Below are 144,179 nucleotides of genomic sequence, written 5' to 3' on the forward strand. Positions count from 1 at the left end.
CTATCAGTGATCAGTGATCTTTGATCTCACTATTGCAGAAAGACTAAGACTTGCTGAAGACTCAGATAATGGTAACACTTTCTAGCAATACAGTATTTTTCAATAAAGGTATACGCATTCCCTAGTGGTTCAGTGGGAAAGAATCTACCTGTGATGCAGGAGACCTGGGTTCAATCCCTGGGTTGAGAAGATCCCTTGGAGAAGGGTATGGCTACCTACTCCAATATTCTTGCTTGGAGATTTCCATGGACAGAAGAGCCCAGCAGGCTATAGTTCATGGGATGGCAAAGAGATGGACACAACTGAGCGACTAACACTTTCACTTTACTATTGTTTGTTAGACATAACACTGTTGCATATTTAATAGACTACAGTGTAGTGTAAGCATAACTTTTATATGTGCCAGGAAACCAAAAAATCTCGTGATTCACTTTATTGCCATATGTGCTTTATTTTGGGGTCTGGAACCAAGCTCTTGATATCCTTGAGGTGAGCCTGTACTGTGCATTTTTAACGATTGTTTGTAAATCGTGTGTAACCCATCCTTACATCAGTTACATTCATAAAAAACGTAACCATGTATATGTTGGCAAACATGGTTTTTCAGAGTCGGTGTGGACGGCTTGCTTGCTCAAGGCTGCCCGCCCCGGCCCAGGCTGGGCGCAGTGCCTCTCTGCTGCCCCCACAGGACTGTAACACTGCACCACTTTGTACGTCGTCACACATCTGAACTTCACGAGGACAGGGACGTCTCTGTAGCTCTACATTCAGCATAATGCCTGGCACACGTTAGGGGCCCCTCCAGAAAAGTGATGACTGACTCCATGGATTTAATGGCTGAGCGGCAAAGGACGCACCTCTGTGCGCTTCCTCCTCCTGGGGAGGGGCTGCATTCCCGGCCTCCATGGTGGCGTGCGGCCCACGATGAGTCCAGGCGGTGATGTGGCGGGGTAATGTCAGCCACTTTCAGACAAGATCGTCCAGGTACCTCTTTCTTCCCCACTCGTGGCCCATGGCGACCAGATGTCCCTGACTTTGTAGCCACGTGACAAGGAGGGATGCCTGCCCCACAAAGTGACTCTGAGTAAAGGAACTTTTATTTTGGTAAACCACTGAGATTTGCAGGGTGTGTTTGTTACCGCAGCACGGCCTGATCTATCCTGACTAATGCAATGAGGAGATAGAACCGTGGGAGTGGACTTGGCGGGTTGAACAGTTGCTTAGTGGTGGGGCCTGGCCAGGTTCGAACTTCATGTTCACTGTACACTGTGCCCACCTCCCACACCCAAGGGGTTTCTCCCCTCCCAAAAGCTTTTTCAGAAATACTGTGAATCTGAGGAGGTTTTGTTCAAAACCCTATTTCCAAGGAAGACCAGTTGGGACCCCCTCAGAGGGAGGCTCCCAGAGGCGGCCAGCTTGCAGGCACACCTGCCAGACCTGCTTGTTCGTTAGAGGATCAGCAGGTTCAGCTGGTGTCTGGGATCCAGTAGCTGTCATTAGCCTGGCTGACCTTTCACCCGAAGCCTCCCTCCTGGCCTGGGACTTACCCCTCCCCTCTGAGTTATCTGGATGGATCTGGCTCTTGGACAGAGAGAGAAGCAGCTTTACAGGTGACTTGCTCAGGGCATAGAACTTGGGCCCTGTACTGGGACAAGCCTCAGTTCTTTTTACCTGTGTCCCCCTGAATCTCACACTGTCACCACCCTCAGCACATCTGACTCCAGATGTGTGTGGGGTGTTCTCCCATCAAGTGATTCTCTGCAACCCCAGCTGGGTGTCCTACAAGTCAACTCAATCCTGACACTATCTACCTGGAGAGTGAATCAGAGCCCAAAGTGTGAGGGCTGAGTCCCATCCCCTCTGCAAACGCCAATCGCGAGTCATAGGTCCCCAGGTTACCCATGGTTTCTCTCTGATTTGGCTACAGATTGGAGCTTCCCGTGACCTCTTCCCCTTGGATTAGAGTATTTGCTAGAATAGCTCCCAGAACTCAGAACACTTACTTTACCAACTTCTTATATGATAAAGGATACGGATGAACAAGCAGTTTGATAGACACAGAGGGCAAGGTCTGGGAGGGTCCTGCGTGCAGGAGCTTCCATCCCTGTGAAGGTGGGGGGTGTTACGCTCACAGTACGTGGCTGTGCTCACCTGCTTGGCAGCTCACCAGCACCACAGTGGGGTTTTATGGAGGCTTCTCACATAGGTATGAACGATCATTAACTCCATTTCCAGCCCCTCTCCCCTCCCTGGAGAATGGGGGAGGTGGGTATAGGGAAGGTGGTGCTGAAAATGTCAAGCTTCTAGTCATGGCCTGATCTTTCTGGTGACTGGTCTTCATCCAGGAGCCCACCTAGAGTCTCCTCATTAGAACAAAAGACATCCAGGAAATTCCATGGGTTTTAGGAATCAATATGCATGCGTGGTAAGTCGCTGAGTTGTTCCTGACTCTTTGCAACCTCATGGACTGTAGCCTGTCAGGCTGCTCTGTATGTGGGATTCTGCAGGCAAGAATACGAGTGGGTTGCCATGCCCTTCTCCAGGGGATCTTCCTGACCCAAGGATCGAACCCATGTCTCTTACAGCTTCTGCATCGGCAGGCAGGTTCTTTACCACTAATGCCACCTGGGAAGCCCAGGAAGCAATATAGCAGAAATCAATATAGGTTTCTTCTTATCTCACAGTCCCCAAAGGCCAAGAAGAAGAAATAAAGTTCCCCATTGTCTGCTGGAGAGGCATTAGCTCCCATAAACATTTATTTAGTGTGGATTGTGTGCCAGGCATTAGGCTGTTTAGATAGTAGAGCATGCATGTTATAGTATGTGTAGGGTAATGGAGAATGTTTGGTATTGGCATGGTATTAGTGTAGTACTTGCTTCTTCTTGTTCCTCCTGTAAGAGCTTGGCGACTTCCTCTTTCTTTTAGTGCAAAGCAGGACTCTGGGACCACCTGGTTGAAGCCGGAGCCCTGAGTGGCAGGGGTGACATGAGGGCCGGGCGTGTTCCTGGCTGGTGATGTCAGCGCCTTCACCGTCCTCAGCCCCACTCCTCCGTCAGGCATCCTGCCCATCCTTGTGCTTACCTCTCTCGCAAGCACCATCCCTGGCTTTGTGTGATTTCCGTCTTCCCTCGAGCGAGGTCTATGCTGTCCATTGTTTCTGATCTGCTCTGTCCCCAGTGTCCGGAAAGGTGCTGGCATGTCTGCTGAATGACTGCTAGTCCACAGAGTTGTGTGGGCAGGGGCTCTGCAGTTCCACCTCACTCGAGGTTTCATCCCAGTGGCTGTGGACACTGACGGCCCCTCACCGTGCCCTCCCCTCCTAACCACTTTAGTCCTGATCTGCCTCTGCATCTTTGCACCAGCCGTGCCCTCAGCCTAGAACACCAGTCCTCTTGCAGTCCCACGAGCTCCTGTGTATGCTGCAAGTCTCAGCTTGGCTGCCTACCCCATCACTGCCCCCTCTTCTCTCCCCGGCCCTGGATTTCCTCCTTATATACTGCCTTCTCGTAGTTACCTTGCTTCCTTGTCTCTCTTCCCTGGGCTGCCCCCCTGGGAGGATGGCACTGGGCGTGCCTGGCTCACGGCTGTCTCCTCAGTCCCTGGGACAGTACATAGTAGGTGCTCAAATACTTGTCAGATGAATCAGTGCATGGTGATCATGGCCAACATGTGACCACTTGATCCACTCGTGGGAGACACCAAGGCTGTGTGGCGAAGATGTAGGAAGTGTGGCCTGGCCCCTCATCTAGGTGAGGGTTCCCACAGACTCTCTCCCCCAGGGCTGCTCTGGGTGGGGCCAAGATGGTGACCCGAGTCTACTAATCTGTCTCTGTCTCCCTCCCTCAAACAGGATTATCTATGCTTTTGAAAATTTAAAAGTAACATCCTCACTGGAAGACTTCAGAGCTCCCCTTGTCTTTTCAGTTCACACACCCATTCTATGTAAGAGCTGCTCACTGAACACCTTCGATGCACCAGATGCCACCTCAGGCACTGGGACGGTCCCCACCCTCCAGGATATCACAGTCCTGCATCTCTTCTGCATCTTTGCTCACTTCCCCATCTGCACACCTTAGAAGTTGGGGCCTGTTCTTTGTTTCTAGCCCAGGCCTCTGAATCACGGGGAGGGCTTGCTCAAACCAAACTCCTGGGGTCCAACCTCCAGAGTTCTTCATTCACTAGATCTGAGATGACTGCTAATTTGCCTGTCAAACACATTTCCTGGTGATGGTGATTCTGTCGGTTAGGGAACCACACTTTGAGAACCACTGCTTTTGACTATACTGCTAGTACTGTCTTGGGATGTTTTGCACACCCATTATCTCATTTGTTCATTCAGAATCTCTCACCTGAGTACCTTAAGTGCATGGAGCTGGTGAGAGCTGAAGTCTAATGTAAACCCAGGTCTTCCTATGGAAGACTGCCCTAGGTTAGAGGTATCAGGTGGCATCTGAAAATCTTCACCGTGTTGTGATGTCCCTGGTTAAAGCTCTGCCTTCTAATGCAAGGGGCATGGGTTCGACCCCTGGTCAGGGAACTAAGATCCCACATGCCACAGGGTGTGGCCAAAAATTAAAAGAAAAAAAAAAGGAAGAAAATTCCACCACCTTAGGGGTGCTGAGAAGGTAATGATGGGTCTGGAGGGGGAAGCGGGTTCAAGTTGTAGAGGAAGGGGCCAGGAGGACATTTCTTGGAGGGAGGGTCTACCACTCCATCCTGGAAGGAGACTGGCTGGGACAAGAGGGGCTGAAAAACAGCTGAAGAAGGACTAAGGGCCCCGTCCACCTAGAATGCGGAGGAGGGCGGGGGCGATGCTGCAGAGGAAGGGGCCGTCCAGGGATCTAACTGGGGCAGGCTTAACTGGGGCCCGGGTCATCCTTGCTGCTTCGTGGGGGCTGCTCTGGAAGCTCTGGTGGCGACACCCTCCTTGGGGAATGGCTGGGAGTGTGCCAGGCAGGACGGAAAGTCTGAGGGCCCAGCCCGGCCAGCCGGCATCTCAGAACAAGCACTTCCTCCCCGGCAGCCCCGTGGTGGCCAAGGGGCTGGGGCCGCACAATCCCCCAGTGTTCCCTGGAGCCTCGCGGCGCTGGGCTGGGCTGGGCACTTCCTCCTCTGGGAGGAGGCCCTGGGGGGAGTGGGGCTGCGGGGGAGCCCAGCCCCCAGAGGAGCTCTGCGGACAGAGGACAGAAGACGTGGAAAAGTGTGAGCCTGGATGGGGAGTCCTCCCATGTGTATCTAAGCAGGAAGCCAGACCTGCCCAGCCCTGGAGAAGGAAAATAAACTCTGGAGACCTATTTTTAGAAAGTGGCAAAGCCCTATTTCTCAGTAGGCAGTGGAATTTAAATCTAAAACTCGCTTTGCTGAAGTAACCACCGGACTGCGCGTGGGATGGGACCGTGGTGAATGGTAGAGTCTGAACCAGGCTGTGAGGCTGGCACCTGCTCACCCCTCCATACTGCTGGGCTTGAACAGAGCCATTCTGGAAGGCTCTATAGGAATTCCCCTTTGGCCTTTGTGGTGGTGCTCTTGGTGATGGTGATGATGGTGATGATGATGATGGAGATGCTGCTGCTGATGACAGTAATGATGGTGATGATGGTGTGTGCCAGGCATACACTTGATGTATGTGGTTCTTAACATATGTGATCTCATTCAGTCCTTACAACAACCCAATTAGGTGATTATGGTTCACCCCTATTTCCTCAGATGAAGAAAGTGAGGCACAGAGAGGGAGTTTAAGTCACAGAGCAATTGCAGGGCTGGGTCAGGTAAGGATAATGACAACTCTTGCGCTATATGAGCCTGTCATGAAATCTCAGAATTGCAAGGGGTGCCGCTGAGTGCAATTCCGGTCACCTTCCTCTGCAGAGCACTTGCCTGGTGTCTGCACACCTCCACAGAGATGGGCACTGACACTCCTGTGAACCGCTGTTTCCGTTTTCGGTCGGCTCTCAGTGCTATGAATTCCCAGTGTTCGTGGAAATCTCTCATGGTGTGATCTCTGGGGCCATACAGAACTGTACTGTGACAGCTCTTTGCCTCTGGGGTCACTCTCACAGGCTCTTTAGTTCTCTTCTATTTGCAAGAAGCCTAGATAGCATATTAAAAAGCAGAGACATTATTTTGTCAACAAAGGTCCATTTAGTCAAAGCTATGGTTTTTCCAGTAGTCATGTATGGATGTGAGAGTTGGACCATAAAGAAAGCTGAGCACCAAAGAATTGATGCTTTTGAACTGTGGTGTTGGAGAAGACTCTTGAGAGTACCTTGGACTGCAAGGAGTTCCAACCAGTCCATCCTAAAGAAAATCAGTCCTGAATATTCACTGAAAGGACTGATGCTGAAGCTGAAGCTCCAATACTTTGGCCACCTGATGTGAAGAGCTGACTTATTGAAAAAGACCCTAATGCTGGGAAACATTGAAGGCAGGAGGAGAAGGGGACTTCAGAGGATGGGATGGTTGGATGGCATTACCGACTCAATAGACATGAGTTTGAGTAGACTCCGGGAGTTGGTGATGGATAGGGCAGCCTGGTGTCCTGCAGTCCATGGGGTCACAAAGAGTCGGACACAACTGAGTGACTGAGCTCACTGAACTGATATTGCAAGACATGCTCAGTCCTGTCAGCTGTTTTTCCTCCTTATAAAGGGTGGCCTGAGTCAGTGTCGAATCTGAATGATACACTTAGAGCAAAATACACCTTTGAAGGTGGATCTGATTTTTAGAAACAGCAAATGGTCTTCTGGAATTAAGATTTTGTGAGGTGGATGATTGCAATGAGAAAAAAAATTTGGTTTCAAAGATCAAATCGAGTAATTATAAAATAGGGCCCAAACTGTCCCTGAAAGTATTTATTCCTAGAAGAAATTTACAAAAAATAATTTAAACAGTAGCAAAATTATTAGGTGATGTGTAGACCCTCCCAAGGCAAGGAGACAGTTCAATTCTCTGAGAGCGGGACTTTTCCTTAGAATGCAGATAGAAACTTCAACAATGCCGCTTTTAAATGTCAGCAGAAGTGTAAAAACTTGAGACATGATTGGAGAGGGACCACCTGCTCAATCTGCACTGCAGCTCTGTCCCCACTGCAGTGTGGCTGGGAGTTTACGATGCTGAAATAGCCCCACCTCAGCACTGCGGGGTCAGGGGGTCCTGGCGGGGGCCAGCCCCAGCGCAGGTGTGAGCGGCTACCCTGCCTCGCCCTGCCCAAGCGCTCCAGCTCCGTGGAGCCAGCTCCTGGATTTTCCACTGAAGCCTGGTTGCCTTTCCAGTAACAACCATGACTTCAAAGGGCTGCCAGCGAGCAGACTGGGCAGTTTCCCCAGTGAACTCACTGGGCTGCGTGCGTGGGTGTCCTGAGCACAAGGGTGTTGGAAACCACCCCCTGGCAATTCCAGGCTCCAGAACTGAGTCTGGAGGGAGGGTGGGGGAGGGATGCAGCCAAAGGATCTGCTCTGAACTGGATCCCCCAAGGCAGGGGTCACGACTGGTGATTCAAGTCACCCCTGTAGAGCTGGCAGGGAGGCAGGGAGGCCGGGGCCACCCTCTGCCTTACTTTTTCCTTTCAAGTCCCCTGCAGCTCACTGGCCCACTCTTTCCCCCCAGCCTAGCTTCCAAAGGCTTTACCTGTCTCTCTTTTCATCCCCAAAGACAAGCCCTGGCACTGTTGGCAGAAACATGAGGACAGTACAAATCAGAGATGAGAGCTGGGCACAGGAGGCAGGCTGGGGGTGAGGGGAGAAGCCCTGTAAGAGGGAAGGAGGACAGAAAGAAGAGTGGACGACACTGGCTGGCACAGCTTTCATGGCTTCACAGAAGGTTCAGGAAGCAGGGGGTGTGCAGCCAGTGGCCTCCACAAGGCCCTGTGAAAAGGAGAGGAGGAGCCCAAGGTTGGGAGGGCTAAGTGACGATACTTAGCATCCCCTGCTGTGCCTGTCACATTCAGGACCCCCTGGGGCAGCTCCTAAGCTTCACGAACAAAGCAAGTTCCAGACAACTCTTCACATTCTAAACATCTTCATTCGGTTCATTTGGCCTTTAAGGTAGAATGACTAAGCAAAGAGCTTTACAGAGTCTCAGGGAGCTTCCTGGTGGCGCTAGTGATAAAGATCCTGCCCTCAATACAGGAGACTCTGGTTCGATCCCTGGATTGGGAAGATCCCTTGAAGAAGGAAATGGCCACCCACTCCAGTATTCTTGCCTGTAGAGCCCCATGGATAGAGAAGCCTGGCGGGCTACAGTTAATGGGTTCACAAGGAGTTGGACACAACTGACTAACACACACACACACAGTTTCACCAAACAGAGGGACCGTGAGCTGAGAAGAGCTCAGTCATACACACCCCGAACTGTGGGTCTGGGAACCAAGGAAATCCAAGCACTTTTTCAGCTACAACGCGCCCTGCAGACAAGCCTCCTCTTACCTTCCTGCTCTTTGAAATTGTCTTCACAAGGCAGAGGTTATTTCCCCCAAATTTAAAGTGCTTAGACACTGAATAAACAGTCCCGGAAATGGGTGTACAATAGAACTAGTTAGAAGCTGAAGAGAAGCTTGTAGCAGAGCCATCTCTGTGACTTATCAGGGATGTGGCCCCATGAGGAATTATGTAATGTCTTTAAGGGCCCCTGAGACCTGAACGCATCTTTAGTAATAAGAGCAGTCCTCTTACGCACATCGCAATGCTCAAAGGGAGTCTAACCACACAAAAATGTCAGAGGATGCCAAGGGCGGAAGCCAGCCAACCACCGAGAAGCCCGCGGGCACACACGTGCTCAGAGCTCCTGGCTCCCTGGATTTGCGGAGTCCCTGTTGACTCAGCCCCACCCCTTAAAGGTATTTCTAGAACTTGGGTTACTACTGCCCTTGGCAGCTCTGCTTCACACACAAATACTCAGAGGTTGAAGTTTACGAAGTGTGACCTGTTTATCAATGACTAAGTTCCATTAACCTCAGCTTCCAAATGTGAATTCTTACCTCTGGCCAGAGTCAGACGGTCTCAACTGCTGCCTGTGCTGAGGACAGGCAGGGCAGTGTGGGGTGGGGGCAGTCATGGAACCCTGAGCCTATCCCACCAGGCTAGGGGCTCCCACACCCAGAAAGTAAACCTGGGGCTTCTTCAAAACTAGGGTGGGTTTTCAAAATGCTCCTTGAACCTCAGCAGTCCTGTTCAGCTGGGGAAGTAGCTGGCCTCAAGGGTCCCGAAGAAGCCGTGAGAATCAGGAAAGCCTCCCAGGAGGCAGGGTGAGTCTTCCTGACTCAGGCCTCAGTGCCCTCAAAGCACGTGGGCTCATGGGGGATTATGGCAGACACACCTAAGGGGCTGCCAAGGACTCTGGGGGCAGAGAGCATCCCAGGGTCACCCAATTCCCTAGACACCCTCTGCTCCTCAGAGAGACGTATGGTGTTCCCAACCAAGGTCAGAGAATACTGGGTTTGTTTGTCATTGAGGCTTTTCGGGTCATTTCTGGAAACCACCATGTCACCTTTCGTTTAGCTTGTTGAACAAAAGGTTTGTGCAGTCTTGATGATAAGAAGCAAGGCCAAAGAGCATCATTCAGAGCCAGGTTTTTAACTAGCGGGGCAGTCTCACCTGGGGTCGTCAGTGCCCCCACTAGAAGGACAACAAGCAGGAGGGAGAGTGAGCCTACTGGTGATGGCAGTGATCGGCATTTCTGGAGTCTTATGAATTTGAAATGTGTAGGAAAGAGTTCTGTTCTATTTTTTTGAGTCAAGAGACAGTTTGAAAGGACTGGGAGATTCTTATGCTGAAAAGTGCCCTTCAGCCATCATCCAGTTGCCCAAACTTTGCTCGTGGACAGGTAGGTTTGTTCACTGACACCGATTTTTCTCTTAGAGAAGAAGGTGCTTCTGGCAGAGGAGGGCCAGCAGGAGAGCTGTCCACGGTCGGAGGTCAGTGAGCAGGAGATGCAGGGGCCTCTCTTCTCTGCGGGGCCAAGCAGGGCTCCGGCTTTCCCAGGCCACGGCTGCTGACAGCCCTGCCTTCTCTTTTCTCAGATATCTGAAAGCCAGGCTTGTCCAGCGAGTAGATTAGGAAAGGATATGGGGACTTGTTCCCCATACTTTGAAGCAGGGAAAAAGAGCCTTCTTGTGAAGAGAAGAAACAAAACCTGTTTGGTGACTTGTCATTTCAATGAAAACATAGCCTCTCACAGGTGAGGGTTCCCTTGCGCCTCCCCTTCCTCCTGGTTCACAGGCAGGGAATAAAACCCCAAAGCTCGCTCGGCTCCTTCAGAGAACGTGGGGACTCGCGGACAAACGTTTCAGGAAAAGTTTCTTGATAAGAGTAAATCGTTTTTATATTTATCTTGTTTTTCTCCATTCCTCTGGAATAAACAGAAAGAACTGATTTCTTAGATCACCTGCATTAAAAAAACACCACTATCACATACTCTGAAAGGTTACATTCCTCATAGCCAGAGCTGTGGGAATTCAGCAAAGAGAATACAGTTTGTTTTCTTTTTTTCTTTTCCATTATGGTTTCTCACAGGATACTGAATATAGTCCCCTGTGTCGTACACTAGGATATTGGTGTTTATTCTTTCTGTATATACTAGTTTGCATCTGCTAATCCCAAACTCCCAGTCCATCTCTCCTCCACCGTACCTTCCCCTTGGCAACCACAAATCTGTTCTCTATGTCTGTGAGTCTGTTCCTGTTTCATAGACGAGTTCATTTGTGTTGTGTTTTAGATTCTACATGCAAGTGATATCATACAGTATTTGTCTTTGTCTGACTTACTTAGTATGATAATCTCTAGGTCCATCTATGTTGCTGCAAATGGCATTTTTCAGAGGACAGTTCTAATTTTGTTTTTAAAACAAATAAAACATTCAATCAGTCTTCAGGGTTCCTTCCATAAGACCTGACTTATCAATTCTATGAAACTCTTGGGGAACCTACATTGGAGGCCACCCAATAACTCTGAGTGAAGAAACCTGTTGATGTCAGTTTGAAGTCATCTTGTAGGGGAGAGGGACAGGGAGAGAAAGAACGAAGCAGCTCCAACTCAGCCCCCTGGTCTTGAGAGACCTGAGACATGGGAGGGATACCCCCACCTCTGCCTTTTCTCCTCCACAAGCCTTATAAGAGGGGAATGACCCTGGGCAGACAAAAGCAAAGATCAACATTTCCACCAAATTTGTGAAGATAAGCCATGCACACTAGCCAATAGAGCTGGAGGAGGTGGAGGACGCTGGACTCTTACCCTGGAAACTGCAGGGTATTACCCTTTGCAGATGACTCTGGTTTGCCAGTTTGAACGTATCTGCCTAAAAGCAGAGAATCCCCCCTTCCCCGACTCCCTGCTTTTGACTATTAACTTACAGAGTTTCATCTTTATCTTAATACTTAAAATCAGTTAAAAAAAAAAAAAAGTTTCATCTTTATCTTAATGGGGACTAAAATGGGGGTTGATTTACAAGGATCACTTGAAAAAAAACTGAGCACTTAGGATTCATATTTCCTTTTTGTTATGAGTTTGCTTTGACATATGGTCCTTAAAATTCCCTTGAAGATGACCTTTTAAGGATGTCCTATCACAGAGCTATGGGAAGGAAACAAATGACCCTCAGAAAAGGAATTGTTTTTGTTAAGGTGATACATACAAATACAGGTTAGTTCATTAGTGGCTAAAATTTGAGCCTTGTACAAAATATACGGCTTTAATTGCTAGGCTTTTGGGCACAAAGTGGCCAGAGTAAGCCAGGATAATTATGAATAAGTAGGTAGAAAACATTATGAATAAATAGAAGGAAAGAATATTTAAAAAACCATTTAAAAGAAAATACCTGAGAATAAGGGTAAAATTCAAAAACAAAGTTGCTTATACTTGAGACATCTCTAAATTTATTTTTCAAAAATACCATTATAAGAACAAATACACTAACATATAGACAAGTTCTAATCACAATGAAGTCACAGGACAAGAAAAAAAGAATCCTCAAATACAAGAGATTTTAAAAATGTAAGCCATTTAAAAATACTGTGTAACATGGCATCTTGCTTTATAAAAAGGAAATAACAGCCCCCAAGAATCCATTCAACAAATCCAACATAAACAGAAGTAAAATAAAAACTATTTTTAAAAACCTGTAAAATCAAAGCACCTATTTAAATTAAGACCATCGAGAATCTATGAGATTATTTTGGGAGGACAAGAGCTAGGCAAGTCACTAAATACTGTCATTCTAAAGAAAACATTACAATCATTTTATGTAATTTACAAGGCAAATTGATACTATGAAAAACACCCTTCACAGCACATTTAGAAGTTTGAGTTTAAATAATACTCAACAGGAAAGAAAGATTCTGTGACAGTGGCTGAGACATACAACAAAAGGGTGTGACTTTCAAGTGTGTGCCTTCCTGGTCTATTTTTAGAGGTTTTAGACTCCAGCCCGAAATAGTTTTGATAATAAAGCTGGTGGTTACAACTCAGCATGGGAGACATGGTATGGGAGAAAACCAGTTTCATGCTGTGTAACCTAGTTAGCTGCTTTTTCCCTTTTAAATTACTCCTGAGATCTTGCCCATGGAACATGGGGGCTGTTAAGACCCTTGTTTCCTTGTTTACCAGCCACCTTGGAACATGCAAAACTAAAATATGGTGATAAAATTAGGTTAAAATTAGGTGATACATGACATCTTTAAAAGTGTACTTCATACACACACAAAAAGTATATTTCACTAAAAAAAAAAAACTTTCACTAAAAAAATGAACTCTCATGCTTAGTAGGAAGCTTATTTGGATTATTACTTTAACTGGGAACAGAACACATTGTTGAAGAAAAAGCACTTTGGTTCACCGAAATGTTATGGAGATGTGTCCTTAAAAGACTTCTTGATTAGGAAGTAACAATTTCTGTGGCATCATCTCAACACTGAGATGATTTGTGTATCAAAAGAATAGGAAGTGATTGAATCCTGCAGTTATGCAACAGGGTTTTAAGAAGTTAATATATATGTAATAATGTGTGTGCATACCACCTATATCTGTATATATGTCCCTATAAACATACATTATGTACATGTATATACACAGTACATGATCACACACATATCTCCCAGTAACAAAGACTCTGTAGTTTGATAAGACTTTCTTAAAATTACCCCTTTTCCCAAACTGAACCCTTACATTCCATTCCCATAGCTCAACATTATAGCAAATCATACTCTAAAGGCTTTAATTTTCAATTAAAAAAAAAAACCATCCTGGGCAAACCAAATTTTATCAAGAAACAAAGGCATATCTCAGGCTAACATACTGTCTTTCACCTTTAAAAAACTAACAAAAGACCAAAACAGTACTTTAAGACACTATGAAAATTGAACAAGCACTTCTTTATTTTCTTGAAAAGGAGGGGAAGTTCCCTTTCTTAGGGAAATGAGTATGAGATCTACACTGGCTTTCCTCTCATGCATTCGGGGATTAAAGGTTAGATCAGAGGCTCAATAACAGAAAAAAAAAAAAAAAAAAATCAGACCCAAATCCCCTTCCTCCTAGATCCAAAAAACATATGGCATTTACAAATCATAGAAACCTGTAGGTTTTCAAGGTTATTCTCTGAGCTCTTGGAAAAGGGAAGACAAGATGTGATGCGGGCCCTCTTACACGGAAGGATGTCCCAGCTCGGATGCAGAATGGAGGGCGGTTCATCTACTGACTCCCAGGCCCTCATCTCTAGTCGTCAACCCGGTACCCAGTCGGGGCTTTGCAGCTGTGCGCATGTGCACATCCATTTTTGGCTCTGCGCAGCAGGCCACCCTGCCTTCCCCGCCGTCCGCTCACTCTCCATCATAAGTTCTCCTTCAGGAGGCCGAGCTTCCGCAGGGCCTCCCGGCGGGCCTCTTCCGTGGAGCCCCGGCCCGAGAACTGGACAGTGATACCCTGGGGTCTGAACCCCACAGCCCTGGGGAGCGAGCCCGACCGCTTCCTGGCCGCCTGGCCGCAGTCCGGCTGCTGGGGTGCAAGTCTGCTGGGGAGGGCCGGGTCCGGACGGAAGGTCACCGTCTTCCCGGTGGAGACGAAGGGCCCGGCCTGGCTCTTGAGGACGTCGTGGATGCTCTGGAAGCCGTTGGCCAGCGGCAGGGGCTGTTCTGTCTGCACGCCTCTGGACTGCTGGGCGCCGCGGGCCCCAGCCCGCGTGGGGACAGCCTCCTGGGCCGGGCCTGGCTGGCTCTGCTCGGGAGAGACGCTTCTCTGCTCGATGGGCTCGCCCCTCTGGGCCCGGTCCTCCGTCTCCCCCACAGAGAGGAAGGAGACGCCGTTGATGTTGGCCAGGACCTGGGCTTTGCGCTCCTGCACGTTGACTGCGGCCTTGGAGATGGTCTTATTGAAGTCCTTCCCCGCACTGTTGGTCACACTGATGTTGCTCGGGAAGCGGTGGATCTTGGGCGCCGGCTGTCGGTGCCACGGTGAGTGGTCTCCGTGTCGAGGGGCCAGAGAAGCCAGCGTCCTCCACTCTGCAGGCCTGCCCTCTTTGGACGGAGATGTGGGCGAAAGCCCTTCGTTCCCTGCCAGCTTCTCAGACATCTGGGCGATGACGAGCGGAGTGGGGACCGAGCGGGGCAGTTTGGGGTGCTCTGCGGGGGGAGCGGGGGGCTCTCTCCTGGGGTGGGCCGGAGCTGCTACAGGTGAGGCAGGTAGGGAAGATGGCAGGGCCTCAGGCCCTGGGGGGTCTGACGGAGGAGACTTCTCTGCATCCTCTTTCTTGTGATCAAGGTCAGGGGCGTCTTCCTTTCCAAAAGGGCCAGCCCCTGAAAAGTAGTGAGAATCCTCATAAGCTACGACCACATGCAGAAATAAATGCATCACCTTTCCTTTCCACTGACTTTACAAAGGTCTCAAGGGATGTAATACCAATTTTAACAGTACCTCCTGTACTAAACTCCTTCTACAGCCCCAGAACTAGAGAAAGAGTAGGCAGTATGATTCTCAGAATCACGAGATGAAAGAAGTACAAGCCAGAAGCAGTCAGTACCTGGGAAGCACAGGAGCCATCATCCTGAGACATGTGCCGGGAGGATACACCTTACCTTATACGGGATTTTTACAAAGGCAAAGGAGGCGGGCTAGTCTGTGGTACCCACCAACCCCTCCCTCAGATCCTCTAGGTAAAGGATAGTTGGATGTGTCCCTCTCCTCCAGAAATAGAAATGTTTCCTGACAGCCTCTGATAGAGGTTACTACACCAGCCCTGTGAACCTTTACTATTAATATAGTCTAACATACCTGATCATAGATCACCTAACACTTTTCTGCACTTACACTCATGTCAGCTGCAAAATTGGGAGCCATGTGTTTATCTTTGTATCCTCAGAATCTCACACAATGCCTGCCACCGAATGGGTACTTAAAATTAGGATGAAAACATCATATTAGAGAATTGATGGGCAAATGGCTAACTTTCAAAAAGTGTTTTCCTTAGCATAATTATACAGTCTGACATGTTTTAAAGATCAGCTGGTTCAAATTTATTTTACGAATTATTCTTCAGGGAAGTGTGATAAAAATGGGAAATTCATATTTAAGTCTCTTCTTTGAAAACTGAGCCCCATATTTGGAACATAAAACCAACAGTGTGTGAAATTCTGTGTGATACACAGCCTTGCTTGCAAAAAATAAAGGGGGGGGGGGATATATTTCTAGAGGCATGTGACAAGTGGCAATATTTGCAGACAGCAGGGTAAACATATTTCCCCTCCTATTTTTCCCTCATCTTTTTTCAATCCTTAACCCCCTGCCCACATTTCCAATATTATTTCCAATCAAGGAAAAAAAATAAAAACTAGAAGAAAGTTTTCTCCTTGCCCGTGCCCCTGTTTTTGTCACAGGACTCAAGGGACAAAAAAACATAGCTCTCCTCTAATGCCACCCCGAGTTAAGCAAAATTAACAAAATAGATGCTGAGCTGAATTTTTGTTCTGATAGATTTTGTTTTCCTGAACCAGCTGACTTTTCAGTTCAAATACTTCCACCTTGGGATAGGGGTATAATCTTACACAAGAGTGGAGATTAAACCTCAAGTGCTAAAGTACTAGTCTTTTGTATGTTTTCTTTGTAGAACAGAATTGTTACCTGAAGCCATTTCCAGTTCCCTTTCTTTCTTTTATCCACACATGCAATCTGCTTGTTTGACTCTGATTGGTCTCATTCTTTATTCTCACCCTGTTGGAATTTCCCTTCCTGTGTTGTCATCCTAATATGCCATGAAAACACCTATTTGCTTAGTCAATCAAACTACAGAGAGGATGCTTCCACCCTACAAAAAAATCTGATCAGCCCCACAAGCTCTGTACTGGCTAGAAACACAGAGACCATGAGAGGAAGGAGGGCCTCTTGTCTAGTACCACATGACGAGCCACGTCGGGGTGCTCCTGTGCTCACCTGTGGTCTCCTTCACCTCCTCAAGGCTCTCAGGCTCCCCGGCTCCAGGGCCCAGCTGCACCAAGGCCACGACATCCTCTGGCTCGGAGGGAGCGGACGTGCTGTCTTCCAGAGACCTCGGAGAGTGCCACTGGGCGTCACCGTCACACAGGACCTGCCCCTCAAAGTCATCTTCTAGGGAATCAATCGTCTCTTCAAAAAACAGGAGGACGTCCTTTTCCTCGTGTGTGAGGTACTTCAGGCTCTCATCATCCTGTACAAAAGGTTCAGGCGTGAGGAATGAGATAAAGCCCACAGTGGCTTCACAGAAGGGGAAAATCCCACAACAACACAGGGATCAATACAGAAATCAGGGTGGAAATCGTTTCCCACCTGGGAAGTGAACACTTCCCTACCTGGAGAGTGTACCACCCAGGGAGCCGCACTGGCACACCCCTGCCTGTGTGTCCCTCACCATTAGACCTGCATGAAAAAGGAGGCTGTCCAAAAGGTGTGGCAAATTATGGATCTTAGACAATTTTGTTCCTCGTGAGTCAATGACAAGAAAGCAATTCTTCAGTACCTCCAGAAGGGGCCTTTTCAACTCACCGCTAACAGATACGCTTGGTTTCCCCACAGTAACAGTGGGGGGAATCTCTGGTTAAAGATGGTGGAGTGAACTTACATATTTATCTCATCTCCCTCCAGAAACATTACTAAAACAAAAATGGGCTTTATTTTTTTTAAAGACAAGTCACAAAGACAACTATAATAGGAAAAGACGTGACAGCAATATTTGGGAAGGTAGACAGCAGAAAGAAAGGTGGGAACTGACGCAAAAGACCCAAGAAAGGGGAATTTTAGTCAGCAGCTGGGGGCAGGGGCAGAAACCAACCTCCTGTGGTCTGGGGCTCAGACTTCACAGGGGTCAGCACAGTGTGGGGGTGCTGGGAGGCTCTGGAAGTCTGGCTAAGATGACGTTGAAAAGAGCAGACTGGACGAGAGGCTCTTTCAGAAGCAACTAGGTCACCCAGGCAGAAAACTAGATGTTTATTCTTAAAGAAGGTAAAAGAGGGATCAGAAGGGGTGGGGGCATCAAGCTGAGTTTACGGTGAAGAACCATACTGATAAAGGGAAGTCAAGGAATCAAACTGACCCCCTCTGGACAGAGGATCAGAAGAACCTTCTCTGGGGAGCTGAAGGGTCCAAGTGCCAAGAGGCTCTGAAAGATCACTCTACCAGTGAAGTCACAATCAACCACCCCAGCACAGAATATTTATAATCAGTTTAATATCTCACTCTTAAGTGCGTGCATATAGCTAATGACCACCAAGCAGGTGAGAAAAACCTTTAACAAGAAAGACACATCAAAACAAGAAGGAAAAAAAGGCAACTTACAAGAAATAAACCATGTGGAATGCTGAAAATTCCAAGATCATGAACATTCTCAGAGAGATCAGAGGAGAGATTGAATCCATAAATAAGAATCTGATGCTACTTGAAAAAACTAGAAGAAAAGAGCTCTTAGATATTAAAATGACAGAAAAAAAAAAAGAAATAAAAGTCTAGAGATAAACTAGAGTAACTGGAAAAGCACAACAAAAAAGTAAAAAAAAAAAAATTTTTTTTTAGAGCAGAAAATTAGAGAATATGTGTGGGACGGCCAACAACTGAATAAGAATTCCAGAAAAAGGAATCAGGAAAAACAGAGGGGAGGAAATGATCAAAGTAAACAGGCAAGATAATTCAAGGAAATGCCCTTAAACAGAAGGATGCAAGTTTCCAGATCAAAGGGTTATGAGAATGACCTGATAAACAAGAACAAACCAGTCCTACACCAAGGCCCATCTCCTGAAGTTTCAGCCACGGAAGATCAGTTATAAAGTTATAATTAAAATGGTATTTTATCAGTGTACAAAGGGAGAAGTAGACAAATGAACAGAAGAGAGAACCTGGAAACAGCCTGACCCATGCCCTGTCACCTGACTTACAACCAAGGAACCTGCAGTGGGAAAACACTGATCGCTTCAAGCAGTTGTGCTGGAAACAGTGAATTGTGACCTCACACCATACACAAAAGTTCGTTCTGATGAATTGTAATGGGCCTTCAATCTGTTTTAACAGACCCTCCAGGTAATACTGACGCACTAACATTTGATGTGCATTGATCTGGTTAATTTTCTCTCAATATTATCTTGTAGTTTCCAGTACACAGATTTTACACAGTTTTTGTTATCTCTCTTCTTAGGTATTTGCTGTTTTGTGATGCTATTAAAAATGGCATCACTTTAAAATATTTTTATTTATTTATTTGGCTGCACTGGGTCTCAGTGGGATCTACTTCCCTGACCAGGGATCGAACCTGGGTGGGAGTGGGAATCTTAGCCACTGGACCACTGGATCACACTCAGATATGGCATCACTTTTTAATGTCTTCTAATTGTTGCTGGTCTGTAGAAATACAAGATATACTGACTGAAATAAGTAAATTTAACAAATTTGCTGCACAATACTAACAGTTTATCTGTAGGTTCTTTTCAGTATTCTGCATATACTGTATTCTGGTGTCTGTAAATGAAAGACTTTTATTTCCTTCTTTCCATTCCTCACGTCTTTCATTTTTTTCATTTTGCCTTATTGTACCACCAGGGTCCTCCAGTTAGCTGAACAGGAGTGGCATTTTTGTCTTTTGCCCAATATTAGGGAGAACGTTTTCCATATTTCACCATTAAGCATAGTATTTGTTGTAGGTTTTTCAAAAAAGTGATATTCATCAGATTAAGAAAGCTCTTCCATTCCTAGCTTGCTAAGTGTGTTTGTCTTTAAAATAATGAATGGGTTTTAAACTCTGTCAAAGGCTTTTTTTCCTTTGTTGCAGTGGTTCTAAGCTAGGAGTGATTTTACCCTGCATGGGGCACTGGCAATGTCCAGAGACAATTTTGGTGTCACAATTTTCTCCTTAATTCTGTTAATGCACTGAAGTACAATGATTGATTTTCAGCTATTAAACCAACCTTGCATTCTTGTAATAAGTCCAACTTGGTTGTGATTCTATCCTTTTTATACATCACTGAATGTGATTTGCTAGTATTTTGTTTAGAATTTTTGCATATATATTAACAAGACAGATTATAATTTTCATTGTCATCAGGTTTTGTATGTATTTCCTTTTTCAACTTTAAACTTAGAAAACAGTGTGCTCTAAGATTTTAGTTCACAGAATATGTTTTTGCTCCACTTCTTTTTAAAAAATATTTATTTATTTATTTATTTGGCTGCACCGGGTCTTAGTTGTGGCGCTCGGGATCTTCGATCTTCATTGCAGCATGCAGGATCTTTAGTTGCATCATGTGAGCTCTTAGTTGCGGCATGTGGGATCTAGTTTCCTGACTAGGGATCAAACCTAGGCAGCCTGCACTGGGAGTGTGGAGTCTTAGCCACTAGACCACGAAGGAAGTCCTTTTGCTCCAGTTCTTTTGAGGCTGAGTGGGGTTGGGGAAGGAACAGATTGATTTTAAGAGCAATTTTTTTCCAGTTGAAATTGTAACAGTTTCATATTAACTAGATCTCTCTAAGTTTGTCAGCTTAGATACCTAACAGTTGTGTAGCCCCTAAAAACTATTTTCCTTCTAATAAGAGGATCAGTCTGAAGCACATTAGAAGAGTAGCAGGATACTACAGGGGAAAATAGGCACAATGCATTCCTTATTTAATACTTTTTATTGAGCACTGAGAAGGCAATGGTAACCCACTCCAGTACTCTTGCCTGAAAAATCCCATGGATGGAGGAGCCTGGTAGGCTGCAGTCCATGGGGTCGCACAGAGTCGGACACGACTGAGCGACTTCACTTTCACTTTTCACTTTCATGCATTGGAGAAGGAAATGGCAACCCACTCCAGTGTTCTTGCCTGGAGAATCCCAGGGACGGGGGAGCCTGGTGGGCTGCCGCCTATGGGGTCACACAGAGTCAGACACGACTGAAGTGACTCAGCAGCAGCAGCATTGACCACTGAACCAAAGAAGAGAGGAGCAGATTTTAAAAGAACCAGTGTAATATCTTAGAAGTCTTCTGTGTCTACAGAATATATGACTAATGGGTTCACACTTTATTCTGAGAACTCCAGGATCTGGCCCTACCTAGCTTTTATTTATTTATTTTTTTTTTTCCTACCTAGCTTTTAAATGTCACTCCTGCTTCTTTCCCCTTTCTACTCTATAGCAGGACTGATAAACTTTTTTTCGGTAAAGTGCCAGATAATAAACATTTTGGGCTTTGCAGTCTTAATGGTGGCAACTATTCCATTCTGTCAATGTGGTGTGAAAGCTACACGAGATATGTAAATGAATGAGCTTAGCTTTGTTACAATAAAACTTTATTTACAAAAACAGGCTGGGGCCAGATTTAGTCCACAGGCTGGGGTTTGCTAATTCTTGCCCTATAATCAAATCAAATCACCTGCTATTTCCTACACCTGTTTCTCTGTCAGCAATGCCCATGTCTACACAGCCACATCTACCTGTCCTTCCTGATCCAATTTAAATGTCACCACACCTCCAGCCTACTCCCATAGCATCCGCTGAATCATGCATTCAAATATTTGAGCATCTAGTAAGCATTGGGCAATGTAAATACAAGGGTGTAAATGATGTTCTTGCTGTCTGGTTTAGTCCCTTTAATGAGGGCTTCAGACAAGAAAATAAACACTTACTTTAGCGGGTGGAAAAGACTATGACAAGGTGACTATGGGGTGTTGGAGAAACACAGAATGGGCATCAATCCACACTTTTGGCACAAGGAGTCTGATATGGAAAAATTCTGGAGAAGAAATGATTGTCACTAATGTTGAAGAATTGGGTGAAAAGTAAGCAAAAAGAATCCAGGGATATGTATTTTGGAGAGATCCTGTTGGCCACAGTGTGGAAAACAGGAAAGAGTTCGGACAACTGAACACGGAAACAATTCAGACAAAAGTTAAAAGTCATCTAAAGAAGAGCCGTGGTGATGGGAGAAGGAGAGAGGAGATGGAGCTGAGGGATGTTTAACAGGAAGAATCAACTCTTTGTATAAAATTCTGTTTTTTACTGTAGTCATTCATCACCCATGGATTTCCCCTTTGCTAGACTTTACAGGAAAGACCCACATCTGAGGTATCCATGAACTCTGCACAGAGCTGTCGCGTGTCCAGGAGGCAGGCACTGGAACCGTGTGTCAGCTGCCTCCTCACCATGTAGGTCTGTCCTGGTGCTTTGGCCACCAGACACACAGCTTTCATAACAAACCCAGCAATGCTACTCAATATGTGATTTTTTTTTAGATTTAGTGCATGTTGGTGGGATCATCTAGAGGGTCACAATGTATGGCACAGAGCTTCCTGTCCCCTCTTTCCTGTCTGCCTTAGTCTTGCTGGATTATCGTGCGTCCATCATTCAGCACACGCCACCCCCACCCTGCTCCTCCCAGAGTCACTATAAGACATTTCTCATTTTTCTTCTCTCCATGCAAAGCCAACACATTGCCAACATCTGTTGGATCATAGAAAAAGCAAGAGAATTCCAGATAAACTTCTGCTTCATTCACAGCCTTTGACTGTGTAGATCACAACAAACTGTGGAAAATTCTTAGAGATGGAAATACTAGACCACCTTACCTGCCTCCTGAGAAACCTGTATGCAGGTCAAGAAGCAACAGTTAGAACATGGAACAATGGACTAGTTCAAAATTGGGAAAGGAGTACGTCAAGGCTGTATATTATCACCCTGCTTACTTAAATTATATGCAGAGTACATCATGCGGAATATTGGGCTGGATGAAGCACAAACTGGAGTCAAGATTGCCAGGAGAAATATCAATAACTTCAGATATGCAGATGACATCACCCTTATAGCAGAAAGTGAAGAGGAATTAACAGCCTCTTGATGAAGGTGAAAGGTGAGAGTGAAAAAATCTGGCTTAAAACTCAACATTCAAAAAACAAAGATCATGGCATCTGGTACCATCACTTCATGGCAAATAGATGGGGAAACAATGGAAACAGTGACAGACTTTATTTTGGTGGGCTCCAAAATCACTGCAGATGGTGACTGCAGCCATGAAATTAAAAGACGCTTGCTCCTTGGAAGAAAAGTTATGACAAACCTGGACAGCATATTAAAAAGCAGAAACACTACTTTGCCGACAAAGGTCCATCTAGTCAAAGCTATGGTTTTTCCAGCAGTCATGTATGGATGTGAGAGTTGGACGGTAAAGACGGCTGAGCATTGAAGAATTGATGCTTTTGACCTGTGGTGTTGGAGAAGAGTCTTGAGAGTCCTGTGGGGTGCAAGGAGATCAAATCAGTCAATCCTAAAGGAAATCAGTCCTGAATATTCATTGGAAGGACTGATACTGCAGCTCCAATACTTTGGCCACCTGATGTGAAGAGCCGACTCATTGGAAAAGATCCTGATGCTGGGAAAGATTGAAGGCAGGAGGAGAAGGGATGACAGAGGGTAAGATGGTTGGGTGGCAGACTCCATGAACATGAGTTTGAGCAAGCTCCTGGAGATGGTGAAGAACAGGGAAGCCTGATGTGCTGCAGTCCATGGGGTTGCAAAGAGTTGCACATGACTGAGCGACTGAACATGCAAAGCAGCTCAGCTCAGTGATTCAACAACAACAGAAAATGCTGCAAGTCTGAAAGGATCAGGGTTTTCAGCATGATGAAGACGTCCCTGGTGGCTCTTTACCAGTTGGTAAAGAATCTGCCTGCAATGCAGGAGACCCAGGTTCAATCTCTGGGTTGGGGAAATCCCCTGGAGAAGGAAATGGCAACCCACTCCAGTATTCTTGCCTGGAGAATTCCATAGACAGAGGAGCCTGGTGGGCTATAGTCCATGGGGTTGCAAAGAATCAGACACAACTGAATCAGAGCGACTTTCACTTTTAGCATGACAAATATCCCTCTAGTTAATAATTACAACCACCACCGATGTTGTTAGGGTGACATGAAAATGGTAACAACCGCGAACAAAGATAAACGTTAAGCCCAACTTTTCACTGCATCAAATGTCTTGGGAAATAAAACTACTGCTCTCTACCCTCTTCCTCCTACTTTGACTTTCCCAACTCCGTGTTTCTATTCCCTGGACTTTGAGATAACCTACTTTGGGTGGTACCATGATTTCTGTTTGGTTGGACAGACAGTAGAATTAAATAGGCAGCTGGGCTGGAAGAAACCATCAGCTTAAGACACATGCCCATTTCACACATTAAGTGAGGAGCAGATGTGAGAATGGGGGACTTCCCTGGTGGTCCAGTGGTTAAGACTCTAGGCTGCCAATGCATGGGACCTGGGTTCAATCCCTAGTCAGGCAAACTAGATCCCATTTGCTGTGAAGCACAGCCAAAGATTTAAAAGAAAAAAGAACAAAAGTAAGAATGGGTTATATAATCCTGGCACGTCTAATCCAACCTCAGAGCAAGGAGTCCCAACATCAGATTTCATTTGGAGAGTAAACTTAGGGGGGGAAGCTCCCATTCAACCATTTGATGTTGTGTAACAAACTGCGGGACTCGGGGGCTGAGGGAAGCAACTCAGAGAGCATGCAACCCATCCAGCTCCCTCCCTGAGGTATGCAAACTGGCTGCAGAGGCAGCGCTGTGACTTCCTAAGTCGCTCAAGTATTTCCCAGAGTGAGTGGCCAAGGCCCGAACTAGTTTTCTGCTTGCTCTCTGTGATCTCTAGTCATTTCCCTTTCTAATCACAAATGAACCCACGACCTGTGCTTGGATGCCTGGTGTTCTTGTACGTCTGATCCCGGAGTTCCTCAAGCTGATTTTCTGCCTCAGTGTTATGTAAAACACGAGACATGGATCATTTTTAATGGGGCAGGTCGGCAGTCAGAGCCCCTGGTCCTGGCAGACTCTGGTTCTTGCATCCTCCTCTATCCAGCCTCTCTCGCTTGAGTTAGAGTGTGGAGGACGGGCTGGGTGACTTGTTCCTGATCAGCCTGGCCTTGAGCCTTGACCAAGGGCCAAACACGCCATGGACTCAGTCTGTTGACGAATTCCCCAAACAAGCCGCTGCCCTCCACATGACCCTGCAGTCTGTGTGTACCCAGGAGAGTCAAGGAAGCAGGAACAGAGGGAAGCCCCAGCGCTGAGGGCCGGGGGTTCAGGGCCAGGAAACGGGCAGATGGCAGGCGGCCGAGAGAGTTCACGTCTGCGTCTTTGTCCCCAGGAGATGGTGTTGCTGCCTCTCTCGGGCAGGGATGTTAAAGAGGAAGACCTCGGCCTGGGGGAAGCCTGACAGGCAAGGCGGCAAGCACAGGCGCGTCTATGGAGCCAGGAAGTGGATGGGAGGCTGGCCAGGGTGGGGGGCGGCTGCAGGGCCGGGCAGTGACGGCTAGTGGGTTTGGGCTTTGTTTGGGGTGATGGAGATGTTCTAAACTTGGCCGTGATGATGGCTGCACATCTCTGTGAACCTACTAAAAACCACTGGACGGCATACTGTAATGGGTGAGCCACAGGGTCTGTGAATTATATGTCAGTACAGCTGTCATAATATGTTTAAGAAAAAAATGCAAGGCAGTGGCCCAGGGGCCCCACGAGAGGAAGAGAGCTGGCGTCCTGGCGGGGTGGCCCCTGCTTGACCGCTGGTGCTACTGGACAGGAGACGTGCTAACTCAGTCCCTGGGAAACTAAGCGGAGAGGGAATGAGGATAAAACACACAGCAGCTTTCTTGGGAAGGGTGACTGGGAGAGAATGTACGTTTGCCCCTGTCATTTGGAAGGTGGTAGGCTGACAGCAGAATTTTTTTTTTTAAACTCCCCTTCTATCAATGGAGTTTTTATTTTTAAAATGTTTTCCCTCATAATATTCATTTCATTTTTTTAAAAACTGGAGTATAGTTGCTTACAATGTTGTGTTGGTTTTCATACAACAATGTGAATCAGCCATATGTATCCATATATCCCTTCCCTCTTGAGCCTCCCACCCACCGCCATCAATGAAGTTTTTAAAGTGCACATTTGGGTTGTGGAGTAAACGGAAGTTCTTTATGGCTACAAGTCTCCAGATGCTAAAAGAAACGCTAAAGAAACCATCTAGAAAACCATCCCTCACCTGTGCTACCCCCTCCCACCACACTGCCTGCGGGTGGGGTCTACAAGCCTCCCAGGGAAACACCACTTTGCTTCAAGAACTTGGGAGTACAGACATTTCTACCCTAATCTGTGTACTGTGACAGTGAAGAAATAATTTCTAATGTATTCAAACCAGAAAATTCAAAACGCCAAATCTACTACTGTAACTGGAACGCACAAGCTCAAGTCTCCGAGGAGGAGAAGGAGGACAGACTCCGGTCTCGGCGAGGTCTCCCCTCTCCAGCAGCGTGAGCGTCCCTCTGGTCCCGGTAGGGCTCCGAGAGGAACATGCTCCCGGCCGGATGACAAACCCTTCCAGTGAATCCGACCAGTAGTGATAACAGTCAGCAATCCTAGACATCCTTATGGGAATTTTGGGGTGGGACAGGAGATGTGTTTGTAGGGAAATGGCAGAGAGGATAAAACCTTTCTATCGTTGAACAAAAAAGTCAAGAAGGCTTAAAACACTCATACTATTAGTAGTGTTAGTTGCTCAGTTGTGTCCGACTCTTTGCAACCCCATGGACTGTAGCCCCCGCCAGGCTCCTCTGTCCATGGAATTCTCCAGGCAGGAATACTGGAGTGGGTTGCCATTTCCTCCTCCAGGAGATCTTCCGGACCCAGGGACTGAGCCTGGGTCTTTAGCATTTCAGGGAGATTCTTTATCATTTGAGCCACCAGAGAAGCCCAAAAACCCCCACTTTAAAAGGTCCTGAATTAATTCAGTTTTGAGGCTTCTTTTCTACCTTCGACTTCTTTTATTTTTTTTTATCTTTTGGCCACAATGCACAGCATATGGGATCTTAGCTCCGCAACCAGGGAGCCATCCTGCACCCTCTGTGTTAGAAGGGTGGAGTCTTAACCACTAGACCATCTGGGAAGTCCCGGGGCTTTTTTTCTTTTGTTTTGCTTTTCTGTTAAACAAAGAAATTGGGTTTAACGGCAGATTAAGACACAATGGTGATAACTCCCTGTGAGGGAGGGGCAAAAAATGAACCAGCAGAAATCATCTGTATCTTAAACCAAAAAGAAAGGAGGAGGGGTGGGGAAATAATGAAAGATTGTTGTTGTTCAGTTGCTAAATCCTGTCCAACTCTTTGCGACCCCATGGACCACACCATGCCAGGCTTCCCTGACCTTCACTATCTCCCAGGGTTTGCTCAAACTCATGTCCATTGAGTCAGTGATGCCATCCAACCATCTTATCTTCTGTTGCCCCCTTCTCCTCCTGCCCTCAATCTTTCCCAGCATCAAGGTCTTTTCCATTGAGTTGGCTCATCACATCAGGTGGCCAAAGTATTGGAGCTTCAGCATCAGTCCTTCCAATGAATATTCAGGGTTTATTTCCTTTAGGATTGACTGGTTTGATCTCCTTGCTGTCCAAGGGACTCTCAAGAGTCTTCACCAGCACCACAACTACGAAAGATTATGATGGCTAAAAAAATTTCTTGAGATGAACCCAGGTCTCTTAACCCCTACTCTCCTGGGTTAGGCCACCTTGGGTGTTTGTTTTGGCAGAATCTGAGTTGATGCTCACATTTTCTTTCTACAGACACCAAAATGATCTCCCTGACACCTGAGTAAGGCTTTACTAATTTAAAAACCCTAGTTGATGAGAGCTCCCCCCACCAACATACCAACTAGGAGCTGAAACTCAACACAGGGGCAGCAAGAAGAGAATAGGAATCAGTCTCTTCTGTGAATGCCATGCTTACTTTGGCAACCTCATAAGAAAGCCCATAAGTACATGTGGCCTTTCCCACGGTTTCATCATAGGGGTGTAATTATGGTGATTTTTAACTAGTCTCCATTGTAATTTTTCACTATGGTTAACGTAAACCTGTACTTCTGGCCGGAAAGAGACACAAACAAGTCAGTGGGGGATGAGATATGTGTGCAGTTTTGATTACAGATCGAAAGAGTCATGGCTTTGAGGGCTGCCTTGAACTTCCCTGAACTGGCAATGTTTTAAAGCGGTCCTGACCGATACGGGAACGCCTTAAGTCCATGGCATCACGTGTGAGACCCCACATAAGCTTGTCACACGTCCCAGAGCTCCACGCGGCTGTTGGGTCACCACACTGTGAGGTCCTGAAAAGATTAAAATCGAGTTTTATTCCATCGCCTATCTGATCTGGTGTGTATCAGGCATTTACTACATGTTTACTGAATGGACCACTCATCAAAGCTATTTAGCTTTGTCTTAAAATAGCCGTCCTGTCCAGGAAGTTTTGGATTCAGTGTGGGGAAGGAGCCAGAGCTGAAAGGACAGTGGGGTTGCTACTGACCAGTCTCATCTCCTTTCCACACCTCTGTACTGTGTCTTCTCCTTGAAACTGTCTGGCGACCAGCGTGTCAGATTCTTAGTGTCCTGTTTAGACCTCAGGGGAGCCAGTGTGGAGACAGCCTCACCTCCACTTGTTTTACCTTCTTCTTCCACAACTGATGGGTGAGGCCAAACGACCTCAGAGGTTTTGGAGAAGGAAGGGGTGGTCAGGAGCTGACAACCGCTATCTGATCACAGCTTCATTCTGTGACTTGAGGGCCACAGCATTTGTCCACTGAGGGACCAGGGAGGGTTTCAAGACAGCTTAAAGGAAAAGGAAAGTGAAGTCGCTCAGTCGTGTCCGATTCTTTGCGACCCCATGGACTGTAGCCTACCAAGCTCCTCTGTCCATGGGATTTTCCAGGCAAGGGTACTGGAGTGGGTTGTCATTTCCTTCTCCAGGGGATCTTCCCAACCCAGGTCTCCCGGATCGAACGCGGGTCTCCCACATCGCAGGCAGACACTTAACCGTCTGAACCACCAGGGAAGCAGCTTACTGAGTTTCAAAACTTCAAAAATGTAGCAATGAATTTGGGTCATAATTTTTGCCCAAGCTAGAGGTAAAAATGAATAGGAAGTATGCTTGGGGACTTGGGATGTTTCCAATCCACTCTCAAAGTGTCACACAAATTATGAAATTCCTTCATTCCTATAGTATTCAGAGGGTCCCGCTCTTTCCGGCTAGCCAAATCATATTCTTTCCTGGGCGAAGCTCCAGGGTGCCTGCAGGGCAGAACAGACTTCAGACTGTGTTCAGTGGAAGAACGTAGGGATCCTGGCATGGGGCAGCACTGGTCCCTGGCAGTGAACCCCAGAAGTTTGATCAGATGCATGAGTGTCTGAGATACTCTCCTTAAGAGGTTAAGAATATAGGTCACCCACACCCAAAGCTTCCTTTGTCACCCTGAAGAGCTGTCATTTATGAATGTCTCCAAATCCTTCCTGAACCTTTTGTTTTGAATCCCATCACCTCTCGAGGTCGTAAGTTCCAGAACCACCAGCACAACTCTGTACTGTACTGAAGCTGTCCTTACATTTCAGAGGAAAAAAAGATCCTCTTAGTCAAGTATACAAAGATTTGGTCAACTTGTTCTAGTTCTAGCTAGGCATTCTGCTAGAAAATGTTCAGAGGAAGAATTCTTTACAAAGAAAACAATATATGGACAAACCACAACTAGCCACTTGTAGGGCTGACTTTTTTTTGGCTGGGCTGGGTCTCCGTTGCCGCACACAGGCTTTCTCTAGCTGTGGTGAGTGGGGGCTGCCCTCCAGTTGTGATGCTTGGCCTTCTCCCTGCGGTGGCGTCTCTTGTTGCAGAGCACAAGCTCTAGAGCATTTGGGCTTCAGCAGCTGCGGCTCCTGGGCCCCAGAGCACAGACTCAGTAGTTGTGGCTCATGGGCTTAGTTGCCCTGTGGCATGTGAAATCTTCTGAGACCAGGGGATCAAACCCATGTCCCCTGCACTGGCAGGCAGACTCTTTACCACTGGACCACCAGGGAAGTTCAACACAACTAACCTCTTGGGTGATAAAGAGTTCATATACTTCACCTTCCTAGAATAGCCTAGGTCATAACGGCAGCCATGTGGATGGCCACAACAATCCTACCTAAGCAGCTCTTTCAATTTTTTACTTGTTCTGGCTCAGCAGAAAGGTTTCTAAAGAACAAAGACCTGTTCTCTTCCAGGCAACACTTCAACAAGAGTTTAAAAGCTTCACGATACTCTCCTTTAACATTAGGCATTAATGTTTATCCCCTTCTTAAAATAACCTTTGCTCAAAAGAAATACCCACTTCTATAAATTGGAACCAGACTGTCTTCTATAAAAATTATTTATTTATGGTGAAACAGATCACCAGCCCAGGTTGGATGCATGAGACAAGTGCTCCGGCCTGGTGCACTGGGAAGACCCAGAGGGATCGGGTAGAGAGGGAGGTGGGAGGGGGGATCGGGATGGGGAATACATGTAAATCCATGGCTGATTCATGTCAATGTATGACAAAACCCACTACAATATTGTAAAGTAATTAGCCTCCAACTAATAAAAATAAATGAAAAAAAATTATTTATTTAGCCTCCCTGGGTCTTAGTTGCAGCACATAGGTCTAGTTTCCCGACCAGGGATTGAACCTGGGCCCCCTGCATTGGGAGTGCAGAGTCTGAGCTTCAGGGAAGTACCAGAACTTGACTATCTTTTACTTAAAGAGTCTTACAAGGGGTGCATTTAATCCCATACAATCTGGAGGCCTAAAAACACTATTGCTGATGAATCTTTTATGAGGTCAGAGAATAAAGAACAGGGAGTGTAGAAACTACTATGGTTGATTCATAGATCCTCCCCAAATTTAGACTTTTAGAAAGCAGAGTATAAGGGTAACAGATTTTTTTAAAACTTAGAGATTCTGTAGTGGTGTAGATAACCCATTCGTTCAAGGGAACCTGGCTGCTAATATGGTGTTTTGTAAAAGTTGAATGTTCCACAGGCATTTAGAAAACTCTAGTTGCCATTTAAAATCAAATGCCAGATTTTCTCAGTGTATCAGTTCTATCTAAGCAAGATACACAACTGTGAAATAAAAAGAGATGACAACTAAAGTTGGCCCGATGATTTTTCCATGAAGCAAAATGCTTGAAGCTGAAAAAGAGTCCACGGGTCTAAGTAGAAAGTGCTGGAATGGGATGGGAACACATCCTCCATCAGACAGTGAGAAACAGGTAGGCGAGTGGGGTACGGGCTGAATCAAGCAAACATAATGTGTCATAAGAATATAATTGAATGACATGCTTCATAAAAGTATAGATTCCGTAATGCTGTTTCCACGACTATTCTCTCTTACATAGAAGGATGAACATACAGATGAATCAAATATGTCACAGTGTTACTGTAAGATTTTACTGCATAGAAAAGAACTGTAGAGGGCAGGCATTCTTTAATTTAAATTCAAGGTAATGCCCCACAGTAAGATTGGTGAAATTATAAAATGGGTAGATATTGGGTGGGAGGAGGGAGAGTTTTCCTTTTACCATCTTTTCTTTACTGGTCAAAGAAAGATGTTCAGAAGGCTACTGATGAGAGCCGGATAGAAGAGAAAGCACAGGCGCAAACAAGATGAAGAGGCAAGATGAAGTGGTGCTATTCTCCACCTGGGGCTAACAGGGCACTTGGAGAAGCTGGTACCAGCAGTTAGGAAGCACCGATTAGACACTGGGCATTTTCATCTCTATAGTAACCAGCTTACTGTTCCAGCTTACTTAACTTGAACCCAGGTATGTCTCCAATATCCTGTGTTTATTACTATTCTGAGCTACTTTTCAGGATACTGAGTAGCATCAGTAAAGAAGAAAGAGACTGGAAAAATGCATACAGATTTCTGGGAGGGCTTAAGAGGAATTATAAACACCTTGGGGAACGGCCTTCTGACCTATGCTCGGCTCCACTGTGAAGCCTACGTGCCCCAGCACTGAGGCCCACAAACGCCTTCCAGCACAGGCAGCTCAGAGCTTTAAGACTGCTCACCCTGCTTACCGTGACCCCTGGGGTTTACAAATGTAAGAGATCTACAGTCTTTCTCGTCTTTGAACCAAAAGGTATGTCTAATATTTACCATAAATACACCCATGATAAAAGTTTCACAATAAACCATTTCTCCCTGTGACTGTGGAGCTGAAACTTAACAGACTTCCTTTCAAAGAAGAGCTTTGGTCTCTGAAGATGACTTCTGGGTCTGACGTCCTGCCTAAGAGTCAGCATCACACACATTCTCCAAATCTGCCAGATGAGGGGATGAAAGCCCCACCTGCCTAGACGGACACCGCATGAAGAGCTTTACATGGTGGTCTCTTACAAACTCCCCAAGTTCATTTCACAGTTTTGCTTCTTCTGATTCAAATATCTCATAGCTGCTCTGGTGACTTTGGTCCCTCTGAAGGGCTCTGTCCCTTTTCTCCTACACCTTCGTGGCTGAGCCTGTGATGCACCCTGGGGTGAAGGACCCCCCACCTGTTGGGCATGCTGCTGGTAGGCGGCCCTCAGCTGGCAGTCCCCTTGGGAACTGTCCTGTCAAGGTCGTGCCTCCCTCCACGGGTGCCCCATCCCAGGGCTGATGGCTGAGTAGTGGGTGTCCAGGCTCCATGCTCGGCCCACTGCGAGACAGCTGGAGGGCCTCCCGGCACCAGGGCTTCCTGAGGATCAGCTGAGGCCTTCGCTGGGCCTGCATCACAGCTTCTCTCTCTGCCCAAGTCCCGCTTCCTCTTCCTTCCAGATGCTGAGCCCAGGAACAGGCCTAAGAAGCATCCTGCATTGTAACCTCCATCTCAGAATCTGCTGCCCAGGGGAGCAAATCTGCAGCCTATTCTGTCAGGATGGACCACAGCCACCAGAGTGCAGGCTTCACCGGCATCCTCACCTCCGAGAACATGCTTCAGGGTCTGAGCAAAGGGAGAAATCACACATGGGCTCCCCAGGTGGCGCCAGGGGTAAAGAACCCGCCTGCCAGTGCAGGAGACGTAAGAGAAACGAGTTCGATCCCTGGGTCAGAAAGATGCTCTGGAGAAGGGCATGGCTACCCACTCCAGTGTTCTTGCCTGGAGAATCCCATGGGCAGAGGAGCCTGGTGGGCTACAGTCCATGGGGTTGCAAAGAATTGGACACAACTACAGCAACTTAGCACACATGCATGCAAAAAATCACACACATAGAAGAGACGGAAGGCATCCTCCATGGACAGGTTTGCAGAGCTCCCTCAAGTCCTGTCTGTCTTTGAGTGTATGAGTGTGAGCCACCACAGAGGATGTGGTGGGAAGGGGCGTTATGCCTCATGTGAAGAAGGGACCACACAGGACCACAACAGAGATGGAAAAGTAGCAACTTGCCTGCCCCAAGTTCAGAGCCCTTGACACACCTGGGGTCATGGTCTCTCCCAGGAGGAGACGGAAGGGATTATTTTAACTTTCTAGCAAAAGAGGCTAGGGAACAAAGGATGCTGAGAGATCTGCCTCAAGTTCAACAAGACAATGAATGTGAAAGACACAAAAATAATCCAAACACTGACTCATAATATACACTACACCCGTTTCCTGGGAGACAGAGACCATCTGACGACCATTCACAACATTATTCCGCCCCCAGGCTCACAGGGCCGCCCTTCAGACTATGTTCCTCAGTTAGCCATACCACATTCACATCAGAGCAGGGCTGCTTCCGAGCTGTGCTTTGGAGAACAGATTCCACCAGTGGCTGGAGTATTAATCTGTATGTCTTCTCTACCTAGTCTTTCAACGTGTCTTTTTAAAAAACAAGTTGTCTGTTTTTGGTTGTACTGGGTCTTCGTGGCTGCGTGGCCTTTCTCTGACTGTGGTGAGCAGAGGCTACTCTCCCTTTTGGTGCCCGGCCTTCTCACCGAGGTGGCTTCTCTTGTTCAGAAGCACAGGTCTAGGGTGCGTGGGCTTCACTACTTGCTTAGTTGCCCTGCGGCATGTGGGATCTTCCCAGACCAGGGATTGAACCTGTGTCCCCCGCATTGGCAGGGGAATTCTCTACCACTGAGCCACCACGGAAGTCTCAACATGTCTTTTAATATAAAGATTTTTTAAATTAAAAAATTAGTCCCAAATTCTCCATTCTTAAGGATTTATAGGTTCTCAGATATTCAGAGAGTAATTTGTAACACATTTTTCCTTTGGTGACTCAATCAAATAAAATTTATTACATACTTACCAGGGTGGTTGAAAAAAAGAAAATATGCAAGAAAGAGTCTATAAGATTCTACTATTACTATTAACTATCCTCTATCCATTTCTTTCTTTATGCTCAGCAGGAAAAGTGAAAGTATTAGTTGCTTAGTTGTGTCTGACTCTTTGTGAACCCATGAACTGTAGCCCACCAGCTCCTTAGTCCATAGGATTCTCCAAGGATTATCCAAGAATACTTGAGTGGGTAGCCATTCCCTTCTCCCATCCCTTCTCCTTGGGTATCTGCCCAACCCAGGGATCAAACCTAGGTCTCCTGCATTGCAGGCAGATTCTTTACCATCTGAACCACCAGGTAAGCCCCTATGTTCAGCATGAAAGTGAAAGTATTAGTCGCTCAGTTGTGTCCGACTCTTTGCGACCCCAAGGACTATAGCCCACCAGGCTCCTCTGTCCATGGAATTTTCCAGGCAAGGATACCAGAGTGGGTGTGTTCAGCACAGCTGAGGTTAATTTCAGGTCCACATATCTGAAGGAAATTCATGCTCCCGTTAGAAGACAGGCTGAGAGGAACAATGGACCATTTTTAGTAAGATTTAAGATGAACTTTCTCCTGTCCTTCCCTCTATGAATATGAAGGTCTCCATCCCTAATCCTGAGGGGTGGGGAGGGCCAAAAGGCCATCTCTTAACTTTAAAGACTTTTTTCTTTTTTTTTTTCACTCAAGTGGCCAAAGCTTGTTGACGCTCATTTAAAGGTCTGGATGTTGACAGAAAGGGATATGGAAGCATGTATACTTGTAAAGGGCTTAAACATCTGTTTTAAAGTGAATTTGATTTATCTTGTGAGGGGTTTCCCATCTTCCAGTCACTGGACCGTAAAGGCAGGTATCTGGGCTGGACTGGTGGCCACCTTCAGGCACGGTGTGCTCTGGGTCTCAGCAGCCAATTCTCTGCTCTGCATGTGTGCAAAACTTAAGATGATTAACATCAAAATGCCACTACAGAGAGAAAATATTCCAAAACATCAGGCCAGTTACCCCAAGAGGATGCTGTAAGATACTCCTGAGCGGGGGGCGAAGCCAGCCAACATTCAATCACATAGAGCACCAGAGAGACAGCCACTCACCAGAGTGAGGCTTCGGGAGCGAGAGCTGCTGGTCCGACTCTCCAAACTGCTCCCTCTGCTCAGGTCACCGAGCCTGCAGCCAGGTGATGAATCAGGGTCCATCTCCCAGGAGTCTGACTTCCGGTGATGGACAGGCATCCCCACAGTAACCCCGGCCCCTGGCTCACTCACAGGAGGTGGGGAAGGGGCCAGTGTCCCATGCCCAGGTGGTGGTCACCCCTGGAGGAGCAAGCACAAGGTGACAAGGGTTAGTTAGCACAGATGGTGAAGGCCTCGCCCCCGCAAGACACATGGGCTTTGAGAGTTAAAGTCAGCTGGTCTACAGCTTGCACCGTTAAGTCAAGTAGGACCCCCCAGTGTCAACTTGTTTGGCGATGCTCATTTCCAGTTCTCCTTTATCTCCTTCTTCATTATGAAGATGTAAGGATTATTTTTTTTTGAAGTATAGTTGGCTTACAATGTTGTAATTTCTGCTGTATAGCAAAGAGATTCAGTTTTACATATAAATACACACATGCTTGTTTACATTCTTTTCTATTACATTTTTATCACAGGATATTGAATATAGTTCCCCGTGCTAAACAGTATGATCTTATTATCCATCTTAGATAATAGTTTGCATTTGCTAATTCCAAACTCTCAGTTCTCCCCTCCCCTGCCCCCTCCCCTTAGGCAATCACAAATCTGTTCTCTGTGTCAGTGACTCTGTTTCTATTTTGTAGGTAAGTTCATATATAGATTCCACATATAGGTGATATCATACGATATTTGTCTTTCCCTGCCTGACTTACTTTACTTAGTATGAAATCTTGAGGTCCATCCATGTTCCTGAAAATGGTATTATTTTATTCTTGCTTTATGGCTGAAATTTAGTAATAAGTTTTTTTTTTTTTTTTTGGCTGTACAGCATGTGGGATCTTAGTTTCCCCATGGGGGACTGAACCTGGGCCCATGGCAGTGAAAGCGCCGAGTTCTAACCACTGGACTGTCACAGAATTCTCATAGTAAGAATTATTTTTATGGAAAGATGGGTATACTAAAAATTATTTTGGTGCTGAAAATTTGATGAAATCATATTCTGGCACCGTCCTCTGCTCTCTGGGTCTACTTCCACACTCTGCACGCTCCATCACATTCAGGGTCTGGCTTCCCTGTGCTGCTCATAAATTCTAGCCTTTTCTGCCTCAGACACCACAACATAATGGTTCCTTTTCAGCCTCATTACAGTTCAGAGTGTAGGGGGAGTAACAAGACCTAATGAATTGCTAACAGAAGACTGACACTTGCGAGATCCTAGACTCTTTGGAGGCCGTGATGCTACTGCAATTTCTACATAAGATGCTAAGGCCCCATCAGTTAGTTAATGCCGCTGGGAAGCTCACGTTTTCACTTTCAGGGACAAAGACGCTGACACTGTCCCCACCCCCCAACCCAAGCCCCCAGTCTCGTACAGTCCTCTGGCTGTTCCTGCAGGAAATTCAGTTCAGCCCCTGAACAACAGACAACCGAGTTAAACAAAACTGTCTAGAAGACCAAAGCAGCCGAGCGTGGAATACGGGAAGACGCCTCCTGTGTGTTACACGTGACCTACATTACAGCAAGTGAAGACACGGCAAGTTACAGCAAGTTCTCCCTTCCCGAGGCTGAAGGCGCCGCTGGGAGGCCTTACAAGCCCCTGAAGATTCCCGAGGGGGCCATGAGCTAAACAGCCTGAGGTACTATCTGGGCTGTGTACAGGCACTAGTGTGTACATTACTTCTATTATTTCTTTCTTTGGCTGCAGCGCTTGGGATCGTCTATCTTCAATGTGGCATCTTTAGCTGTGGCAGGGGAACTCTTAGTTGCATCATGTGGGATCCAGTTCCCCGACCAGGGATTGAACCCAGGCCCCCTGCGTTGGCAGCACGGTCTCAGCCACTGGACCACCAGGGAAGTCCCAATGCATGTATTATTCTTGGAGAAAACTTAATCAGTATTGAACACCGTTAGGTGGACCTTGTCATTTAAGACATCCAGAACTACTGCGCAATCTCAGAGAAATCCTGAGATGTTAGAACAGATTAAAAAAGAAATTATTCTTCACCCCCATTTCTCTTCATTTCCCAGATCAGCACTAGTCAAATGCAATTTAGGAACGAGGCTAGGGAACAGAAAATTCTGAGCATATATACCCTTTTGTAAGTTGCTATTATGCCAAATGGTTAAAAAAAAAGAGAGAGAGAGAGAAATGTTAAAAGCTTTGCAACTTAATAAGAAAGCCTAAACAAATAAGTTTTTAAAAAAGAAGAAAAAGCCTAAACAAGTAAATAATAAGAAAGCCTGAACTGTCCACACAGCCAATAAAATGCGACTCAGAAGTTCAGGTATCAGTGGTGAAGCTCCCAAGAGTATCACTCCAATGAGTTAAGTGCTTGCAGTGAGTTGAGCACGCACGCACGCACACACACACACACACACACACACACACAGCAGACACACTCAGGTGTGAATGGCAGTGGCCGGTGACAGAGCTAGGTGAAGGCACACAGAGGCATCTCAGCTGCATCCTGGGGCTGCGTGGGAAGTGGGACAGGGATTCTTAGATTCCTTCTGCCCTGCAGATTCCTACCCCCTGACTCAGCATTGCCTCATCCTGAACTAAGTCATCACGGCTCAGAGAAAGGGGGGGTGGGCAGTGAGGCATCCCCTCAACAGCAAGAGGAAAGGCAGGAAATGAGGTACTGATTCACCTCCAGTGAGGGACCCGGGGGACCGCGTGCTGGTGGGGACAGGACCTGGCTTGTCCTGCCAAGTCCCTCGGCAGACTTGGCTCGGGGTCTGCGCAGAGTGCAGCGTGTGGGGCGGGGGCAGTAACTGGCCACACCAGCCGAGAGCAGGCCTTTCTCCTGTGCTTCTCTGACGGCTCAGGGGTAAACAATCGGCCTGCCGATTGATGCAGGAGGCGTGGGTTTGATCCCTGGGTCGGGAAGATCCCATGGAGGAGGAAATGGCAACCCACTCCAGTATTATTGCCTGGAGAATTCCATGAACAGAGGAGCCAGGCAGGCTAGAGTCCATGGGGTTGCAAACAGTCGGATATGACTGATGCATGTACACCTGCAGTTTAAAAGTTATTCTGATACTGTAAAACTGCAGTGCTTAGGCTTCTACAAACGATTCCCTTGAAAGAAGATGAGGAAACTAATCAGAATTCTCCAGAAGTCAGAGGTTGTGGGGGAGAAAGTGGAGACCTTGGCTCAATACCCTTCACAAGCTCACACAGTCAATCTTCTTTCATCTCTTAAGGAATCAAGAACGAGGGGCTGCTCCTGGTCCTCATTCTCCAGGAGCCAAAAATATAGAATTTCCCAGGAAAGCCATGGAGAAGGCGGATTTCTGAGCGGGAGGAGGACGGGTCTGCCCTGGCAAGGGGACAGCCAGAGATAAGGAAGCAGGAGCAGACCCATCTGACAGAGTGGCCAGAAGCTGAGGGTCTGTGAGGTCACGACCACCTCACAATGTCTCATCTCCTTGCCCAATCAAGGGCTCACGTTTTATGGCTGCAAATGTGCGCGTCATACAAAGGGAGACCAGGGTTGGTAAGAGGGCCCCAGAGATGAAAACCGACTTCTCCCCGGGAAGCAGAGCAGGCTAACACCATGGAGGGAACCACGAGCTGTGTGTGCACGTTCTCTGTTTTATTCGTTAGGCTTCCTATGATTGTTTCTCGGCATTTACTAGGAATATCCTTTTCTGGTGAGGGCCCGTGTATCGGGACAAGGTTGCAAGTGATCCACAGTCGTGGTAAATCTCCATCTGCCGAGTGCGGCCAGTCGTGGCCCTCGGGGCTGACGGTGCTGGTGGAGCTGACGGGGCTGTGGCTGGTGAGGCCAGTGCACATCCAGTGAGGGCGTGGGAGCCAGAGAGGAAGGTGGCTTCCCCACCTCCTCTGTACGTTCCAGAAAGACCAAGAATGGCCTGGATGGAAGGCAGCGGCCCTCCTTCCACCATCACCCCCGTCCATCAGAGTTCCAACTGGCCACAGTCAGGTCTGCAGAGCAATCCAAGGATCTGGGTCTTTCCATCATTCACCAAACCCTAGAGCTGAGTCATCTTGTCAAAGACCCATCTCAGGCACAGCGGCTTTCAGCCTCGGCACACAAACAGCCTGGGGACATCACTGGCTCCTCCCTGTCCCTGCCACTCACAGCCAGCCAGCTGCCGGCCCTGCTGATTCTTCCTGCGCCATGTCAGCTGGGTCCACTTCCTTTCTGGGCCCATTCCCGAGTACAGGACCACATTTTACCACATTTGACTCTTCTCTTCACCTTTTCCACTCTTGACCATCCTGCTGGATTCATCTTGAAGCACCACGGTGATGTCACCCTTCTCCTAAAAGCAATCACCCACCCCCACCACCAGGCTGCAGAATCAAAGTTCGTCCTACCCATTGGGCTTCCCTGGTGGCTCAGATAGTAAAGAATCTGCCTGCAATGCAGGAGACCTGGGTTCGATCCTTGGGTTGGGAAGATCCCTTGGAAAAGGGAATGGCAACCCACTCCAGTATTCTTGCCTGGAGAATTCCACGGACAGAGAAGCCTGGCAGACTTGGGCTTCCCAGGTGGCTCAATAGGAAAGAATGTGCCTGCTAATGCAGGAGACATAAGAGACGAGAGTTTGAACCCTAGGTCAGGAAGATCCCCTGAAGGAGGGCATGGCAACCCACTCCAGTATTCTTGCCTGGAGAATCCTATGGACAGAGGAGCCTGGTGGGCTACAGTCCATAAGGTCGCAAAGAGTCAGACACAACGGAATCGACTTAGCACGCGCGCCTACCCATCACTCCATGCTTCCCTTTGCAATCCAACTTCCTTTCTAATCTCAACACATTCTTCTGATGTTTACCATTCTCCTACTTCACAAGGAGCAGATTCCAGGTACTAGAAAAAGACAGGCAGATGAATAAGAAGCATCTCCTCCTCAGGGGAACTTGCTCAAGGTATTGGTCCTCAATCTAGCAACGGGTCAGACCCACACCTACTGAATACATCTTCAGGGGTAACACCTGAGTGTGTGCATTTTTATTAAGTTCCTCAAGTAATTCTGCCACGTGGTGCCAACTCTAACGGAGGACGGACGCATCACTGTGTTCAGTGCCATGACACGGCACACGGATCAAGGGGAAGGTGCCCACTCTCCCTGGTAGGGCTCAGGGACTTTCAGAAAGGCCAGCGCTAGATGTTTGAGATTTCAGGAGACTGCTATTTAAGCAAACCGTGCTGGGCATTCGAAACAGAGAGTAAGCAAAGCTATGGAAACACATGGCCTGTTTGAAAAGCGGTGAGTGGTTGAGGTGAAGTGCTGAACTGGGCTAAAGCAAGGGAGGAAGTGCAAATAGATGTATGAGGAGTAGACCTGAACAAAGCAGGGCATGAATTTTGTTTAATTTAAAAAATTGTTAAAAAAATTCTGGGGGGGGCGGTCTTCACTGCGGTGCTCGGGCTTTTGCCGCCGCACACAGGCTTCTCCAGTTGCGGCACTTGGGCTCAGCTGGCCGGTTTCATGTGGGATGTTAGTTCCTCGACCAGGTTTCCTAGAGATTTGCGCAATAATGACTTATCAGATAATTTTATTGCCTGGGAAACTCTGAAAGGCCCAGTGTCTCAGGAGGTGATACAGGACAGATGAGTTTGGATTTAATGAGAGAAGCAGAGGAGACACCCACAGTCAAGAAACCCGGGGAGAGTTTAGAAAGGAAACAGTGAAGACAGCTTGGCTTTACTTGGAGGGAGTAACCCTGAATTTAAACTTTTCTTGGATCACAACCTAGCTCGAAATTAGCCAGGCAAAGGCTGACCAGATCCAGTTTACTGAAGAATCTAAACTGGAACAAACAGATGAGTTCCCTTCCATTCAACTACTAGGCTTTGTCCCACTGGAGTGGGGGGAGGGGACCAACTTCTTCTGAGACTTAAGATTCCCTGCAGACAAGCTAAACGGAATCACAAGGGTGATTATTGTCTTTGCAGTTCCAAACATGAAGGGGAAAATGATCCTCCTTAACCAAGTGATGTGGAACTAATTTTGCTTAGCACGACTGTGTGACAACTCTAAAATAAGAACCGCTCCGACTCGCTGCCAAGGCGAACTCTTGACAAAAGATCCGGGTTGGGTCTTGGGGCTCTGAACCCCGTGGACTGTGATCCAGGTTTAGAGACCCCAACTCCTGTCCAGACCCCACTGTGAACCGCCAGAGCCGAGGTACAGTCTCGGCTGGGAAAGGGGGAGAAACGAGCTCCTTAAAAACACCCCCGCTTCCCAGGGCAGGCCATCCACGAAGGCCAGATCTATGTGCAAACCCACATCCCACTCCTTCATCATCTCATTCTCCACTCACAGGAATGTTGGGAAGTTTTGTTCCCAAACCTAGAAAAACAATCTGAAGACAGAAATTACCTTGAAGGCTATATCCTGAGAAATCCCAATATAACGATTTAATAGCCAAGTCGCTTCCAAAAAGATAAGTTCTTCTTGACCATCAGGGACATTAAAAATGCAGGAGCTTCCCAGTGGAAACTGTTTCTGAGTCACCGTAGATCATTACCAGGTATGGGCTTTTCCTCTGGTTAAGCAGTGGGTGCAAGTAAAGATAAGAGTCATATTACATGGAAGGTATACACTCTGAGATAAAATAATCTGAATATACACAATAGACATTGTTAGCCTTAATGCTGGCAAGTTTTTTGTTTTTTTAATACTTTTATTTTGGCTGCACCAAGTCTGAGTTGCAGCACGTGGCATCTTTAGTTGTGGCATGTGGGATCTAGTTCCCTGACCAGGGATCAAACCCGGATGCCCTGTACTGGGAGCACAGAGTCTTAGCTTCTGGACCAGGGTCTTCCCAATGCTGGCAGTTCTTAACAATCTTCGTTTGTCCTAACATGCTCTGAGTTACTCAAACAAAGATGACAGGAGTCCTATTTTATAGTTTCCTATAGTTTCTGTTTCTCTGCTCATTCCTAGTTTTATGGCGGTGATGTGCAGTAACAAAAACGAGTTTTACAATGAGAAATTACCTAGAAGACGAAGCTGTGATTGATATCAAGACTCCTTTATATTGTTTTATTAGCCCAGTCCATAAATTAAAAGGAAACAGAGTCCTGATATTCTTTATTTTCTACTATTCAACTTAATTTGGGCTTTAATAGAATTCTTAGGCTATAATCATCTCATTTCTCCCCCTAATAATTTACAGACACACTCCACAGAAACGATCATGCTCTGGTTATCACAACACAACTTATGATGCAACACAGCTCCATCCTGTCTCCCAATTCACACATAAAGGACAGTCTCTGCATACCGCACTTCCCCGCCACCATCCTCCATGGTACCAAAACTTCACATTTAGACACAAACATACAGAACTGACCTGGCAGGTTGGCCAAAGTACTTTTGGGGTCCTGAAATTCATTTTCCTCCAAGTTTTATGCTCTCAAAAATGTTGTTAAAAATAAAACAAAGCCTCAACATTCACCAGTGAGTTGCAAGGACCTAATTAAACTTTCTGAAATCCTGGATTCCTTTTGGCACCACAGGCCTGTCAAAGTTGGCACAGTTTTTGTTTTCCTAACCAATCCTGCCAAAGAGCTGACCTGTAAGAACCAGGGCTTTCAAGTGTCTCTGGAATTGGCCTAACTTTATCTCTTCAAACCTATTTTCCACGATATGAACCCTTTTATCCAGCCTGGTCTCCCTAACGCTCTGAGCCACATTTGGACTGCCTCCTATCACTCTCCTCCCCATCTTCAGAGCCTGGCTCAGAAATGACGGCAAGCCTTGTCCACCCTTCCTTCCTTCTGCAAGTTGCTCGTCACCCCTCTCTCCACCTGCTCTTCCCACTGACTGCTCACCTCCCACCTCTTGTTAACCATGCGATGCCACCTCTGTCCCTTGGATACAACTCACACATCAGATCTCATTATGCGTGTAATTCTTCTTCCTCAGTTAGACTAGAGTTGCGGGCAAAGTTCTCTCTCTCTCTTTTTAAACTATAGCTCGGGATTTTGGAAATATTTGTCCCAAACTATTGACTTAGCATTCATTATATAAACAAAATTTATATTTTATTTTTAAATTTTTTATGGAAGTATAGTTGCTTTACAGTATTGTGTTAGCTTCAAGTGTACAGCATAGTGATGCAGTATTTTGTGCAAATTATATTCCATTATAGGTTATTAAGGGCTTCCTTGATAGCTCAGCTGGTAAAGAATCTGCCTGCAATTCGGGAGACTTGGGTTCAATCCCTGGGTTGGGAAGATCCCCTGGAGGAGGGAATGGCTACCCACTCCAGTATTCTGGCCTGGAGAATCCCATACAGGTTATTAAAAAATAAAGGCTATAATTCCCTGTGCTATACAGTATATCCTATAATGGTCTGTATCTATTAATCTCATACCTCTAATTTGTCCCTGCCCCCACCTTTGATAAACATAAGTTTGTTTTCTATGTCTGTGAGTCTGTTTCTGTATTTACAGGCATTTGTATTATTTTTTAGATTCCATGTATAAGTGATATATAGTATTTGTCTTATTTCACTAGGCAAAACTCTCTATGCCCATATCAGTTCAGATCAGTTGCTCAGTCATGTCCGCCTCTTTGTGACCCCATGAATCGCAGCACGCCAGACCTCCCTGTCCATCACCAACTCCCGGAATTTACTCAAACTCATGCCCATCAAGTCGGTGATGCCATCCAGCCATCTCATCCTCTGTCGTCCCCTTCTCCTCCTGCCCCCAATCCCTCCCAGCATCAGGGTCTTTTCCAATGAGTCAACTCTTCGCATCAGGTGGCCAAAGTATTGGAGTTTCAGCTTCAGCATCAGTCCTTCCAATGAACACCCAGGACTGATCTCCTTTAGGATGGACTGGTTGGATCTCCTTGCAGTCCAAGGGACTCTCAAGAGTCTTCTCCAACACCACAGTTCAAAAGCATCAATTTTTGGCGCTGTCAGCTTCTTCACAGCCAACTCTCACATCCATACAGGACCACTGGAAAAACCATAGCCTTGACCAGACAGACCTTTGTTGGCAAAGTAATGTCTCTGCTTTTTAATATGCTATCTAGGTTGGTCTTTCCAAGGAGTAAACGTCTTAATTCATGGGTTGCAGTCACACATCTGCAGTATTTTGGAGCCCCAAAAAATAAAGTCTGACACTGTTTCCACTGTTTCCCCATCTATTTCCCATGAGGTGATGGGACCAGATGCCATGATCTTAGTTTTCTGAATGTTGAGCTTTAAGCCAACTTTTTCACTCTCCTCTTTCACTTTCATCAAGAGGCTCTTTAGTTCTTCTTCACTTTCTGCCATAAGGGTGGTGTCATCTGCATATCTGAGGTTATTGATATTTCTCCCGGCAATCTTGATCCAGCTTGTGCTTCCCAGCACAGTGTTCTCATGATGTACTCTGCATATAAGTTAAATAAGCAGGGTGACAGTATACAGCCTTGACGTACTCCTTTTCCTATTTGGAACCAGTCTGTTGGTCCATGTCCAGTTCTAACTGTTGCTTCCTGACCTGCATACAGGTTTCTCAGCACGCAGGTCAGGTGGTCTGGTATTCCCATCTCCTTCAGAATTTTCCACAGTTTATTGTGATCCACACAGTTGAAGCCTTTGGCATAGTCAATAAAGCAGAAATAGATGTTTTTCTGGAACTCTCTTGCTTTTTCGATGATCCAGCGGATATTGGCAATTTGATCTCTGGTTCCTATGTCCATTGACATTGCTGCAAATGGCGGTATTTCATTCTTTTTTTGTGGCTGAGTAATATTACATTGTTTATACATCACATCTTCTTAATGCAGTCATTCCCTGATGAGTACCTGGGTTGCTTCCATGTCTTGGCTATTGTAAATAGTACTGATATGAACACAGAATTTATATTTTAAAACTCTAAAACCATTAGAGTATCCTTAAAACAGACCTTTGACCTAAAGGAAATGTTAAATGTGTAAGTCATTTTAGACACGTTAACCTCGTTACGGTAATCACCCTTTATCCCTCTGTCATATTCAGAGACCAAAGGCTTGAAATTTAGGAGAAGTTACTTCCAGTCAACCTAGAGATTTCAATCAAGGACAAATGCGGAGCAGGAGGGGAGAACTTTAAGCACGAATGATGATCTGTTAAAAACTTGACACCAATAACACCAGACATGGTATTAACATGTGACAAGTTATCAGGATGCATGCACCCATGCGTACATCCACAGGTGTAACCAGGACCAACAGGAAATTTCCAAATGGGCTGCCACAGAAACAAACAGCTGAAGCAAAATACGTATGTAGTAACTATTCTTTAGTAAGGGCTCTTTCTCCATGTCAAGATAACAAAAGCCTTGAAAAGAAAAGAATGCTTCCAAAAATACTCACTATGCAAACCAGCAAACTAGGACTAGATCCTAGCACAGAACATCAAAGGAAAATGTTTTTCAGGGAGAGACTGGTAAAAGTTGCTGGGAGAGCTGAGGGCAGAGGCTTAGTTCTGTCTGGAGTTTTAAATCATTGACGTGGCCAGTGGTTTAGCATCCTTTTCCTACAGTTTTGCTTTTTCTCTGAGTTGGGTTTTTTCCTTACTTCTGAAAATGTCTTCTGTAAGAACTTAGGACCTTAAACTCTTAACTAGCACTCAAGGGTATTAAAGACAATTAAATACTTCAAAGCCTGGCAGTTTTACTTCTCCAGAAGAATCTCCATGCTTTCATTTAGAGGGTTTTTTTTTTTTTCAAATTAAAAAAAAAAAGCTCTTACTGAAAAATGTAGAAGAACAAGGTTGGTTTCAGATCGTCTCAGTTGTGAATAGTTTCAACTATTAATAGGAGGCAGTAATTAATTTACTTAAGGCCATACACCACATGAAAGTAATTGATTCACCTACATGTAAGCAAACACTTTCACACCAGAGGCCTCACCCAGGTAGGCTGGTTAACCTGCCCCAAGGGGAGAAGTCTTTCCACCCCAGTGTACTACCACTGAACAGAGGAGGCAGAAATCAGACCTACCCAACACAAATCCTCACCAGAAAGCAAAGTTAACCAGATTTGAGGTTCGCTACTGATAACAAAAAGTAATGACCTAGGAAGAAGCAAACATAAAAGAATAATCAACAGGAGGAAAATCTAGCTTCATCTGATGAAATGTCCGCAAAGGTAGACACTTCAATTTTTGATATTTTTAGCTCATTTTTAAAAAATGGAAAGAATCCACCTGCAGTGCTAGAGACTCAGGTTCAATCCCTGGGTCGGGAAGATCCCCTGGAGAAGGGAATGGCAACCCACTCCAGGATTCTTGTCTGGGAAATCCCATGGGCAAGAGAAGCCTGGCAGGTTGACAGTCCAAGAGGTCACAAAGAGTCACACACGACTGAGCAACTAAACATATGCTTACTGCGTTTCTGGATTGTTCGACAAATTAAAAAAAAAAAAAAAAGATTGAAGGAAAAATCCCAGCTTAGGTTGTTCTTTTTTTGTTAAACAAGCTGTGTGCTTTCTGTTTATCCAGCAAATGTCACCAGAGCAGCCACTGTGTGCTACTCCAAGGTGCTAAAACGAAGAACTTCTTACTTGGACAAAATAAGTATGCCTTATTGTTTCATAATGCTTTTTCTTTCTCCTGAGAAAGCTCAAAAAAAATTCTTGGCTGAGTTTTTCATTCCTCCTTGCAGCAAAAATAAAGCTGACCGAGAGCACGTTCATCCAGCTCTGGTATTTACAACACCTGGTGAGACCGGAAGCCAAGACCTGGTTTACATGTCTTATCTCAGGTTGAACAGATTTAAATCCAAACCGGAGGGGAGCAGAACTCCCGCAGGACCTCCTGCTGGGTCCATCCACTGCGTCCAGCTTTGAAGCCCGTCTTCTCCAGTCTCTCTGCAAGCCCTGTGCCTGCGTCTCCAGAGGCTTCCCCCTGCCCGCACTCTTCCTGGACAGCCCCTGCAATCCTGGAACAGAGTACTCAACTCCCTCCCTGTAAATCCAGGCCTGTGGGCACAGGCTCCTACCCCAGTTTTAACAGAGCGGAAAAGATAAGGGGCTTTCAGGACTTTTTCAAGAAATGAGGATAACCAATATGAAATAGGCTTCCCTGATGGCTCAGTGGTAAAAAATCTGTCTGCAATGCAGGAGTCTGTGAAAGTTGCTCAGTTGTGTCTGACTCTTTGGGACCCCATGGACTCTTCAGCCCATGGAATTCTCCAGGCCAGAATACTGAAGTGGGTTGCCATTCCCTTCTCCAGGGGATCGTCCCAACCCAGAGATCCAACCCAGATCTCCCGCATTGCGGGTGGATTCTTTACCAGCTGAGCCACCAGGGAAGCCCAAGAATATTGGAGTGGGTAACCTATCCCTTCTCCAGCGGATCTTCCCAACCCAGGAATCGAACAGGGGTCTCCTGCATGGCAGGCAGATTCTTTACCAACTGAGCATCAGGGAAGCAAAGCAGGAGACCTGGGTTCAGTCCCTGGGTAGGGAAGATCCTCTGGAGACGGGAATGGCTATCCACTCCAGTATTCCTGTCTGGAGAATTCCATGGACAGAGAAGCCTGGCCGGCTACAGTCCATGGGGTTGCAAAGAGTCTGACATGATGGAGTGACTAAACAACAACAAGAAATATAAAACAGATAATCAGCAAGGACCTGCTGTATGGCACAGGGAACTATACTTAATATTCTGTAGTAACATAAGGGACAAGAATCTGAAAAGAATAGATATATGTGTATGTAGGTATAACTGAATCACTTTGCTGTCCACCTGGACCTAACACAATATTGTAAATCAACTATTCGTGTGTGTGCTCAGTCGTGTCTGACTCTTTGTAAACCCATGGACTGTGGCCTGCCAGGCTCCTCTATCCATGGAACTCTGCAGGTAAGAATATTGGAGTGGGTTGCCATTTCCTTCTCCAGGGGATCTTCCCGAAGCAGGGATTGAACCCTTGTTTCCTCTGTCTTCTGCCTTGCCAGGCAGATTCCTTACCACCAGTGCCACCTGAGTGCTTCAGTTAAAAAAAAACAAATCTGAAGAGAAAAAAAGGAAAGAAAACAGAAATGTGGACAACCAAACGTTTGTTGAAAAAACTGGAGGACTCTAATGAACAGTCAAGGTGATACTGATGTCAGCATTTCAAGGACTGCTTATCAAACTCTCTGGGAAAAAACTTGGCACCTTGAATGAATCAGCACTGGAATTTGATAATTACTCAAATTACTCAAAATTTCACAAAGGCCTCTTGGCTGCTGAAGCTGTCAGGTTCCCCACCACTTTGGAAAACAAGACTGACATGAGAATTAGTTAGGAAATACAGTATTAAACACACTGTATTTTTATGTGAATTTTCAAGTTCTCCGAAAACATTCTTCCAGAGCTTGAGAAGGGAAGGGTCAGACGTCTGGCCCAGTTAGTGGATCAAATCACTGACGTAGGTCAGAAATAGCTGGGGCTTCCCAGTTGGCTCAGTGGTTAAGAATCCTCCTTGCAATGCAGGAGACAGGAGTTCAGTCTCTGGTCTGGGAGGATCCCTGGTGCAGCGGAGCAGCTAACCCGGTGTGATGCAACTACTGAAGCCTATGTGCCCTGGAGCCTGAGCTCCTCAACAGAAATGGCCACTGCGATGAGAAACCCGAGCGCTGCAATGAAGAGAAGCCCCCACTTTCCGCAACTAGAGAGAATCCTGGGCAGCAAGGAAGCCCCGGCACAGCCATAAATAAATCAATAAGAAAACAACACCATCAGTGATAACAAAAATATAGGTGAATACCCATGGTTAACGTAACGATTTTGGATCTGAACTGATAATTAACACTGTAAAAAAAGCAAAGTGTTCTTGAGATGCCGTTCTCATTGTAGTATGGCTTTAGCACCTGTTGATGATAAAATATTTTTCCTTTTAATTAACTTATTTTTAATTGGAGGATAATTGCTTTACAATATTGTGTTGGTTTCAGCCTTACATCAACATGCATCAGTCGCAGGCATACACGTGTCTCCTCCCACTTGAATCTCCCCCCACCTCCCGGCCCATCCCACCCTTCTAGGTGGTCGCAGGGCACAGGGTTTGAGCTCCCTGCGTCATATAGCAAATTCCCCCCGGCTGTCTACTTTACATGTGGTAGTGTGTATGTTTCAGCGCTACTCTCTAAATCCTGCAAATTGTGTGGAAGGGACTTAAAACAGTTCTCTGGCTTATAAGAAAAATGAGCCCGCAATTCCTGGCTCCTCAGAGTTCCATGTGGGAGCCCTGGTGTAAAATGATCTTTTACATGCCTGGTTGGAACTATGAGTTGTTTTTTTTTTTTTTTTTAAATAAATCTTTCTCCTCAGACAATACCTCTGAAATCACAACATTCATTCACAGTAAGAATGAACCGGGAGGGAAAAAAATACACAACAGATTCATGTCGCACACACTTTACAACCTGATTGATGAAGTGAAGCTCAGCCGGAGCTCAGTCAACAAATTCACTGGTTCTTGATGCGTGTGGGGGACAAATTACATGAGGAAACAGAGGTCAGAGAGAGCTGGATTTAGGTTTTAGCTTTCCACTCTAGAGGAATGCCTTTTCAGACTTTTTCTGCACCAGAACTTCTGCTCAACATCAGACGTTTCCAGCGCCATCCCCTTCTCTGTACCATCTTATCTCTTTCATCTTTCTAGCCTCCCTTCCTCAACCCTTGGCCACCCCGCCCAACTTCAGGTGACTGCCTCGGCTTACGTACAAACCTCTCCTCCACGGCAGAACCCGGCCACTCATGACCTTTCATGGTTCGTGCCCCCAAGCTCAAGGCTAAACTCTTCGGCGTGATGAGTAAAGCCATGGCTCACCATTCGGACAACCTCCTGTCCTGCCCTGTTGGCCTGGCTCCAACATTACCTCCTGAAAGGTCAGGGTATCTCTGACCTCTGCTTCCAAAAGATGCGTGGGCCTCTGAGATCGGCTTCCACTTGACACCTGTATCACTCTCACTAGGTCACAAGTTTCTCGAAGGCTGGGACCATATTCACTGACATCTATCTGCGTTCCCAGGTATGCCCAGCACAGAAGGAGCTTGAGTGTTCATGAAAGCGCTTCGAACCCTGGGGATCTTCACAGAAAATGCCAAATGTGCCATTGTGGAAAACAGCCACTGACCAAGCTCACCTGTTGGGTATACAAGAACAGAGCCATCTTTTGTCTTTCCATATAAGACAATTCCTTGAAGTGAGCTATACAAAAAGAACGACTTTACATACACTCAGAAAATTAGGTTTGTAGGGGAGAGCTGTGGTGAAACATGAGTGTATCATCTCCAGTTTCCAGGTCTGAGAGGGCCAGAGAAGTCACTTAGTCCTGCCCCCTGGTTTACAGACCAGGAAACTGAGGTCCACAAAGGGAAAGTGGTGAACCTGATGGTTACACAGCTATTTGGTGTTGAAACCTGTGGTGGAGAGAGTTAAGTACTGTTCTTTTTCCCTGTGCCAGGCTCTATTAATTGGTTAATTTAAAAAAATTACAAAAAAAAAATTACAGCAGAAACTAACACAATGTTGCAAAGCAACTATACTCCAATAAAAATTAATTGAAACAGTTTTTGGAACAAATGAAAAAAAGAAAGTAAAATAAAATGTAATCTGCAAACATCTAAAACAGAAGTGTATGAGGAGTGGTAGGTTTGTATCTCCAGGGACAATTCAGTGACCAGAACATGGCAGGTGCCCCAACAGCCTACAAATACTGCTGAATGAACAGACCAGGCCTTCATATAACTAGAATAGGTAGAAAGTTAAATATTTCAAAGCACCAGCTAGACAACTAGTCTTCTGGGAGATGCAGCAGAAGCTGAAAAGAGAAAACGGAAAAAGAAACGAAGCCAAACAACAGAATGAGGGTTTGAGAAGGAACATACTATACAAACCAAGTTTTATAAAAGTAAGTACTCTTGGGACTTCCCTGGTGGTTCAGTGGTTAAGAATCTGCCTCCCAATTCTGGGAACTTGTGCTGGATCCCTGGTCAGGGAACTAAGATCCCACATACCACAGGGCAACTAAGCCCATGCACCACAACTAGAGAGCCTGTATGCTACAATTAAGACTGACACAGCCAAATAAATAAACAGATAAATAAATATTAAAAAAAAAACCTACTCTTACTCACTTCAAAGATGCTGGTGATAGAAAAGTTAATACAAAAGAGAATCAAGTCCTTGAACAGAGTTTTCTCCAGAGAAAATCTCGAAGTGGTCACTAAGTCCATGAAAAGATACTCATCATTATTAGTCATTAGTGAAATGCAAATCAACACCACAATCAGACACCACTTCATGACCATTGGAGTGGCAATAAAAACAAAAACGCAGAAAACAACAAGTGTTGGTGAGGATGTGGAGAAACTGGAATCCTCAAACATTGCTAGTGGGAATGTTAAATGGTGCAGCTACCATGGAAAACAGTTTGGAGGTTCCTTGTAACTTCACTACTCACAGACCAAAAGGTAGAAACTACTCAAATGTCCATATGCTGATAACGAATAAGTAAACTATGATATATCCACTCAATGGACTATTACTCAGCCACAAAAAGGAATGAAGTAATGATTCATGCTATAAATGGATGAATCCTGAGAGCACTGTAAGTAAAAGAAGACAGACATACATTGTTTAAGGCTACTGGTATGAAATATCCCAAAAGGCAAATAAATCCACAGAGGCAGAAAGCAGATTAGTGGCTGCCAGGGGCTGAAGCAGGGGAGGAAATAGAGACTGACCGCTTAACGGGTATGGATTTTCCTTCTGTGGCGATGAAAAAGTTCTGGAACTGGATAGTGGTGATGGTTGCAAAACATTGTGAATGTGCTACAGTTTACTGAATGTCAATTATACTGCAGTAAAGAATCTGCCTATCAATGCAGGAGACACAAGAGACCCAGGTTTGATCCCTGGGTTGGGAAGATCCCCTGGAGTAGGAAATGGCAACCCACACCAGTATTCTTGCCTGGAAAATTCCATGGACAGCGGAGCCTGGAGGGCTATAGTCCATGGAGTCAGACATGACTGAGCAACTGAGCACAAAGATACCTGAAAGAAAAATTTTAAAACAGGGAGATATATCAAGGAAATGCTAACAACAGTAACAATGAAAAGATCACTCTGGCTGTACTGCATCAGGGACTTCTCTGGTGGCTCAGACGGTAAGGAGTCTGCCTGCAATGCCGGAGACCCAAGTTCGATCCCTGGGTTGGGAAGATCCCCTGGAGAAGGAAATGATAACCCACTCCAGTATTCTTGTCTGGGAAATCCCACTGATGGAGGAACCTGGCGGGCTACAGTCCACAGAGTCACAAAGAGTCAGACACAACTAAGTGACTTCACTTTTCTTTCTTCCTATACCACATCAGACAAAATAGACTTTAGGGCAAAAATCCTCACTCGTGATAAAAGTAACTGCATGATAATAAAAATTCAATTCCTGTTAGACAGTGTATGTCTAACAATATAAATTTACAGATGCATAGTTAGAAATGAAAATAGAAAGTTGTATGTACACATAGTCTCAGAATATTTTTAAGCTCAAATATAAGGAGATATCAACAAAGACCTCATTATACTGGGATCTTTCAATACACCTCTCTCAACTATTGACATGCTAAGCACACACAAAGTTAGTGAGAAATGATGAAATTAATAAAGTTCATTTACTGGAGTAGGAAATGGCAACCCGCTCCAGAACTCTTGTTTGGAAAATCCCATGGCCAGAGAAGCCTGGCGGGCTACAGTTCATGGGGTCACAGAGTCAGACACGACTGAGCACGGCATGGCATTCAGTCATCACAACTGGAGGTGTTAACTAATATGAAGAGAGATGTATAACAAAGAAATGAGCAACAACAGCAAAAACAGGATTTCAATGAAGTTCATTTAACGGATATCTGTAGACCTCTATAGAACAAAATGAAAGAAAACACGCTTCGCAAATACATCTTATGTAAATGTACTTAATGTCATTGATGTGTACACTCTAAAATGATAAATTCACTGTTCTATGTTTTTTACTACCAAAGGGAGAGAAAGAACCAAGTCTTGAGTGGTAGGTATTCGGAAACATCCAGTCTGAAGATACAAGTTTGTATGGAACAATCACATCGCTATTCAATAAGGCAGCATGTTCTGCCCCGCACATTTCTTTACCTTGGATCCAGACTGCATGGATTATAAACCCAGGACCTACTACCTCAAAACACGATTCAAGATTAATGCTGCAGGTTTGGGAGGGGGACAACAGCATTGCTGAGAAGTGCAGCTTCAGGGTGGTTCTCTACAGAGGCTGCTTTGGGGACTGCACGGTCCTGACGCCACTGTGCTAACGTGAACGGGAGCTGACCCACCCAGATTCAAGAGGGGAAGGCTGCAGGGCCCCAGGGGTAGAGCTGCCCAGCCTGTCGTCCTGAGAACACGCAGGCAGCGGTGAAGCCACCAACACTGCCAGAGAGGGCAGTGGAAACTGAAAGGAAAAGCCGCCCTCTACCAGCAAAGGCTTAGGTTCTGGGATGCTCCTAGGATGTCCCGGTACCACTGGCAGCCGTCCACAACCGAGTGGGTAAGATGCACTTGAACTTTTGTTCCAGAGGATGCCCTGTTCTCAGCTCTGCGCCACCTAAGCCTTTCCCCTCTCTCCCCCAGGCTTCAAGGCTCAGCTCTATCTCTTGTAGTTATTTGAGATGATCTTGACAATCAACACAGGGTGCCAACCACAGGCTCCTAAGGTGTCTGAGAACTTTGGAACCAGGGCCAGGTGTATCTTCAGCTCCCGATGAAGGCTTTACTTGATCTGGCTTTAATCAGTTTGGGTCGAGTGGCTCTTATCTAGGTGTGTTGGTGTGTTCCATGACTAGTTCAGCGCTCAGCACATTGCAAGCTGTCAGACAAGCTTGCAAATATTGCTGAATTAATTTATGATCACCCGCTGTGTTAGTCGCTCAGTCATGTCCAACTCTGAGACTCTATGGACTGTAGCCCGCCAGGCTCCTCTGTCCATGGGATTTCCCAGGCAAGAATACTGGAGTGGGCAGCCATTTGCTTCTCCAGGGGATCTTCTCAACCCAGGGATCGAACTCCGGTCTCCTGCATTGCAGGCAGAGTTTCTTTACCCTCTGAGCCACCAGGGAAGCCCCACAAATGACCAGGGCCTGGCACTAAAACAGGAAAATCCTGCCTACCGCCTCAAAGAGAGTCAATGTGGAGCCAAACACCCTCATATTTTCTTAAAATCATTGTTCTTCTTTCCAGACTTCTCTAAATAATCTGATTTTGGCTTTCTGATTTCTACTAAAAGACAAAATGTGTTACTTTTAAATTATCAGCATCCAATATCTTGCCCCCTCCCAAATGTAAAAAAACCTCTGAAGTGCTGTTAGGAAGGCATATACTCAGTCCCTTAAAAATGGCCATCACAGGTCTGAGCAAGAAAATACACAAGATTCCATACATACACTGTCAGGTTTGGCAAGAGAGATTTTTGACAACTTCCACCCTTCCCACCCAATCCCAAGTAAATAGGGCACTTGTTTGTATTTCCACATTGGTCTCATAAACCAAAATACCTCCTCCACCTAGAAAAACAATCTAACATTCAGACACTGAGCTTTGAGGGCAGACTTTTTTCAGTGCATGCTACAGCAGTAAGAATGTAGTGCTTAAAGAAAAGCATCTTTAATAAACTTAGGTTCTCCTGTGACCTTACACTTATATCTGATTTGGTGTTTCTATAACTTCCAGAAATACAGATTAAAAAAAAAAAAAGTAGTTCTCAATGAAAATTAGAGCCAGAGGAACCTTCTCCTACAGTCTCCAGCAACAGACCTGAATGTTCTACTGTATTTAGCAGGGGGAAAGGCACAAAAATCATTTTCCTTTCCTGTGAGTTTTCATTTTGCACCAAGTGGGTCCTGGCAAAGAGTTAAATGTTTTCTGAGGTTAGTTTCTGCGGTTTAAAAAAAAAAAAAAAAAGGCTAGATGCTTAAATTTAGACTCCGTAAAACAATACTGGGAAACTTTCAAAGCCTTGGAGAAATACTGGAGTTTGTTTTATCGCCTTTTGTTAAATTGCACCACATTAGCCACAAAGTCTTCTCTTTTTTAATCCCTCGCGCCCCGGCTCACGGGCAGTTCCTACCCGTTTCCCGCGTGACTCAGTTACCTGTTGGGGGTCAGGGTCTGGGGAGCGGGGGTGGGGACGGAAATCCACTGGTCACTTTGAGCAGGACCCAAGTTTAACAGGTGGCTTCGGCCACCTCCTGCCAATATGAGACTCTCGCCCTCCTGCCTGCGGCGGAAGGGACACAGTGCCCCGGGAGTTGGACAGCCGCTGCGGCTACTCCGAGGAGGGCAGAGAGGCCAGGGCAGGAGTGTTGGGACAACCCCGGACCGCTCTGCGAGCAAAATAAGAAACATGCCGCTGACCACCATGCGACCCCCCGCCCCCGCCAGGGCAGCCTCGGAGTCAGAAAGCCACGCGTACTCCCCACCGACCCCGAGCCGGGCGCACGCCTACCCCTGGGATCCCGAGGGAGGTCCCGAGTTTCCTGGGTGAGAGGCCACCGGGCCGACGACAGCCCCTCGGACGGCGCCAGAGTCCTTCCTAACTTCCAAGGGACGAGATGCGAAAGAACCGAAGAACTCACTTTAGAAGAGATCCCTGCCAGGACCGCACCGGCAGCGACACTCGGGAAGCCCAAGCCGGTGGCTCACTAGGAAAGGGGGTCGCCCTTCCCCCTAGGACCCCATCCGAACCCCGACTTCCAGCGATCGGCTCCAAACGCCACCAGGTTCACTGTCGTGCGGGGCGAAGGGATCCGCTGCCAGGACGCCCTCCCGCTCTCCCACCCTGTCTGGGATAAAGAAGTCCGCACTCACCTGGCAGGAGCGCCCTCCTCCTGCGGGGACCGCAGGAGCCCACCCTGACTGCGGACCGGGAGCCGAGCGCCCGCGCCGCCCGCTCGCTTCTCTGCTCGCGCGTACTTCGCGGACCATCCCGGGCCGCCCCGCCGCGCGCCCGCTCTTGCGCGCCCCCTGCCGCGCGCTCCCGGCGGGGCGCTCGCTCCTGCGCACACCCGGCTGCGCGCTCTGCGCCGCGCCGCCACGCGTGCTCGTACGCGGGGTCTTGGCTGTCCCGCTCCCCAAACTCACAGGGCGCGTGCCCGGGACATTTAAAGGGACCAGTCCCCGCGCCGGTGCTGCCAGGCAGCGGCCTCCGGCACGGGTCGTTGGTGTCGGTGCCAGGTTTGAATTGGTCCGATCTGAGTGAATCCCCAGCCCCATCTCTGAATTACACAGAGGAAACATAGGGATTTGCATTTGAAAGTCTGAACGAAACGAAACATTTTTTTCCTCCTCCTATAGTCAGCTTTGAAAGGTTATTTTGTATTTAGCGATAATAACTATCACGAATCAAATTCTTATTAGCCTCCGACAAGGCGTTTAATAGACACACATAATTTCATTAAATCCTTAGAAGAGCTGCCTGATTTCTCATCCGCATTTTACAGAGGAGGAAAACGGAGGTTCAGAGAGGCGAAGAAACGCGTCCAAGAGGTTTTGACCCCATTGCTCGATGTCGTTTCTCCTTTATCACCGTGGAAATGTCCACTGAGGTTATTAGCTGGTTGTGGAAGGCTTTTGTAAGTTGGTGGAAGTGAAATTAATGTTGGTGGAAGTTAATGGGGTGGGACAACCCTGTACGAAGGGAGAAAGCAAGAGTTATGGGGTTTTATTGCAGGGTTTGAGATATACTCAAATGGCAGATATGATAAAAACCCGTATTGCAGAGTGCTGCTGTGCTTATCCCCATTTTACAGAAAGCTAAGGAAGGAAGTGGTTGATGGCAAAGCATGACTGAGTCACTGGCGACACTTAGGGTGAGCCTTAATTCCTTAGGCCTGATATCATTTCTTTGCCCTTCCCAGGAGGAGGTACCTGATTAAAGGGAAGAAAACTTTTTCACTAATAACACATTGGCCTCATCTAACTCCCTGCATCTTTAATTAATGTTTACAAACACTTTAATCTACCCCACTTACTACTTAATTAGGCAAGTATTATTACCCCCTCTTTCTGAACCAAATCCAGAAGAGACTTAAGTCCTTAATCCTCCTTAAATAATGCACCTAAGCTTTCTGTCCATGTTCTTTTTATTTCCTCTTTTGTACCATATTGTTAAACATTAATATATTTATCATGAATTGGCTTGGTAAAAAAAATATTAAATAGCCACGGGTGGGAGGTAATATAGGCAACCTCTTTCATAAATTCAGATTTTAAAAAGACATTATGATAAGTGCTTCCCAGAATTTTTCTTTTCCTCTTTACTGGTTGTTGTTTTTCTTAGCTTGGTTAAACTTTTATGATGCATATGCATATGCTTAGCTTAGTTATTATGAAGTACACACTATGTTGTGCATACAAATTAAATTTTACATGGTATCTTCTTCCAGGTGAAGAGGAAATATAAGGAGAAAGAAATTGAAGGATGATAGGATTAGGAAGGAAGAAAGGGAAAAGAAAAAGGCAAGCAAAAAAGGTGGGAAGGGGACAAAAAATGAACAGGGAGAAAATGAGACTGAGGTTTCAACCAAGGCAGTAGGGGATGAAGCCAGCCCTGCTAACTGGGAACTGAGCTTTGTGGGAATTTCAAGCAGGCTGCCGTGTTTGGGGCTGGTGCAGAACTGGCCAGGGACCAGTGTGAGAACCTGAGTCCTCTGCACCCCTGTCCACGCACCTCTGTGCCAACTGAACATACCCAAAGGCGTTAGAAGGTGAGAAAGGACATAAAGTGAAATAAGAAAGCAAAACATGGGTTAGAGGGGGAATTAAAAGATTCTATTCTTAAAAGTACTTTTTTTTAAAATTTAAAAGTACTTGGGTAACATCAGTGGAGAAAAGAGCAAAGAAACACCTGGAGGGTTATGGACCTGCAATTTTTACTACTTTAAAATCCATGATACTGACAAAACTTTGCTTTCTGTTCACTTGACTTTTTACTGAATTCCTTTGAGGCTGGTCTTTGCTAAGAAAATACCGTGATACAGGGCCCCAAATATTAGATGATTGTTCTTATTACCTTTGTATAAGTTAAAAACTTTTAAGTAAACTTTTAAAATGTAAGCTAATGATTTTTCGTATTAAAATGAGTACTGTGCGAATTGGCTTGAGAAACTGCAAAATCTGTAATGACCACTAGAGGGAGGTAGACAGGAAATGGGAAAGAACAGAAAATAAATCTCAAGAGTTTTCTTTACTAAAAAATTATAGTATTTTAGAGCTAAAAAGGGAGATATCAAAAGACATGATTCTCCCTTTCTCTCTCTCTCTCTCTTTTTTGGCTGCACTGTGCGGCTTGCAAGGATCATGTTTCTCTGACCAGGGATTGAACTCGGGCCTGGCAGTGGGAACACCGATTCCTAACAACTGGACCACCAGGGAATTCTCCAAAAGACATGGTTTTGATTTATGCTTCTTCCATTTAGAATATGTGTAAACTTGAACTACGTATTCCTTTTGGGACTCAGTTTCTTACTCGTATGATGAAGCTATTAAACCTACCTTAGGAGGCTAAAACAAAATTATTTTAAAGTTTACTTGAACAAGTAGCAGATGAAAAATGTTAAGAAAATAATGAAAGTGAAGAAAAATACAGGAAATTTCCCCACTTGTTAGTTAAACATAGTATAAATAATAAAGTGAATGTTAGCATATACAAATAGAATGTTAGTATATATTTAATGATATAGATGATAAAATGGAGTAGATAACTCAGAAAAAGACACTGGGCCAATATAGTAAAAAAGTCAGTATAGTGTAGATTTTAATATGTGATGGAGTCATCTAAAATAAATGAAAAAGGGACAGATTCTCAGTAAATGGACTTAAGAAACTAGTAATTTGAAAAAAAAATCAAGTTGAGCTCATACCTTTCATTATGTGTTAAAAGAAATTTCAGCTACATTAAAGAACTTTAAAACTAGAAAATTTAGGCAAATATTTATGTAACCTCAAGATGAGGAAATAAAAGAAATGAAAAAATCATAAAGGAAACGACCAATAGACTACATTACATAAAAGTTTTAAAATTCTGACAACTAACTAAAAATATTGTAAGCAAAATTTGAAAAGAAAAAAAAACTTACAGAACTATAGAAAACAAATCTGGCAGTTCATTTCATCCTCAATACAAGAGTACACACACATTGTTAAGAAAACTCTAATAATTCAATGGAAAATTTTTCTTAAAAAGGAAATAAAAATGATTAGTGTGTATGTGTCGATATATTTTTAATTTTAAAATTTATTTATTTATTTCGACCACACCATGAGGCTTGTGGGATCTTAGTTCACCAAACAGGGATCACAGCTGTGCCCTCAGCAATAAGGGCGTGGGGTCTTAGACACTGGACCACCAGGGAATTCCCATGTAATTATATTTTAAAGTGTTTTGATTATCCAGTAATTTAAAATTAAAATAGTAAGCTATATTCACATCTATTATATTAGAAAAAAATTTAATTCTAACATTTAGTAGTGGCAGGAGTGCAATGAAATGGAAAGTTTTATATACTATTGGTGGGACATAAGTCGATATAACTTTTACTGGAAAAATATTTGTATACTTTGGCCCTATAGTTCCATATCGAGGGATTCTATAGAAATAATCAGAGATGAGTGCAAAAATTTGTGCACTGTCTCCTTTTTAATAATGTCAAAAAATTATAAACCAAAAAAGTCCAAAATTAGGGGAAAGTCTCAGTCGTGTCTGACTCTTTGCGAGTATGCACACATGCTCCTTAAGTAAACTATTAAGCAGCTCTTAAAAATGAGGTATTTTTCATGAACACAAGAAAATACCTAAAGGGGAAAAAAGAACTTTACAAAATTGTGTGAAATTACTGTTTCAGCTATGGAAAATGCATGTATAAATTTAAAAAACTGAGTGAATATATCAAAAGGATGACATTCTTTCTGGTGGTGAGCATGTCATTCTTATTTTTAGTATTGTATATGTCCCAAATTTTCTGTTCTGGTTCTGCATTACTTTTATAAATCAATACATCTTTTTGAGACAATAAATGCCAATGTGCACAGCATAGAGCCTGGCTTATATCAAACAGTCATTAAATATTTGGTAGATGATAGAAGGAAGGAATTAAAAGGAGATTGATGTACTTCAAGGATGACTTGCTAGTGAAATTTCTTGATTTATAAAAAGAAATTATTCTGCCAATGAGGAAATTACAACCTGGAGGGCTTTTGGTGATGATTTTAAGAAAAACTTTAAAAGATGATAATAAAGTGGTCCCATACTTCCTGAAAGCAAATAGATCATGTGTTACCTTGTTTGTTTTCCAGGTCGATATTCTGAAGGAGAAATACATGTGGAAGGAACAAATACGGAAGAAAATGGTAAATAAATTACATCTAAATTCAATAAGAGTCTGAAAGAGAAGCAAGGTTCTAAAAAGATTCATGGTGAAGAAGTGCCGTTCATTAGAGCTTCAGGACCCGCCAAGTGACCGAGGTCCAAACAGGAAGAGAGGATGTATGGAGCCCATTCATTCTTCCTCCAAAAATAATTTGTGGTTTCTTATGTGCCAAGTGTTATGAAGGGTAAAGTCCAGGAGGTGCAACAGAGAGCAGCATGGATGAGTTCCCTGTCCAAGGGGAATTTATGGTCCAGGAGGGTTTGGGGGATACAGATGAGACTCCAATGAGAAACAAGTTGGTCACCATCTGTCTATTAATCCCCAAATAGAGTAGAAGTGATTCTGTAAATAAAACAATGGTAAGGTGAATGGTATCCACCGCCCCAGAGATAAGCCTGAGGACTCATGGTTGGTCTAAATTTGGCCAAGGACAACTTTGTTTGCTTCTCCTGTTATCTGGCTAGCTTTCGGTTTGCAGATGGAGTATGCAAAGCCAACACGGTTTTGGAAATGACTCCAGGAACCCGTGGGTGTCTGGGGAGCCGGGGGATAGGAGAGCCTTAAAGAAGTTTCCTATGCAGTGTCTTTTAATCCTCTCCATCTCCCCTCAAACTTCACTAATGCCTCCACTCCTCAGGAATGCTTTTGGAGTGAACCTTATTCTCAGGAGATTTGAATATGGCTGAAACTGGCCTCGGGTGGGTCTCTGAGCCAGGACCCAGTGAGACCCGATCCTGTTTGTGTCAGGGACATTTGGAAGGAGAGATAAGTACCAGTGCATTGGAATACTTAACATTTGTAGCTTGTGTTACCTTCTGCTAAGTTGAATTCTCCTAAAACAATTTCAGTGAAAGGATTTCATTGCACCCAGTTTCTAAGTTTGAGGGCTGATGTATTTTTATACAATTCCACTGTGACCAAGCCATAACTTCTTCTTTGAAGTGACCCTTAACTTAAGGATGTTGATTCTCTGATTTCAAGGGAGCAAGATGTGCCTAGTGTTACAGTCAGAGAGTTAGAGGAATCACCAAGCAGGGTCGTTGACCACTTAGCCGGACAGTGCGGTCCAGGTCTGTCCCCAGCTTTACAGATTCAATAACTCGATTCCTTCAGGACCATCTGGATGTGACCAGGCGCTCCGACACTGGGTCTCAATTGTATTCCCAAGTGGCGATATTGGTGGAGGAAAGGATGGGGAAAATCAAACTGGCAGTTCTTTGATAAGCTTAAAAATATTTTACTTCAATTTCAAAATTGTTAAATAGGATTTAAAGTATTCTCTCTACAGAGAGTCACAATAGGAAGAGAAAAAGGAAATTACACCAAATGCTCCCATTCACTGTGTGATAAAATGTGAGATTTTTTTCCCCCTTTTGTCCTAAAATTGCCCTGAGAGCCAAAATACTTATTATCTCTTACACTCCCAGTTGAAGTCACTAGGAACTAAGCCCCTCCTGAAGACTTATTGACAATTGACGCTGCTGAACTGGCCCTTCTGACATCCACACTCTCAACCCCATTTCCAAACCAAGGGGCTTGCGGGTCCTAAGCTTTGTGGAGGTGCAGTTAGTATTCACTGTGGGAAGCTGGTCCCTGTCCCCCATAGGGGACTGGAGGCAGGGGCGGAATATATTCCCTCTCTGTCCTCCCCAGACCATCTCCTTTCTAATTCTCTCCACGTTGACTGATGAGGGACTTTACATCCACAGAATCCCTTTTGCCATAAAATGTGGCATAATCACAGAGGTGACATCCCAGCATATCTACAGGCTCCACTCATGCTTCAAGGGGCTGGAATCTTGGGGGCCAGTTTAGAATTCTGCCTGCCACAGAGAGGATGAGGGATGAGGTACCTTTAATCCCTGAAGCCAAGTCTGGGGAGAGTCTTAAGACAGTCACTTATGAAGACTGGAGTACAGCAAAACAGGGAAACTGGACTCTTGCTGGGGTGACCCTGTAGCTGTCCCCGGGCCACAAGATGCTTAGCAGGGTAAGAAGGTCTTAGCAAGCATTCTAGGAGCCCAGGAGCAAGGCACAGTGTGTCCTCACCTCTGAAGTTTGGGAGCAGCCATAAAAGGCTTGTTACTTGCCCAGGTGGAGATTTCAGGGTGGTCCTTTCCATCGGGATTAAAGGGCTGCATGAACAGTAGGCCGGAGGGAAGATGGGGAGCTCTAACCACCCCACTCTTCAAGTCCATCCAGGTTTTTGAAGGGGACCCCTCAGTTCCTGGGGCTCCATAAGAGGGAATACATTTACTGACGGGGCAGAACCAGCAAGCTGCTGGTGGGAAAAGCGGGCAAAGGGCCAGCAATTGAATTTCAGATGGAATGCCTAGGACTGAATCTTTTTTAAAAAATTTAAAACATTGTGGTAAGATGCACATAAAATTCACCGTTTTGATTGTGGTGGTGTACAGTTCAGTGCCATTAAGTACACTCACAATGTTGTGCAACCATCACCATTGTCCGTCTGCAGGACTTTTCCATCATCCCAGACGGGACCTCTGTCCCCATTAATCTTTCCCTCTCATTCCCCAGTCCACACCCCAGGCACCCAACACTCTGCTTGCTGCCTCTATGATTGTGATGACTCTAGGGACCTCACATAAATGAAATCACATAGTACCTGTCTTTTTGTGTCTGGCTTCTTTCATTTAACACATTTTCAAGTTCACACATGTCATAGCATGGACTAGAATTTCCTTCCTTTTTATCAGTTCAGTTTAGTTGCTCAGTCGTGTCTGACTCTTTGCGACCCTGTGAATCGCAACACGCCAGGCCTCCCTGTCCATCACAAACTCCCGGAGTTTACTCAAACTCATGCCCATCGAGTCGGTAATGCCATCCAGCCATCTCATCCTCTGTCGTCCCCTTCTCCTCCTGCCCCCAATCCCTCCCAGCATCAGGGTCCTTTCCAACGAGTCAACTTTTCACATGAGGTGGCCAAAGTATTGGAGTTTCAGCTTCAGCATCAGTCCTTCCAATGAACACCCAGGACTTATCTCCTTTATGATGGACTGGTTGGATCTCCTTGCAGTCCAAGGGACTCTCAAGAGTCTTCTCCAACACCATAGTTCAAAAGCATCAATTTTTCGGCGCTCAGCTTTCTTCACAGTCCAACTCTCACATCCATCCTTTTTACAGTTTGGTAATAATCCATTGTATGTATGTGTCTGACTCTTTTTGACCCCATAGACTGAAGCCCGCCAGGCTTCTCTATCCATGAAATTTCCCAGGCAAGATGGTGTGAGTGCCATTTCCTTCTCCAGGGCATCTTCCTGACCCAGGGATCGAACCTGAGTCTCCTGCATTAGCAGGAGAATACTGCCACTGTGACACCTGAGAAGCCCCACTGTGTGTATAGACTACACTTTTTTAAAATCCATCCTTCTGTGGGACATTCTTCTAGGGACTTCCCTAGTGACTCAGATGGTAAAGAATCCGTCTACAATGCGGGAGACCTGAGTTCGGTCCCTGGGTTGGGAAGATCCCCTGGAGAAGGGAATGGCAACCCACTCCAGTATTCTTGCCTGGAAAATCCCATGGATGGAGGAGCCTGGCCGGCTACAGTCCCTGGGGTCTCAAAGAGTCAGATGCGACTGAATGACTCTCACTTCACTTCTGTGGATGGATGCTTAGGTTGTTTTCACATTTGGGCTATTGTGAATAATGCTGCAGTGAACTTGGGTGCAAAAAATTGAGTTCCTGCTTTCAATGATTTGGGGTGTATACCCAGGAGTGGAATTTCTGAATGGTATGGTGTGTCCATGTTTACTTTTTCCTGGAGCCACTATACTGTTTTCCACAGTGTCTGCACTATTGTAGATTCTGACCCGCGATGTCTGTCTGAGGGTTTTAGTTTCTCCACATCTTCATCAACACCTGCTATTTTCTTTGTTGTCAACATTGTTTAATAATTAGAATTGAATCTTAAATACAAAAATGAGACTGGTCTAATAATCAAAAACATTAGGCAACTTTTCCAATCTAGCCAATCTGATCACCGATGTCCTGCTACTCTGTGGGAAATGGGAACTCAGCGGAGAGCAGCTGGGGACGGATGCTGATAACGATGGAACCATTCCATGCTCACACCCTAACAAGGTGAGAATCTTCTGTAAACAAGTTACAGGCATAGAGTTCTTTTTCTTAAAATGCTTACTAGCTTTGAAAATGATTCATGTAAGAATGCAGCAGCCCAAACATATTTACTGCCTTGTCCATTTCACCTCCATTTGCTTCCTAAACCCTGGCTGTCCGGGTTCTGTTGCCACGAATGTTTGGAAGCTGTCTTTTTGAGTTCTTATCCCAGCTTACAAGCATCTAGCAGCTTGGACCATCCATTAAATAGAAGTATTTTTTCCCAGAGTTGAGTCTGTAGCAGAGTTCACTCTTTTCTCTTTGGGCAAAGACAGTCATCACCCTGGCCTCAAATATGACTTCTGAGACCATGACTTGAACAGTCTTCACCTCTGGGCATTATCCACTTTGTTGAACAAGCTGGTGCCTCCTCTGTGTAGTCAGGAGTCATGTTTTGAGTTGTCTGTCAGGCATCTCATTAAACTTAAATTCATTCATTCATCTGTCATCCCTACTGGGTTGTGAAAGGTAAGGCTCTCTCCTTAGGATGCTTGAGTTGGGAGAAATATAGACCAAAAAAAAAGTTAAATCATTCTGCATGGTACAGAAACAGGAGTAATTCACTGGTATCTCAAGAAGGGAGTAGGGGTCTTGAAGAAAGAAATGTAAGAGTCTAGAGGAATGGGGTTGAGGAGTGCTAGCTATAAACATGGGAGAAAACCAGAGAGATGTGTATGTAGACATTCTGTATGTGGGAGGTGATGGAACTTAGGGGAGCAACATCCAACATTGAATCTGAAGTGTTTGCACGTCATGTGGTAATTCTCTCTGCTGCTCCCAAGCTGTGTAACATCGGCAGTGCTTTAGGGAAACAGAAGGGGTCATATTCCATGATTTCAGGACAGCAAGGATGGCTAAAGCAGGGCTGGGAGTAGTGGTGTCAGAGGACAGCAGGGAAGTTGGTGACTAGGAGAAAGAAGACCCCTGTGCTCTCAGATATTTTAGAGAAAAAGACAAAAATGTTCTAGATTCAGCTGTTGTGACTGCATTTCATTTTGATATTAAGTGAAACAGTGACCTCAAGAAGTTGGAGGCCAGGGAGATGCTTAGATTATAGAATCTTCATGAACAAGAATTGACCTGGGGCACGAAGTGCCTGTTCTTCATAGAAGCTAGCATCTTCATAGGACCAGCAACGTGTGTTTATCATGCCAAATGTTTGGCCCTTGTCTTTTGGGCTCATCATCTCTCAGATCCTGACCTTCTTTCTTAAACACTTTAAAAGACCTGGAGGGAATTCCTTGGTGGTCCAGTGGTTAGAACTCTGAGTTTCCACTACCAGGAGACCCAGGGAGCTAAGATCCTGCAAGCCGTGTGGCACGGCCAAAAAAAAAAAAAAAGGTCTGGAGCCTCTCTTGCTCTCATTTCAGGAGTGTAAATAATAATAACCCTTACATCCTTATACCATTTCATGGTTAACAAAACTCATTCACTCACATTCAATCTTTTTAGAAGGTGTGATTATTCCCATTTTATAGATGGGAATAACTGAGGCTCAGAAGCGTTCGGTGACTTTGTTCAATCTCACTCGAGTAGTAAGTGGCAAAGTGGCCATTCTAATCCACTGCTCTCTGCTTTTCACCAGAGCTGCTGTTCCTGAGTCTGTGTTGACTGGGTATAGCAGTACTTTTTCCATGTATTTTCTCTCTATAAAGCCAATTAAGGGATTTGTGCTCATACTGTTGACGATTTTCAAGGTTATTAAATTACTGTTGGGGGAAAATATAAACTTTTTTTAATAAGAGTTTCAGGAATAGTCATAGACTTTAGAAATGGGGAAATCTCATTAGAAATATAGAAATCTCATCTTATTAAATATTCATCTGAGTGGAATCAGCTGAGGAAATACTATGGGAAGGCTATGGGGATGGCAAAAAATAGAAATTGTGTTTCAACTAAAGGTTGAGAACTACATAAAAATCCATTATTTCGATGGAATGCACCAAAACATTTTCCCAAAGCATTCCACAATTACTGAATGCCAAGTACAAAGTACTACTACAGACTTGTGAAAAGATTCTGTGCTTTCACAAATCAAATAAATCTAAAACAATAATTCCATGAGTAAGGATAATGTACTTAAAGCAGCATCTCCTCCAACACAGACCAAAGTCTTCATTCAAGCAAAACCGCAGAAGCTACAAGGAGTTAAGGCTACGGACTTACCTGTAGACTTACCCACAATGTGCCTAGACTTCATTGTTTCAGCCATCATCACATCTTCCTTTGGTTTTATTTGGAATCCCTTAGCCCGACTGACAGGGGTCACAGAAACAGACTCAAGACCCTGTAGGTGAGGGGCAGAGCTGGTCATAGAGGAGACTCAGTCTACTTCCTACTGACCACCCCCCGCCCCAACCTGGGCAGGACAGATGGTCCACCCTGCAAGACCTGTATTATGGTAGGAGAATAATTACTCCCAACAGGGAATCTAGACATCCCCATTTTCCAACAGCTGTTTGAGAGTAGCAGGGTTAATTGATAACACAAATGTCTCCGTGATAGGTTTTGAGTTTTGTCTTCCATCAGCTCATTTCCCACATTTACTAAAAATACAGCAAAATTAACTTAATTTTCATTGACTTTCCCTTCCCTTCATCTCCTGGGACAATGTACTTATGAGCTCTGAAGAGGAACAGGCCTGCCTAGATTCATAAATTGAATCGTTGAAGCAATTGAGGTCTGACTCTAGAGCTAAATGCAATATACTCGTAAGGCTGTCTGATTTCACCAGCAGAGAGCATGACAGATAACAAGCCACTCTGATTCATATTGTATTAAAGTGTCCTATTAAGAAATTCCAAATGTCTGAGACATTTCTAAGAGGGCCACATAATTTTTCCTTTCATAAATGCATTTACTAAAAGATGTACTTAAATTGTAAGCTCCTCTGGTGCATTAAGAATATTCAAGTTACATATAAGACTATGTCTGCAGCTTAAGCTATATCTGCAGCTCTGGTCTTATAGCAGTTTTTATACCTCAACCTCAAAATACTTTTCAGATACCAATTCATTAATTAGATGACATTTTATATTCCATTTTCAGAAGAAGAAACTGAGGCTTCCAGAAAACCTGCAGAAGGATATGGTTTCTGCTCCCCCATCTGTAGTTTTCTTCAATAAAAGACCTTTGCAAATTCAGGGACACTGCCCAGCAGGTAGAGTGATTATAAAAGCAGGGTGTTTTTACAATAGGGGTAGCTCAGTGGTAAAGAATCTGCCTGCAATGCAGGAGACACAGGTTCCATCCCTGGGTTGGGAAGATCCCCTGGAGAAAGAAATGGCAACCCACTCCAGTATTCTTGCCTGGAAAATCCCATAGACAGAGGAGCCTGGTGGGCTACAGTTCATGGGGTCACAAAGAGTCAGACATGACTAAGTGACTATATAACAAATTATTACAATAAGGCAGTAGTAGAAAAACACACTATGATTTTTGGCAAAATTGCTTTCAGACAGTTGAAGAAAGCCATAAGCATTGGAATAGAGGGATAAAAGGCTATTTAAATGTATTTTAAAAAATAAAGCATTTGTCCTCTGGCCCAGTGAAGGGTGGGAGTGGCATTGCCTGGACATCTTTAAATAAGTAAAAAAGTATCTAGTAACTAGAACTGCAGGATCCATGCGTGCCAAGGCTGTGTGTCATTTCAGCGCCAGCCTGTGGGCCCACCACCCCCTGGGGTCTGATCACTATCTCCTGGGCATGGTTTGCTATCTGAAGCCCTTCCATTTCACCAGGGCTTGCCTCCAGGAGCAGCGTACGCTGTCCTGCGGGGACAGAGCCTTCTTGGCAGCCAATTCAAGAATGTGAAGTGATGACCCAGTTCCCTTAAGAAACAAACTGGGAGGAGACCATGGATGAGGGGTGGAGGCGGAAGGCCTGGGGCTCATCAAATACCCCCAAACATCAGAGACCCACCCTTCTCCCCTGGTTTGGCTCATGAGGCACATGTCCACACATTTTTTTCACGGGAGATCAGAATGGCACCTGCCGCTCATGTCAAGATGTTGAGATCAGGGGCTTCCTTGATGGCTAAGTGGTAAAGAATCCACTGGCCATTGCAGGAGACACAGGTTCAATCCCTGGTCCAGGAAGATCCCACATGCCGCGGTACAGCTAAACCCATGTGCCACAACTACCGAGCCTGTGCTCTAGAACCCAGGAGCCATAACTACTGAGCCCATGTGCCACAACCACTGAAGCCCGAACACTCTAGAGACTGTGCTCCACAACAAGAGAAGCTGCTGCAATGAGAAGCTCATGCGCCAAAACTAGAGAGTAGCCCTTACTCTCTGCAACTAGAGAAAAGCCCTCACAGCAACAAAGACCTAGCATAGTCAAATAAATAAAGTCGTATTAAAAAAAAATGCTGAAGTCACTTACTCATTATGAAGCCATTGAATGGTCTCCTTTTTTCTTTTTTCACAAGTGGAACTGAACCACCAAGCTTGATGCAACAGAACTTGGGGATCTACTGTAATAATGACTCAGTTCTTTTGTGGCTAATAAGCAGACAAGTCTGAGTGAAGCCCCAGTTGGTGAGGTGTGACTGTTGCCGATAAAGGTTCCTGCTCACACATGCCAAGCTTAGGACTGCCTTCTCAGCTGCATTCCCAAATTCATCATCATATGCTTCCCGCCCCCAAATTCCCTCTTCACTGGATCCTTGCTGCTTCTGTGGCCTGAATTCTTCCTGACCTGCACCCCCATCTGCCAGTTTGCTCTCATCCTGGCTCCTTAAAGATCTTGCTGGTCCTTGAAGCTCACAGCTTGAGTGCTGCTTCTTCATGGAGATTTCCTGTGTGTCCCCCCAAAACTCCCATCTCCTCCTCTCTTTTTTGTGTTTGCCTTAAATATATATATTTCTTTCTTTAAATTGAAGTATAGTTGATATACAATATTTTGTTAGTTTCTGGTGTATAGCAAACTGATTTGGAGATATGTATATATAAAACTAGAGAGTAGGATTGCTATATATACATATATTGGATTGATATATATACCAATCCTAAGGGAAATCAACACTGAATATTCATTGGAAGGACTGATGCTGAAGCTGAAGCTCCAATACTGTGGCCACCTGGTGCAAAGAACCAACTCATTGGAAAAGACCCTGATGCTGGGAAAGAGTGAGGGCAGGAAGAGAAGGGGACAAAAGAGGATGAGATGATAGGATGGCATCACCAATTCAATGGACATGAATTTGAGCAAACTCAAAGAGATAGTGAAGGAGAGGGAAGCCTGGTGTGCTAACATTCCATGGGGTCACCAAGAGTCGGACACGACTGAGTGACTGAATAGCAACAACAATATTATTTTTCAGATCATTTTCCAGTATAGTTTATTATAAGATATTGAATATAATTCCCTGTGCTATACAGTTGGTCCTTGTTTGTTTATCTGTTTTATGTATAGTACTGTGTATCTGTTAATCCCATACTCCTAATTTATCACCCCCCCCAAACTTTTGTAACTGTAAGCTTGTTTTCTGTGTCTGTGAGTCTGTTTCTGTCCTGTAAATTAGTTCATTTGCATCACAGTTTAGACTCTACATATAAGTGCTATCATATGATATTTGTTTTTCTCTGAGTTACTTCACTTAGTATGATGATCTCTAGGTCCAAATGGAAAATGGCATTATTTCTTTCTTTTTTATGGCTGAATAATATTCTATGGGTATATATACACCACATTTTCTTGATCCATTCATCTCTGGATGGACATTTAGGTTTGTTTCCATGTCTTGGCTATTGTAAACAGTGCTGCTCTGATCACTGGGATGCATGTATCTTTTCAAGTTATAGTTTTTCTTTTTTTTGGCTACATACCTAGGAGTGGGATTATTGGATCATATGGTAATTCTATTTTTTCTCTTTTTTTAAACAACTGCCATCTCTCTTTCTCTTTTTATAGTGCTTGAAACATTTTGTCTGGCGGCGTAGTTGTCTCTACATCAGCCTAACTGAGCAGGCACAAGGCCCAGGAGAGGGAGGCCCAGCCTGGAGCCTGAAGGACTGCTCTGAAATGACAAGAGCTAAAGGGCACTGTTCTAGATTAGGGAGGAAGGCTCTGGGGCTCAGGGGGTGGAGGAGAAGTGCAGACAATTGTAGGTCAGGCTGGATTAAGATAGTAGTAAACAACCCATTCAACCTCTGCTCCCAGCTTCAGCTCCCTCGCTCACCCATCCCTTGCACAACTGCCTAACTTGTTTCTCATGACTCAGGCCTTGACCACCCAGGGTCTTATCATGTCTCCCAGGAATATGTGCAATGTAGTGGGGGACCCCTGAAGATGGCACAATATCTGTTCCTCCCCCAGTGATCTCCATTGGTAGAATTTCATGACAACGGTGGAGAAAGCATTTGGAGTAAAGCCTTTCCTAGGTGGCCTTCAGATTATATCACTTCAGGGACCGCCAGCTATTTCTACTCTTAAGGCTTCCCTGGATAAAGAAGGAAAAAATCAAAAAGAAATAAAGATATGGACTGTGGGATACAGAACTGAGTTAAAAAATTGAACAAAATCCTCAATGTGGCATCCCCAAGTGGAGTCCTATGTCTTACTCATTCTCAAATATTGATTCCTCTCTTTTTTTTTTACTTTAGTCCCTTAAAACAATCAACAGAGACTTCCTTGTGGTCCAGTGGCTAAGACTTCAAACTCCCAGTGCAGGTGGCCCAGGTTCAATCCCTGGTCAGGGAACTAGATTCCTCATGCCACCTCTAAAGAGGTCGAATGCCACAATTAAAGACTTCCCATGCCACAACTAAGACCTGCCAAATTAACTAATTAATTAAAAAGAAAAAACAACCAACATCAAAACATAACTGAACATGGGCCAGTATTGGAGGTTTTCCTGTTGAGTGGGCTCAATTCTTTCCCCAAAAGTGAGTTATTTCACTACTTAGTGCCTTGATTTTCCATGTGCAGAACTGTTGGTCATGCTAGCCATTGCCTCCTTGCTCAAAACGCCATCAGGGACATTCAAGCTGAAAAAAAGACTTAGGTTCTCAGTAAATATTTGTTAAATCTCTTGCTCCAACCTACTTACTAGAAGCGAGAAATACAGTGACCTGAGACCTAAGTTCCCCTTTTTAATTTTTCAACTTGGAGGAAACTACTTATTGTTTTTTTATGGAAAAAAATTCACTTGGTTCATTAAATTGTTATAATTTTCTTTTTAATAATAGGTCTGTAAGAGATAGAAATTTCCCCAAATTGTGGAAAGTATGACTTCTCATCACACTATAATTCTGATAATTATAGCTAACAGCTGCTCATTTAGTTGGTATCATTTGGGAGACCTGAGACTTACCTCTTTATTGTCCTCACTATTATAGTTCATGTTTTGATAGAATCTCTTCAAAATCCATTAAATATCCTTTTATCTTCCTAAACATTGTCCACTGGATATGTAGTACAGTGCTACCTAGTCATCTGGGTCGCTCTGCACCATCTCCCCCAACCCATTACCAGACAACAGCTGGGCAGTTTGGAGGCAGGCTGGGGGCGGGGCAGGGACCATTAGTAGTCCTGTCATTGGTCTGGCACCAGAGTGGGCCCCTCCCCCAAGCAACCAACTGTCAATGAGCGACCGTTAGTGGTCTCGCTCAGCCATTGGTCAGCACCGTAATGGCCCCTCCCCCAAGCAACCAACTGTCAATGAGCGACCGTTAGTGGTCTCGCTCAGCCATTGGTCAGCACCGTAATGGCCCCTCCCCCAAGCAAGCAACAGTCAGTGAGCTACCGTGAGCGGTCCAGCTCAGCAAAGGGTCATTGGAGTGGTGGTCGGGGAAGTGGTGGTCATCAGGCGGAAGAGTGAGGTAAGAGGCGGATCCTGGGCCTCTCCCAGGGGCCCTCCAGCTCATCTGGCCTCAGGTCGGCAGATGAACTGAGGGGCCCAGGAAACAGGTTGGGGGCCGTGTCCTGCAGGCTCCAGAGCCCTCATCAGCTGCCACCCACTGGCCAGGCCCAGGCCTTGAGGTGACCCTCTCCCCCACCTCTGACGGCAGCGGCCGTCTGCCTGGGTCACCGTCTGCGGAACCTGCCCTTCCTTCACCTGCCTTACAGGCAGCCTGAGGAGCCTGAGCACTGGTTGCATCCCGCATGCCTGTTTTTTCTCAGGGATGATGGCTGGACCGGGTCTGGAGACCTGGCCCTGAGGGAGCCACCAGCTGAGATCTGCGCCTCTCAGCCAGGATTGGACCTCAGAGGGTGACGGTTCTTCCTGGGGACTGTGTCCTTTCTTGTCAGAACAGAGAATAATATTCACTTGGTGGAGGTTTGTAGGAGCATCATTCCTTGACCATGACCTGACCTCAGGAACACAGGCTCTGCCACCAAAATGTTTGCAACAACTCACTCGCCCCTCACTCCCCTTCCCTAGAAAAGGGCTTTGCTGAGAGTTCCCAGGGACTTTGGGGTTTGGGGGGGCTTGAGCCATCCATCTCCTTGTGTGGCCCTACAGTAAACCTTTCTCTGCTCCAAACTCTGACGCTTTGGTGTCGTTTGACCTCACTGTGCATTGGGTACACAGACTGGTGTTTCGGTAACAGATAGTTTAGAAGTGTCATTCCTTCAGGTTGTCATCCATTCCTGTCACACTGAGGTATAATCGGAGCGTCATTGGTGAGCCACTGTGTTGGCTCTGACCTACATGGGTCAGGAGCACTTTGGTGAAAGGGTACAGTAGACATTTGTGAACACCATCCCAGCTTGCATCACTGCCTTTCCAGTCCCTGAGTTCTTTTTTAAAAAAAATTTATTTTATTGAAGTACAGTTGATTTACAATGTTGTGTCAACTTCTGCTGTACAGCACAGTGATTCAGCTGTGCAAATATATATACACACACACACACGCATATATATTCTTTTTCATATTCTTTTCTGTTATGGTTTATCACAGTATATTGACTATAGTTCCCCGTGCTATACAAGTAGAACCTGTTGTTTATTCATTCTACATACAATAGTTTGCTTCTACAAACCCCAGAAACCCAATCCATCCCTCCCCTATCCTCCCCTTCCTTGCCGCCCACGAGTTTTGTTCTCTATGTCTGTGAGTTCGTTTCTGCTTCATAGATGGGTTCATTTGTGTTATATTTTAGATCCCACATATAAGTGATATATCATATGGTATTTGTCTTTCTCTTTCTGACTTACTTCACTTTGCATAATAATCTCTAGGTTCAGCCATATGGCTGCAAATGGTGGTATTAGTTCATTCTTTTTTATGGCTGAGTAATATTCCATTGTATATATGTACCACATTTTCTTCATCCATTCTCTGTGGATGGACATTTACATTGCTTTCATGTCTTGTCTATTGTGAATAGTGCTGCTATGAACATCGGGGTACATGTATCTGTCTATGAATTTTTAAAATTGGGACTTTATATGATAAATTTCCTTATTGTTTAAGTCACTCTGAGTCAGCCTTTCTGCTATTTATGTCAAAGAGAATTCTAACTGACTGATAATGGAGAAGAATTTAGTACTTAAACTTGACAGAAAATCTATGTTGTCACTTTAGAAGATATCACTGGTACACTTTGTGGAAGCACATGGATGTGCACTTATTCTTTAAATTGTACATATGCATTATGTGCATTTTTGTATATATGACATTTCACTATCAAAAAGAAAATAGTTGATATCATTATCCACCCAAGCAGGCAGAATAACCAATAGCATTCATTCAAAAAATATTAATTGAATGTCTATTATTTGTCAGATACATTCTAAGTCTTAGGGATATGATTAGGGAACAAGAGAAAAATCCCCATTCAAACCCAGAGGATCTATAGGAATGTCAGGGAATGATGTGTGCTATGAAGGAAAGTAAAGAAGGTTAAGGGAGGCACAAAGAAGTGCTGTTATTTTAGGCAGTGTGGCTGGGAAGTCCTCTCTGATGAGGTAACATGAACAGAGACCTGAAGAAGTGAGGGTGAGCCTTGCAGATACTGGGGGATTCAGAAAGAGCTCTCTATGCATGGGAGCAGTGTGTGCAAAGGTCCTGAGGTAGGAGTGAGCTCAGAGCACTCTGGACACAGCATGGAGGCAGGTGGGCTGGGGTGCAGGGAGTAGAGAAGTGGGCATCAGAAAGGAATCCAGGGACTTCCCTGGTGGGCTAGTGGTAGCTGCTACTGCTGCTGCTGCTAAGTCACGTCAGTCGTGTCTGACTCTGTGCAACCCCATAGACGGCAGCCCAACAGGCTCCTCTGTCCCTGGGATTCTCCAGGCAAGAACACTGGAGTGGGTTGCCATTTTCTTCTCCAATGAATGAAAGTGAAAAGTGAAAATGAAGTTGCTCAGTCGTGTCTGACTCTTAGTGACCCCATGGACTGTAGCCTACCAGACTCCTCCGTCCATGGGATTCTCCAGGCAAGAGTACTGGAGTGGGTTGCCATTGCCTTCTCCAGGTCTAGTGGTTAGGACTCTGCAATTCCACTTCAGGGGAAAGGGGCTCGATCCCTGGTCAGAGAAATAAGATCTCGCATGCCATGTGGTATGCCTCCGCCTCCGCAAAAACAAAAGGCAGTCAGGAAATCCAGCAATGACAAGGACTTTGATTACCTCAGAGAGAGATGTGGTCTGTTGGGAGGATTATGAAGGAATATTAGGACCTGAATCAGTATTCAAAAAAATCACTGTTGGGATTTGAGGCAAACAGTCTGCAGAGACTAAGGACATGGGGGCTCTGGTGCTGCTTGCAAACGCTTGCAAAAAGCACTGACCTGAAAGAGAAGAACACACAGGTTATTGCATTTCATGTTTTGTCCCCAGAGTCATTCTGCAGGATGCCCTTCCCACTGATGACTAGGGAGCCTGTAAACACAGCCGGAGTGGTGCCTGTGACTTTGCAGAATGTGGGAGTGCCTGCCCTGGGTGTTGGGTAACCTCTGACCTGGAGGCAGCCCTGGGAAGCCAAAGCAGCAGTGAGCATGAACCTCATGATCCTGCTGGACCCCCAGGCTCTGCTTCTTCTCTTCTGTCCAACACATCTGTACTTTAGCCCATGGGCTGGTTCTATGTAACATGATTTCAAAATGAATATTTAACATAATGTTCTAGGAGTTGAAATTTAAAATGCTCACTTAACCTAACCAGATTTCTTCTATGTTTTCCAAAAGGGAGAGGGTAAAGAGAAGAGGTTTGAAAGAGCATTAATAACTCTCCAGATGATCTCTGAATACTCTTTCTATGGAAGGATTAAAGGTTTCTTTGAGGCCACAGGCCAAAATGCCCCCCTGCGGTGTTGCATTCAAATTAACTAATGAGATAAGCCTCCTGTTTTAGTTTCCTGTCTTGGGTTATAATTGCTGCTGCAGCCTCACTCATCATTTCCTGCAGGTTTTCCTTCTCTGGCTGTGATAAATATTAATGCCTTTAATTTTTCATTCCTCCCTTGGGCCTGGAATTCTGTGAAAAGTGAGATTTTCTTGTTCTTGAAGCTTTTTCAGTGATGAGCAATTTTCATTTTCTGTAAAAGATTCTCTTAGGTTAGTTTTAAATTTAGACCTGCACTTTGGTTTTCTTTGACTGTTTTAAAAAGACTGAGAAGCCTATAGCAGCCAGAGCTGAATTCAAGGATTTGAAGTTCATCATAATTTCTTTTTCATTCTTTTCTCTTGAGAGTCCTTCACCTGGGTTGTCAGTTCCCTGTGATTCTAGACAGCATTCGGTGTGTATAGGAGCATGTCCTTTACTTTGCTCAGATACAAATGTCATATCTTTCATCAGGTTTTCAAAATATTCTTACTAAAATAAACTTAAAACATTCAGAATCCCTGCTTAATTAACCATTCTGGGGAGTATTGCTTTGGGCAAATCTAGTGACTAATCCTTGAGATACGTGGAAGCAAACATAATCATATCTTCTAGAGACTGTAGGGAAAGGCTCTCTCCTCCCTTAGATCCACAGGGCATTTGAATTAAAGATGATTTCCACTTCCCCACTCCTGCACTGCACAGATGCAGAAATGGATTTCTCAAATCTCACAGCTCTAAAGCAGCAGAGCTGGGATGTGGGATTCAGTTTATCATCATAAGCAAGGTGACACCCTAGCACTCCGCCTCCCAGACTCTTCTCTCTCTATTAGGACACACTAGTTTATTCCCTCCAATGTCGGCAATTTCATTCCAAGTAACATTTAGTAATGGACAAGAAACCTAACAAACCACACAAAGGGTCTGAATGTCATAAACCTGAGAAATTATTTCTTTAAAAATTTTTTTTTATTTGGTCACACCGGGTCTTAGTTGCAGCACTCGGCATCCTCAATCTTCACTGTGGTGTCAGGATCTTTAGTTGTGGCATGTGAACTCTTAATTGCAGCGTAGGGCATCTAGTTTCCTGACCAGGGATTGAACCTGTCTGTGCTCCCTACAAAGGAAGCACTGAGTCTTAACCACTGGATTGCCAGGGAAGTCCTAGAAATCATTTCTTGTCCTTTGCAGCCTACAGAAAATAGCCCTGTGCTTATCATGGGCTCCAGCCATTGCATTGTTGGTTATCTCTTTGTATCCATGTTCCCCATCTCCCCTGGGATTTTGGGGGCCCTGAAGATAAGGACCTTATTATGAACGCTTTTCTGTCCAAGAGGATGTGGCACACAGGCCTGAGCACTATTTGTACATTCCATTGCACATTTAAGGCCTTGTTTAGGTTTTCAGGATCATTATTCTTAAGCTCAGTGCCTTCAAGGGTGGGGCAGATAATGAAGCACAAGTGTAGAACCACCCGGACCCTGGAAACAACAGAAAACCAGGACATTCTTGCTGCATCACAAACATTTGAGAAAATACTTCTGAGGCCAGACTTCCAGCTATTATGGCATGTAAAGGTCAGTAAATCCTCTCCTCCACAAACAGCATGAAACTGGACAAAAAACTGAGAAGCATTTACTCATGAAAAATAAATAGAGCTTCAGGCAAGAACAGCAGGGTCTGCAGCCTCTGTGTCTGCCTCCATCCCAGCCCTCTTCCCAGTTCTGGTCAAAATTTTATCAGCAAGGGATTGACCAGAAAAAAAGATCAAGTTCACTGCCAAAGGGTCAAATCAACATTGGGCAATGGGTAGAAACCTGCAGCATTGACAATAACAGGAGAAATTGGCAGGAGACAAATGGGGAAAACTCCCATCTCTGCAAGTTTGAGAATGTCTCCTGATTGGGGTAGGTGGTGAGCCAGCTACAAATTTAAGAGAAAATCTTGGAAGGGGAGTGCCAAAGGGTTGAAACGGACTCCCCACCCATCCCTGCCGGCTGGGAACCTGTGCGTATGTGCAGGAGGGACATAGGAAGTGCCCCGTGCATCTCGAATCCATGAGTGCTCATTGCCATATGCAGTATAGCTGTGAGTTGCTATAATCGCTTTTCAGAACAATACAGGGTGTAAATAAATATATTAATTAAAAGCTGTATTATTAAATAATATATGTTGGGAGAGGGCTCAGGAGAAAAGAGCCGTTAAAGACGTGGGAGCAAATCCAGGGAGAAGCGATGGACATGGTAACAGACAAAGCATTTGCTTACCTGGAAAAGCTCTTTTCCTGACACCCTAAATATACAGGCCTGACTCTTGGTGCTTTTCTCAGTGCAGGCTGGCTCCTTCATGTTGCTTAAATCTTGCTTGGGAGGAAAAAAAATTAATGTGATGTGCTTAACACAGTGTTGCAATGAGAAAATTCAGTATAAGTGTGTGTTGTTAGGAATGGTATAATAAGGTCTTTTTTTTTATAATAAGGTCTTAAAGACATTCCTGCCTTGATCCAGATTTCATGGCTCTATATCATTTTGCCAGGAATGATGAAGACCCAAATGTTAAGACGCCTCCTCCATTGCCAGCTCTTGATCTGTGACTTCCCTAGGGAACACAATAAAGCCCAGTAGACCAGAGGTTTGCTCAGAATTTGGGGCTGATTCAGCCTGGTTCTTGGGCAGAAGACTGGTTTCATGTGTGCTCTGCTGCTTGGGGCTTGTGAGACCAAGAAAGGCCTTTTCTTGAGACTGGAACAGGGCCCAGAAATATGTGAACATTTGGGGGTGTTGGGCTGGCATGAGTGACTGATGACCCCCAAAGACACCCCACTTCCTTCCTCAGGGTACAGTGGCTTCTATTTACAAGGAGGCAATGAACCCCTAGGAGAAGAGACACCCAGCAAATATTTGGTGGAAAACATCCAGCTAAGTTCCTAAAGTGCCGTCCTCCCAGGGCCTTGCAGATATTGGGTGCCTCATCCTACCATTCTCAGGTTCCCAAGAGGTACCCCAGGAGGCCAGCAACACTATATTTGTACCCCCAGCCCTTTCAGTGAACCACCAAGATGCTTCTTGGACCTGAGCGGCTAGCCCCTTCCTTCTGAGGAGTGAGGTAATGTGGCGGGTGGTTACAGAGTAGCAGGGGTGTGTACAACAGTAAACCACCACTTGTGCCTTTGGGGAAGGTCCTCTCCCTGGAGCTTTCGTTTTGATTTTCTTCCACTGCTCTTGAAGTCTAGCCAGGGTCCAACCTCATGCCTCTGTAGACAATTCTGAGTTTCAGATATCTAAAGTCAGGGACCTACCTCCTACAATGTTGTGCTCAGAAAGTGGAAAGGAGGGACTTTGCTGGAGATCCAGTGGTTAGGACTTCACACTTTCATTGCAGGAGGTATGGGTTCAGACCTTGTCACGAAACTAACATCTCACATGCCACATGGTGAGGCCAAAAAAAAATAAATAAATAAAAATAAACTCAAGTAAGGATCTAAGGAAAAAGTGGAAGGGATAAGTAAAGAGGTCAACAGACACATTTTCTCACTGGCAGTAAAATTCTCTGAGAGGATGCCAAGGGCAATATAAACCCAGCCCGAGCAAGAAATCAAAGCATCATTTAAAAAGCAAACAAGCTTCATGGGCAAGGATTTCTACTCCCTTGTTAAAGGCAACTTTAGGACTAGACAAAACAAACAGCAGTGGAGGAGGGTTATTAAATGTGAATTTGTGTGTGCTGTACAGAAATATTTTCTACTTGATCACTCGGTCTGTCTCTTTCTCTCCCCCTCTTGATATTCTGTATAAGGATCAACGGAGGAACTTGTTAAAATTGCAAATACCTGCATTCCTCCAAACCCTGAGGTTCTGCTTCAGCAGGTCTGGTATGAAACATTCCAGGTGATTCTAATATGCATGGCCCTAGGAGGAAATTCTGACAATCATTGATGATTGTTTCTGAGCTACCAAGAGGCTCAGACCTACCGTCTGGTAGCTCAAATGGTAAAGCGTCTGCCTACATTGTGGGTAGACCTGGGTTCTATCCCTGTGTCGGGAAGATCCCCTGGAGAAGGAAATGGCAACCCACTACAGTATTCATGCCTGGAAAATCCCATGGACTGAGGAGCCTGGTGGGCTACAGTCCATAGGGTTGCAAAGAGTCGGACACGACTGAGCGACTTCACTTCACTTCACTTCACTTCTGAGTTACCAAAGTGAAGACAGTTTTAGTCCACTCTTGAACACTCTAACGAGTAGGACCCTCATACTTCTTTTGATTTCTTGCAGTACCTCTCTCTACAAAATTTTATTAGGTGCATAGTAGTTCTCTAATAAAAAAAATATTTTGTTATACAGCATCATGTTATATAATGCTGACTCTAAACATGTTGAATCCAATGCCTTTTGCATGTAGCAATCTAGTTTTCCCAATTAGGCTTCCCTGGTGGCTCAAATGGTAAAGAATCTGCCTGCAATGCAGGAGACCTGGGTTCAATCCCTGGGTTGGGAAGATCCCACGGAGAAGGGAATGGCAACCCGCTCCAGTATTCTTGCCTGTAGAATTCCATGAACAGAGAGCCTGATGGGCTACAGTCTTCAGAGTCTCAAAAAATCAGACACAACTGAAGCGACTTAGCAGCAGCAGCATGCCAATACTATCCTGTTTTGATAGCTGTTGCTTGTAGTATAGTTTGAAGTCAAGAAGCATGATGCCTCCAGCTTTGTTCTTCTTTGTCAAGCTTGCTTTGGCGATTTGGAATCTTTCTTGGTTCTATACAAATTTTAGGATTATTTGTTCTATTTCTGTGAAAAATGCCATTGGAATTTTGATAAGGATTGTATTAAATCTCAAGGTGGCTTTGGGTAGTATTAACAATATTAGTTAATATGGGCATATTAACAATATTAGTTTTTCTAATCCGTGAGCATGGAATATCCTTCCATTTATTTGTATCATCTTCAGTTTCTTTCATCAGTATCTTCTAGTTTTCAGGGTAGAGGTCTTTCACCATCAAGGGGAAATCTCGAGTTCCCATGCTTCATCCTTGCTTCTCCGCCTCTTCATTCTCTCTCTTTCCCTGTTAAGAATTCTTTCTCCTTGACCTTTCTTCCTTTTGTAATCCTTTCACTAATTGTAAAGAGCTTTCCAAGCAAAGCCAGAAACTGCTGAACCAAGATAAGAAGCCTTCTCCTCCTTGCCAAGAGCTCACTCATTCATTCACTCATTCATTTGTTAATTCCATAAATAATGGTTGAGTGCCTACTTTATGCCAGACATGTCCTCAAAATGAGAGGTGAAGAAGACAGGCAAGGTGCCTGCTCTCATGAAACTGATAATTGTAGTGGAAGAAAATAGACAAGAGAGGAAGTAAGAGCAGAGGAAAGAAAATCAGGGTTGTAACTGCTGAGAAGAGAATTAAAGTGAGATGGCGGATGGTGTGACCAGAAGACTCTAGACTGGGTGGTTAGGGAAAAGTAATCTCAGATTAAACATCTGAGAATCATCTCAACATCAAGCAATCATTATGCTAATATCAGAAAGATGTGCATTCAGCCAAGAGGGACTATGTGCTCAGGCAGTTTAAGATCAGACCAAATGAAATACAATTAATGGTATAATTTTGTGCCCCCACTAAGTACATTTTCAAAAAATCTTATTTCTCTTTTTCATATCTTTATTAAAATGGACTATTCAGAATCATAGCCAACAGTGGAGAAATGGAGCTTAGCAAGTAAGAGAGCCTACTGAGAAATGTTAGCCACTGAACAGAATAATCAGTTCTGATAGATTTTCTTTCCACAGTAATTAATTTGCCACCCTTCCTAGGTGGGAATCCTGCCTTTTCTTATTCTCAGAGTAGAAAAGAAGAAAAAACCCAGCCCAACCCAAAACATCCCATCTCATCCCATACAGAAATAATTGCTATCACTCACCAGCTCCAGCTGTGAAAGAAGGGCTTACCATCAGGGTACGAGGTCATTAAATTCTGTAGTGATTGGAGCAAAGAAACAGAGAAGAGGTGAAGTTTTTGGAAAGAATGCTCCAGGAACTATACCCTTCCTCCTTTGTTGTTTAGAGCAAACTTGCAATAAAATACTAAAGATATATGTTATAAATTGTTTGACCAATACAGCTGTGGACTGGATTGTCACTCCCAAATTCATGTGAAGTCCCAAACCCCTCATGTGACTGAATTGGAGATGGGGGCCTTCAAGGTGGTGATTGAGGTTAAAGCGGGTCATAAGAGTGGAGCCCTGATTCCATGGGCCTGGTGCCCTTATAAGCAGAGGAAGAAACACCAGAGATCTCTCTCTGCCACGCGAGGACTCAAGGAGAAGGCAGCCATCTGTAAGTCAGGAAGAAAAGCACTCGCCAGGACCGGACTGTGCTTGCTCCTTGACCTTGGACTTCCAGCCTCTAGAACTCTAAGAAAATAAATTTCTGTTGTTTAAGCGCCCTAGTCCATGGTATTGGGTTGGCAAAAAAGTTTGTTCTGGTTTTTCCATTATGGAAATACTTTGTTATGCTGCCTGAGCAGACTAAGACATCACTCATCTCCACTGGTATGGAGATGGTGCAGTAAAAGAGTGGAGGAGCATGATTCCCCCACCCCTGGTCCAGGGCTGGAAAAGTATCTAATGAGATCACACTGCCTCAAATTAAAAAAAAAAGAATCTCATTTTCATAACTTGTAACTAATGTAGTATTTAAAGTGAAAGTTTAATAATTTAAAACTGCCATATGACCCAGCAATCCCACTCCTGGGCATACACACTGAGCAAACCAGATCTGAAACAGACACGTGCACCCCAATGTTCATCGCGGCACTGTTTATAATAGCCAGAACATGGAAGCAACCTAGATGCCCATCAGCAGAGGATAAGAAAGCTATGGTACATATACACAATGGAATATTACTCAGCCATTAAAAAGAATACATTTGACTCAGTTCTAATGAGGTGGATGAAACTGGAGCCCATTATACAGAGTGAAGTAAGCCAGAAAGATAAACACCAATACAGTATACTAACGCATATATATGGAATTTAGAAAGATGGTAACGATAACCCTATATGCAAGACAGAAAAAGAGACACAGATGTACAGAACAGACTTTTGGACACTATGGGAGAAGGCAAGGGTGGGATGTTTCAAGAGAACAGCATCGAAACATGTATATTATCAACTGTGAAACAGATTGCCAGTCCAGGTTGGATGCATGAGACAAGTGCTCGGGGCTGGTGCACTGGGAAGACCCAGAGGGATGGGGTGGGGAGGGAGGCGGGAGGGGGGTTCAGGATGGGGGACACATGTAAATCCATGGCTGATTCATGTCAATGTATGGCAAAAACCACTACAGTATTGTAAAGTAATTAGCCTCCAACTAATAAACATAAATGAAAAAAATTTTAAAATTAAAAAAAATAAAATTTTAATTTTTTTTCATTTACAGCAAGCTATTTGAAATGTTTGTTGAGTGAATAAATAAATCTATGAAAATGATACCATAATATGACCCCACAATAGGTAAGAGCTGTACGTTTACATTTTTCTGCCAGTATTAAGGTCAGCTTTATGTTGGACCAAGACTGGACCTGTATTAAGCAGGTGTATATCAAGAGCAGAGCCCAATGTCGGGGTGCAGGATGACTTTAGGGGACCCCAAGAACTTTTGACTTGATGGGTTCCTTCCTCCATGAAAAAAATTTAAAGTTATGTTTTATGATGACATTCTTCTGATTTTAGAAGAAATGAACATGAAAACATTTTTGTGAGCTGGTGAAAGTATCGTGCACCCCGACAGAGGTTCCTTCTCTGCATCTGGAGTCTGAGTACTGTTTCCATCACTTCTTAGCTGTGAGATTTGGGAACAAGCCCTTGACATCCTTATCTATAAAAATGAGATGAAGGAAGGTGTAACAATATGGAGAAAAATCTTTGTTAGAAAGAAACTTGTTTGATGAAGGGGTTCTTGGATAAGGGTCTCAGGATGGGGTGCCCTGGAAGAGTCATGCTGCCTCGTGAGGAGTGCGGAGTGAGCTAGAGCCAAAGACAGAAGCATCTGCCCTTCCCTCACCAGGCCTGGCCAAGGAACTTTGGGGTCAAAGGACAGAAACGTCAAAGCCAGAGTCTTTGGAAGAGGCTTTTCTTCATCTGCTCAGGTCATCCTCAACAATATTCCCATTTCCCTTTAACGCTTTCTGAGCACTGAATCTTTGTTGGGGGAGAGAATGGTGCTGAGCTTTGCTCTGAGGGCCTGGGTCTAGCACAGAAGCAGCCTCCCCCTTCCCCTGCCCTGAGTTATGTGGGGAGATCTTGGCCCAGTGCCTGAGAGCTCTCAGTACACACTGCCCTCTGATGTGAGCAGCCCAAGGCAGGCGTGAAAACACGGTTCTGGCCTCATTCGCAGCATCAGCGCTATGTTTAGCTAATAAACTAACCGGCCGGATGATTGTCCAGGGCAGAGCTTCTCAATTCAATTGGTGGTGATCTTGTCCCTCCCTTCTTCCCAGAAGACATCTGGCAAAGTCTGGACACAATTTTGGTTGTCACAGCTGGCCGGGGAGGGTGCTATGGGCATCTAGCAGACAGAAGCTGCATCGCACAGACAGCTCCATGACAAAGCCTCATCTGGCCCTGAATGTCCACAGTGCCGAGCTTGAGAACTCTGATATGGAGCCTTTCCTCTGATGACCACCCAGAATGAAAAATCAGAGAGCAGTCTTTAAAGCACACTATGAGGTTGGTTTTTTCATACTGTTCATGGGGTTCTCAAGGCAAGAATACTGAAGTGGTTTGCCATTCCCTTTTCCAGTGGACCACATTCTAGCAGACCTCTCCACCATGACCTGGCCATCTTGCATGGCCCCACACGGCATGGCTTGGTTTCATTGAGTTAGACAAGGCTGTGGTCCATCTCAGCAATGGCCACAGGCCTGGAGAAGGTCAGTTTTCATTCCAATCCCAAAGAAAGGCAATGCCAAAGAATGCTCAAACTACCGCACAATTGCACTCATCTCACACACTAGTAACGAAATGCTCGAAATTCTCCAAGCCAGGCTTCAGCAATACGTGAACTGTGAACTTCCAGATGTTCAAGCTGGTTTTAGAAAAGGCAGAGGAACCAGAGATCAAATTGCTAACAGCTGCTGGATCATTAAAAGCAAGAGAGTTCCAGAACAACATCTATTTCTGTTTTATTGACTATGCCAAATCCTTTGACTGTGTGGATCACAATAAACTGTGGAAAATTCTGAAAGAGATGGGAATACCAGACCACCTGATCTGCCTCTTGAGAAATCTGTATGCAGGTCAGGAAGCAACAGTTATAACTGGACATGGAACAACAGACTGGTTCCAAATAGGAAAAGGAGTATGTCAAGGCTGTATATTGTCACCCTGCTTATTTAACTTATATGCAGAGTACATCATGAGAAACGCTGGGCTGGAAGAAGCACAAGCTGGAATCCAGATTGCCAGGAGAAATATCAATAACCTCAGATATGCAGATGACACCACCCCTATGGTAGAAAGTGAAGAGGAACTATAGAGCCTCTTAATGAAAGTGAAAGAGGAGAGTGAAAAAGTTGGCTTAAAGCTCAACATTCAGAAAACTAAGATCATGGCATCCGGTCACTTCATGGCAATTAGATGGGAAAACAGTGGAACCAGTGGCTGACTTTCTTTTTTGGGGCTCCAAAATCACTGCAGATGGTGACTGCAGCCATGAAATTAAAAGATGCTTACTCCTTGGAAGGAAAGTTATGAGCGACCTAGACAACATAGTAAAAAGTAGAGACATTACTTTGTCAACAAAGGTCCGTCTAGTCAAGGCTATGGTTTTTCCAGTGGTCATGTATGGATGTGAGAGTTGGACTATAAAGAAAGCTGAGTGCCGAAGAATTGATGCTTTTGAACTGTGGTGTTGGAGAAGACTCTTGAGAGTCCCTTGAACTGCAAGGAGATCCAACCAGTCCATCCTGAAGGAGGTAAGTCCTGGGTGTTCATTGGAAGGACTGATGAAGCTGAAACTCCAATAGTTTGGCCACCTGATGGGAAGAGCTGACTCATTTGAAAAGACCCTGATGCTGGGAAAGATTGAGGGCAGGAGGAGAAGGGGATGACAGAGGATGAGATGGTTGGATGGCATCACCCACTCAATAGACATGAGTTTGGGTAAACTCTGGGGGTTGATGATGGACAGGGAGGCCTGGAGGGCTGTGGTTCATGGGGTTGCAAAGAGTTGGGCATGACTGAGTGACTGAACTGAACTGATGAGGTCAGTTATATTATTTTTTATTTATATTTATGAGCTTTTTCCCTCCCCAATGCCTCATAACATCCAACAAACTTACTAGTATTGAACCTGCTAAATATACTTTTTATTCTCGGGATTTGAAAGCATATGTGGTTTTTCAGTCCAGGTAACCTGGCCCTGGAGAAGGAAAGGGCAGTCCAGTCCAGTATTCTTGTCTGGGAAATCCCATAAACAGAGGAGCCTGGCAAGCTACAGTCTATGGGGTCAAAAGAGTGAAACACAATTTAGCAACTAAACAACAAACCTAGCTGCATTTCAATTCAGTTCAGTTCAGTTCGGTTGCTCAGTCCTGCCTGACTCGTTGCAACCCCATGGACTGCAGTACGCCAGGAGGCGTGCTGTCCATCACCAATTCCTGGAGGTTGCTCAAACTCAAGTCCATCAAGTCGGTGATGCCATACAACCATCTCATCCTCTATCATCCCCTTCTCCTCCTGCCTTCAATCTTTCCCAGCATCGGGGTCTTTTCCAATGAGTCTGCTCTTCATATCAGGTGGCCAAAGCATTGGAGCTTCAGTTTCAGCATCAGTCTTTCCAATGAATATTCAGAACTGATTTCCTTTAGGATTGACCGGTTTGATCTCCCTGCAGCCCAAGGGACTCTCTAGAGTCTTCTCCACACCACAATTCAAAAGCATCAGTTCTTCAGCCTTCTTTATGGTCCAACTCTCACAACCACACACGACTACTGGCAAAACGATAGCTTAGACTAGACAGACCTTTGTCGGCAAAGTAATATTGCTGCTTTTTAATATGTTATCTAGGCTTGTTATAGCTTTTCTTCCAAGGAGCAAGCGTCTTTTAATTTCATGGCTGCCGTCACCATCTGCAGTGATTTTGGAGCCCACCAAAATAAAGTTTGTCACTGTTTCCACTGTTTTCCCATCTATTTGCCATGAAGTGATGGGACCAGATGCCATGATCTTTTCTGAATGTTGAGTTTTAAGCCAGCTCTTTCACTGTCCTCTTTCACTTTCATCAAGAGGCTCTTTAGGTCTTCTTTGCTTTCTCTCATAAGGGTGGTGTCATCTGCATATTTGAGGTTATTAATATTTCTCCCAGCAATCTTGATTCTAGCTTGTGAGTCATCCAGCCTGGCATTTCACATCATGTACTCTGCATATAAGTTGAATAAGCAGGGTGACAATATACAGCCTTGACGTACTCCTTTCTGAATTTGGAATCTGTCCATTGTTCCATGTCTGGTTCTAACTGTTGTTTCTTGACCTGTATACAGATTTCTCAGGAGGCAAGTAAGGCTCTAGGTCTGGCTCTAGGTGAGTGATCACCCATTGTGGTCATCTAGGTCATTAAGATCTTTTCTGTATAGTTCTTCTGTATATTCTTGCCACCTCTTAATATCTTCTGCTTCTGTTAGGTCCATACCATTTCTGCCCTTTATTGTGCCTGTCTTTGCATGAAATTTCCCCTTGGTATCTCTAATTTTCTTGAAGAGATCTCTAGTCTTTCCTGTTCTATAGTTTTCATCTATTTCTTTGTACTGATTACTTAAGAAGGCTTTCTTATTTCTCATTGCTATTCTTTGGAACTCTGCATTCAGATGGGTATATCTTTCCTTTTCTCCTTTGCTTTTCATTTCTCTTCTTTTCTCTCCTATTTGTAAGGCCTCCTCAGACAACCATTTTGCCTTTTTGCATTTCTTTTTCTTGGCGATGGTCTTGATCACTGCCTCCTGTAAATGTCATGAACTTCCGTCCATAGTTCTTCAGGCACTGTCTATCAGATAGATCTAATCCCTTGAATCTATTTGTCACTTCCACTGTATAATCATAAGGGATTTGATTTAGGTCATACCTGAATGGTCTAGTGGTTTTCCCTACTTTCTTCAATTTAAGTCTGAACTTTGCAATAAGGAGTTCATGATCTGAGCCACAGACAGCTCCTGGTCTTGCTTTTGCTGACTGTATAGAGCTTCTCCATCTTTGGCTGCAAAGAATATAATCAATCTTATTTTGGTATTGACCATCTGGTGGTGTCCACATGTAGAGTCATCTCTTGTGTTGTTGGAAGAGGGTGTTTGCTATGACCAGTGAGGCATTCTCCTGGCAAAACTCTGTTAGCCTTTGCCCTGCTTCATTCTGTACTCCAAGGCCAAACTTGTCTGTTACTCCAGGTATCTCTTGACTTTCTACTTTTGCATTCCAGTCCCCTATGATGAAAAAAACATCTTTTTTTTTTGGGTGTTAAGTTTTAGAAGGTCTTGTAGGTCTCCATAGAACTTCATGGCTGCACTTGGGCCACTGAGATTTCTATCTAGAGCTAAGCTACCACTGCCCTCTGCTGGAGACGTTTGGAACTGCTGCTTTAAGTGCTGAGACTAAGAGAGTAACTCAACAGAGGTCTTGTGCCAGGTGATCACACCAGGACTCATCCCTTTACTGGATTCTTGGAACTCTCTTCACCCCTCTCTTGGGCTGGCACCTCAGCCTGGGTTTTCTCGGAAAGCAGAGCCTGAGCCCAGGTCTGCATGGAGCTAGTTATTTTGGAAAGTGATCCCTTGGAACCTGAGGGAAAGGCATCCAAGGGGGTTGTTCTGAGATGAGAGAACATGTGCTTGCTTGTCATTGCCCACCCTGGCCCTGGTGCAGGGCTCCTGAGATTCTTGGAATATCCTGGGTGACAGCAGCATTTTCTGTTCTGAGGAGGTGACTCTGGGATCCACTTCAGCATAGTCAGGGGTTGGCTGGGAGGAGCAGGGATAGGGCGGGCAGCACAAGATTGGCCATAACGGCTATGAAAGCTGGGCCATGAGTACCAGGGTAGTTTATTACTCATCCTCTTGATTTTTCCTTATGTTTGAAATTGTTCATAATAATTTAAAAAATCCTTTTTTGGGGAAAAATAGTCATCCAGGCTAGATTCATGTATCTGGTGGTAGGGAATATGGAGGAGGTGTATGAAGGTTGACATCAATACTGATGAATGACAAGAGCCTCAGACGACCCCAGAGGCTTTCCTGAAGCATTGCTGTGTGCAGACAGTGCATGTCAGGGGCAAGATAAACAGTCCGTTAAGGAAACCAGACACCTTGCACCAATACCTGCTGGTTCCAGACTTTTCCAAGGCCGGACTTGTCATTCATGGTGAGATCTTGTCGTCTCTGAGAAGTGAATCCTAGTGATCGTTTCACCAGCAAGTTCTCTGTAGTTCATTTTAAAAAGAAACAGAATCAGACCTGAAATATGTCTTTAAAGGGATAGGGAGTGCCACGCTGGAAGCTGGCTGGTTGTCTGAAGTCAGTGCCAGAGTCCCAGGGTGGCTGTCAGCCCAGGGAGTGTTTAAGTGGGATTATCTGAGCTCCTTGCTGCTGTAGGGTTGGATGTTTTCTAAGTGGAACCTCTTCTCCTCACAGTGATCAGGCGAGTCGCCGAGTAAAATCGTGGTCACAAAGAACATCACCAGGCCCCTAATGAGAAGCTGTTGACAGAAAAATTGCTCTGACATTCATCAAAACGCCAGTAAATGTCACGGGAGGGACTAGAGACACCGCAGCTCATAAATTCTTTCTCCAGGGGCCTCTAGAGCAGAGTTTGGGGACGAAACACTTGCTCTGCCTTTCTCCTGAATGGTGCTAAGGAAACTTCCGGAAAGCTTGGAGCATTTATTGGGCAGTTCACCCTGACGGTCTGGGGGGGATGTCACTAGGAGGGGCACCCCAACTTTCAGTCAGAGCATCTTGTATTGGGTACCAAGACTGGCTAGGTCTGTATCTCTTTAGTCACTTAGACCTCGTCTGTGTGATGTCACAGTTTTAAGGTAGCTGGGTGCTGAGATCCCTCCTGACTTGAAACACTAAAGCTTCACATAGAAGGATCCATCTGCTCACGAATAAGTCAGAATTTATTTTTCCTCTTGGTTCCTATTGTACTTACTGCCTATGCTGTTCATTTGGCAACTGGCCCGGTGGCCTCATTGTAAGATGTGTTCCATGGCTAAATCCTGTTTCTACTTTTTTTGTGAGGGGAGGGGGTGTTCTTTACCTCTTGCCAACCAACCATAAATTTTTTCTCTCTGTTTTATCACCAGAAATGTAAGCATTTGGAGGCCAAAACATGTGTCAGCTGTGCTTTAAAGAAAGCAAATGGACTTTTCGGAACCCCCTGGGTCTGATTTCATCCAATGTGACTCCTGAATACTAACCTACACAGAAACTCTATAAACTTTCCTGGACATACAGAGAAAACATGGATTTAATTCACGTTCTGTTCAACTGCTTAACTTTGCAAAACTGATTTAGAAAATATGGTCTGAGAATTTTAAAGAAATTTCTCATGTCTGTATCTTGAGCTTGGATGGGGTTGGGGGGAACTGTGCCCTGGCTACACTGAACTGGACCCGGCAAATCTCATGGGAGATCTGCTCCATGCTGGGCAGCGTCCAGGCTCTGAGAAATAAACAAGACTAATGTGGCCTGCAGTGTTGGAACACGGGGGTCATGATACACTAGACTGTGAGTTAAAATAATAATTCAGCATGCTTCCTGCACAACGGAAGTATCTAGGAAGTGATGGGATGTCGCCTTCACCTAAAAGCCTGTACAAGGGGTGGAACCCCTGGATTTCAGACTCAACCCTGCCCCCTACTGACTGTGTGATGACAGGCAGGTCACCTAGTACCTTTGTGTTTTAGTTTCTTTTCTGTAGAATAGGGTTCATAAAGCCTAGTGCACAGAGATTTTGTGAGGATTTATGTATTTACATCCATAAAATGCTTCAATGGTGCCTGGCACAGAGCAATCACTACATCAATCAAAGCACTGGTAAGCTTTAAATCACACGACATTTTGACCCACACAATCCCCCCCTCTTTCTAAATTCCTAGAAATTTCTTAAAGTGGTAAGTACCACCTCAATACAAAATTTGGTAAGGTATATATTGAAAACATAGAACATAAAAGCGAGAGACTTCTTAAATGTGTAGACAAATAACTGCAAATTGTTTTTTGGGTCAAAGCTGAGACATCATTATAAAATCAATGAGGACGTCAGGGTACATCCATGGTGGGAACATAAACCCCACAACACTGGACTCACCCAGCCCCTAGTCTTCCTCCCTGCCTTGCCTGTGGCAACAGCCATCTCCCTCTCCCCCAGGGAGCCAGAGAGGGCCAGGTCATCCCACCAAGACACCCTACAGGTCCAGGATGGCCTGCCAGTTTCTCAGGGGGCCTCTGTTTGGAAACTGAAAGATACATTTGGGGCTCCAGACCATGAAATGAAAACCCTTGCATGACTGAAATTTCACAAATTTATTAATGGTAACAGGTCAATTTCAACCAACTCTGGCCTCTTGATGACTGCAAGGAAAGAATACTCATTCATTAATCAAATATTTTAAAACAATTTAAAAGCTTAGTCCAGTGGGTTTGCAGAAAACAGAGAGGAAAGGGGGGCCCCTAGACAAAACTAGGCTTCCCTGGTGGATTAGTCAGTAAAGAATCTGCCTGCAATGTAGGAGACCCAGGTTCAATCCCTGGGTTGGGAAGATCCCTTGGAGAAGGAAATGGCAATCCACTCCAGTACTTTTCCCTGGGGAAATCTCATGGATACAGGACAGAGGAGGCTGGTCCATGCGGTTACAAGAGTCAGACACGATTTAGTGACTAGACCGCCACCAGAAAGAACTAGGGTGAGTGCCAGTTTCGATAAAGCTCTGCCCACCGTGCTAATTGGACACCTTTAAAAGGCTCAGGTGTGGCTACCAAGAACCGAGTATCTGTGATGGAGCTCTTGTTCTCCAGGGTAATCAGGTGTTTTCACTCTTCACCACTTCCAGGGAAAAAATCCATCTTCTCCATTTGTAGAAGAGCATTTTCTTTGGGCAAAGCTACCTGTTTTCGGGTCTTGTGGCAAGTTTCCAATCCAGTGCTGCAGAATCCACAATGTCACAACCAGGAGGACAAAAGGGTCCACGCAGCATTTTTACAGAAGGGGACCTGGGCGCTGAAAGAGGCCCCATCACCCGCACCGACACACGGCTGGTTCCTGGCAAACCTGGGACTTGAACCTGGTGTTCTTCGAGGTCAAATCTGTGCTTTCCTCATAATTCCCTTGGTAAGCAAAGCCGTGTTGCTGCGGCTTGACAGTTTCTGATTGGTTTCCTTTGAGTGCGTCGGTCGTCTGTCTCTCTTGGCTGGAACAGCGATCTTTGGGGGGAGAAAAGAAACACGTATGGTGTCAGGGGCAGGGGATCCACAGTCAGCTAGATGCTGGTTCGACTGTGGCCACTGCCTTCACTTCTCTGAGCCTCTCAACTACCAGGGCAGCAGAGAGAGCTCCTTCCTAGGCTAGCCTGGCTCAGCGTATCTGCTGGGTCTCCGCACAGTCGCTGCAGGGAAATTAATCACGTATCCGCGCTGTTTTCTCGAGGGCCCAGGCCGGGCGGGAACAGATGCCCCTTTCACTGACTTTCCAGCCCCGTCCCCTCCGGGCGCGGGGACCACTGAGCTCAGAGAAGCTCCCTGAGCAGCGGACGGTGCAGAAGGAAAGGTGAACACACGCTTTCCAAAAGCGGTCGTCCTGTGTGTCGACCAGAGAGCTTTTATTCACTGTCCCAGTGGAAGGAAGTAGAGATGCAAATTAACCCCCAATTTATATCTGCCTTGGGGATGAATTATGTGACACCGGTGGTTGGGTAGCAGGTTTTATTCCAGGATTATTTTCCGCTCCGACGATTATTAGGATTTATAGCGCGTCCCCCGAGGGCACTTCAGCTCACAGGCTGGGAAGCCAGCCTGGAGGCCTGAGAATTTCCTGGTTGGGAGCTATGGTTCAGCGCGTACCGAAACTGGAAAGGCAACTTTTGGTTTTCACTGGGACGTGGGAGAAGGTTTTGCTGACTTTCAACAGAAGCCCGGAGAGTATAACACCCTCTCCTCACTGTGGGGTCTGAGGTGGCCGCACAATGACCCCCACGGCGGGCAACCCGAAAGGGCCCCGCCGGCGGCGTTATTAGTGAGCAGATCATCATGGCCAGTCCTTCACAGCCTGGTCTGGAATATCAGCCCGTTGTTTGTCAGATTCCTAGTAAAACAACAAAACTGCACTGGTGGTTTGCCAATAGTCAAATCCCACGTCGCCGGTGAGCTTGTAAAGTCCTCCAGCAGGGGGCGCGCTCGGCCCAGCTCTGGGTTCTGAAAGGCTGCCCGGTGGCGGTCAGGTCTGCAGGCCCGCCTCACTGCAGCCCAGGTTCCCCCACAAGGTGGGCAGGCTGGGGAGGGCACTCACGGCTTTATCAGCAGACAGAGCCTGGGACACTCACTCTACCCCGTCTCCCCCACTCGTCCGCAAGCTGGAGGTGATGGTGGCCCTGCTCGGCGGGGTGCTGGTGGGCAATGCATGAGGACTATGGGGGTGCTGGCATGTACTGGTGGCGGCTCTGATGATCTCTCTTCTGAGGAACATTCTTAATAACAAGCTTCTCCTTTCCAAGAAAACACTCCTTGTCACCCTTCTAGACTCTGGCAAGGAAAAAAAAACCCAATCTCAACAGAAAGAGACTGTTGAGGAGACTGCCCTTCCAGGGGCTGATTGCTCTACTGGCTTAGAATGAGAACCAGTTAGTGAAGCCTCAAGGTTCCGTCTTTGGTACTAATTACATTTACGGCCACTCAACTGGTAGGTTAAAAAAAAAAAAATCGGCCCCAGGCGTGACCAGAGGTCTAGGACATTTCTGGAGCCTAAATGGGCCAGAAGCCAGAAAGAAGATGTTCAGGTCCTAAACAATCTTTGGGGAACTTGAACACTTGAAGTTAATCTGGACTCTTTACCGGAAGCTGAGCAGAGCTTGGGAATGCTTCCGGAGTAGATGATTCTTCATGGGTATAATGTGTGTTCTGTGTCCCTCCTTTTCTTCTGCAATACTTGAATTCTCAGTCCAGGGTCCAGGTTCCCAGTACCTGGGACCTTCATTAGAGAAGCACCAGGCACCTGCTAGATGTCCATTAGCACAGGCATCAAAGAAAGAGCTAACTGATTTTCTTCTTTTAAGCAGCTTGGGAAATTGGGAAGATAAAATGATCAGTCTCACTAAATAGGTAATCTTTCAAAGACCCCAAAGATTATCCCAAAGCCATAGGTGTGATTATTTTTCAAAAGAACCAAGATTTTCAGAGTGAAGAGTATCTTGTGGAGATTTGAAATGCTTCACCTGATGAAGGCAAACAGCACCACGTCCACCTTGGGGGTACTTTCTGGTAAGAGTCAGGCTGAAGTCCTTCCTTCCTGCCTCATTTTACAGCACCTTCTCCCCTGTGGGGCATCTTCTCACCTAAGGTTCCAGAAGGAGCATCACAGGTGGGCTTTCTCACACAGCTGGCTCAGCTGAGGTGCGCATGGCCCTTCTGCTGACATTGGTGCCCGACTCTCCAGGTCACCCCTTCCCCAAGGAGTTGTGGCTCCTAACACAGAACGTGTGCACTGAGACCATTACCAATGCTGGAAGAGCAGGCTGACAGCTGCAGTCACAGGCAGCAGTGATGGTTGGGGGTTTGAAGGCTGGGCGTGGGGCGGTGGGGTCCTGAGCACTCCCCACTGGGCTCACGGCCCCTGGCTCCTCTGATGAGGCCACTCAGTGTGACCAGACGGGCTTCCTCTTCTGGAGGAAGGCCTTGATCCCGTCCTGGCCATCCGTCAGGCCCAGGTTTTGCCCAGCGACAGCACCGGCCGGCTCAGTGAGGCCACCTTCCTCGCAATCCTCATGGTCTCCTCCTCCCGCCGCTCCTCCAGCACCACCCTGCTCAGCAGCCCATGGAGCAGGGCCTCTTGGGCAGAGATGGGCTCCCCAGTGAAGAGCATCTCCAAGGCCACCTGCGGGAGGAGATGGGGCTGTTACTAAGTCGTCCTGCAACCTGGGCCCCACCTGCTCCTGTTCACTCTCCTGACAGCCTCGGCCCAGTTACCTCCTCCTCAGACACTATGTCGCCCATCACCTCTAAGGTCCTCCGTCCCCAGACTCTGGCAGGGATGGCATCTGCAAGTGCCCAGGAGAGGGGGACCCTCCTCGTCTCCTTCCGGTCACATGTCACTGCAAATCATACCCCAGCACCATTCCTCTTTCAGGCTGCATTTTCCTTCTTTGCACTTTCACCACTTACTATAGATTTTACATTTGTTTATTGTATTATCTCCTTTGTTGGCATGTGAACCTCTCTAGGTCAGAGACTTCTTTTTTTAACTGCTCTGTTTATTTCTGTATCACCAGCACCTGAAGATGTACCTTGTACACAGTAGGCAGCTTATAGGATATTTATTGGTGAGTGTTGTCCCCCGCCCCCGCCCCACACTGTGCCAGGTCTTAGTTGCGGCATACTGGCTTTGGTTCCCTAATCGGGAACCTAATCCGGGCCCCCTGTATTGGGAGCTTGAAGTCTTAACCACTGGACCACCAGGGAAGTCTCTTGGTGAGTGAATTAAGGAATAGATGGATAGAGGCAAACAGAGAGGCGATGCTACAGTCCTTCAGAGGCCAGGCCAGAAGCGGACACAGCTTCCGCTGAGGCCCCATTCCCCATACTCTCTGGTGATTTGCACAGGGGCTGGGTAGCTAGGCTGTCACTTAACGCTCTCCAGCTTGCAGGTTCTGATTAACCAGACGGTTAGAACTCAGATTCCCCAGATACACAGAGCTCCTGTGGATAAACAGGGGGAAGCGAGTGTTCCCGCAGGGAGACGTGGCTGGTCTGGGAAGCGGGAGCTCTGGTCTTTCACCTCTCGGGGCATACGGCACCCACTACTTGAGGGGCTGGGCGAGGCCAGCTCTGGGGGAGGGAGCAGCCGCACCAGGAAGGTTGTTTATAAGGTGCAATGAGGATGCATGTGGAAGTCACCCCGGGGGCGGGGGCACTTTGCACGTGGGGGAAATGATTCGCGCTCAGGTTCAGCCTGTTCGGTTCAGTCTGGTTGGCACACGAGAGCTCCTCGCCATGGTTGCTGGTCCAGTGGAGCTGGGCAGTTCCCGACGATGACCAGCAGAGGGCACTGGCGACACACGCCTGCTGCTGCAGCCGGAGTGAAAGGGGCGGAGCTTCCGGGCGGGGCCGGTGTGCAAAGGCACCCTCTACGTTTGCGAAGGTTTTGCGGTTTTGCTTCCCGGCAGATGTGCACGGGGATGCGGCCCCGTCACCCGTACAGTCGGTGGCCACTGTCCCAATATGTCCCCGAGGGGTGCAGGCAAGCATCGACCAGGCAGGTGTGTTTTGGTCAGGTTTAGATTTCTGTGACTCCCTCGTTTTCCTCTTAGAGGGGCCACGCCTCAGGTGAGGTTTAAGTCGCTTGGTTCTGGGAACTGGGTTCCCTGGGAATTAAAGGCCTGTTTCTGTCGCATTCCCCCCCCCCCCCCCCCCGCCTTCTTTCTTCTGAAAAACTAATTTAAAGGTTGACACATATGATCAACCTGTAAGTTTCTAGGACTCAATTGCAAGCCTTGATTTTAAAAGTTTGTTTTGAGAAAGAATAGATTCTTAGCTTGGAGAAGGAAAGGGCAACCCACTCTAGTATTCTTGCCTTGAGAAGTCCCATGGACAGAGGAGCCTGGCAGGCTACAGCCCATGGGGTCGTCAAAAGAGTTTGTTATGACTGAATACCTAAACAGTAGCAGATTCTTATCTGGACAGTAAGGGCTGATCTAAAGGTTTCAAAGGCCTCAACACAGAATCTTCCAGAATGTCAGGGGTTGGAACTGAGCAGTGGCAGGTTGGCCAAGCAGACAGCCACCACCTTTAATGTGCAAAAGGCCTGGAGATGAGATTTGATTTGCAATTATAGCAATTATAAAATTGTTCATAAGCTCCGACAATATCTTTGTGATGTGTTTTAATTTAAGGTGCTGGCGCTGAATAGGGACTTAAGTATTTATTGAATATATAACATTTAAGGTAAATGTGTATCCTGGTGGGATCTAGACACCCCCTGACTGAGGACACTGGAGCAAGCTGTTGTGTTCTGAGGGTCACCTTCTCTCACCCGGAGCCCATGTCCAGCTGGTTTTCATGGTGTGGGTGTTTGTAGGTACCTGTGATCAGAATTTTCTCACAAACATATTTCTGTAAAAGCTAATGAGGAGGCACACGGAAGGCAGGCGTGCACCCCTGAACTTGGACCCTCGGCCCGATTTCCCTTGCGCCTCATTTCTTTTATGCCTCAGGCTACGAGCAACTGCTGATTTTCCTAGTTGGTGCTAAAATGGACAATATATTCTAGAAAGCAGTTTAGGTTCCCCACCTGCTATGAATCTGCATGTATGCATGCTAAGTCAATTCAGTCATGTCTGACTATGCAATCCTACGGACTGTAGCCCGCCAGGCTCCTCTGTCCATGGAATTCTCCAGGAAAGAATACTGGAGTGGGTTGCCGTGGCCTCCTCTAGGGGATTTTTCCTGACCCAAGGATCAAACCCACATCTCTTAGATCTCCTGCATTGGCAGGCAGATTCTTTACCACTAGTGCCACCTGGGAAGCCCTATGAATCTGACCCTCCTTTAAAAACGGATTTTCAATTGAGAATGAGGATGTATTCTTCTAGAATGAGGAAACCACCAGTTTTTACTTGAGATGTTCAGTAAACACTCTCTTACAATGTTATAGGAAGGAGGAAAGCTTTGTGAAGTGGACTTCACTCAGGGCAACGATGGCAGAAGAGCTCTGGGCACGTTCAACACACCATGTGCAGGACGTCCCTGCAGCCACCGCGAAAGTGACACATTCAATGTATCAGCTCCTTTCCAAGCATTCTGGAGCAAGACAGACTGTCAGCAAACAGAAAGCCAGCGACACAGTGTCCTAGCCGCTTACACTGGCACATGTCACCATGCTGTTACGGCTCATGGGCAGCCTTTCTGTTCCGTGAAACTGTGTCTCAGCTGCATTTCACATGAGTGCAAAAGATGTTTGCCTTCATGAAGACAAAGCAAATCTGGAAACTTAGCCAGCTGTACTGAGGGGCAGGCAAGAGTGAAAAACAATGATTTACAAACAGACAGCTAGAGGGATAACGTCCTGACACAGGACGTGAGTACATTAGCCAGCGCTGCTTTGGGCAGAATGTCCTGACTCACACTGTACTTTCAACAAGAAAGTTCTGGAGCTGACCCTCACAGGCACTCAAGGGTCACAGCTGGGGAGGGGCGGGGGGGGGCACCGGGAGTCGTTACCTTTCTGGGCACTGCTCTCCCCAAGGCCGCTGCGGGGGCGGAACGGAAGAGCCCTCTGTTCACACCCGGCGTGGCAAAGGAGGACCTGTCACTTGCCACGGCAGTGTCACAGCTGGCAACCAGCTGACACCCAGCCGCGGTGGCCAGGCCATTCACCATGGCGATGATGGGCACTGGATGGTTCTGGATCAGCATCATGACCTGAGGAGCAAACACACCTGTTTCACTTCCATCCAAGAGTGAGGTGGACGTCAAAGCTTGTTATTTTATGTGATTTTACTGTTCAGAGCTCTTTTCAAATCCATAAGTGTATCAGATTCTATGACCAAGGAGAATAAGTTGCATGAAATCTCAACTGTGAATCAGACTGTATGATTTGGTCTCCTTGAGATCCAGGAGGAAGGATCCAGGACTCCAAGGCTCACCAGGCAAGTGACTCCCTAAGGCCATCAGACCCAAGAGTGAGGCTGTGGGGTCTGAGCCGTCTCTGTCTGACTCCAGGCCCCTAGTCTGACCCTGAGCATGACTTCAGTGAGGGCGCTGTCCCCTGGACCACTCCGCTCACAACCCCCCTAGAGAAGAGGGTTGAGTGACTGTGGGAAACAAGCTGCTCTGTTCCAGCGATGGCGGTGTGGGGCTCTCATGTTAAAAGCTGGGACACAGCTTCCTTACTGATTACTTCTCCAGTTGCCACCGTGATTCTCTCACTTCTACTAAGATGGGGGGAACACCCTGCTGTCCTCAAAGTAAAATTCCGAAGTGCACAGAGAGGGGAGCCAGAAACTGGCTTGCGTGAGACCTCTGCCCTCAAATCCCCCGAATTTTAACTTATTTTTGCAGCTTATGAAATAACTTGGCTAATTTCTCCATCTTTTCCCTGACATGCTTAACGATTGTGTTGCTATGATAACTTCAGTGTCAAAATGTTTGCCCTTAGACCCTGGCTGGAGGAAGAGGAGGAGGGACTCTGGGTTGGCTTCCCAGCAGCCACTCCAAGGAAAATGACCTTCACGGGTTCCCAGGTTTTGCCCAAGGAACTCACCTTTTGTGTTCACGAACATTTGGCACTTGTCAGCTTTATTCTAAAATGACCAATTGTGCATTTAGGGATATGATATCATATTCTTGACTTCAAGGGGGTCACCTTTTCAGATTCTGGTAAATGCTAATGGCCCTCCTCCAGAGGAATGCACATATATACCCCCACCCCAAACTGCTGGTGGGTTTAGGGGGTTTGTGCCTATAGGTGCGGGTGGAGATGGTGGGGGCTATGGTAGCCAGGAGGCTGCATAAAAGCGTCTGAGGTCTGAGGTCGGACTGCAAAGACAGAGAAGGCTGTTTCAGCTCTGAGTGTCATCTGTGGCCTGATCAACTGAGGGTATGAAAACTCCATTAGCTGTAACTTGGGCAGCATAGTCTGTCACCCGCCTTTCATCTAAGAAGGCCTGAGATTTCACATGAGCTGGTTGGGTGATACTTAGGCAATCCAGTAGATCACTAACATTAAAAATATCCTACCCTGATCAAGTGTTTCTTCTCCTTCTCATTTTGCCCCATTCTTGATGTGTAAGTAATTAACCCTCGTGAGGCACTTGTGTTCAGTGACAAATCTACTATAAGATTCAGATGCCAAGCCAGTCCATGGATCTTCCTTCCTTTTCACCATCCCCTCTTCTTGTGCGTGCTTAGTCACTCAGTCTTGTCTGACTCTTTGCGACCCCAGGGACTGTAGCCCACCAGGCTCCTCTGTCCATGGGGATTCTCCAGGCAAGAACACTGCAGTGGGTTGCCATGCCCTCCTCCAGGGGATCTTCCCGACCCAGAGATTGAGCCCAGGACTCCCACATTGCAGGCGGATTCTTTACCGTCTGAGCCACCAGGGAAGCCCTCACCTCTTCTCATGCAGGAACAAAATGAGGAAGTATTGGCCTCATTCTGCTCCAATCTGCCTGCTGGTTACATCTGCAAACTGAAATCTTGCACAAGTTCATGGTGCTCAGACTTATCAGGACGATTTGATTTTCTTAGACAAAATCTTAAAGAAGTCAATACACTTAAACCTCTCTTTTACTATGTCAGGACAAGGTCCTATCGGTGTCTTTTTCAGTGATCTGGGGGCATCCATATGGTAGAAGCTTCCGAGAAACCTGGCCTTTGTCCTCTGAAGAAGCTCGGCTCCCCTGTGGCCCTTTGCTGACTGTTTAAGATCTCAGTTCATGAAAGTATCACAGCAAAGTGACAAAAGCAGGCCATTTAGGGGAAGATGGAAGGGCTCTGCTGGTTCTCTTTGCTGATTTTCTATTTGGCCAAACATATCAGTAGGAAATAACTTTTAAAAGCACCAAGTCCTAGCAAACAAATGGCAGAATGTCTCATAAACATCATTAATGTGAAATGAAAGACCAGGTCTTGTCTCTGACTTGCTTCCACCTCTATGAAGTCAAGTCAATCACTTTTCAGGTTTGTCCCTCCACAAAATGAAAACTATGATTTCCTTAGGGGGTTCTGGAAGGGCGAGGGAAACAAGAACGTGTCCCAATCACCTTCCCCTTCCCTTCTCTGATGCTCACTTCTATCTGGTCTACATTGAAGGTCTCCTCAAGTATTTGTTGCATCATTAATGACCAAAGAAATGAATGAATAAATCAATGTATGAAGGAGAAATTAGGTGAAGTAATCCTAGGGTTATGAAACTGCTTTATACATCTTCTTTCTCAACTTGATTTCCAGTTTTCAGGTCGGCTGGAAATTCTCTGTTCCTTCTGTTTCCCTCAGTATCTTGCAAGTATGCATATAGCAGGTGCTCCGGAGATGCTCATTAAATGGACAGTGTGTTACTTAAGGTGGATTCTATATTTTTGAATATCTGGTTGATCTGATACATGTATAAGTCATCCCCAATTTTGTGCTTCCTCCTATAGGTTGTTGATGTTGTTTAGTCACTAAGTCGTGTCCAACTCTTTGCGACCCCGTGGACTGTAGCCTGTCAGGCTCCTCTATCCATGGGATTTTCCAGGCAAGACTACTGGAATGGGTTGCCATTTCCTCCTCCAGGGCATCTTCCCCACCCAGGGTTTGAACCTGCATCTCTTGCATTGGCAGGCAGATTCTTTACCACTGAGCCTCCAGGGAACCCCCTTCTTCCTCTGTATCTGTTGTCAATTTCCCTTCTTAATGTGGTTAAAGAGACAGAAAAGGGAGAAGAGGAAAAATGAAGAGGTTAATTTTCCTACTTGGAGGCAGTGATTATAAAGGTTAATTGAAAGAAGGGTTTGGAAATAATTTTTTAAATCATTATTGTTATGAATGCTCTCTTTCCCATTGACAGAGTTGTTTTAGTCTAAAACTTTAAACATTTTAATAATCTTAGGTCCTTCTTTTCTAAAAAGCTACAGTTCCACTCTTTACTTCTTACTTAAGATGTGGATACCAAGATGTACCCCGTAAGGCAGGAATGGCAAATCTTAGTAGCAGTGTGTGTTTTTCTCTCTTTGGCCCATTGCATGATCAAATGCTAACCACAGTCACTTCTGAAAAGTTGAAACCAAATATTTGCTTGGATGAAGGGTTCACCAGTGACCACAGAGCTTTCAGTAGTTCTGCAGTGGTGACATATCATAGCTTAAATACTTATCTGTACACTAGAAGCCTAATTCAATATTTAATACAGTTATCACTCTCAGGCTTGCAGTGTTGACCATCACCCTGGCTTACCTCAGAACAAGTTCAAAATACTTCTGCATGATAATCTGGGCCTTGTTCATCTGTCAGTCCCTTTAAATCATGTCCAGGAGAAAATACAGGCCCTTCAGCTGCAACGTTTCCAGTTGAGAAAAGAAAAGACAAAGATGTAAACAGCCAGAGCTGAGACAGTCACTTACTTGTCTACTGAATAACTTCAGGGAGTGATCGAATTGATGCTCTGGACACTTAGAGAAAGCTGTTTCTTTTCTTTTTTTCTATTTCTTTCACTATGGAAACAGCCTTAGAGAAAGTTAGTGGCCTGATTTTGATAAGAATAATTCCAGTTAGCTGGAAGAGCTATAGCCAGTATTTTATGATGACAGCACAGGGTGAGGCTCTAAAAAGGTCCCTGGTGGAGACCAGTGAAAATACGCATTATGAAAGGGAGAAGGCTCAGTAACCAACTGAACTCAGCAACCAACTATCTTCGGAGTTGTCCCCTGGGTCTCAGCTTTTTTTTGAGACTTGGCCTGGCCTGAGTGTATCAACTCACCCAGGGCCATGTAAATCCATCAGAGCCTTTGGCAGCATCCCTGTCTGTTAGTCTACCCCAAGGGCTGGAATTAGGAAGGTCAGGGCGTGAAGAGAATCCCTTTATTGTAAAAACAAGGGACCGGAGGAGGTGGTTTAATTGTCATTGTTGTCATTAACAACAACAGCAAAATGTGATCCCATGATGAGCTGGTAACATTTTACATTTCCTCTGATCACGGCAGTTGTGACAGGAAGTACTGTTCCCTTTAAGCAAGCCAAGGAACAGTGTCATTTGGAAGTGACCTGCCTTCGATGTATCCAGGTTACAGCAGTCAGAGGACTGCTGATCTCTACCAGCTGTATTTCTTTTGTCTTCACCACATAAAACAGTTGAAAATGTATATTCAACTACTGATAAAAGGTCACATTCTCCAGAAACACTGATCCTTAATTAAAGAAATACAAAAGCATCACAGAGCAGTTTCCATATTACTCGTCTGCAACTACTTTAAAATACTGATGTTGCTATTATTTATACCATCATCATCATCACCAGCTCATTGGCTAAAAATTCTTACTGGAAAAAAGAGCAAGGAAAGAACTGGGCAATATCTGGTACGTGTTCTGGCACCACTGAAGAAGGCTGCACATCTCAGCCGAGAGCCTGGTAAGAGTTGGAAGAGAAGCCCATCGTACGTCCTAACAGCCTAGTCCTAGCCAACCAGGCACTCTATCAAAAGTTCTGGCGATTAAACCCATTGCATAGAGCCCACAAGGGCGTCAGTTCTCAGCATAGCCTCGTGTTTCCACCAAAAATGGAAACACATGCTTTTACTGCACAGTAATGTTTGCTATAATTTCCATAGCAGGTAGTGTCAGGACCAAGGTTCCTGCCATGTACAGTTTAAGGAGCTTCAAAATAATGCCCTAGTTAACTAAAGAAATTTGAGACACCTCTTTTGGGTTCTGCAGAATGCTGAGGATGGACATGTCATCAATCCCTGAAATGATAATGACCTTCAGATCCTGGCTTTCAGCTTCAGGAAGGATGTCGCTCTGGAGAGATTTCAGCATGGCCAATGACAGCGCATTTCGCGCGTTTCTTCTCTTTGGATCACTCAAGATGATGGTCCTGCAAAGAACATTTTATAATTACTGGGTTGTGTGCCAGCGAAAACAAATGAGGACCCCTGCAACTCCTTTCTAATTTGGGAACTGTTATTTTTTTGAACTTTGTACTATGTATTGAGGTATAGCCAGTTAACAAAGTTGTGACAGTTTCAGGTGAACAGGGAAAGGACTCAGCCATACATATACACGTATCCACTCTCCCCCAACCCGCCTCCCATTCAGGCTGCCACATAACACTGAGCAGAGTTCCATGTGCTATACAGTAGGTCCTTGCTGGTCATCCATTTTAAATATAGCAGTGTGTCCATGCTCATCCCAAGCTCCCTAACCATAAGCTCCTAACAACCATAAGCTCATTTTCTAAGTCTGTGAAACTCTTTCTGTTTTGTAATTAAATTCTTTTGTATCATTTCCTTTTAGATTCCACATATAAGGGATGTCATATGATATTTCTCCTTCTCTGTCTGATTTACTTCACTCAGTGTGACACTTTCTAGGTCCATCCATGTTGCTGCAAATGGCATTATTTCGTTCTTTTTAATGGCTGAGTAATATTCCATTATATATATATATTTTATATACATATATATGTATATGCCCCACATCTTCTTTACCATTCTTCTGTTGATGGACACTTAGGTTGCTTCCATGTCTTGGCTATTGTAAACAGTGCTGCAATGAACATTGGAGTGCATGTAACCTTTCGAATCGTGTTTTTCTCCAATATATGCCCAGGAGTGGGGATGCAGGTCATATGGTAGTTCTATTTTTAGTTTTCTAAGGAATCTCCATACTGTTTTCCATAGTGACTGCACTAATTTACATTCCCACCAACAATGTAGGAGGGTTTGGGGACCTATTTTTAAAACCCTGGAAAAGAGAGCTGTGGGCACTCAGAGGACATTGAGAGGGTTTGTCAACTCTCTGGAGTGACAGCTCAGTCAAAACAAGGGGACTACCTGAAATGTGGGGGCTTCTCTCCCCTTGCTCTCAAGTTGTTTCCCTTTTTTCCCACGTCTGTCTCGGACTGTTACCGCCACCTCCACAGAAAGGGTAATCACCACCCAGGCTGAGTGGCTGCATGGAGTGTAAGACAGGTGGGGGCTGGAGGAGTCCGACATGCAGGGCCACCTTCAACCTGCTTCTTCCCATTGTTCTTCAGAAAGAATGGGTAGAAAAGGAGCCAGGAATGAAAATACGCCCCTGAATCTCCTCCCACCCACACCATGGAAGAGGCAGCCGAGGTGCAGACGCCAGCAGGCACATGCATCTCCCCACCTTTCCTGGAGTGACACTGTGTAAGCCAGCAAAATCACTCCTGCTGTTTGAGAATGGGGTGCTACATGCAGAACTGTTGCAGCAAGAGGGTCTCCCGGCCATGTTGTCCCTCAAAAACCAGCGTTCAAAGGCTTGCTTGCTGTTTTAAGGTACTCCATGAGCTGGTGGTGATAACCTGGGTTGTCACCTTGCTGCCTGCACGCAGAAATGTCTTGTTTTTGCTCTTATAAGGAACAGTCAACAAGCTAGATGCCCGGTGATTGTTGCGTGTTTTCTGGTTCCCAGCCATCTCCGGCTATGTTTTTTCTGCCTTCCTCATTCTGCATCTGGTATTTCCACTGCTGTGTGTGTCACCTTGCGTCTTCCTTAAATAGCCTGTTTTCTGGGAAACCCATTGATGACTGAATTTATTTCGGAGCATTAAGAATAACCATTTTCTCTGGAATGCCACTTTGGTTTTGCTGCCATCTTTAGGTGGTTGCGATAGTCATCATAGTCATCATTTGGCTTCTCATACTCTCTCCTAAGCACAAAAATGACTCATGGCTGATATGCTGACAGCCCCAGAAACCTATATTCTGGCGGTGGTGGAGAGAGACTGCTGATAAACCTTCCAGTGAAATAATTAGTGTGCTCACTGTGACAAACCTAAAAAGCTGCCCTCCTATCAGTGACACAGGCTTAAATTAAATCCTAAGGCCTTGGGCAAAATTGTGTAAAAAGATGCCAGCCCTCAGATGCCCTTGATTTGTTGTGTGTCCCATTATTCCTTTGGCCTGAGCGTCACACACCCTGTCAGAGTGCTCTGAATTGCGAGTTTGCTCTTCAGCCCTGTATCACCAGGCTTCTGTTCCTGCCATTCCACTGATGCTGTTGCCACCGAGAATCCCGATTGCCAGAACTAAACCCAACGCCGCTGTGATCCCACCCGCCTTCTGGAAGCACGTCCCTCCTCTCTCGTTTTTTTGGTGCTTCTCCGGCTGCTCCTTCTTGACTTTGGGGATGGGTTCCTCGCCTTCTGTTCACCTCTAGATGCCATGATCCTCAGGGTTTTCTCTTCTTGTTCCATACACTCCTCCCAGGCACCTTCCCCGTGGCCTTGGCATCAGCTACACCTCTGTGCTGACCATGCCCAATCTTTGCCTCAGTTCAAACCTCTGAGCTCCAGACCCACAAATTCACTAGCATGGCTTCTGGACTCTCCTGCCAAGGTGCCCCTTGAGCATCCTTTTCTCAGTGACCAAACAGACCCCCTGTCTTTGCTTATCTCAGAAAGCCATCCTGGATTCCTGTTCAATGGGTTATTGAGACCTGATTACTCCGTTCCGTGTCAAAGGTCATCAAACCCGGTGGATAACACCTCCTGAGAATCTCGCAGGTCTGAATTCCCCAGTGGCTACCTTGTCTTGCACCTGGAGCTTTAACACCACCCCTTCTGAAAGGGGATCTCTTTAAGAGTGAGGTCACCACCAGGGCACCACCAGCTGATAAAAATGTACTTTTAAAAAATTTTTTATTTTATCACCACCAGGTGATAAAAATGTAAACTTTCCATTTACGAGGCAAGAGATGGTCCCTATAGATGCCACAGTGAGCTGCCTGGAGTCCATCCCATTGCCATAAACCACCCACAGGTCTGAGGGGCAAGACACTGCCAGGCTCCCACGCGGAGGAGACACTTGACATGTATCTGTTGATTGGATTCACGACCAAAAGCAGCACTTCTATTTTGCAAGGCCAGTTCCACCAACCACCGTGGATTTTCCCCTCGTCTAGTTTCCTGGCATCTCTTTTAAACCCAAGTGGAGAGCACCCTGGAATGGCTCAGCAAGAGTGGGGGCAGCTTTGGAGGCAGATTTGCCTTTCTCTCTCAGCCCCTCTGCCTCCTAGCTGTGTGGCCTCCAACAGGCCGTCCTCTGAGCTCGTTTCCTCACTGTCAAGCAGGGATGACATGACCTATAACGCCTGGTGGCTGCAGGGAGGGTTGGGGGTGAGGAGGGCGCAGCACTGAGGCCAGTCCCACGCTCAGCACTGGCCCTCACAGGAGGCAGCACAGGGGCGGCTGTTGAAAGGGACACGTCAGTGAGTTGCTGCAGCTTGCCCCTCAGCGCCTGACGTCATTCTGCTTTAGTGCTGGCTTGCCTTCCTTCCTACTAAACCATTCCTGACACCCTCCTTTCTTATTTGTGTTTGTTTTACCTCTGGAGAATCAGGGAGCCTCCCCAGTGATTCACTGGTAAAGAAACCACCTGCAGTGCAGGAGACATCGGAGATGTGGGTTTGCTCCCTGGGTTGGCAAGATCCTGTGGAGGAGGAAATGGCAACCCATTCCAGTATTCTTGCCCGGAGAATCCCATGGACAGGGGAGCCTGATGGCCTACAGCCCATGGGGTCACAAAGAGTCGGACACGACTGAGCGACTGAAAACACACACACACTGGAGAATCAACAACACCTTCTGTCATCTGGCTGCCATGCCAAATGGGCCAGATTTGAAGAAACAGAGTTTTTAAAGGGCCCTTCTTTGCCCTTAAAAATGGGCCAGTAGGGCCCCTGCACTTTGGAGAACTCTGCTCCGACGGGCCCCCTTCCAGCAGTACCCCTCCTGGCGAGCAAGGAGCCCAGTGGGATGTTGAGATGTGTGCACCTGGAAATCACCACACCCTTCCACACCCCACTGCAGTCACCTGAAACCCTGGAATTCCATGGCTCTGCAGTGGGCACCCTGAGGCCTATGGGGTGGCTGTGAGCAGCTGAGTGTAGGAGGTGAAGGAGTAGACAGACTGTGGGCATGCTGCACATGATGTCTGGGACCTGTGTGCCAAGACCCCAGCAAAGCAGCAGGATGGAGTGGGAGAGAGGTGAGGGGGGCCAGGGCAGGGTGGGAAGAACAGAACAAAGCTGCAGGCCAAGAGTGCACTCCACTGCTTTGGGGGAACTCCTCAGAGCCTGAGGACTCAAACAGCCTTCCAACTCTTGGGCTTTCCTGTTGGCTCAGCTGGTGAAAAAACCTTGCCTGCTAATGCAGGAGACACAAGAGATGTGGGTTTGATCCCTGGGTAGGGAGGATCCCCTGGAGAAGGAAGTGGCAACCCACTCCAGTATTCTTGCCTGGAAAATTCTATGGACAGAGGAGCCTGCTGGGCTACAGTCCATGGGGTGGCAAAAAATCGGACACAACTGAGCACTCACACACACCAGATTTTAGGACTGCCTACTTGTCAGGAGAGAAGGAAATATATTGACCTATCTTGCAGTTTGCTTGATTTGTAAGGTCTAAATACTCAAGACATGTCAGGTAGGCCTCCCTCTGCACTCTTGCTTGGGCCAGGGAAACGTCAATGTGAGGCCAGGATGGAGCAGAAGGCCTTCTGCCTTTACCACTCCACCGTCCAGTTTCAAGTGTGTGCCCAGGCACGTTTTTGTAAAAGGGGTTTAGGTTTGTGGAGCCAAAGGGCAGAGCTCAGTACGGTGTGTCCTTCCTCCTACTTATTTACCGCCCTCACGTGGGCACTTCTGGCTGCGGGCCAAGGAGCAGCTCGGCTAAGCCTGACGGTGCTTTGGAGCCACGTCAAGTTTGTGAGGCCCAGAGCCCTCTACTGAAGGGTTTTCTCAAAGGCACAGCCGCGGAGGGGCCTCCCACAAGGCTGCCCATGCTGAATCCAAGTGCGAGGTCGACTCGGTCTGGGGTTTACGGGCAGTGCTGGCGCCGTCGCAGGCGGCCCCACTTAAATCCTCGGTGTGAATCCTGCAGGGTGCCAGAGGCCATTGAACCCAGGCAAGGGACCTCTGTAAACGCCGCATCCGCGGATTCCTTTCACGTCGGACACTTCCGCCAGACAGATGGACTGCGATGGATAAACTGGGCTCTGCGGCGGGCGGAGCTGACCACCGACGGGGCCGCTCTGGACTCTGCGTGGGGTGGCACGGCTGGCAGCCGGCCTCCTGCGCCCCTCTCTCTCCCTGGGTCCCGCCGGCCACCCCCAGGGGAACAGCCCCGCACCCAGGCGGGCCGCTGACCTGATGCCGTCCCGCTGCCGCGCGATGGTGGGTCGCGGCCCCGGCTCCGGCTGCCCGATCCCGGCCGGCTCCCCGCTGCAGAAGCCGGTGGTGAGCGGAGCCCACGGATCGCGCCGGAGCCAGCCCGACCCCTTAGCTCCCAAGGCCCGTAGGCCCGCGGCCGCGGCCATGGCGGCTAGAGACGCGCCGGAGTCGAACGCCGCTGAGCTCGACGCCGGGGCCCGCGGGCTCTGGGCGCTCCGATGGGCGCGGGTGCGGGCCGGGCCGCTGCGCTCCGATCTCTCCCGGCCGCGGGCAAAACTGGATCGGGGACCCCGGGCACAGGCTGGGACCTGACTCTTTTCCACAGGTCGTTCCCCTCCGCCCCGCCCCGCCCCGCCCCGCCCCGCCCCGCCCTCCGCGGGGCCGCGAGTCCTCCCTCTGAGCCCCGAGGCTCCGCCCCCGTAACCCCGCCCCTGGCGCCGTGTCCACCCTTGCCCCGCCCCTTGCCTTTGGTGCCCCGCCCCCGAAATCCCTACATCGCCTCTGACCCCGCCCCTCGTGGCGCCCCGCCCCCGGAGGACTTGAGAGGTCGGGCCTGGGGTGAACAACTCAAAAACCTTGCAGGCGTGCTCTGAGGTTTGTTTGCTTTAGCAAGCCCAGATGAAAGGGTTTAAAGGAGGCGAGGCGTGGGTTGGCTTGTTCCCTTTTGTTACAACACCAAGAACATGGTGGTTTGCCTAGATCTGAAGGAAAATGAGAGCCATAGGGAGCGAATGATGTGAGCTACGGGACGCTGCTGTTTTTTTTTGTTTTTTTTTTTACAAATTGCTTCATCCTACTCATCCTATCCCAGGCCTTGCAGGTGGCCCCAGGTCACTACAGGACCTGTGTCCCACTCAGGCACTGGCTTTTGAATGCTCTGTGTCTTCTCTTATCGAGAACCTGTGGGATCTAATTTGTATTGTGCATTTTTTCAGTGCACCAAGGAGGGTGCATTTCAATGCTTCTAGGCCTTTGGCTAACATCACGAGTAGTATGGGAGCTTCCCAGGTGACACAGGGGTAAAGAATCCGCCTGCCAATGCAGGAGAGGCAGTAGACAGGTTGGATCCCTGGGTTGGGAGGAACCCCTGGAGGAGGGCACGGCAACCCACTCCAGTATTTTTGCCTGGAGACTCCCATGGACAGAGGAGCCTGGCAGGCTACAGTCCATAGGGTCGCAAACAGTCGGACATAAGTGAGCAAGGGAGCACACACACAAGGAAGGAGAGGGAGGCCCTTCCCAGGCTCCAGGTGGCTGGCACCAGACACTGGTCCTGTGGCTGGAAGCTCAGGTGTGATAAGGGTCCTGGTGTCACTTGCTATTTAACAGCTTCCTGTATTCATTTAATTCACAGAGTCTGGAGATTTGCATGACCCTTGGAAGGGAAGGTCTGGCCCTCAAGGCTCCTCCCTAGTCTGTAGGACGACCCCCCCCCCCGCCCCGCCCACCACAGCAAAACACACATAAGGAGTTTTCACACTGAAATTTTGCAAGGATCACAATTATACAAAGGCATCCTCAAGCAGGGCTACTGAACTTGCGCAGAGACAGGCTGGGTTCCTTTGAGTGAGGTTCCCTTCAATTCTCAGCTTCATGATTGCTCAGAACACTTCTGTACAGAATAATATTTTGAAATATCAACTGAGATCTCTACCAACACCACCCCCATTCCATTTCTTAGGTCCTTGCCCCATTCAGGCAGAACTCAGACACACAAGGGCAATTCTTGGCTTTTGATTTGTAAAAACCCAGCCCTTGGAAGTCGGAAAGAACAGGCATAATATTGATTGATTTGGGAGGCCACTGATGAATCAAAACAAGTCTCCAATCTGAGACCAGATTAAGATCCCCTAGGTTTGAGGGCAAGGATAGGGCAAGTAGGACTTGTAGGAAAAACCGGAAGATGGTAACTGGCTTTCTGTGGGGTTCTGAAAAGGGGTACACAAAAGCCTCCTGGAGAAGTGGGAAAAAGACTTTGAGAACTGTAAAAAGAAAAAAAAAAAGGAAAGATAAGTTGTTTAAACATAGTAAGTCAACCATACTTCAATAAAATATATATGTTAAGACAAAAATTTTTTAATTTAATAACAGTCGCTCGATAGAAAGCCCTGATTCTGGGCCAGTACGTGCACTTGGTCCTCTACTTATGGCATCTCAAGATCACTTATGAGACAGGTACCATTAACCTAGTTCAGAGGTTTTGCAGCCCTACTCGCACTCAGCAGAGCAGTTACAAAGTTGGGACTGGGAGCTGGAGGTCACCTGAAGGATGGGCTGTGAGGGAGGTCTCTGTGCTTATCTAAATTCCTATGCCTGCTCTCCCATCCCTTTCAAGTCTCCTTCCTCCCCTCAAGTCTTTTGGAGCCTCTAGCCCTGGTTTTTGGGAAGTGGTGCTAGACAGCCATTGTGTTATTCATGCAGGAGTCGATATCACTTGCAGAAACGCTCGTCCATCCTTAAGCAGTGCAAGAATCTTTTCTGTCAGGCTGTTTCTCCAGGCCTCCTCTGCCTCTCATTAATTTTAGTAGGGGCTGCCTGTCTTTCTTCTCTCTTGTTCAGTGCCCTTCTAATCTATTTTTTCTGCCCGGGCCTTCTCCCTGACACAATTTGATTTCCAGGCTGCTAGCGGGCTTCTTTCTGGCTTTGATTTATGTGCGCCGTGCCTGTGCTACATGTCTTTGCCGAACGGATGTGTCTTCGTTACCTTTTTACAGTCCCTTTAAAGACCCACCGGTGCTTGGCAGAACGTCGCAGAAATAATACAGAATAAAAGACAGTTCTGGGGAGCCTGGCTTCTCTGGCTTGATGTTGGAATGAGGGAAGATTTAGAACTCCTCAGGGTACAGGCAAAGAAAAGTGAAGGGCAGATTTTCAGCTGCCTAAGGAGCAGTTTTTGAACTTCTTTTTTTTATTGATTTCGGGCCCTTCGAAGATAGGCATGAACTGACATGGTTCAGAGTACAATGTGAAAAATATGGGGGCTTAGTTTCAGTGGAGATTCCTCTGGCACCTGACTTATCCCCTGCTCTAGCTTTTCTCCCTCATCCTCCCCCCATCTGTCCATCTTCCCCACCCCCAAAAAAGTCATGGGAGGATTAAGCACCCGCAAACCAGACACGTTTCAGACGTTCATCATTTCACACAGCTGCAGATGGTTTTCAGTGCCCCAGCTTTATTTTATATTTTATTTATAATCCACCAGTCATTATCCAAATGCCTTTTGCAAACCTAAAACTTCTTCACAGAGACCCATGCCCCAAGCTGGGTGAAAATTAATTTAGAAACGAAGTGGGGTGGGGAGCATGGATGAAATGAGCTTCCTTTATCCCCATTTAATTTAGTACAAATTCTTGAGTTTGCTCTGATGCCTTAACCCAATGAACTCAGTAACTGCAGGTAAAAGTTATGGAAAAGTGGTACAAGCAGACGAAGAGGGTGTGTGGATGATGTTTTGAGTGAGCTTGCCAAGTTAAAGGGTTCTAGTAGTTGACTTGATAGAGACCTTTTGGATGGCTAAGATTCACTTAGGAGGGGTACGTTGAATGTTTGCTCCACTGAATAGTGCAACAGAAAGAGCCATGCAGCCCAACACTGTTCCGGTCCCTGAACAGAGCATTGCAGGGGCGGGAGCCCCTGGTTCCTGTCTTTCCCACCTTCTGCAGCTGCATCACACCTCCCAGCAATTACAGTCCTGCAACGGCAGAGGAGGTTAAGAGGAGTCAGTACTTTAAAAAGAAAGGAAGAGCAGTGGATATCCTGGCATGGAACAGGTTAACCTTCGATCAGATGGAACATTCCACCGTGCAGAGTGGTCTACTGCCGGAAGATCCCAGATCGCCTCAACAGCAGTGACTTAATCGGGTGTTTAAGGGGCGGGAGGATGAAGGCAGGTTTGCTTGGCTGGGAGCGGAGCATCTCATTGAACCCCTCTATTTCTCCGCCTACTGAGTGCTGATAATAGCACCACCTACCTCACAAGTGGGTGAATACATGTGAAAAACTTACACCCCTATCTGGCATCTAGTGCCCTATACCTGTTTGCAGTTGTTCCCTTCCATGATACACATGCAATGTATGCGTGTACATATATGTGTAATATGAGCTGGCGCACTCAATGCTTAGCTGCTATTTATTTATTTTCAACAAAAATTTACTGAGGTAAAAGGCCAAGGTTGTAAACGAAAAAGATTCTAGTTCAGTTGTCCAGATGCTCCTAAAGTAGGAGGACATGAACCTAGAGACAAAATTTGCATATGATAATAGTACAAACTTAAGTGGATACTTATACAAATATGAGGGAGCCTATAGAAAGATCTGCATTTGAGGTTGTTAACGAAGGGTTTCCTGGAGGAGGGAGCTAAGCCTTAAAGATGAAGAATTGGGACTTCCCTGGTGGTCCAGTGGTTAAAGAATCTGCCTTGCAATTCAGGGGTTGCAAATTTGATCTCTGGGCGGGGAAGTAAGATCCCACATACCTTGGAGCTACTGAGCTCTCCGTGCACATGCTGCACCTAAGACCCAATGCAGCCAAACCAATAAATAAAAAATAGATTAAAATAAATAAAGATGAAGAATCAAAGCCCCAGAGAAGTGACTATGAAGCCACATGATTGAATAGTAGAAGATGCAGAAAGAAAACATTAGGATTGCAGAGCTTACAAAAGGTGTGGGAAGGCCAGCAGGTATAGCTGATTCCTTTGGGGTTTTTGCAGGGAGATTGGGTCCTTACAGAGTGAAAATATCAAGAGGGTGGATGTGAGCCAGCCCCCCATTTGGCAGCCTACTGAGTCTGTGTGCCTCTGGTAAGCCCTGTGCAGAGCTGAGCAGCTCTAAGGCCCTTGGTCTCTTTTTTTAATTGACATGTAACAGTATATTCATTTTAGATGTACAAAATAATGGTTCAATGTTTGTATATACTGCAAAAGGATCACCACAATAAGTCTAGTTAACATCCATCACCGCAAATAGTTACAGTTTTTTCTTGTGATGAGAACTTGAAGATTTACTCTCTTAGCAACTTTCAAATATATATTATTGCTAACTATACTCACCATGCTGCAGATTACATCCTCATGACTTATTAAGTTTATAACTGGAAGTTTGTACAGTTTGATCACCTGCACCCATTTCACCCACCCTCCAATCCCTGCCTCCGTAACCATCAATCTGCTCTTTGTGAGTTTATTTTTTGTTTTTTAAGATTTCAAACGTGAGATCATACAGCACTTGTCTTTTCTGTTTGACTTATTTCACTTAGCAGAATGCCCTCAAGGTCCTTCCATGTTGTTGCAAATGGCAAGATTTCCTACTTTTTATGGCCAGGTAATATTCCATGACATGTATGCACTGTATTTTCTTTATCCACTTATCTGGTGATGGACACATAGGTTGTTTCCTTGTTTTGGCTATTGTCAGTAATGCCTGAAACGCATGTAGGGTGTGCAGATATCTTTTAGATTTAGTACTTTCATTTCTGTTGGATAAATGCCTAAAATACAATTGCTGGATCATATGGTAATTCTATTTTTAATTTTTTGAGGGGACACAATTCTGTTTTCCATAGTGGTCACACCAATTTATTCTTTCACCAGTAGTGCACAAGCATTCGTTTTTCTCCACATTCTTGCCAACACTTGTTATTTCTTGTCTTTTTGATAATAGCCTTTCTAACAAGTGTGAAGCTGTGGTTTTGATTTGCATCTCCCTGATGGTTAGTGATGTTGAGCATCTTCTTGTGTATCTGTTGGCCATCTGTATGTCTTCTTTGGAAAAATGTCTGTTCATATCCTCGAATCATTTTTTAATTGAGCTTTTGTTTTGCTATTGAGTTGTATGACCTTTATATTTCGCATATTATCCCCTTATCAGATATATGGTTTGCACATATTCCCTCTTATTCAGTAGGTTGCCTTTTCATTTTGTTGGTGGTTTCATTTGCTGTGCAGAAGTTTTTCAGTTTGATGTAGTCCCACTTGTTTATTTTTGCTTTCATTGCTTTTGCTTTTGGTGTTAAATCCCCCAAATTGTTTGCCAAGACTGATGTCAGGAAGCTTACTGACTGCATTTTCTTTTAGGAGTTTTATGGTTTCAGGTCTTATGTTCAAGTCTTTAATCCATTTTGAGTTGTGGTTATTTTTATAGGCCACATGTAATTCTGTTTCAAAGTAGGTGAGAGTGATTTTCGGTAACTTAACGTGCATCTATTTCACTTTTAGGCAGAGCTGCCTTGGGCAGCTTTCTCTTCTCAAACCCCTCACCCTGCCCACAGTGATACCCTCACTGGTCCTCCTGCACCCTACACCCCGTCTGCCTCCCCCTCCCACATAGGGGCATCATCCCATGCTCCAAGTGAGACAGTTTGGTCAGCGGCTAGAGAATCACAATCTATCGTGAACCCACAGCTTCCGGCCTTATTTCTCACTCCTTTCTGTTCATCTCCCCAAAGTTGAGAGGCCCCAATCCAAACTCATCCTCTGCCCCGACTCCATCACACTTCTTCCCTTTATTCCTGCACAGACTCAAAGCTTTCGTGTCTCCTTGAAGGCTTTGAGTGCCTCCTTGCTTCTTTTTGGGCAGCCTGTGGGATCCTTGTTTTCTGACCAGGGATGGAACCTGTGCTCTCTGCATTGGAAACATTTGTCACTTTTTACCTCTTTTTTTCAGGTTTCTGTCTGTGAGTCTGATTTTCTTTATGAACCACGAGTCTCTTGAGGGCACGATCTGTGTTCTGATCATCTGTGTATATGCCTCCATGATATTTCAGTCTAAGTAAAATAAAAAAAATATTATGGATTATGAATCAAAGTGATTACGATTTTTCAGACCGTAAATGTTAGTTCCCTCTAGAGACACGTGGGGGCGCCTTAACCAAGCAAAATGACATGAACTCTTAAAGATGGATTCCTTTCTAAACTGTTTTCTATTTCTTTTTATTCAAGTATAGTTGATTTACAATGTTGTGTTAATCTCTGCTATAGAGCAAAGTGATTCAGATATATATGCACATATATTCCATAATCATTGGAAAAGACCGTGATGCTGGGAAAGATTGAAGGCAGGAGGAGAAGGGGATGACAGAGGATGAGATGGTTGGATGGCATCACGGACTTGATGGATATGACTTTGAGTAAGCTCTGGGAGTTGGTGATGGACAGGGAAAACTGGCGTGCTGCAGTTCATGGGGTCGCAAAGAGCTGGACACGACTCAGTGACTGAACTGATATGTACATATTCTTTTTTAAAAATATTCTTTTTCATTATGGCTTCTCATAGGATATTGAATATAGTTTTCTGTGTTATACAGTAGGGCCCTATTTATTTTTTTATTATCCATTCTCTAAATAATAGTTTGCATCTGCTAATTCCAAGCTCCCGGTCCATCCCACCACCACTACGCCTTGGCGACCACAAGTCTGTTCTCTGTACCCATAATTCGGTGTTTCTAAACTATTTGATTAAGAACGTTGACCGCCGAAGAATTGATGCTTTTGAACTGTGGTGTTGGAGAAGCCTCTTGAGAGTCCCTTGGACTGCAAGGAGATCAAATCAGTCAATCCTAAAGGAAGTCAGTCCTGAATATTCATTGGAAGGACTGATGCTGAAACTCCAATTCTTTGGCCATTTGATGCGAAGAACTGACTCCTTGGAAAAGACCCTGATGCTGGGAAAGATTGAAGGCGGGAGGAGAAGGGGACGACAGAGGATGAGATAGTTGGATGGTATCACTGACTTGATGGACGTGAGTTTGAGCAAGCTCCGGGAGTTGGTGGATATATTGGTAGAGTTCAAAGGTACAACTTAAGGTGGTTTTCAAGCTGAAATGGGGCTTTCCCAATGGCTCAGCAGGCAAAGAGTCTGCCTGTGATGCAGGAGACACAGTAGATTCAGGTTCGATCCCTGGGACAGGGAGGCCTGGCGTGCTGCAGTCCGTGGGGTTGCAAAAAGTCGGACACGACTGAGCGACTGAATTGAACTGAAACTATTTGATAGATGATGGAGCCCCTTCTGAATTCTGTCTCACTGATCATCATATTGACTGAGTGTGGATGACAAGAAAGAAATGTAAGAAATGACTTAGTGGGTAAAGCCAGAGAGTTAATAAATCAAATCCAAAGGTTGCGTCTGGTCAGAAAGACAAGGCAAAACATAGCACCTGCTTCTCTGCATGAGGGGCCCTATGATCACAGACTATGGATATGACATTGATATCATGGACCTCCAAGTAAAGAACGGCTGGGGGTTGTGTTATGGAATGAATTGCGCCCTCTGGAAATTCCTATGTTGAAGCCCCAACTCCCAGCGGGGTGGTATTAGGAAATGGGGAACTTCGAAGGTCTTAGGTTCACATGAGGTCACGAGGGAGGGGCCCTGTGGTGGGACCTTCGCCCTTAAAAGTAGAGAGACCAGAGCTGTCTCTCTGCAGTGTGTGGAGACAGTGAGAAGGTGGCCGTCTGCAAGATAGCTGGCCATGCTGGCCCACTGATCTCCAGCGTCCAGCCTCCAGAACTGTAGGAAAATAAGTCTGCTGTTTAACCCCCTAGTCTACAGTGTTTTGTAGGGCATCCCAGGCTGATGCAGGCAGACTGTGTGAATGGGAGGGGCTGCCTTTCAAGCTCTTTTTCTTGTCAAGGAAAGCTCAATAGATAAGAAAGTGTTGAAACATAAGTCAGGATTAAACAATGGGATTTCAAGCTCCTATCAGACCCTCTGATTTTATTTCCTTAAAGTATATGTGGTGTTTTGAATACTTATCTTGCTTGTCATACAAAAACACTGTTAGCCTTTGCTTTCCTAACAGGCATATTGGTGTCAAATCTCTTTCGTTAGTTTGTTTAAACCAGAATTTTATTTTGATTAATATTTTTGAATGTAATCCATCCCATTCTTTTTTTTTTGGTGGTGCCATGCATCTTATGGGATATTAGTTCTCCTACCAGGGATCAGACCCAGGCCACCTGCAGTGGAAGCATGGAGTTCTAACAACTGGACCACCAGGGAACTCCCAATGCTTTCCATCCTTAATGTTGAGACCTTATGTGGGAAATGGGCTCTGAGAGCTTTGTTACCCGTTTTCTTTCTTTCCTTTATTGCTATTGGTCTAAATGTGCAAAGCGTTAATTATAATTGATCAAGAGTTGTCGTACAACAATAGCCATAGAAACTGCCATCCAGGGCACTCACTGGACAGGCCTGGCTTTACATGTGTCAGACCATTGCTTTCCTGATTCCCCCTCACTATCCTGTGCTACTGTAAGACTTCACATTTTTTATATTTACATGTTTGTTTATTTGAATAAACTGAATTTGAATTAGATGGATATATTGGTAGAGTTCAAAGGTACAACTTAAGGTGGTTTTCAAGCTGAAATGGGGCTTTCCCAATGGCTCAGCAGGCAAAGAGTCTGCCTGTGATGCAGGAGACACAGTAGATTCAGGTTCGATCCCTGGGTCAGGAAGATCCCTTGAATATGGAAATGGCATCCCAGTCCAGTATTCTTCCCTGGAAAATCCCGTGGACGGAGGAGCCTGGCAGGCTACAATTCAAAGGGTAGCAAAGAGTCAGACACGACTGAGCAACTGAGCAGGCATAAGCTGAAATAGAAACCCTTCCTTTCTGTCCTCCAGCCCTCCTCCCCACTCCTTCCACCCTCCCCAATGGGCTGGCTATTGAGTGCCTGTCTCTGTGTGTGGGTATCTGTGTACAATTACACTCTGCACAAAGACGGGGCTGAGTTTCACATCTTGATCAACTGGGTGTAGCCATGATAACATAAATGTCTTCTCCCTCATCCTGCTCCTTGGGAATCGCAGGAATCTCAGGGAAGGCTCTGAACTTCCATATGCATAGACCTGCTGAGGGGGTACTGAACCCATTATCTTCAGAAGAAGAGAGGTCTCAGTTTATAGCTATGTCACAGATCTTTTCTTAAACGTGTGTATTCATAACATATCATATAAACTTAGAATAATACAGTGTAATGTTTTACAACCTGCTTTCCCCCCTAATAAATTGTAAATACTTACATGATGCTGAATATTCTACAAATGATTTGAATGGCAGCATCCTATTTTATTCTATTTTTTAAAAGTTGCTGCTATAAGCCCATCTATTTATTTATTTGCTTGTTTATTTTATCGGGGGTACAGTTGTTTCTACCTTGTTGTGTTAGGTTTTGCTGTCCAGCAAAGTCAGTCAGGTATTTGTAGACATACATCCCCTTCCTCTTGGACCTCCCTCCCATCCCCTGCCATCCCACCCCTCTAGTTCATCACAGAGCACCGAGTTGAGCTCCCTGCACTATATAGCGGCTTCCCACTAGCTGTTTTATACAACAGCATGCTATTTTATAATACTGCCTTACCATAATTTATTTAACCATTCAGCTCTTAACCGACATTTAAATTGTTCCTAATTTTTAATATGATAAGTAATATCACAATAAGCGACCTTTTGCATAAGTTTTTCTGCACAACTCTGGTATTTCTCTAGGATGACTTCCTAGAAGCAGAGTTGCTGGACTGAAGGATAAGAACATATATGATGGCCTCTGGTACTTGTTGCAAAATTGTCCTCCAAAAGTGTGGTTCCTCTGGTCTCAAGTATTTTAAAGAGAAAAGGTCTAGGACCTAGGATCAGACTTAGTAATCATCTACCGATATGGTTTCCCGTGTAGCTCAGCTGATAAAGAATCCGCCTGCAATGGAGGAGACCCCAGTTTGATTCCTGGGTCAGGAAGATCCCCGGGAGAAGGGATAGGCTACCTACTCCAGTATTCTTGGGCTTCCCTGGTGGCTCAGCTGGTAAAGAGTCTGACTGCAATGCGGGAGAGATCCCTGGGTTGGGAAGATCCCTTGGAGAAAGAAATGACTACCCACTTCAGTATTCTGGCCTAGAGAATTCCATGGATTCGCAAAGAGTCGGACATGACTGAGTGACTTTCACTTTCATCAATATGGTTAATTTTCTTCAGGGAGATTAAAATCCCCATTGGATGTCTCACATGGTATGTGTACATGCAGCTGTATCTGTTGAACAGTTTTTTGGATAAAGACTTCCTTTGCATTCATGACAATGGAGGGAAATGTGGCCGAGATGGGGCTGGGCAGAGGGTGCACTAGGAAATCTTAGAATCACTGCAACTTTGCCATGTTTCTTAACAGTTCCAGGCAGTTCGCAGATTGATTAGCAAAAACTCCAGAGAAAGACCCAAATGTTAAAACTTTTGAGTTTAGATTACCATTGATTTAAGAATCAGAAATTTACAAAACGCCTATTTCCATAAGTAGGCTATCTCAGTAAATCATGCCCCTTTGGAGCAAAAGTGGGGTGGTCCTCCTGGCCCACCGAGCATCCTCTCCCCTGTCCTCAACTCATGAGAAAGGAATCTCCTTCTCCTTGTCTGCACTGCCTTAGACACAAAGGAAATGCCTCTGACATCCTGCAGTCAGATATTGTTGTTTAGTCGCTCAGTTGTGTCTGACTCTTTGCAACCGCATGAACTGTACAGCTCGCCAGGCTCCTCTGTCCATGGGATTCTCTAGCAAGAATACTGAAATGGGTTGCCATTTCCTCTTGCAGGGGATCTTCCCGACCCAGGGATCAAACCTGCATCTCCTGCTTAGCAGGCAGATTCTTTATCACTGAGTCACTGGGAAGCCCTGCAGTCAGATAAGCCCCCTTGGTTTTCTTCTGTTTTGTAAGAAAGTTGCTCACACCCGTCTGTTGCCTTTTGTCCTTATCCTCCCCTCCCCTTGCTGACTTGGCCGCCATCACCACTTCCATCACCCCATTATTGACGGCTCCCATTGTTTGCAGCCTGGTGTAAAAGGAAAGAACTGAGTCAGAAATCAAGACATCCAGGTTCTACTGATCCTTATCTACTCATCTATCAAATGAAAGCCTGAAGCAAATTAGGATTGTTTAAGAAAACCCAGAGCTAGACTGACTCTGGTTAAAGCAGCAAAACCATATTTTATTGAGGGTTATTGCAACAGAGAAGAAAGACCTGAATGTAGAACCAGACAAATCCAGCATTAGCAGTGGGAGTGGGTGAGGTAAGTGGATGGAAGATTCCTAAGAAAAAACACCAGGGGAAGGGGGGATTCTGACTAACCTGCCCCAACAGGATTCTTGCTGAGGGCAGGCCAGGGTGATCAAATATCGCCAGGGAGTGGTAGAGGATGAGGAACCTGATCAAATATTGAGGGTCATCAGATATGGAGGGTTGGGAGTCTAGCTAAACCAAATTAGCAGTATTTTTGCTAAAATCAGACAACCCAGAGATGAAGATGGAAGTCCTAAAAGTGAGGCCTGAAAAAGCTCAGGGAGCCTGCGTAGGGTCTTATCAAGAAGAGATCTTTGTCAGGATGTTTTCAAACAGTCCTGAGAAGCCCCAGGGGTCCTGAGGAGGGGCCTTAGGATTGTGGGTTGCAAGAGGGTGGGGCTGAAGGCCGGAGCAGACAGACCAGCCTCACCGCCAGCCCAGCAGTTCCGCTCTTACCTTGCTGATCTGTTGGGCTCTAGCCAAAATTCCTCTGTTTGTGTTGTCAGTAGAACCCTTTCTCCAAACTTAGAAGAACATTAAACCAGAAGGTGTGTGAAGACCCTTCCAGATACACATTTATAGGATTTGAAGTCAGCCTCCAGCCATTTAAGCACTTTTCTTCCTAACAGACATCTCAGGGAACTTTGCATGAAAGGAAGGGAGGCTTTTTATGAGTTACAGAAACTCACAATGCTCAGAGTGCCCCTTCCTTCTGTCAGCAGCATCTCCTTCAAGGACACACCCTTCTTAAGCACATTAATACAACCAGACCCAAAACATCTGAGCACGTCTCTCCCGCTTCCCAGAGATGAGTATTCTTCGTTGCTCCTGACTTGCATTTTAGGGCATCTGTCCTCTGTGGGAGGCCCTGATTATTCATCCATTTCCACAACACATGCTGTAGTATGATTAGAGCCTGTTCTGCAGAAGAGGAAACTGGGGCACAGAAGGAGTGAACAACTGACCTCAAATAGCACGGATTTTCTCTCAGGGGGAGAGAATCAGGGCTGGCGCTTCCCCAAATCAGTTCCCTTCCTGCTAAAGGCCGCCCTGTTCATTTCTCTTTTCTGATCTCTTAATGGCACCCAGAGTGCTTCTCTCTTTTGATTTTACTCGTCTGGGAAGCCAGCCCATCACAGTTTGGCTGCAGTACACAAGGAGACAGCCTCTAGGCTTGGAGGGCAGGGCTCAGAGCTGAAAGACACACCTCCCTGGCACGCTTGGGAGGGTGACAACACCTTTCCTGTGTGGTTGGGTCATAGGAGATGGTCAGTGGGGTCTGACCACGTTGCTCCACCTTTATCCCTTGTTTTTATTGCCATGGGGACAGTCATGGGCTGTGGTAAGAAGATATCACAGAATATTCTGGAGGTAACCTAGATGTTGATTGCATCTCAAATAACATTTAAACTCATCATCATCAGTCATGACCTAAAAGTCCAGTCATTTGCAAGATTTTTTTTTTTTTAAGATAATAGATTTTGCAGTTCCAAAAGTTTAACTTTCAATCAAGAGGGAAAGCCCAAAGAACTCAACAAAGGTTTTATCATAAGAGCACCCCCAAAGGTTTTCATTTTGTGGCACACAGAGAAAACACTAATACCGTTTTTGTACAGTATACTGGCAAAGCCACCGGCCACCAACTCAGGGTGACCACCTCAAGGTAGATCAACTCAGTCTACTTTGCAGTCCAACTGACCACCTAGAGGCTGAAGGGATCCACATCTAATCCCACCTGTAAAGAAAAGAATGTTGCCCGTCATTCAAATTCTATAAGGATCAAGCCATCAGCCACTGCAGGGCACCCTGGGAGGAATTGAGGATGGAAAAGCCCAGGAAGCATTCTGTGCTTGGGAGACACGTCCCTAGATGGATAAGATGCATATCCAAGGAAAAATTTCAGTAACCGCGGATTCTTGCATCTTCCCATATAGAGAAAAGCACTAGAATCATTAACTTGAGATATCTGTGTGTGTGTGTGTGTGTGTGTACACGCACACACACAAGCATGCAATTAGCAGTTATCTTTTACCAGGATGTATGCTTGACTACATGTATTTCCCAGCCAGAAAAAAATTGAATACATGCTGGCTCCTCACCTATCTCTACAGAGCAGTTCTTCAGAGCTGTCTGAGAGGCTTGTCTCCTGGGCTATCAGTTCAGTCCCTCAGTCATGTTCGACTCTTTGCAGCCCCATGAATCGCAGCATGCCAGGCCTCCCTGTCCATCACCAACTCCCTGGAGTTTACTCAAACTCATGTCCATTGAGTTGGTGACGCCATCCAGCCATCTCATCCTCTGTTGTCCCCTTCTCCTCCTGCCCCCAATCCCTCCCAGCATCAGGGTCTTTTCCAATGAGTCAACTCTTCGCATCAGGTGGCCAAAGGATTGGAGTTTCAGCTTCAGCATCAGTCCTTCCAATGAACACCCAGGACTGATCTCCTTTAGGATGGACTGGTTGAATCTCCTTGCAGTCCAAGGGACTCTCAAGAGTCTTCTCCAACACTGGTTCAAAAGCATCAATTTTTCGGTGCTAAGCTTTCTTCACAGTCCAACTCTCACATCCATACATGACCACTGGAAAAACCATAGCCTTGACTAGATGGACCTTTGTTGACAAAGTAATGTCTCTGCTTTTTAATATGCTGTCTAGGTTGATCACTTTCCTTCCAAGGAGTAAGAGTCTTTAATTTCATGGCTGCACTCACCATCTGCAGTGATTTTGGAGCCCCCCAAAATAAAGTCTGGACTGTTTCCACTATTTCCCCATCTATTTGCCATGAAGTGATGGGACCGGATGCCATGATCTTAGTTTTCTGAATGTTGAGTTTTAAGCCAACTTTTTCACTCTCCTCTTTCACTTTCATCAAGAGGCTCTTTATTTCCTCTTCACTTTCTGCTATAAGGGTGGTGTCATCTGCATATCTGAGGTTATTGATATTTCTCCCTGCAATCTGGATTCCAGCTTGTGCTTCCTCCAGCCCAGCGTTTCTCATGATGTACTCTGCATATAAGTAGCAGGGTGACAATATACAGCCTTGACGTACTCCTTTTCCTATTTGGAACCAGTCTATTGTTCCATGTCCAGTTCTAACTGTTGCTTCTTGACCTGCATATAGGTTTCTCAAGAGGCAGGTCAGGTCGTCTGGTATTCCCACCCCTTTCAAAATTTTCCACAGTTTATTGTGATCCATACAGTCAAAGGCTTTGGCATAGTCAATAAAGCAGAAATAGATGCTTTTCTGGAACTCTCTTGCTTTTCTGATGATCCAGCGGATGTTGGCAATTTGATCTCTGGTTCCTCTGCCTTTTCTAAAACCAGCTTGAACATCTGGAAGTTCACGATTCAAGAACTGTTGAAGCCTGGCTTGGAGAATTTTTAGCATTACTTTACTAGCGTGTGAGATGACTGCAATTGCGTGGTAGTTTGAGCATTCTTTGGGATTGGAATGAAAACTGACCTTTTCCAGTCCTGTGGCCACTGATGAGTTTTCCAAATTTGCTGGCATATTGAGTGCAGCACTTTCACAGCAACATCTGTCAGGATTTGAAATAACTCAACTGGAATTCCATCTAGCTTTGTTCGTAGTGATGCTTTCTAAGGCCCACTTGACTTCACATTCCAGGATGTCCAGCTCTAGCTGAGTGATTACACCATCGTGATTATCTGGTTCATGAAGGTCTGTTTTGTACAGTTCTTCTGTATATTCTTGCCACCTCTTCTTAATATCTTCTGCTTCCGTTAGGTCCATACCATTTCTGTTCTTTATCGAACTCATCTTTGCATGACATGTTCCCTTGGTATCTCTAATTTTCTTGAAGAGATCTCTGGTCTTTCCCATTCTGTTGTTTTCCTCTATTTCTTTGCATTGATCGCTGAGAAAGGCTTTCTTATCTCTCCTGGCTATTCTTTGGAACTCTGCATTCAAATGGGAATATCTTTCCTTTTCTCCTTTGCTTTTTGCTTCTGTCTTTTCACAGATATAGTCCTCAGTAAAGTCCCCAAACAAAACTTAACTCACGACCTCTACACTGTGCATTTTTCTCTCAGTTGATGCACCATCCTGGTTACTACTCAGCATAGGGAAGGTCTGGCAGATAAACAAGAGTTGGGGAAAATCACAATAATGTGACAGTAAATATTTCCCATAAAAATAGACATAAAAATAACATTGAGACAGCAAAGATGGGAGAGAGACCCTGATGTGGATACCCTGAATGGGGCTTTCTCTTTGGAGGGGGAATGGTCTTGAAGGTACTGGAAATAAATTTTTAAATCTTCAAGGTAGGACCATGGAGGGATACCACCCCACACCCACTAAGATGGCTACTATATAAAATAAAATAACAAGTGTTGATGAGAATGTGGAGAAATTGGAACCACTGTGCACTGTTGGTGGGAATGTAAAATGATGCAACCAGTATGGAAAACAGTATGGAAGTTCCTCAAGAAGTTAACCTAGAACTACCCTATGATCCAGCAATTGTATTTCTGGAAGTACACCCAGAAGAATTGTGAGCAGAGACTTGAAGAGTTATTTGTACACCACATTCATAGCAGCATTATTCATAATAGCCAAAAGGTGGTAACAAACCAAGTGTCCTTTGGCAGATGAATAGATGAGCAAAATGTCTTATATACATTCAGTGCAATATTATTCAGCCTTAAAAAGGAAAAAAAAATTCTAGCACATGCTATAATATGGATGGACACAATGTCCTCAAAAGGGCATTATGCAAAGTGAAATCAGCCAGTCCCTAAAAGACAAATACTGCACAATTCCACTTATAAGAGACACAAAGAGTAGTCAGATTCATAGAGACAGCAACTAGCATGAGGGTTGCCAGGGCTGGGGGAAGAGGGTGAGAGAACAAGTTGTTTAAAGGGTGTTGAGTTTCAATTTTGCAACAGGACAAGAGTTCTGGGATGGATAGTTTCAAAACAATATGTGCTTAATTCCATTGAACTGTACACTTAGAAATGCTTAATAACCTTTTTCAAGAATATTCTTTTTTAATTTTAATTTTTTGGTTGTGTGGTATGTGGGATCCTAGTTCCCCAATCAGGGATCAAACTCATGCCCCCTGCATTGGAAGCACAGAGTCTTAACCGCTAGACCTCCAGGGAAGTCCCTAAGATAGTCAATTTTATGTTACATGTATTTCAGGACAACTTAAGAAAAAATCAACAAGTGGGATTAACAAAAAGAAAATCAAGATAGATTTTGGGAGGATCTCAAAGAGAAAGGGCTTGTGTCTTAATTTTCTAGAAAAGCACCAGAAGGCTATAAGCCTTGGAGAGGAGTCACTTTGCTAAAGCAAGTGACATGTCTGCAGAAGCTCGTAGGACAGAAGGTGGCCTCTCTCTATCCCCCTACCTCTTCTGGCCAAAGGAGAAGCCGGGGAGGGAAACTTGATCTTACTGACTCAGAGTGATGGGGGTGTCATTGAATTGTCTCAGGCTGCTCCGAATTGACTGGATCAATTTCTGCTAGCAAGGACAAATCAGGTTATAGAAATATAGAGAGCACATCCTTCCACATTTGAGGTCATGGCCCTAAAACTCACAATCTGAACAAAGAACAACATACACCACGAGAAAACAAGACAGTGGCTGGATTCGCCCCAGAGCCCTCGGTCATCTGGCCTTGACTTTAATGGTAACCGTCACTTCCTCTCCTTCACGGGGTCCTTCCCACATGAACTTCCTTAGTAGATGTGACTGGAGGCCCAAGGCAAGTTATCATTTGGGTCCCCCACGGGTACAGAACCCTTGCCCATTTTACAGAGTCCAAGAGTTTTAGCTGTGTCTGTGGTTGGTCCTGATAGAAAACTTTAGCTTTTTTGAACTGTCAGACTGTAGTAGCAAATTTTTTAAAGATTATGTTTGAATGTTTTATTGTAATCGGTGTGCCCTAAACATCCCCAGTAGATCAGGCCTCATATACATTCATGTCTGTACTACCACATGGCTGTGCTTTTATCTTGCCTACCTAGAAGAACTTCTTTCCTAGGGTTTCCTGCTGAAGCATTTTTGGGGCTTTCCAAGGACACTGACATGTTCTGTGAATCCATGCTGGTGCTCTCTGCCCGGGGGCCCGTGCAGAACTCTGAGCTGGGACCACCGCCACCAGGGCTCCCTCCTCTTTCTGTGCGAGTTTCTGAAACAAGGAATTCCCTCCAGCTCCCACCCAAGGTGGGCATGAGCTCTTCTCACGCCCCTCTCCTACAAAGTGAAAGCTCAAATCAGGTTGTCACTTTGGCAAGACTTTTATTTTATAAATTAATTTTTATTGGAGTATAGTTGCTTTACAATGTTGTTAGAAGGCTATTTTTAAGAAAGTATAACACAGAGGTTAATATCAGGATGGTGACAGGCACAGGGCCCTGAATAGATACTGGCCGAATAAATGAATTATGCTCACAGTCTATGAGGGTTCTAGGAGGCAGAAACCGACTTACCCTTGAACCAGTCTCGACAATGAAGACTGGGCCCAGCTTTCTCCTCCAAAGAACCTAAGGGAGAAACCTGATTCTCTCGTGTTCCTTCCCTCCTTATGCGTGGCTTCTAGCATGACAGGCAGAGGGCACACCCACCCTTTACTCATGGGAGTGGGGTCTTGCCCAGCAACAGCCCAAACCCAGCCCATTCCACATCTTCAATCTTGGACAACCTGGTGGTTTTCACAGCCTCTCCTTTCCCCATGTCCTTGCCCCACTAAGAATAAACAACTCACAAACACAACAACAACCAGAACCCCATATTCCAACCAAAGAATAAGCAATGTTTCCTGCAAAACATCCTCTCAACCTATGAGCATTGCTTTCCAGTCATCATTTGTTGATTCCAACCACCCGCTTCCAAAACAGTTGGGAAAAAAAAAGTTATTCTTAGTATGCTTTCCCTTTTCTGGCCATCCTTTCCCACCTCCTTCCTCTCTCTCTCAGAGGTTGGACGTCGCTGTATCAAGTGGAGGCCTTGATGCCTCTTTTGTGTTGAAAGGGAGAGAGGGGGCCTTCCCTGGTTAAGACTCCACACTTTCACTGCAGGGGGCACAAGTTCGATCCCTGGTTGGGGAACCAAGGTCCTGCAAGCCCCACGGTATGACCAAAACAGAACAAAAACAGTAAGGAGAGAGAGTGGGCATCTCTGATTTCTGCTGTGGGGGTGGTTGGGTCAAGGCCCCAAGAGTCTTCTCCTTCGTCTCCTACTGGGTCAGCCTTGCTCTGAAGGGAGACAGTGGGGAGGTCTGATACAGGGGTGGCCCCTCAGACGGCTCTTGGGGGTGCCTGGAGTGCAGACTTCTCCTCCTGTTTCCAGCGCCAGCTGGGCCTCCATCCCTAGCTGCTGACATCCGGCCAAGCCACAGCAGAGTGTCTGAGCCTTGGGTCCACTGCAAGCTCCCGGAGAGAATCCTCTTAGTGGAACTTTCCGAGGCTTCCTGCGTGATCGCAGTGTTGCAGATCCTCCTCGGCGCGTGTGTGGATGTTAGTGTGTGTGAACGCATGGGCAGCCTCTTGTCTGTGCTGCCAGACCACCCAGGCCTTCCTCCCACTAGTGTTTATACACTCAGAGGGGTAGGAGGCCAAACAAACTCACTCCCGCCGAGGCTTCATGCAAATGTCTCGTGTGCTCCCTGAGATGTCACACAAGAGCAGTGCCTCATCTGGCTCTCTGTACTTCGAGTTCTGGAAACACAGACACCTACACCACAGCAGGCTTCCCAGCGAGGGCTGCCAAGGGGAAAGCCGGAGCCGCTGGGTGTCTGTGGATGCCCCAAATAGCAGCTGTTTCTCACACAAATATTGCAAGGATTGTGTGATTTTTCTCAGAGGCCTTTTCATCAGGAAAGAAAACATAAGTTGATATTTCTACTGCTTGCATGATGAAGATGCTTCTGTCAGTTCAGTTCAGTTCAGTTGCTCAGTTGTGTCTGACTCTGCGACCCCATGGACTGCAGCACAGCAGGCCTCCCTGTCCATCACCAACTCCCAGAGTTTACTCAAACTGATGGTTGATGCCATCCAACCATCTCATCCTCTGTTGTCCCCTTCTCCTCCAACCTTCAATCTTTCCCAGCATCAGGGTCTTTTCCAATGAGTCAGTTCTTCCCATCAGGTGGCCAAAGTATTGGCGTTTCAGCTTCAACATCAGTCCTTCCAATGAACATTCAGGACCGATTTCCTTTAGGATGGACTGGTTGGATCTCCTTGCTGTCCAAGGGACTCTCAAGAGTCTTCTCCAACACCATAGTTCAAAAGCATCAATTCTTCAGCACTCAGCTTTCTTTATAGTCCAACTCTCACATCCATACATGACTACTGGAAAAGCCATAGCCTTGACTAGAGAGACCTTTGTTGACAAAGTAATGTCTCTGCTCTTTACTATGCTGTTTAGGTTGATCATAACTTTTCTTTTAAGGAGTAAGCGTCTTTTAATTTCGTGGCTACAGTCTCCATCTGCAGTGATTTTGGAGCCCCCAAAAATAAACTCTGCCACTGTTTCCACTGTTTCCCCATCTATTTGCCATGAAGTGATGGGACCGGATGCCATGATCTTAGTTTTCTGAATGTTGAGTTTTAAGCCAACTTTTTCACTCTCCTCTTTCACTTTCATCAAGAGGCTTTTTAGTTCTTCTTCACATTCTGCCATAAGGGTGGTGTCATCTGCATATCTGAGGTTGTTGATATTTCTCCTGGCAATCTTGATTCCAGCTTGTGCTTCATCCAGCCTAGCATTTCCCATGATGTACTCTGCATATTAGTTAAATAAGCAGGGTGACAATATACAGCCTTGATGTACTCCTTTTCCTATTTGGAACCAGTCTGTTGTTCCATGTCCAGTTCTAACTGTTGCTTCCTGACTTGCGTACAGATTTCTCAAGAGGCAGGTCAGGTGGTCTGGTATTCCCATCTCTTTCAGAATTTTCCACAGTTGGTTGTTATCCACACAGTCAAAGGCTTTGGCATAGTCAGTAAAACAGAAATAGATGTTTTTTTCTGGAACTCTCTTGGTTTTTCAGTGGTCCAACGGATGTTGGCAATTGGAACTCTGGTTCCTCTGCCTTTTCTAAAACCAGCTTGAACATCTGGAAGTTCATGGTTCACGTACTGTTGAAGCCTGGCTTGGAGAATTTTGAGCATTTCTTTACTAATGTGTGAGATGAGTGCAATTGTGTGGTAGTTTGAGCATTCTCTGGCATTGCCTTTCTTTGGGACAGAAGCTTCTGTGCAAGCTGGTCACCTGATCTCCGAGCTCTACTGCTCCCTGGATTCCAGGTAGGGGAGAGCAAGACGGCTGAGGTCAGTAGGCCTATTCCTCTCCCTGGCTCCCCTCCTGTGAAGTCCCTCTATGCTAGTGGAGAGTCAGGCCCTTCCCTGGACTAGAATTCACAGTGGATGCTGATTTCACTTGCTTCTGAAAACACTTCAGCTTCTTTGGAAAATCTGTAGATCAAGAGGCGCTTTTACCACTGTAGCAATGGTGGCAATGGTGATGCTTCTGGTTTTCAAAAGTTCTACATACTGAAAGTCTGACTTAAGAATGAAGACTTGGGGATGATGGCAATGTATTTATTTTTTCTGATGGCAAAAGAGACTGTCGACTTCGAAAAACGCACAACGTGAAAGTTTTATTTGTGGCAAAATGAGGATAGTGGCCCAGAAGACAGCACCTCAGATAGCTCTGAGAGACTGCTCCAGAGAGGCAGGGGGGAAAGGATAGTATATAAGTGATTTTGGTGAAGAGGCAATACATGGAATCAGGCACATATTTTTCTGGAAGGTTTCTACTAGTTTTGTGGAGCTTTTGCGAGTCATGAGGAACAGTCGTCACCATGAAGGATTTTGGTGCTTTTCTAGATATGGAGAGACATAAGAATTGGGCTCAAAAAACTGGCTCCTGAAAATATCTAACTCTTTGAAGACCTGTCCTGTCAGTTTCTCCCTAAGCACAGAGTGACTCATTTCTCTCTTCACCCTGAACTCCATTCAGGGGGTGTTGAAGGTCAGCACATGATTTAATCCTTGTAGAGGTAGATGGTAAATGCCAATTTGTAGTTGACACCACTGTGAGTCAAACTTGTTTTCATCTCTAATGAAGAAATCATGTTTTGTTCTCCCGGGGACGGGATACAGGAGGCGTCAGAACCTTGTACACTCAGGGCAGTCTGTGTAGAGCAGCAGGCACTGTTCTTTCCCTTTGTTTTCTGGATGGCCTGCTTCCTCAGGGGCCATTTCTCAAGAGGAGGATTCCTGACTCAAGTTAGGTCTGGGAAATGCAAAACAAAAGCAAAGTTACACGAGCAGGTTTATAACAGAACTTCTGAGTCCTTCATTTGCTAAATCAGCCATCAAGTCAGCGCCTACCTCTCTACACCCAGTCTGGGTGATGTTGTAGGAGGTGCTGCAAACATGGGGATGAGAAGCTTGGTATGAACTTTATGTGCCAGCAGCAGCCAGACAGGAAATAACTACTTCTCCACTGAGAATGCCCTTTTGACCATCAATAAGCACCACACAGGGGAAAGCCCGCTGCTGTGAGAACCTACCACTAGGTCCTGATCAGCTCAGGGAATCCTGGAATGCCTTTTCTGGGAAGATGAGGCTCAAGATAAGCTCTGAAGAAGAAAAGGCTGTGGACCTGGAGGAAGAGGTCTGGGTGTAAACACCTCAGGCACAGGGTGATTTATGCAAATGTCTTGAGTAGGAAAGGGCTGGGCATCCATGCGTGTTTTGGAAATAGATCTGGTTTCTGATCAGAGAACTCCTTCTCTACAGCCCACCTACCCTCCCATGTGTGGGATCAGCATTTACCTGGCTTTGATTTTATAGAAAGATCCCTGGCGGGGGTTCGGGAGACTCTGGCTGTGGTTGCCACCTGTCAGAAGTTGTTGGGGAGACTGTGCCCTAACATCTTTGAGCCTTGTCTTTCTTACCAAGAAAGCCAGGGGCAGACAGTATGATTCTGAAGATCCTTTCCAGCTGCAGCTTGCTGCAAGTTCATGGGACTGAGTCTCAGTTTCTCAGGGTGGAGAGAAAGGGGCAGTCGAGTTCATATTAAACAGAGCTCACGTTAAAAAGCTCTGAGGCTAGGAGGGCTTCCCTGGTGGCTCAAACGGTAAAGAATCTGCCTGCAATGCACAAGACTCGGGTTCGATCCCTGGATAGGGAAAATCCCCTGGAGAAGGGAGTAGCCACCCACTCTAGTATTCTTGTCCGGAGAATTCCACAGACAGAGGAGCCTGGTGGGTTACAGTCTACGGAGTCGCAGAGTCAGAAGCGACTGAGCAATTAACACTTGAGGCTAAGAGCGAAATGGTTCCGTACTTCAGAGGCTGAGATAGAAAAATGCAGCATGTTGACCATCCTTAGGCCTGAGACAGGACGTTCTGTACTCCCTGGGGCCCCGTGTCACCGCGCAGTTATCATTTATCAAAAAGCTGCTCTTTCCCAAGTGCCTTGGGGGATGCGGGGCCCTGCTGTGAGTTAGGAGGGCAACCTGGGAGGGTGGGGGGTATTCACCCTGCATACTTTCTCCTCTCAAAGGCAGGATTTTCAGGGACGTGACACCTAAGGGGCTCTGTTGGGGACAAAGGGCTCTGCTCTACACTGCGCAGGCCAGAGGGCTGCCCAGGAGGGGCTGGCATCTCTTCCTGCCATCTAACCCCCGTTCCAGGAGACCCTGGAGCGGGAATCCCAGGGAACCCAGCAGGAGACTTTTAGAGGAGCATTTCTTTGGCAAAGTAACAGGTGCACTCAGAATGCCAACCAGTCCTGTTTTTCAAACTCCTGCAGGTCAGAAAAGAAGACACCCCCAGCACCAGCCTACAAATAAGGACTGAAAACCATGATCTCCCAGGATCCCTGTTTCTCTGTTTTTCCACTTTTAATTTCTCTCTCTCTCACTTTTTTCAGCTCCTGAGGGTCAGACACTTTGTTCCATCTATTCCTCCCTGTCCCAGAAAACAGACCCTGGTTTTTCTGCTGCTCTCAGATTACTTTGCTGGAAGAACTTGGTGTGAAAGGTTTTCTCCCTGCTCAGAGGGAATGGAAGTCCTATCTTTGAGCTGTGGCTTGAAACATTCTGGGCCCTGCCCCCAGGCCCGTGGAAGATAAACGTCCTGCAAAGGCCCTTCTTGCTGTGGGGCTGGTGTCTTTGTTCACTTTGCAGCTTAAGCAGCAGGCATTTATGATCTCGCAGTTCTGGAGGCTGCCAACCTGAGACCAAGGGGCTGGCAGTGAGGGGCGGTGAGGAGGGTCTGTTTCAGGCTCTCTTCTTGGCTTGTTGACGATGTGTGTCTCCTTCCTGTGTCTTTTCCATCATTTTCCACCGATGCAGGTTTCTGTGTTCCCATTTCCTCTTATAAAGACACCAGTCATGCGGGATTAGGGCACACCCCAAGGCCCTTGTTTTGACCTGATTACCTCTTTGAAAACCTTATCTCCAAGTAAGGTCCCATTCTGAGATCCTGGGAGCTGCAACTCTGACATATGAATCTTGGGGAGATGCAGTTCAACCCATAAGAGCCAATAAGTCTTAAAAAAAAAATTCATTGGCATATAGCTGCTTTACAATGTTGTGCTACTTTCTGCTGTATAGCAAAGTGAATCAGCTCTAAGTATACATATCTTCCCTCTTTCCTGGATTTCCTTCCCATTTAGGTCACCCCAGAGCGCTGAGCAGAATTCCCTGTGTTCCACAGCAGGTTCTCACTAGTTATCTGTTTTATACAAAGTCTGTATGTCGGTTCCAATCTCCCAAGTCACACCACCCTACCTCTCCCACATTGGTGTCCATACGTTTGTTCTCTACACCTGTGTCTCTATTTCTGCCTTGCAATCAGGTTTATCTGTACCATTTTCTAGATTCCACATATGTGCATTAGTACACAATATTTGTTTTTCTCTCTCTGATGTGCTTCACTATGTATGACGATCTCTAGGTCCATCCATATCTCTTCAAATGGCACAATTTCATTTCTTTTTATGGTTGAGTGATATTCCATTGTATTTGTATACCACATCTTCTTTATCCATCATCTGTTGATGAACAGCAGCAAGGTAAGTCTTAAATGTCAGTGTATTTATGGCTTCCATCGGGGCTTATTAAAAACGGAAGTGCCGGTGACACTCCCACAGATTCTGACTTGATGGATCTGGGGTGGAGATCAGGACTTTGTATTCTCATAGCCCCCGCCTGGGGAAGTGTGATGTGTCCCCTCTCCCCATAAAACCCTCCTAGATTTCAGACAACAAACCCAGCACCTTGCTTACTGAGGGCCTATAAGGGCGTTGGTCCGATCACCTCAAACTGCAAAGAAATGACTTTCTCTTGTATCTAGCTTTTCCTAAGTCCCCACTGCAGGGCCAGGCCCTGCTCACATGTCACTGTACACCCTCTTGAATTTTCCGGTCAGACCCTTGTCATGTCTGGAGGCTGCCAGGCCCACTTTGATAGTCATTGTCCTCTCTGACTGACAGGTGTATGGTGTGACTTGAGCTTGGGACTTTGGGGCCCACTCTACTGCTTTACTTGCTGGTTGACCTTGGACATATCGCTGGGCCTCTCTGAGGGTGAGTTCATATGCCTCTGCATTGACAAGCTTCCTTGCCCATCTCAGAGGGCCCCTGCCCGGATTGAAGGAGGCAGTGTTTTCAAAAGGTGGGTTACCTGGTGTGTAAAGAGGACAGAGTGGACATTGGTTACTATTATAATCCTCTACCTGCCTCAGATGGCAAAACCAGATTTAGCTCATTTCTTTGCAGTTTGAGTGACTGGCACAGCAGAAGGAGGTGGGTTGGCCCACGTGGGGCCCAGAGCCCCCTGTCTGACCACTGCCTCTGAAACCACAAAAGAATAATTTCTGTTGTTTGAAGCCACCCAGTTGGTGGTCATTTGCTATAGCCCTGGGAGAACTCACATTTGGGGTCCTCCAGGCTAGATTTAGTCCCGGGGGAGTGGCTGACCTCCCCTCTAAGGGCCCAGGCCTCCTGTACTCAGCTCTGGCTGGGGGTGGACAGCTATGGCTGGTGGGATCAAGGAGAAACAGTTTCCAGCAGCAGCGCTGGATGGCCTCCAGGAACAAAGACATTGTAGACTAGATGCTTTTCTCTGCTCAGGTGGTGTGGATCACTTGGGGTGAAGAGGGGGAGATCCCTGAAGCAAGTAAATGAAATTCCTGATAGTTACACAGGGTCTGAGTATTAATGGTAAAACAAATAAAAGGGATGTGACCCTATGTGCACGCCATGGGAGCAGTTTTTACTGGTCACACAGGGCTGGACCTGCCTGGGTAGGTCTGCTCCGGGCGCTGCCTTTGAACATGGAGATTCCTCACGTCTGTTTCTGCGATCACATCTCAAACAAAGGGTATCACAGTGCCAGCATTCAGAAGTTTGAAAGAAGACAGTTACTATTAATTAAACTAGAAACAGCGCTGGACTACTGTGGGTGCCCTGCCCCTCCCCCACCCCGTGCTCTGTCTGAGCCAAATACCAGACCAGATGGCTCCCTGGCGATGCCAGGGGGAACCACTGCTTGTTATGGGAGCGTCTGTGGCCAGGAATCAGGTGAGGAATTCCCAGCAACTCTGGCAGGCATAGGGGTGGGTTTGCCAGATAGCGGCTCTGCTTCCTGCCAGATTCTTCCTGCTGGCCAGGAGCTGCACCCAGCTCGAGGTGTCTGGCGCTTCTCTCTCCGTTCAGCAGATTCTTCCTTGGTTTTATCTGTGCCCAGGCCCACTTCATACACCATGTGAAGGAAATCAGGTAAATTAAGGACATAGGTGATCACGTCCAGCGGGGGTAGGGGAACCTGGTATCGGGAGAGCCTGGAGCCCCACCCAAGGGCTTGGAGTCGACCAGGAGCCTCCCTGGGACAATGTGAAGCCCAGGTCAGGGCAGAGAGGCTGGGCTAACACCGGATGCCAAATTGTATAGGGTGCAGATTTTTAAAATAATGGCTTTTTGTTTGTTTGTTTTTGCCACATGACAGTGTGTGCTTAGTCGCTCAGTCATGTCCAGCTCTCTGCAACCCCAAGGACTGTAGCCCACCCGTCTCCTCTGTCCACGGGATTTCCCAGACAAAGATACTGGCCTGGGCTGCCATTTCCTCCTCCAGGGGATCTTCCCAACCCAGGGATTGAACCTGTGTCTCTTGTGTCTCCGATACTGGCAGGTGGGTTGTTTATCACTAGCGCCACCTGGGAAGCCACACGACAGGTGGGATCTTAGTTCCCTGACCAGGGATGGAACCCATGCCCCCTGCAGTGGAAGGTGGAGTCTTAACCAATGGACCACCAGGGAAGTCCTGAACAGATGGTTTTAGAAGACTGTAAAGTCCTAAGCTGGTAACTCTTAAGGAAATGCCCTACCACATTCCTTGCCTCTCCCATCCGCACCTGAGGGCAGCTTCACGCTGGAGTGGCCAGGTGACCCCTATCCCTGTTTCAGCCTCGGTGGGCACCAGGGTTCAGGGAGGGAACTTTGTCTACGTAGGAGTCAATCTCCCCTCGCCATCTGGTATATGGTTGTTCCCTTGGCCTCAGAGTATTTTTCACATTCCAAGCATCAAGAGCCAGAATTGCTAGTTACCACCTTGGTGAAAGATGCTCCCTGGGGGGAAGACGGACTCCTGTGCGCCTGGAGAAGGACTGGATGGGGGGATCGGAGAAGTGGGTCCTTGACAAGGGCCCACCGAGGTGCCAGCCACAGGCGCCGTCTGCACCGGTGGAGTAGACAGATTAACTGTGAGGGTAGAGGCTCCTAACAGAAATGAAAGGCTTCCTTTTTCTCCGATGTCAGCTCAGTTGAAAACAGGTCCCTATGTTTCTGGCTCTGGCTGAGGCCATGAGGACATCTGTCTCCGGCAGGGGGACTAAGGGCTGACAGAGATATTGTGGGGATGTCACCGAGGCCACTGTCCCAGAGCTGGGAGATGGCGACCCCACAGCCTGGGTGCCTATTCTGTTCTCTGCCGCCCACACCCTGCTGGGTGGAACCCTGATCTCCAGTTTTATGGATCTGCATTTCCCCAGAATAAATGAAGTCAGACCACAACTCTCTCACTCCCCAAAGCTTAATGAGATCAGAAGACGGTTGTGTCCAGCCTCAAATCCCACTGTCAAATGGGGAAAAGGGTATGATCCCATGCTGTAACCTTTGAAACGTGGTCACTGAGAGAAGAAATTTGATACTCTAAGTGGCTCCTCATTCCACCTGCACCCCCACCAAAGTCCTACAAAAGCAAAATGTAAAAAGGACAGTTAATCAGTAAAATTAGGAACATTCTCTAGTGAATGAGGCAGCTTGACAAGTATTGATAAGGAAACTGTTGTTCAGTCACTCTTTGGACATGCAACCCCATGGACTCCAGCATGCCAGGCTTCCCTGTTCATCACCGTCTCCCAGAGTTTTATCAAACTCATGTCTATTGAGTTGGTGATGCCATCCAACCATCTTATCCTCTGTTGCCCCCTTCTCCTCCTGCCTTCAATTTTCCCCAGCATCAGGGTCTTTTTCAATGAGTCAGCTGTTTGTATCAGGTGGCCAAAGTATTGCAGCCTCAGCTTCACCATCAGTCCTTCCAATGAATACTCAGGGTTGATTTCCTTTAGGATTGACTGGTTTGATCTCTTTGCTGTCCATGGGATTCTTAAGAGTCTTCTCCAGCACCACAGTTCAAAAGCATCAATTCTTTGGTGCTTAACCTTCTTCATCATCCAACTCTCACATCCATACATGAGTACTGGAAAAACCATAGTTTTGACTATATGGACCTTTGTGGGCAAAGTGATGTCTCTGCTTTTTAACACACTGTCTTACAAAAGCAAAATGTAAAAAGGAAGGTTAATCAGTAAAATCAGGAACATTCTCTAGTGAATGAAGCAGCCCAATGACCATCCATAAAGAAACTGCTTGAGGATAAAATCTCTTACCCAGCCCCCTGGGGGTAAGCCGCCCCCCCCCCCCCCCAGGCTCTCAGGATCTCAGGCCCTTTCCAGAACTCCACAAAATCTGGAGGAATGACCCAAAGATCCAAGGGATCCATACAGTAGTTAGAAATACTTTCAATGAGGTAGAGTGAAATCTAGGACATTTCACAGGATCTCAGGAGAGAAGGCCAGATGCAGCATTGCCAGCAAAGTTTGCTCAGAACTCCACATAAACGCCCCTGTTCCCATCCTTGCCAAATAACTGGGTATAGAAGAATGACTATGAGTGCAAAACCCTCGTCAGAACTGTAGCTTGGAAGGAGGAACATAAAAATGATCTGATAAGGACTGAAGTATGTCTCTGAATGGACATTCAGCCACACTCTAGGAGAGAGAAACGGAAGCCTAGAACACCAAACGTGCAAAAATAATCAAGGAAGCAAAGGTGGGAAGAAATAAACATCTGTACAGATGATGAACTAAGAAACCAGTCTGTGAAAAAACCTCATCAAAGTAATAGAAGTAGACTGGAAGCCATTTTTCCGGCCGGAATAGATCCAGGTGGTTCCCCAGATTGCCTCTAACCTAGCAGGCTGTGTTGGCCACTGACTGCCCTTGGCTGCCCTTCTGCATTGCAGCATCCCCCCACCCGCCCTTGAGTCCCAGGCAGCTGGAAGGCAAGGCTGCCTCAGGGTGAAAGTCTGGCCCCTCGCCTTAGGTGGACCAGCCCCATGTTCAGTGCTGGCTTGTGGGGCTCACAACTCTACCCATCAATTTGTGGGCAGAGCTGGAGGTGTATATGGGGGAGACACTTCACACCCACTGAGACTCACGGGTCACCTATTTCTCAACAAGCACAGAAAGTCTTGCTCTTTCCCAAGAAAAAATAGTTCAAGGCCCTTGATGTGGCTGTAAAGGGAGGCTTTTCTGCCTAGGAACTAGGTTTCGCTGACGCTCTTCCTAGACCTGGCATCCGAGCCCAGCATCAGCAGGCTGTGAGCAGAGAGGAGCCGGTGTAACTGGTTCTCTGGGCGATGGCAGTAATGAGGTCACTAACAAACCATCCCTCCTGTGTGTTTCAATGGCACAAGCCCAGAATACCTGTATTCTTCCTGGGGACATACCTGGGGCCAGTCTGACTCTGCCAATACCTTTTTCTTTCCAGATACTTCCCTCAACCGTGTGTGTGAAGCCCTTTTACAGGGAAGGTCTCCTTTCCTGGCAGTCAGAGTTTCTACCCCCCAGCATGGAGCACTGCCAGGCTGTGGGTCACTCTTATCCTCTGGTTAATTAGCTGATCAAAGGTGGTTTCTCCTGAACAACTGGTCTACCCCGTAACACCTGGCCTGGTCCTATGTATGGTTCACGTTGGTGATACCTCCTCCGTGTGACTTCAGAGATCCTCTGTGGCTTTCTCCCTACCCCTTGCCTTGTCCCATAGCTCCTCCTTCTGACATCTGAAATCCAGTTAAACCATATTCCTCTTTGTATTAGTCAGCTTCTCCAGAGAAACAGAACAAATAGGATATATATATAGACAGACAGATATACAAAGGAGATTTGTTGTGAGGGATTGGCTCATGTGATGTTGGAGGCTGAGAAGTCCTACAATCTGCCATTTGCAAGCTGGAGGTCCAGGAAAGCCGGTACTATGGTTCTGGTCCAAACCTGAAGGCCTGAGAACCAGGGTTCTACTGGGGTGAGTCCCAGTTCTGGTCTGGGAACCAGGAGTGCTATTGTCTGAGGGCAGGAGAAGATGGACGCCCCAGTTCAAGAAGAGAGAGCAAATTCATCTTTCCTATGCCTTTTTGTTCTATTCAGGCACCCCATGGATTGGATGATGCCCCCACCTATCAGAGAGGGAAATCTTTACACTCTCTAGATAAAAGCTAGTGTCTTCCGAAAACATCCTCCTAGGCACACCCAAAAACATTATTTAACCAGCTATTTGGGCATCACCTGGCCCAGTCAAGTGGACAGTTAAATTACCCATCACTTCAAGTTTTGTCAAGAACGCAGATGCTGTTCAGAGAGGCAATAGCTCAGCTGCTGAAGAGCAGCCATGGACATCTTGATGAAAGACCATCACATTTTCCCTTAAAGCCTAAGCTTTAGGAGTGCATAGGGCAGGACTGGGGCCTACAGGAAGAAGGAAAGGAGTGAGATGGACATTCGGGTGGGCAGGTAGAGGAAGCTGAAGATTCCTTTATCTACTTTACGGTTTGTCTCTGGGCTGGGCTAGCTTTGGACCAGGTATGGCAGAGAGGGACACGGGTACAGAGGTCCGCTGGGACCCTAAGTGCTTCTTCCCAGACCTCTGCCAAAGCTAACATTGCCTGAAAAATAAGGTCAATGCATCAGTGAGCTGCGGTGAGCTCTGAGGGCTGTGGAGGAACCCAGCCTGGCTACCCCAACTTGTCCACTTAAATCAAGGGGGAACCCGGGAGTGCAGCTGCCATGGGCTTCATACTCTGTGGATCTGCCTAATGACTAAGGACACCTTCTCTGAGTCAGGTTTGTTGAGTTTGGCTCCTGGAGTGCATTGTTTTCTTTCCTTTTTAAGACATGTGAAGTCCTTTGATGAGCTGATGTTTATATTTCATGTTTTCTCATGCCAAATGAGCACTTATTATTATCTACAATTACAAAAGCATTTGGTGTTTTCTGAGCTTAGCTAGCTTCAGATTCCAAGAATATTTTGCTTTTTATACAATAGAGGGGTTCTGAAGCAGTTGTATGTAAATTAGATTTCTGACAATTTAGTAATGCTTAAAATTCACTGGTGACCAAAAGGAAACTTCTGGTGGATTTTTTGGGTGAGAAATAAAATTAGCATTCTGTAATGATAATAGCTGCCTCTGTGTTAGACAAAGTGTCATAAGTTGAGATTTCGGGTTGGCGTTTTTTTTCATTAATTAATTAATGAGTTAATTTGTGTGTGTGTGGGGTCTTTGTTGCTGCGCGTGGGCTTTCTCTAGTTTCGAGGAGTGGAGGCTGCTCTCTAGTTGTGGTGTGTGGGCTTCTCATTGTGGTGTCTTTTCTTACTGCAGAGCATGTGCTCTAGGGTCGCACTGGCTCAGTAGTCGAGGCACACGGGCTTAGTTGCCCTGTGGCATGTGGAATCTTCCCAGACCAGGGATTGAATCCATGTCTCCTGCATTGGCAGGCGGATTCTTTTTTTTTTTTTTTTTTTTTTTTTTTTCCAGTGGTTTTGTCCTACATTGATATGAATCAGCCATAGATTTACACGTATTCCCCATCCCGATCCCCCCTCCCACCTCCCTCTCCACCCGATTCCTCTGGGTCTTCCCAGTGCACCAGGCCCGAGCACTTGTCTCATGCATCCCACCTGGGCTGGTGATCTGTTTCACCATAGATAGTATACATGCTGTTCTTTTGAAATATCCCACCCTCACATTCTCCCACAAAGTTCAAAAGTCTGTTCTGTATTTCTGTGTCTCTTTTTCTGTTTTGCATATAGGGTTATCGTTATCACCTTTCTAAATTCCATATATATGTGTTAGTATGCTGTATGCTGTAATGTTCTTTATCTTTCTGGCTTACTTCACTCTGTATAAGGGGCTCCAGCTTCATCCATCTCATTAGGACTGGTTCAAATGAATTCTTTTTAACGGCTGAGTAATATTCCATGGTGTATATGTACCACAGCTTCCTTATCCATTCATCTGCTGATGGGCATCTAGGTGGCTTCCATGTCCTGGCTATTATAAACAGTGCTGCGATGAACATTGGGGTGCATGTGTCTCTTTCAGATTTGGTTTCCTCAGTGTGTATGCCCAGAAGTGGGATGCCCAGAAGTGGATTGCTGGGTCATATGGCAGTTCTATTTCCAGTTTTGTAAGAAATCTCCACACTGTTCTCCATAGCGGCTGTACTAGTTTGCATTCCCACCAACAGTGTAAGAGGGTTCCCTTTTCTCCACACCCTCTCCAGCATTTATTGCTTGTAGACTTTTGGATAGCAGCCATCCTGACTGGCGTGTAATGTACCTCATTGTGGTTTTGATTTGCATTTCTCTGATAATGAGTGATGTTGAGCATCTTTTCATGTGTTTGTTAGCCATCTGTATGTCTTCTTTGGAGAAATGTCTGTTTAGTTCTTTGGCCCATTTTTTGATTGGGTCATTTATTTTCCTGGAATTGAGCTGCAGGAGTTGCTTGTATATTTTTGAGATTAATCCTTTGTCCGTTTCTTCATTTGCTATTATTTTCTCCCAATCTGAGGGCTGTCTTTTCACCTTACTTATAGTTTCCTTTGTAGTGCAAAAGCTTTTAAGTTTCATTAGGTACCATTTGTTTAGTTTTTGCTTTTATTTCCAATATTCTGGGAGGTGGGTCATAGAGGATCTTGCTGTGATTTATGTCGGAGAGTGTTTTGCCTATGTTCTCCTCTAGGAGTTTTATAGTTTCTGGTCTTACATTTAGATCTTTAATCCATTTTGAGTTTATTTTTGTGTATGGTGTTAGAAAGTGTTCTAGTTTCATTCTTTTACAAGTGGTTGACCAGTTTTCCCAGCACCACTTGTTAAAGAGGTTGTCTTTTTTCCATTGTATATCCTTGCTTCCTTTGTCAAAGATAAGGTGTCCATAGGTTCGTGGATTTATCTCTGGGCTTTCTATTCTGTTCCATTGATCTATATTTCTGTCTTTGTGCCAGTACCATACTGTTTTGATGACTGTGGCTTTGTAGTAGAGTCTGAAGTCAGACAGGTTGATTCCTCCAGTTCCATTCTTCTTTCTCAAGATTACTTTGGCTATTCGAGGTTTTTTTGTATTTCCATACAAATTGTGAAATTATTTGTTCTAGTTCTGTGAAAACTACCGTTGGTAGCTTGATAGGGATTGCATTGAATCTATAGACTGCTTGGGTAGAATAGCCATTTTGACATATTGATTCTTCCAAATCTTGAACCGGTATGTTTCTCCATCTGTTGTGTCTCTATGATTCTTTCATCAGTTTTTTATAGTTTTCTATGTATAGGTCTTTTGTTTCTTTAGGTAGATATACTCCTAAGTATTTTATTCTTTTTGTTGCAATGGTGAATGGTATTGTTTCTTTAATTTCTCTTTCTGTTTTTTCATTGTTAGTATATAGGAATGCAAGGGATTTCTGTGTGTTAATTTTATATCCTGCAACTTTACTATATTCATTGATTAGCTCTAGTAATTTTCTGGAAGAGTCTTTAGGGTTTTCTATGTAGAGGATCATGTCATCTGCAAACAGTGAGAGTTTCACTTCTTCTTTTCCTATCTGGATTCCTTTTACTTCTTTTTCTGCTCTGATTGCTGTGGCCAAAACTTCCAACACTATGTTGAATAGTAGTGGTGAGAGTGGGCACCCTTGTCTTGTTCCTGATTTCAGGGGAAATGCCTTCAATTTTTCACCATTGAGGGTGATGCTTGCTGAGGGTTTGTCATATATAGCTTTTATTATGTTGAGGTATGTTCCTTCTATTCGGCAGGCGGATTCTTAACCACTAGACCACCAGGGAAGTCCTGGGTTGGTGTTTTTAGAGGAAGGCGTCCTGTGACATACATGCTTACTGGTCTTGTATCCTCTATGGAGTTCTGTCTTTTCTTCAAATTTTTTTTCCTCCTCCACTTTTATTTTAATTGGACTATGACTCACAGAACAAGTCAAGCATATTAAAAGCCAGACTGAGACATTCAGGGATAGTCCCCAGAACCCCCAGGGCTGGCAAACACCTTGGCTGCAGGGGAAGCCATCCGTTTCCTCAACTGGTCCAACTGGCAAAATGTATTAATAATTATAGTTTGCAGTGCTTGTTAAAGCAGCTGGGGGAGGGAGAGCAGGTTGAGCTGCCTTTTTCCTTGGTCTCCAAACAAATGAAACACCTCTTGTTCACCGCCCCATCCTAGGCACTGGTGCAAAGGCCTTCTCTGGATCTTTGGAAGTCGACCTTGAACATGGGTCCCCGCTGCCTCTGAATGCTCATAGGTGAGTCCCACCAGGAGGCAGGGGTGCATAGAGCCTGGCCTTCTCTAGACCTGACACTGGGCTTCTCCTGCTTCCCCGCCCTGAACCGGAGTCCCAGAGTCCTGGTAATTGGTCAGGCTAGCTGTGGTTTTAAGGTGTGGGGAGTCAGCTCCCGGGCTCCCGTAAATGAAATGCAGCCTTCTCTTCTTCCTTCTGAGAGGGAGCAGCAAGAACCCTGGTTCAACACGGGTTAGACAGGTACCAGAAAGAACAAAGAACTCTGGGCCTGCTGATCTGGTTTGAACACTGCTTGTGCAAGCGGCCAGTGCAGGGCCACCCCCGTATTTCTCTGCCCAGCCCTCCTGCAGCCCAGCTGTCCTGAGGTGGCCATGTGTGCTGGTGTGAGGCCATTGGCCAGTAAGGGCGCACTTATCTCCACGATCAAGAGCAGGCCTGGAATCTAAAGGGCAGAATCTTGTCCTTCTTGTTCCAAATGTGTGTGTGTGTGTGTGTGTGTGTGTGTGTAAGGAATTGAGAGCGGGGGTGGGGGTG

General features: G+C 45.9%; 2 protein-coding genes and 1 long non-coding RNA gene across 6 annotated transcripts; 1 reads left to right on the top strand and 2 right to left on the bottom strand.

Moving 5' to 3' along the window:
- Positions 1-11,839: 11,839 nt before the first annotated feature.
- Positions 11,840-55,995, bottom strand: PROSER2 (proline and serine rich 2). 3 transcript variants are annotated; one of them, XM_043479117.1, is made up of 4 exons: positions 55,576-55,709; positions 34,653-34,871; positions 16,407-16,659; positions 11,840-14,776 (listed from the first exon to the last, which is right to left on the bottom strand). In XM_043479117.1, exons 2-4 carry the CDS (start codon positions 34,788-34,790, stop codon positions 13,815-13,817), a joined length of 1,353 nt encoding a protein of 450 aa, XP_043335052.1. In that variant the 5' UTR covers positions 34,791-34,871; positions 55,576-55,709; the 3' UTR covers positions 11,840-13,814. The 3 variants fall into 3 exon arrangements, with proteins under 3 accessions (XP_043335052.1, XP_043335051.1, XP_043335050.1); XM_043479116.1 differs by lacking the exon at positions 55,576-55,709 and adding an exon at positions 41,088-41,253; XM_043479115.1 differs by lacking the exon at positions 34,653-34,871 and having other exon boundaries at positions 55,576-55,995.
- Positions 53,126-90,430, top strand: LOC122448108. 2 transcript variants are annotated; one of them, XR_006271503.1, is made up of 4 exons: positions 53,126-53,260; positions 60,061-60,114; positions 64,126-64,238; positions 89,899-90,430. It is a non-coding gene; the product is annotated as an uncharacterized LOC122448108 (long non-coding RNA). The 2 variants fall into 2 exon arrangements; XR_006271502.1 differs by lacking the exon at positions 89,899-90,430 and adding an exon at positions 67,323-67,435.
- A 675-nt stretch (positions 90,431-91,105) lies between these two features.
- On the bottom strand, positions 91,106-109,080 carry ECHDC3 (enoyl-CoA hydratase domain containing 3). The gene is given in 6 exon segments (XM_043479118.1): positions 91,106-94,517; positions 94,520-94,679; positions 98,021-98,221; positions 101,735-101,839; positions 103,247-103,370; positions 108,668-109,080. Coding segments are annotated over 6 exon segments (837 nt in total). The 5' UTR covers positions 108,838-109,080; the 3' UTR covers positions 91,106-94,440.
- Between the last annotated feature and the right edge of the window lie 35,099 nt (positions 109,081-144,179).

This window comes from Cervus canadensis, chromosome 10, assembly GCF_019320065.1.
Source record: "Cervus canadensis isolate Bull #8, Minnesota chromosome 10, ASM1932006v1, whole genome shotgun sequence".
Classification (NCBI taxonomy): domain Eukaryota; kingdom Metazoa; phylum Chordata; class Mammalia; order Artiodactyla; family Cervidae; genus Cervus; species Cervus canadensis.

Excerpts from the sequence above, each read along its gene's own strand:
- PROSER2 (XM_043479115.1), bottom strand. The coding sequence starts at position 55,980 with ATGGGGCTGGGGATTCACTCAGATCGGACCAATTCAAACCTGGCACCG. Across the intron at positions 16,660-55,575 it reads GAGGAGGGCGCTCCTGCCAG|GATGATGAGAGCCTGAAGTA; the intron begins GTGAGTGCGGAC and ends CCTTTTGTACAG. Across the intron at positions 14,777-16,406 it reads GGAGGTGAAGGAGACCACAG|GGGCTGGCCCTTTTGGAAAG; the intron begins GTGAGCACAGGA and ends ACTACTTTTCAG.